The sequence below is a fragment of the Apostichopus japonicus genome, chromosome 20 (genome assembly GCF_037975245.1).
Source record: "Apostichopus japonicus isolate 1M-3 chromosome 20, ASM3797524v1, whole genome shotgun sequence".
Taxonomy (NCBI): domain Eukaryota; kingdom Metazoa; phylum Echinodermata; class Holothuroidea; order Aspidochirotida; family Stichopodidae; genus Apostichopus; species Apostichopus japonicus.
The window spans coordinates 33523353-33638895 of NC_092580.1; the positions used below are offsets into that span (position 1 = coordinate 33523353).

A 115543-nucleotide genomic window follows, 5' to 3' on the forward strand; every position below is an offset into this window, starting at 1 on the left:
CAGTCTTGTCTTTCATAATGAGATTTTACTTTGAATGCTGCTTGCTATATTTAATAGTTTAAATAATGGTGTAGGATTAAAGGTGTAGGATTAATGGTTTAGGATAAATAATGGTGTAGGATTAATGGGGTAGGCTAAATAATGGTGTAGGATTCTCAGAATTAGGGAATATCCCTCTCTCTGACTGCAGAGGAGTTGAAATGCTCTGATGGCTGAGAAAGTTCATTGTTAACCAAATAAGCAAATGTATGTATGTATGTATGTATTTAGGTTCTCCTGCAAGCAGGAACTCGCAAAGAAGCCATCATTGGCTTATCAAAGCTGAAAGCTGACCGAAGTCAGTCTCTTACATTCATATGTATCTTTAGGTCAAAGAATATTGTATTGTGGAGATGAATGTCTTCTAAAACAACATTCTGCACTTTTTTAGGGCTAGGAACTTCCATGAGAATGAGGCTTGACCCAAAATTCCTCAGAAGTGTAGCTCGTAATACCAGCTGGGACTATGGGCATTGGCATGATCCAAAACTAGATCAATTTAACAGCATCTGGAAAAATCGTGCAATCCAAATTGTGACCTTTTGGGTGGTGCCCCATAGTTTGTGGACAGTCACATTAGAATTGATGAAACTTTGTGAATGAAGTAAGCAGAGATGCCAAGGTCAGATGATTTTTAGGCGGGTGAAAATTGTCTGGTGCTGTTGGTTAAGTACACCATCTAAGCGGAGCGCCAACATGGGTTGGCGCGAAGCGTACAAGAAAATTTTGGGATCTTACGGCCCCTCAGATGGCCGGAAACATCACTTCCCGGGTCATCTAAGCTGAATCTATACTGTCTCCATATTTGTATTGTGTCTATTTTCAAGTTTTCATTCCAGAGGAAAAAAAATATCTTGAAATAAAAAAAATCTCTGAAATTTTGCACTGTGTCCTCAATACTTGAGATGGGGGCCAAGGGGTTAGAGGTGGAAAATGACGACGGAGCGCGACCACCGGTTTGGCGCGCGTAGCGTACAATCAGGGAAATCATTGTCCTATGACAGACCCGGCCCTGATCGCGGCAGGAAACAGCACTTCCTGTATTTTGGGGCAGTAGCACTGAGCTGAATTTGAATGTGATATTCCAAATTCCTAAGGAACTGAACTCCTCCCGGCCGGAGTACTCCAGCATGGCCTACGGTATACAGCGGTGATGTGTGCATGTGTACAACAGCTACCGGTAGTTTCTGGCAGTAGCGCGCGTACTTCGTTCGGTTGCATTCAATGACTTCGCGGACGCTGTAGCGTTCACGTGTGTCGTAACGGTATTATTTTTCATATTTAGCACGATCGGCTTTGAGTAATTTCCGATCCTGGCGGTTCTGAGATAATTCGCATTTTGGTGTGATGAAATGAATTTCACGCTAGCAATGATACACTTTCACAGGAAAAACTCTGTGGGCCTATAATGCGGGAGATTCTTCAGAAATGCGGGAGTCTTTTGGAAAATGCGGGAGATTCGGACAGGAGGGCGGGTGAGTGGGAGACGACCCGAAAATGCGGGTGACACCCGCCCAAAGCGGGTGACTTGGCAGCACTGAGTAAGCAATAACTTAGGAATACATTTGCACTTCATTAAAGAATGGCAACCACTTCCTCCTTCATTCTCCCCCCCCCCCCCCCCGCCCTACTGGAACTATCCTTGCATCCAGGAAACTATTCCTGGAGCACCTACAGGATTGCTGCCTTTCAATTACTGGCTCACAGCTTGCTTTGCCAAGCTCACACTTTGAATTAGTACCAAACTATTTGAGTGCAACAACTCTACCCTTTTCTGTTAAAAAGGTCCAAAGTCGTGGGAGGTCAACACAGGGGCAAGACTAAAACCAAACTCCACAAGTTTGAATGGACTTGGAAGATGTAGATATGTGTTGGTGAGAATGCTATTGAAGTTTGTGGAGATCAAAGGTCTTTTGAGGTCAAATTCTTAAAAACTTGTGAAACTGCAGTAAAGCTTGGATGAGGTTGGTCTGATTAACAAAGTATCTGGTTTAATGAGTAACTGGAATATCATTAATGGTCCTTCCATTGTAATTTCCTTGACAAATACACCAATCATTTCATGGACCATCACGTCAGTCTCCGCCAGATCAATAAAACACCAGAGAAGAATACAAATCTAAAGTAGTTGTGATCTTAGCCAATCTATTTTAATTGTTAAATTATGATGCTGTAGGTCATTAACATTGGACATCAAGCAAAAACCAAATAGTAAGTGAAAGAACAACTTAAAATATTCATGTCAATGCAAATAAAACACTGGATTAACATAATGGATGTATAACACTAGCAATCATTACTGTAATTAATTTAATTTTATGAACTTTGGTGTATAATATTCAAGGTTATGATTATAAATGTTTACAGATCTGGATGGACTATTTGCACTATCCAACATGGGCACCATTTCTTTATACTTGCATACATAAGTAAACAGTGGAAGCCCAAAGTACTCCGCCAGTCGACACAAGTTTCTAATTCTAATAACCACTATCCTGTCCTCTCACATTAAAGTACATCACATACAACATTGTCTCAACAGTGTGTAGATTTGGTAGCAGCTAATGTGATGTCTTTACAACTAACTGAAAAGTTGACCTTGTTAAGGATTGTCTTTACATAACAGAGGGACAAATATCAACAAGATACAGACATAACATCCTTGATTTTAACAGAACTGCTCTTTGAGGCTAATCTGGTGTGGGTGGGTGGGTATAGGCCATCGGTGAGTGGGCAAAGTCCAAGACAGTTACACAGCAAATGAGCTGAAAGGACTCTTCACTTATTAAACCATGTACTCGAGGCATTACTTTAATAGCCACAGTATGTAGAGCCTGGACAAGAAGATCAAACAACCACTTTTCACCCCAGTCCCCTTACATGACTAACCATATGATGATAACGATGTTATGTCAAGTGAGTATCATGGATCCCTTGGAAAGGGAATATATTCTACACACAATCTACATTATACTGTGCAAACATGATCATATGATCTTTGGCCATTCATGATTGAACAACCAAGCCATCAAAACTCACAAACTATCCCAAGCCACCATGTAAGAAAATATTGAATACTTATATCAAACATTCAGGTAACAGTCTTTGGATATTTGCATAATTGACAAGCAGTGTAGTAGTGAGATACGATAATATTACATCTTTGGCGTAAAATGATCAAATTAACAGGTGAACTTTCCGATATTTCTACGGTGGTTATAGTTAACATTTTATAAGTACTTAACATATATGTAAATGTAATTTACAATGGCTTTGGTGAAAATTGACAAAGACTGACCTGGGTAATTTCTGACTTACTAACATACACATACACTGAGGGTCTGGTCACTACTGGAGTAATTCTTAACCGACACTAGAACATAGCCATAGGTGACACATTCGTATGACTCGGTTCATAGATTGAGCCTTCTTTCATAGGTTAATGCAAAATTAGCCTTTCTTCCTGCCTTGACATCATCAACAATGTAAATACAAAAGGCTATAACTTTGTTAAAGTTACCCAAGATAGGACTTAAGGCACAACAAGAAACCAAAATGATCAATTTCTGAGCTGAAGTCCTCACTCCTAAGTGGGGATTGTGACAGCTAACAGAAAACCATACAAAATCAGTGTGAGTCATCAAGTGTACAATGATAGCATTGTGATGCAACTTGTGTTCTACTACCCCATAAACTAACCATTCTAGTTTTGATTTAACCCCAAATATTACCCCCCCAAATTTGTTTGTACATTTCAAGTTCTTTCTCTCTTTTTGGGATGACTTCACACCAAGAAGAGAAACAAAGAGTATCAAGATATCACCTTATCTTTGGCAAAACAACTAACAACACTAAATAGAAAATAAATACACCTATTAACAAAAGTGATTGGGTCCAGCAGCCTTAATTGTGCTGAAAACTCATAGGAATTATAACTGTAAAATCTACATAGCCTAACCACTGCCTAGTTTACATGAAATACAACTATTTACATGACAATATATATACAAAAAGAAACACATACCCTGAAACATCTTCGTTGATATAGTCAGATGATAACTGAGAACTGGTATTGTATTTAGTAAAACTTTATTAATGTGTACACCCTGTATGTAACGCTTCAAGTATTTTTACAAATGTTTGCCAATCTTCTATTCCTGGCAAACGATTTGCTTAAAATACAAGCTTGTCTTATTGTTTAACAATGCAATACCAATAGTTATACATCTTATGCAAGGATTCTGTTACAGATATCTAGTAGTCATGTGTTAATTTTTTCAGGAGACTGTTACTTGCTCATTTATGGCAAAATGACAGTAAGATGGAATGGAAAATTACCGGACAGGCCTTAATCTATCGTCAGATGAGACAATCAAATACCTGGTTTAAAACAGTATGAACATAAGATAGAGGAGTGTCATACCAGGTTCAAACACATCTGATTATCGGATGGAATAACAAACAAAACAACTGATTCAATCTGTCTAGCCGTCTCCTCCTCAACATCTTGAAATCACTAGCTGGACATTTGCTGATGCTCTCAGAGCTGCGGCTGCCGATCCACTCCATCCTCCAAGGTGAATCCTTTGTATTTCATCACAGCCACTATCAATATGATATGCACACTGACTGCTCGCTCCGCAGGACTTACACTTGCACCGTGTAACAGTCTCTTACAGAAAATGCATCCGGTTCATATCATGGAAAACAGCATTCTGTCTAACTTTGAGCTCTCTGAAATACCTTCCCATATAACAGTTTAAATCTTCAGTTTGCACACTCGAAATATACTTGATGCTGGATTATAATAGAGAAATATGAAAGGAGAAAATTTGTGCTAACATGCAGCCCAGAGAACCTAACATGCAGATGTAAATACACACACTGTTCATTTTACAATGGTAGTGAGTGGTTAGTCACAACCACCCTTTACTCAAAGTTATGCAGGTATCTATAAATACACAAGCTGAAAAGCCTCTCTGCAACAAAATATCGTTGTATAGTCAAGACTTCTAGTGCTATGATCGTAAGAGCATTCTAACTGAAGATCCAGAATTTGGAACAGAGTGCATCCAAAACGTTCAGAGGTTATATTTCAGAGAGCAAGATGCATGTGCCATCCAAGCGTTGGAAGGGGAAGGGCTGGGCACCACTGGAACTTCTTCCTTCACATTCACTGCCCCTCCAGCTTCACAATCCTCATCTGCTCGAATGTATTTCAGCTTTAAGCAGGGGTGTAGATATGCATGGGCATACTATCAGGATTCTTGCCTAGATGACTTAAGTCTGGAGTTGTCAGTATTCTCCAACGCTGTGTATGAAGAGAAAGATCACAACGTGTAAGCCACAACTCTTGTAAGCCATACACTAGTAAACTAATGCACAGGTGTAGTTCATTTGCACACCAGATTGGGTTATCTAACCTCACAAGGATAGACCAACTGTTAAGGGCTCCCATTTACTAACGATTGTTCAAAAAGGTGGTTCCATATCGTATGACTATAAAGACTTTAAAGATTCTGATAGCTGACAGGCCTTCCTTGGCAGCACAAAGCAGGTATAGATCAGCAGGGATGTGATATCAGTGGAAACAAAGTCAATGAAGAAACCAGTGCCTAATGCACCCCTACCTAAAACAGAATGGTAGAATCTTTTATTTTATTGAATATGCGTGACGTACCTCTGCTATTGAACCTGGTGTCATGATCATTCTAACAATCATATTCCCTGGAATACAGAGGATGGAAGAGAGAGCTAAAGCCCAGCCGATGGCTTCACCCCAAAGAGGATAGACATAATCGTTATACTTCAATGGTTGCCATTGTACCACAGCAAAGAGCCAAATAGCCTGTAATGAATGATATCAAGATACATTAGGAGATTCAATTGATAGATTTGAAAACAACACATCAGTAATTAACCCTTGAAGCAGGTATACACACAAACTATGTATAGGGATCAGGTCTAACCTCAAAACCTGCAGTTTACACAAAACATCTCCCTCTAAAACAAGTGGCCTTATTTTGTGTACTTAATTATCGTCATGATGACTATAGTTGTTATATCATCAACTCTGAATAAACACCTTCATGGTGGTACTGATCTCAAGCTAAGAGATAAAACAACAGAAAAACCACAGAGAGAGAGAGGTGGAGCCTTCACCATCCTGCCAACTTTGTTATCAGCAATAATTCAAGGACAATTTGAGCAATTAACTTGGAAGCAGTTGGTCAATAACAACAGTGTTTGTACTTCAAAAAATAAGTAAACAGTTTCACCCAGAGTTGACATGTTTAATCTTGTGATAATTAATACTGCAGATTACCCATTGAAAGATATGAATAGGATAACTACTTGTTTGAGCTGCTAGTTCCACAGCTGTAGTATATGCCATCAGATAATTGGTACCTTCTTTCATGACAAAGCAAAAGAACTGTTTGCTAGATGACTTACAAAAGATATCGAGGGACAGTTAACAGCCCAGGATATTTAAACCATGCATGACTTATGTATGACATGTATGACTTACCACAGATATCAAGGGGACAGTTATCAGCCAAGCATATTTAAACCATGGGAATGGACGGTAACCAATCATCTCCACCATATTTTCATAATACCGGTTAGCTCCTGTGAAATTGAAGCAAACATCAAACATTTATTAGTATTCTGTGTCATATAATCTTATATAATATTCAGTAATGTTCATCACTCTTTTAATAGTTGTTCTGAAGTTGTTAGTCTTTCCTACCATCTTCTGAGATCATAATGCTGTTTACTTACATAACTAACTCAAAATATTGACTTTCATAAAACTACACTATTCAGATGATGTCATTGCTGACAGACTAACATATTACATGAGGCAAAAGAAGCAGTTTAAATGCCACAGAACACAAAGGGATTATGAAAGCATTTTCAGTTCATATCCTGGCCATGGAGACTACTCGATTCTTTTATTTGACTGTTAAAGGGACAACAAACACAGTACTACTCACCATAAACCCAGGCAATGGCAAAACTTTCACTAAAGGCCATAATGAGCAGCACAACACCACTGACTGAGTAATAGTCATACAGCTGGAATATATACTGTCCACCCTGGAAAAGAAATTAAATCAAGAGAAAGGTTGGTCAAGCTATGTGTTCTGAATGCTAGGACTCAAAAGAGCTGAAATTTCCAATGTCCAGGACCAGCTATTTGGGAGGGCAGGGGGGGGGGGTGGCAGGCAGAACAATATTTATGTTGAAGGGTATAATGGCACAAACATACATTTTCCAAGTGCATCAATGATGCACATTCCAAGTTGCTTTATAAATGTATTCAGGATTAAAGTGATTGCAGTAAGGAGGTGATGTGTGTGATATTTGGTAACAATTCACAGGTAGAAGTGTCCAGAATGAAACTCCAATGGACCCTGTCTGACCTTTAACCTAACAGCATGCTTGAACAAATTAAATATGATCCATTGTTCAAAAATAAATGTGGTACAGATGCTTTCATTCATAGTGAGGATGCATTTTGGAATTTCAAACTGTCAAACAAAGATGTGACTCAATCATTGACCTACAACACCTGAACACCATGGCACTGAAGGAGAGATCGACTTTGTATGATTGAAAACACTTCCAAACTAATCACTGAAAGTCCTTAGAGGTAACATTTATGTGGACAGTCAGTGCATAAGTAGCAAAATTCTGAATTCCACAAAGTAAGGGTAAACCTTCAGACAGCAAGCAGAGCAAAAGATTATTTCCACAATGAAATTATGGGTACTGTGCAGTCGAGACTTGTTTGATGACTATGTGATATTAAGGTGATGTGAATGCTTCTTTGTCAAAAGCCTGCCCTCTATCAGCTTGTATTTCTGTCACTCTATCACACAATCTACAACATAGCATCAGGGCCCTTGGAAAAGTTGCTTCCCAAAATTGCTGGCAAACAGAGCATACTTGATTTTGAAGTCAGCCAAAATAGCAATAGGTGTCTGTTACACTTACCTCCACCTCCCCCCCAACCCCCTTTAGAGAACTGACCTCTGCAAAATGTACTTACCTCGCAAATCATGAACATAGCAGGTATAGCGGAAACCATACACACAATCAGAGAGAACACCTCTCTTCTGTATCCTCCACGGACATATCTCGGGAAAATATCACCAACAGCTGTAACAAAGCTCTCAACTTGTACAAACTGTAGGGAAAAAATGAAAAACCATTATCAATAAACCATTGCCAATAAGAACCATACATCAAAGGAATCAAAATTTCAACCAAGCAGGTTCAAATATTTCATATCAAAATAAGTTTACATCTCTTAAACCCGACCACAAAAATGATGCTCAGGTTAGACCTAAATCAGAATCAATCTGGATCAGCTTTCCAAGGACGTTGCGACCCCTCTTAGTCAAACAGCTGCTACATAGGAGAAGAAATGTTTGGTTAATACTTGCCTGGCTATCAAGTCCAACCAGAATAAGCATGAAGAAAAATATACAGGACCAGATGGGTGCCCCTGGCATCATAGAAACTGCTGTTGGGTATGCAATGAAGACCAGACCTGGACCTGTTGAAATTTTGATGAAAGTGTGATGTTGTCATTTATCAAAGCACGTCGAGAGAGAGAGAGAATAGGCGAGAGGCAACAATTGTGACGAGCAGAAACAAAGTGGAATGGAGCACCGAGTAAGCACAACGTACCTTTGTCTGCAACGTCTGTAACATTGACACCTTGCTGGTGAGCCATGAAGCCCAAGACAGAGAAAATGGCAAAACCTCCATAAATACTTGTGAAACTGTTCATGAAAGCCAAAATCATGGTATCTCTGAATAGGAAAGAAAAAGAAATCAATGTTACATCCCACTGTGTACATAAAATACAAGTGTTGAAATCAAAGTTACATCCCACTGTGTACATAAAATACAAGTGTTGAAATCAATGTTACATCCCACTGTGTACATAAAATACAAGTGTTGAAATCAATGTTACATCCCACTGTGTACATAAAATACAAGTGTTGAAATCAATGTTACATCCCACTGTGTACATAAAATACAAGTGTTGAAATCAATGTTACATCCCACTGTGTACATAAAATACAAGTGTTGAAATCAATGTTACATCCCACTGTGTACATAAAATACAAGTGTTGAAATCAATGTTACATCCCACTGTGTACATAAAATACAAGTGTTGAAATCAATGTTACATCCCACTGTGTACATAAAATACAAGTGTTGAAATCAATGTTACATCCCACTGTGTACATAAAATACAAGTGTTGAAATCAATGTTACATCCCACTGTGTACATAAAATACAAGTGTTGAAATCAATGTTACATCCCACTGTGTACATAAATACAAGTGTTGAAATCAATGTTACATCCCACTGTGTACATAAAATACAAGTGTTGAAGTCAATGTTACATCCTACTGTGTACATAAAATACAAGTGTTGAAATTATACAACAGACAATAGCTGTTCCTGCAACTCAGTGAATGTGTGAAGAGAGAAGGAACAACTCTATAACATATCCATCAATATTGACATTTGTATAAAACACTAAAACTAAACAGTTCTATTGTGGGACCATTTTCCTCACAAACTTCAAGTCTTCCTTCCCTAAAAGTATTACACGTTACACAAGTCCTACTTGGCCAATACTGTGATAGCATGAAACATCTTACTTGACATGCATTGGTACTCAAGATCTCCTATCATTCCACCCCCTCCTCCACCATGGCCCTAGCTTCAACAGTACAATTCTCTACCTGTTATCTAATTATAGGATGTTTTGCACAACTCAAAGCAGTTTGTTTTCTCAAACTTGAAAATATTTGACCTCCTTTCTTGGCCAAGGAGAACTAATGGAAAAGGTCACAACCACACAGGAAGATTGCTCAACTGACAGACTCTTCACCAGTTTGGGTTGCTGTCATTTAACACACTAACCTGTAACAATCATGATGGAATTTATTGTAACTTCCAAGGGCAATCAAAGCTGCAAATCCAATGGCGTAGGAGTAGAAGATCTGGGTACCACCATCAATCCAAACCTTAAAGGGTAGAAATTAAAGAATTGTGATTCAACAGGAGGAGGATGAAGAGAAAGAGAGACCAGTTCAAGTTTGTAAGCAGCTTTTGAAATATAAACATCTTGCTGTGTTAATCATTTTAATCCCTGGTATGATGATGAGGGTTTGTTCTTAGTTACAAATGTTGTTATATCTTTTGTAGCTTTAGAAAGATTATGTTTTTCAATCTTTGATGACCCTCCATTAATCTTTTGGTCACCCTTAAAAAAAAAAAAAACGGTTGCAACCTCCAGCAGTTTGAATACCACCAAGGATCTAGATGATGGTAGCTTTATCATGTCGTCCAGCATTAACCACAACCACATGGGCGTCGTCGCAAAACTTCATTTTAGAAAGAGTTATAGTTACCTGGCTGTCCAAGAGTCTTGAGAAGTCAGGAGTAAGGTAAAACTTGATACCCTCCCCAGCTCCTGGAAGTGTCACTCCACGGATCAGGAGGATAGTTAACACTACATAGGGAAATGTAGCGGTGAAGTACACAACCTGAGGGGAGAGAATGAGAATCAACTGAGATGGTCATTTAGTCACAACCTACTTAAGATCTTGAATATCAGCATATCTTGATTCAGGGGCGGATGCAGGATTTGTGACAGAGTGGGGGGGGGGGTCTGACTGGTCCAGCCACGCCTGAACGTAAGACTATCTAAGCAGGGCGCCACCATCAGTTGGCGCGGAGCGTACCAGAACATTTCTGGCTTTACAAACCCCCCAGATGGCCGGAAACGGCACTTCCCGAGTATTCTAAGCTGCATGTACCTAGCCTGAAAATATGGATCTCATGTCTGCAATTTCCCAATTGATGAGAAGTAAACAATCTATGAAATATGGTAATACATATCAGATGAGTTGAGATGATACAAAAATCATAATGCCTTTAGCCCCCAATCCCCCTCCCGTTCCGTCACCACTGTTTGATGCAGGGCCGGATCCAGGATTCTGGAAGGGTGAGGGGTTTGGCCTCCAGTGATCCCAGGGTCTAAGGGGAGTGGGCTTCCCTCTATCCATTGTGAAATTCTTGGATATTTAAGTACAACAGGGAACCCCCTTCCATTTAGCCATGCAAAGCACCTCTCTCTTTTTTTTGGCCAAGAGCAGGGGGGTCCGGACCCCCTGGACCCCCCTCTGGATCTGCGCCTGTGGTTGCAAGGATTAATTTAGTGCTGTTCCACATTTGGCATGGCAGTTTAGCAGGCTCAACATGGCAGTTTAGCAGGCTCAAAGATTTAATATCTAATACATACTCATGGTTACTGTGTACAAATTTTGGAAAAAGAAATGCTATCTTGGAATTTGTATGAGCAGCATTTTGACCATCATTTTGCAATGTGATACAGGATTAAGTATTTCCGATAGTTGAGATGTAAAACATTGCTGTGGTACCAAGAAACAGCCCTACATAAAATGTTGAAAAAAGTTATTATGTACTTAGCAAAATGAGGATGGTGTTAGGGAGGGTGTGGTAGGGGGATGGTTGAGATTATACTTACTTTTCCACTGGATCTAACTCCTTTCCAGATGCAGAAGTAGACTAAAATCCAGGCCACGATGACGGAAATTAAGAGATGCATATTCATGCTGCCCAGCTCACCCAAACCACTGGATATTCTCAATACATTGAGCCTGAAATCACAAGAAAGACCCCATGGATGAAAAGTAAGCAAATTTAATGTAACCTAGGATTGCAACTCCAAGTATATAACCTATGCTTCACCTTCCATGAGAATGCTGTTTACCTGTAGACTAACTTCTGTCAATTGACATAAAACTTAGACAATAACAGATGAAAGTTTCCAAAAACAAACAGGTCAAGTAGATGGAAAACTATGAAAGATATGTTCAAACTACCAAGGCAAACATGACGATTGATGGAAAACTCCAATGCCAAAATTAACCCTGCCAGGTCATTTCCAAGAGGTTCACACGCTCCTTTATGGAGAAGGATATTAAGGACCACTTGAACTTTAAATCCAGGTATGGAGATCGGGCGGGGAGTTGTTTAATCAGGAATATCTGAGCTTTTTTGTGAACGACTACAATGTTATACCATGTACAAATGTAAGACCACAAAGAGAATATAACATCAACTGCACAAGAAATGTAAACTGTACAGCATACATGACATTAAGACTTTCAAATTTTGATATTGCTTTAATTTTGAAATTAAACACTCAAATGTTCACAATCTAGCAAACATCAAGTTAAGTTGCTTACTTCCAAAATTCTTCTGCTGAAGAGACGCCATCCTCTACGTTATAGCAGGTACCATTTAGGTCAAAGTTTCCAGCACTGCAGGAAAAGTTCTTACGCTGAGTAGACAATAAAAGACAAAGACTATTCATAAAGAACATCGGCAGCCATACAAAGATGATATAACCCCCACCCCCCCCCCTCATGAATGACAACAACTGGTGGAAGCATTACACAAATGGGTCACAAGTTAAATCATCTAGGCAAGAATATCAACTACCCACACCCCAACATACCAAAGAGAAATCAGCAAGTACCATCTCCAGGGTGCATGCAAACTCTTTTATTTCTCCATTGTACTGCTGCATATTGCCAAGCACAGCTTGTGATCTGAACCCCACCCTACCCCCCATTAGACACCTTAAAGGGTTGATTAGCAGGAACTTACAGTTTCATCAATACAAGCATTTGTGTTCCAGTCATTCTCGCAATCCATCCAGGGTAGGCTAGTTGTAAATGAACTATAAAAGTAGTAGATTGCATAAGCAAGAATAACAATGTAATAATTGTTACACCACCAAGTGATGAACGTTGTTGCGTAACCAATTCCTATGAAAGAAAAAGATGAAAAAACATAAAGCATCAAACATGGGGCATTGCTGCTGATGGATTTACCTTCATAATGCTCTAAAATACACCTCTCACAGCAGCAACAATCTTCATTCTTCAGGTCTCTATTAATTTGTTTATCGAGGTCTATCAACACTCAACAAGTATCAACAGAAATACCAATTGGGGGGAATCATGATCAGATGGAGCAAACCTTTTCAAGGTTTCTCTTCATGTGGAATTACAACATAGAAGTACAGGATTTAGAGGGAGCAGTAATATGCTATTATAATAGCATAAATATTAACCGATTAGATTTCTTTCAGGTTCAAAACACTGGTCTTACGGTTCACATTGAAGACTACAATTAAGGAAGACCTAATCTCATTTTTGATGTTAACTTTACCTTACACTTCCTAAGAACCTTGCTTGTGTACATGAAGTCATATCATATGAGAAGTGGGAATATTTTCCTTACTGTTCCAAGACTTCCAGACATAAATTTCAGAATTAAAGGACTTTCAAGAGCTAGCAAAGAGGTTTTTTTCTTTCCCTAACTTTCCCTATTTTCCAGACCGTGTGTGAACCATGTCACTCCCACGCAACAACATCAAATTAAAATTACAGACTGAGAGCAAGGCTTTGACACTATAAACATCACAGATGTTTTGAGCACATGTGTTGCAAATGTTAAGTTGGGGTTTGTCACATATTTATAAAATGGAAATCACTAGCATCTGGTGTACATTCGTTTGTTAACAGATTGCACTGAACTGAAGATGAACTTGGCTACCCAACACATTACAGACTTGTGCAAGTTTCCAAGAACTCACCTTGAAACATGGGACAAATCTTCCAGCAGAGGATACCACCTTGGCCCATAAACTGTCCTAGTTGTGTCTCCAAGAGAGCCATGGGTACACCTGCTGTTACCACACAGATGAAATAAGGTATAAGGAAAGCACCTAAGGAGAGAAAAACAAAATTCATGAAAAATCATTCATTTAAATTTCAAGGGGAGCTCAGTATTTCCTTCCAAATGCTTACAAAGGTTTTATCTGCACTTTTGAAAGTTGAGGTTTTCCTTGGCATTACTGTAGATCAGCCAGATATGTTTAAGTCATTTCAGTGAGTAAGAATTAATAATTTGAAAGACCAAATTATACCAAATAGTTTACACAAAATGTTCATGCTGTTTTAATTTCAAACCGAGCTATCGTGGATATTTTCCATGTGGGTTAACAAAGCATAACATCCTCTGTGAAAGGGACACAAATGGACAATGCAAAGCATATTTAATATGATTACTGTACAGTGTATATATTTAATGAGGTAGCCAGAGATTCATCTCACATGGTTGAATCAGTCCAGAATGAACTGGTCATCAACTAGGGTCACTTTGAACCATGTAACATTACACCACACACTGAAGGTTCTTTGTGTAGTATGTCAAACATATTTACCGTCACTAAATATGACTTGCATAAAATACAGATACATATGTACTTTGTGTGACAAGCAGCAACATTGCAGAGTGACTAGGGAAAAATTTGAAAGGGTATCTATCCACGATGTCACCATTTGTTTAAATACATATATACTATAATAAAATCATATTCCTCTTCAAAGCAAACATTTTTGGTTTTCTCATATCCCATAGACAAGTGACTCATTATACTGCTACCCTTATCAGTCAAAGCAGAAACAAAGGTCAACACTGTAGATTCTGTTATCAATAAGTAAATGAGTCTTTGGGAAGTAGCCAAGATGGTAACAAGATAAATCCTCAACTGAAAGAACAAAACAAGTAAGATAGCAAACAAACTTGGTAAATATTTTGAACAAGCCAGCAATATAAATGGTCTCTGAAACCCAAATAGAAACCCATCTAGTACAATGTCTAGTATTAAAAGTATATGAGTATATTTTACCTGCCTTATGATTATGAAGAAAATCCACTTTGTTTTTTTTTGGGGGGGGGGCAAAAAATTGTACAAAATGTTACATGCCATTGTGTTACAAGCGTAGTAGTAACTGAGATGAGTGCTACTGTACGTTTGCATATACTGTAGCCGATGATATTGCAGAGGATATTTGTTGTCGTTGTTGTTTCTACATATATGTTTCCAACTTATTTTGTTTTGTATGTGATTTAATATATGTACTTTATTTTTAATATTTAAATTTTTATATATATTTTTAGTTTTAATATATATACTTATTTTAATTGGATTTAACAGAATTCTCTCATCTTCCTATCTTTTGGAAAGACAGTTTGGTTTGGTCTGGCATTTCATGTGAATGAGATGAACAGAACTTCAGTGTTAACTTAACATGTACTTCCAGTACAACTGCACATATCTACAGTATAGGCAGTGCTACAGTATCATACTTTTCCCCCTTCTAGAAACCCAAGATTACATCATGTGTGGGATTACAGAAGCCAAGGTCTTCCATTATTATCTAATACCCTATCACCAAGACTATTGCACAAGTGTCCTAGTTGTGACCCTGTCAAATCTTCCAACAACAGCTGTTGAGGTTTTAAAGCAGGGTCAACCATTGTCAATTGACCTTTCAATAAAACTTTAAACTTAATTGCATTCTGCCAAATAAACAAGCTTGTGATCTGTGTGATAGTTGAGCTTAAAAGAATAGTCCAGGTCAAATTTTCTTTTTGATATGTTAAAAAGGAATATAATCTTAGCATTCTGGTGAAATTTGGATTCAATTCCTATTTACCGTTTTGGAGATACTGACAGCTGAAGTTGCCACTCTTCGTACCAAAAGTGAACTTGAAGCAAACAGGTGTGATGTGATATTGCAGACTGACAAATAATGTTTTGTTTTTTCTTTATTTTTCAGTCTATTGATTTGACCTTAGATTGAATAGGGTTACTAGTTTGTCTATATGGGGATGTGAAGATTATAAAATACCAATATCTACGGTACATTCACATTATGGTACATTAATAATATAAGACATAAAATTTTAAAGAAATACAAAACATTATTTATTGATGTGCAACAATGACATGTACACCTGTTTGCTCCAAGTTCAAGTTTGCTACAAAAAGAGCCAACTTCAACTGTCAATATCTCAAAAACGGTACATAGGAATTGAATGCAAATTTCACCCAGAATGCTTAGATTACGTTCCTCTTAAACATATCAAATAAAAATTTTGATGACTTTTGAGTGATATGTGTTTTAAGTTTCCCTCACTTTCTACTGTAGTTTGGAACTTAACCAAGTCTAGAAAGACACTAGAAAGTGCTTCAAAGTTTGTCAATGTGTTTTTTGATTAATTAGTTTTGCTTAATTCCTTTATTAGAAGTGGCATCATATTTACAGCCGCTGTTGTTTGATTGATCAACCTTTTCTACAGTAACCTTATAGTGTCAACAATCAAAGACATAGCTTAAGAATGGTTGTGTTTTTTTTAAATCCTTTTCTTGGTATCACACCTACCTAGTTCCACATAACAACATGTTGTCAACCTGTCCAAACAGGCAAACAATTGATTTTCAAGTTAACAACTCCCTAGGGCATCATCAATCTCATACAGGAAGGCGACACAACAGCATACAGATGAAAGAGTTTACTACCTTCATCAATCGGCAAACGATATGTTCATGTTGTAGAGCATGACAGATCAATTTCAATGCCAGACCTGCCAAGTGGGCTCTAATTAGCACAGCTCCCTCCTACAGCATACAGATGAAATACTGTCTGGGTTTGCTATTCCATATGGTTCAATACAACATTGTACAAACTTTCTTTTCCATGACATCGAGAATGATCAGTACATTTGGGGCCCCTTGATCTGCAGAATGCCATGTTACCAGTGCTTTACATTGCGTCTACCTTGCATACTGTACGTTCTTTATAACTTCATCTGTGGACCTATTTGTGCCACTCCCCTTAGCTAAACAGACATTAACAAGACCATTCCTCATGATTATATCACAAATACCACAAATTCCACAATCATCTAAGTATGGAGATCGCATATTTTGTTTCAACAATAATTCACCCATACTCTCAAAGCATACATTTTCTTTTTCCCTATCTCCAAGTTGGTTAATTCACCCTACTCAGAGTGTATGAAAGACTTCTATGCAGTAAACACCAATTGCCTTAGAGAAAAGGCTATTGTAGCTACCAAGGCCATAAAAAGGCTAGTTTCAAAAGAAGACTAACTTAGTAACTTTAATTCTTAGCTACTGTAGTTATTGTCAACTTTCTTTTCTTTCTTCAACTTTCTTTCAATCTCATGAGCTCAACATTCAGGAAGGACATGACTGTCCCCTGCCAATCTCTCCATAAGCGATAAACGACCATTCAACAGGAGCCGAAAAGGGGAAACAAGTTACACAAATACCTCCTAATTGCATGCCTGCTGAGTACTTCAGCAACTTGATTATAGTTTTTCATGAACTGTAGAGTAGACACCTCTAACTAACAATGGAAGAACCCTCCGTAAACCTTGACCAGTCGAGACTAGATGTGCAAATGTTCATTAGACAAGCACACTAGGTCTGTATATTTCTGTACTGTAGCCCTCTTTCCTGGTATTAATATACATTAACTTTACCTTGGGGCGATCATAATAAACCCAGTCTTGTTTCTATAGGGAATTGTAAAGAAACATTTTTTGTTCCTCTAATCAGATGAAACGAATCCATGTTGCAGTAGGTTTCAACGTCAACCTAGACATATCTGATCTGTGTGTTAGAATCCATTGGCTGCTCCTAAACAGAGTCTATTTTGTCCTAATGTTTACCCTGATTTGACAAATTGTTGTTGTCAGAATATTCAGGGTTAATTATGGTGTCCCTCAAATCTAATGCAAAGCTAAACTATTTTCTTTCCACACCATTGACTTTAATATGTTAAATGCTATTAATCACATGTGGTGATATTCTGGGTGGAGAGAAGTAAATAATCATTATTTTCAAGCACCTTATATCTACCTCTTAACAGACAAGACTGGTTAATCTCAGGAATGTAGCAAAAAGGCAATCCGAAATTCAGATAATTAACCTTTTCAAATAGTAAAATCCCTCTCTGGTCTCAATGTATTCCGGACAATTTCCGTAAGATTTTATATCCACTACGAAAACGTATGTGTAAACACTTTGGATGGTAGAATGAGAAGGAAGGGCAACGATCGGAGGAGCCGGTCGCTGAGGGTGCACAGTGTTAAAAGATTACCAGGGCATACTAGACACGGTAGAATGAGGTGCTAAGGTTGTGAGGAGACAGGTAAGCGAGGAACGAAGTAAATTCAGGAATATTGCAACTGTGCTAGATAGAACCAAACAAGTTACAAATCATGCAGGATCTTGCTTTATAGCAAGTCATTTTCAAACCATGTTTGAGAAGAGTCAACAAAGGTTCGGCAATGATCAACATTTAAATTTCTTGTGACAGGTTTAGCGCTCTTTCACGATGTCCTTGTCACGAGTACACATACTGCATCTGTTATTGGATGGTACAGAGGTAAAGTACTATATATAGGAAATATTTCAAGATGTCTTTTTAATATTTTTAGGAATCAAAGTGTTTAATCAGGGACAGAGGTGACACCAGTTTAGGATACTTCTCCAAACAAGACTCTTAAGACGGGTTTCAAAGTTCTATATGTGGTTAACCACAGTATAAATCATTGGCCAAACTTATCTTGCTGTGCACAATTAACATTGCAAACATGTAGTAAAAAAGGTTATTGTATTCAAAGGTCTGTTTGTAAAATCTCAATATAGATTGCTGCAAACACCTACCACCCTTTGTGCCCCCCCCCCCAACATTAAAACCCCCAACCCAAACAGAAAAAATAAACTTTTCCACTGGGAATTCAACTCCTTGTAAAATCATCCCAATAGGTTAAAGTTTAAACTCAAGCACTTTGTAGCAGCTATGGAAATCTCCACTGTTACCAATTGCAACTGCACTATTGACGGTACCAATCAGACAACCAAAATTGTTTCTACAATTTCACAATTTATCATGTTACGTTTCTAGGCATAAAAGAAGTGAAAACGACTGAACGGAACCACATGTAGTACTTCATTTACCTCCGCCATTTTTGTAACAGAGATATGGAAACCTCCAAATGTTGCCAAATCCCACAGCATAACCGATCATAGCCAGAAGGAAATCAAACTGGCCGCCCCAATGCTCACGCGGTGGGATTTCTTTCTTCTCTTTCCTCGTGACAGTGGGATTTGTTGTGTCAACCACTTTAGTGTCTTTCTCACCCATATCCACTGGTGGAACGGATTCGTACTTCGATTTAGACTCCTGGGGAAACATGAAAAGTAGAGAGCAGTTTTGTTTTGTGTCACAAATTGCAATAACATGTGCTTAATCAGACTTGCAAACAAACAACCAACATGGTAAACAACCAGCATTGATCCCTTAGATTAGTGTTTGCGGATTAGTGTTTGCGGTGAGCCTTCTCTCGCCATCAAACATCCTTGAAAAGTAACTTAATGGCCAGTTCTGTTGCTGTGAGCCAGTGAATGTAACAAGGACTCTTTTAACATCTTGAGAAAAGCAAATATATAACTTCTCACAGCAAATATACAATCACACCATTGATGTATGTATCACACTTTCAATAGCAAGTCCTTTAATGCATTCTCATAGCCTTGTTTTACAGCGCCCTGTTTCATGTGTTCTGGACAAAGTTGCTGATTTGGTAGCAAATGTTGCATGCATCAATTCTCACTACCGGACTCAATTCCTAACAATTACAATGTACTGTTTTCTCTTCTTTACCCTAAAACATTGGACAACGGACATATATGTCCGTTGTCCAATGTTTTAGGGTAAAGAAGATTTTTGTTCATTCACTATGCATAATGCAGATACTGTATTCAATTGTTGTCCTTAATAAGGAGCTGAACATTTACGGTCAGGGATAGGTAACCCTAATCCTTTAATTAAGGGATTCTTGGAAATCATATTAATCCTGTGAGTATTTTATCTGTCCAAGTGTGCAGTGTACACATCATTTGGAATTACTGAACCTATGCTACCTCCATTTAATCCTCCCAATGAGACTCAATCTCTTAGGTCAACTTGATTAGTACAAAAGCAATCAATTAACTTTCACCCAACAATTAAGCTGCAAAACCATTGATTGGTGGCTGATAGCCAGAAAAGGTTTTATACAAAAGATAACAAAACAAGCTATTGTGCTCAAGCTTAGGAAGCTAGGCAAGAATTTGTTGCTTTGTGTGTAAAGCTTAGAACACAGAGAGTGAAAGCTTTGCAGGAACAGGAAAGGAATTTCTCTGACAATGTTAGTATGCAAGGAGTGGCAGTCTTGCTAGTTTGATACACATGAAGATATGCAGTGCCCAATGATTTCTGTCTCCGTGAACAAACAGATAATTCTTCAATAATTATGTTAATGAAGAGACTGCTAAACAATATTGTCTCATTTTCCCTTTCCTCTGACCTTTTAGAAAGCTTGAAAATATAACCTGTTTAACTTTCCATAAATGATGATCCAAGTTGCAAAAATTATACCTCCAGTGAGTGGCTCATTTACATTTGGAGACCAAATTACTCTCCACATGAAGACCTGAATCTATGCGCGGGAGATTTTCCATCATACGTCATTCTGACCCTGTGAGTATGTGATTACATGACATCCTCGTGTGGCACTCACTGCAGGCATGCAAACTATTACATTGTTAGATTGAATTCTGTGTCACTGCTCACAGGAATGCAATTCTATCTTCATGAGATGTGTTTTGTTCAGTTCCAGCTGTTTTTTTTCTTTTTCTTTCTTAAATGATATCAGTTCTAATCTTTTGGGATATCGCATCAAGGAGCCTGAATTCAGAGGGTGAGCACTAAAAAATGCATGAGCATAGTACAAGCAAGATGCAGAAACAATAACAGCTAATTCACTGCCTCCTTTCTTGACACATCTACTGTAACTACTGCATAACTTTCTCTTTTTTTGCCAGTTATTCACTGCCCCATGATTGTGGTTTGCAGTCCCACTAGTCTGTGTCTTACTTGAAATCAAAAGCTCCAGCACAAACCACAATACAACAATTAACAAATGCTGTTTGAGATACATTAGGTGTCACTGCCACTCCAGGACCAAAGGTATTCCAAGGATCCCAATTCTAACTTGCACAAATGGGATGTTGTTGATGTAAACAGTTATATTTGCAATTTTGCAGTGTCCCATCACTTAATAATTACACTCGAGCATAATTACATTCTTTTACCTAAAATCAGAGAATCTAGCTTTTCCAAGCACATCTTGACTGCATTTTGCAAAATACAGTGTGAAATTCACACTATCAAATAGCATCATTCTGCACTGAACGTTTCCTTCATGATAAAGTTGACATGTTTTGTGCCAAGGTTAGGCCTACTGCACACAAGTATGAAGATAAATTTTGGTTAATGGGTCCCCTTCACCCATGAATACTGTAACAAAGTAAAACAATCCTAGGATGAAATACCTATTGATAATATTGCTGCAGTTGTCAGGTAACACTGTAGTATCAATTGGCTTACCCCGTCTCACCTTTCTGAATGGTAACAACTTCTAGATAGATTTCGGAATGGTTCTTAAGTAAAAGAGCAGGTAGAGGAATCAGCTAGGTGTATATCATGGTACAAGTCATGCTGGCATGACATCTGATTAGCTACATACTATTACTAACAGTCTGATTCAGTAATGGAAATTTCCAAATAATTCAGTGAGCAGTATTGAAAGGGAAAGTCAAAGTGGAAATTGGCCAGAGCAACTGTGTCACAATTTGACTTCTGCTATAATTCTGTCTACTTCTATGGAAAAACATTTTCTGCCAATATAAAATTGCAGACCTGTGGGTTTTGCAACTGTAAACAAAAACTTTTTTTAAGTGCAAAGTGATGTAGATTAGCAGTTCAATTAATTGTGAAAGACAAAGAGGATGTGAACAAACTGTTGACAGCATACTAACAAAGTGTGTATATAAATGTATACAAGATTTGAACATTCTAAATACAGAACATTGGATACATATGTTTAGTTTTAAATTGTAAGACTACATCTTCTGGCTTTCAAACCTCCTAACATTTAAACTGGTTTTGGCGGTATACAATAACTTTGCATGTCCCCATAATGTGTTATACATGTATGTAGCTGCACTGATAGACACTGTACAGTATGTTCATAAGTCAACTTGTTACTTCTTTTCAATAGCAACTTAGATCGACAAAGCCTTAACAGAAACAGGCAAAATTGGTACAGTGAATAAAGGGAAATATCAGTTATGTATTTGCAGACATTTTTTTTATCAACATAATTTAAATTAATCCTTTCAACTTTTTCAAAGTAGGCCTAGGCTAGATGAGTATGATATGAATCTTGTTGATCATATATTAGACTAAGTGAAAACTACTACTTAGTATTACTTTACTAGACCTGTTCTAGTTCTACTATAGCATAGATTAGTCAGGAACTTGGCCTAAGGACATCTGGGCTAGCTTAGTTTAATCACTACTGTATCATCAAGACTGAAGAGAAAAAGTGGACTTCAAAATTGTAATACTAGGCCTATACTGCACACAATCAGAGCCTGGCTTTAGTCAGTACAGTGCCGTCTAAGCTCATTGAAATGAAAGGCCAATAAATATACAACATTCAAGACCATAAAGTAGAAATAAATTGCAGTGGCACAAGATGTACAGTAAAGTAGCTTAAGCTACATCCATCAAATGATGATCAGTATGACAATGACTATGAATAATCAAAATTTAACTCCTTAGACTGGTATTCTCTTCATTTAATCAGGAATTATCAACATATGAACCTTTGACTGTTTAACTGAAATAGTTAAACAATAAGTTGAGGCCAAGGCTAGAATTAGAGCTCGAGCCTAGCATAAGTAACAGTAGGCCTAGTGTTACTGTTAGACTTTCGCCAAACATACTCTTCGGCTAATTTCACTAGTTGGTATGTATGCGTTAGCGGTAAAGTGGGTAAGGCCTAGGTGAAATTTGGGCTAGGCGGTATGCAACTGTTTTTTGGTTGATTCTCCAACTGTAAGTGATAAAGGACTAGCCTAGACTGAAGTTAGGTCGAACGTTACGACTTCGCCCAGGTTAAGTTGGAGCATAAGAATTAAGATATGACAATTAATGAGTTTTCATATAGGCCTAGGCAGTTTTATTATGATATTGATTGCTTCCTGCAGATCTGAATCTAACTCAGTGTTGCTGAAAAAATACGATAATCCTACCATTTTCTAGCCGTAGATACGGTTACGTTGACTTTGTTTTCCAAATTTACTCTGATAAATATTATAAGTAAAAAGTATAGATAGACGCTTCTTCATCCAAGCACTATTTTGCGAGACTCAAAGACTAGACTGCTTACTGCCACACGTGCAACAGGAAAAATGTCAAATTAACTATCTGCAATCTATGTGACTACGCTTGTATGCACGATGTGTTTACATACACTACGCCCATTCATTGATAAAAAGAAAAAGCGGGTGTTTCGTGTAACCAAGAAGTGTACTACGAAGTGCGCATGCGTTCTCTGTGGAAAAATCCCCATGCTTTAACAGGAATATTTTTCGAATGGAAAAATCCAGCTGACCCTTGTGTTGGAACACTGCCAATAGAGTGAAAGCTGTTAACCACAGGATCGGAATCTTGCTTCAGGTACTTTTTTGTTTACCTTTTAGCAGATTAGTGAACCCCGATACATACCTTCTCTGGTTTAGATATAGAACCGATACAGTAACTCATTTAATTGCGTACGAGACCGCAATGAACAGCAATGTAAGAATACGTTTGAAGACAATATGTGAATCATTGACGATCGCATTACATTTGGAATTAGTCATGTACGTTGCTGTCGTGTGGATAAGTGATGGAAATTTTCTGTCTTCTCTGAACCCGCAAGTTAATTTGTTCCGTGTACACACAACAGGATATAGTCGAGAATAAAGGGAAATGTTTTCAAGTACCTATTCGTATTTCAAAACAGAAGAGTAAGGGGTTAGGGGGGTATAGGTCAGTCACAGGGTAACAAACTTTTAGCATTGACTCACAGCAACGTTAGAAAGGTTGTGTTGTGAGAGGGTTAACTGGGACCTTTTACGGCAGAAACGATTTGTTCAACTCGATTCAGTGCAAGGCTATAGCAAACACGCGATGACAATATTTATGTTCGGGTACATCGACCGAACCGATAGTATTACACAAAGTTACATAAGTGTTACCCTTACACGCACCATTGCATAACTTGGTGTGTTATGACAGGTATGCTTTTGATAAGACGAACCAGGAAACAACAATGATTAATGCTTGGATAGTCAATAATCAGCCAGAGTAATTAATATGACATATGGTCTCCAATGACGTTCAGTACACACTTCAACCATACTATCGTATTTAAAGTTTTCTGCAGTTTATGGAGGGATAACAGAATGAAGTGATGATCATTTCAGAATAGTACTGATATAATTAAAACAAAAACTCCCACTTCCCTGGGCTCCAGTCGTTACTATTGCAATTATCATATTGGAAACAATATGTCACCAGTTAACTTAGCAATACAACCACAACTATACAAATTCAAGATATGAAAGAGAAACTATATGCACAATCTGTGCTTTCACTCTGATATTCCATGAAAGTCAATACTCAAAATAACTAGCTTGCCAAAGAACTGACTCCTCCTTTTCGAAAGCTAAAAATAAAACCAATTGAGAATTATCAGCAAATGAATAAAACTTTCCATCAGAATATGTACAGCATCGGTCAGCGATTGACCAATTTCAGATTTTATTCTGATCACCAATTGCATACGGCATGGACCCAAAGAAAATTCGGATATCTATAAAGTTACATTTTTTCCTTAGTCATAAGTCAGTGAGGCAGGAACAAAGCCGCATTATATCACGGCGCCGTTGGCGCTGCTCTTTGACGCGGTTTTTCCATCATGCGGCGCAAGATCGATTTGATAGACAAAGACGTTGTGGGCTGCACAATAACGTATATACTCATTCCGAGTAACCTCGGACAAGGGGGGGGGGGGCGTTGACGGATGTCATCGCCCCCAGAGTTTTATCATGGATGGGGGTGGGCGGGATATTTTTTCCCTCACTGCGGAAATTTTTTTATTGTGGTAGTTATAATATTCCCCTTGGAATTTTTTGGGGATTATCTCTCTTGGCATTAAGTAGACCAGTTTATAATTGTTAACAGATTATGGCTTTTGGGGCTGCTTCTTGTACACTTCCTTATATGCTTCAGTATCCGCATTTTCCTATACTGACTGGAATAGGTCAATATAGAAGATGGAAACGAAAAAGGACCAACAAAGAGAGGGTTCCTATAAGTACAGTCTTCATATATAGAGGTATAGGCCTAGCTTTGTTGAGGCCGGTGATGTGAGACTTAATACGAAAGATCCAATCGATTTCTTTACGTTTACGTTCAGTAGCGGATTTGAAGTTCGAGGCAATTTAACTACATTTTAGTTTTTTTGAGAGAATGACTATGAAGATTGAAATGTTCGGAAACTGGGAATCCTGCAAAATTATCACTATATATTTTTTTTTGTGATTATTAAAACGTAAGCGGAACCGGGAGCCTGTTTCACCTAAGACTTGGGACCCCTTAACAACTATCACTTCTACAAACATATGTAATTCGTTCTTTGCTCCTTAATCCGCTCCTGTATAGTCATGGTTTATTTGGTTTTAATTCCATCAATGCAACTTACACTTATGTAGCGTCATACTTTCATTGTGTTACATTTTGTACTTTTCATTCGACTGCCAAGTATTGCTGACGAAGGTCCCATGGGGACCGAAAATTCCAATATATTTTCTAAAACTTTAATCCTTATTTGTCTATTATGAGTCATATCTTATTTATTTGGTTTCTTCTAATAATATATATATATATATATATATATAAGTATGTATATATAAATGTATATATATATATATTTATATAATTGAAAATCGTAATCAGTAAGAAAATCAAGAACAGTGAAAAAACTTTCAGCCTCCACCGGGATTCGAACCCGGGCCTTCCGCTCTGTACGCGGACACCCTAACCACTAGGCTATGGACGCTGATTGTATGTCCAGAGGTTCGAAACCGGTAAGGAAGGGCGTAATTCCACTGTAGGCGTTTGTCACCTGTATCGAACAATACTAGTTCTGTTTTTGGTGACATATTTTGCCTTACTCTAGTGATCAAATATGATGCTAACCAACTCGAAATCATTTGTGATTCCTAAAGCCGGATCTCGACTGAGATACTTTGAACAGACTTTATGTTAATGCAAGTTAATATATATATTTATATATATATATATATATATATATATATATATATATATATATATATATATATATATATATATATATATATATATATATATATATTATTGTTATTATTATTACACCGGTAAAATCACAGGGTCCAATGCGCTTAACAAAACATATTCAAAATACAAAAATACAATTGAATACACTTAACCATAGGTTTGTTTGAAATAAAACGTCTTTAACACTGATTTAAACGTGCTGATAGAGGTAAGGCTTCGTATTTCTGATGGTCACTTGTTCCACAACAACGGTGCGACATGGCTAAAAGCTTGCTCCCCGACTCGCTTGTTTGATCTACGAGTTGTGAGAGAAGAAGTTTCAGAGGATGACCGAAGGATGCGAGAAGGCTTGTGGATATGGATTACTTCCTGCAAGTAGACTGGTGACAACTGATGAAGGCATTTGTATATACAGGTGATGATGCGAAATTGTATGCGGAAATGGCAAGGAATCCAGTGCAGTGAAGCCACAACAGGTGAGATATGGTCACTGTGATCAGTTTTGGAAATAAGGCGTGCCGCATTATTTTGAACTAGCTGCATATATATATATTATATACGGTTTTTTTGCGTCATTTTCAGTTGGAATTATTTATTTACAACGTAGGATTGAGCTTTTCAACTTCAAATCACGGTGACTTTCATGCAAAAATGCAATTCGGAAATGAGGCAGGTTAGACCGAGAAACTTTGTTCTTGCATAGGCACAAATAATTATATGCATGCATGGCAATACGCCCATATACGAATAGCCAATAGCACGCATGTGCGCAATGCGTGATATGTTATTATAAGGAAGTATATTTGGCAATGATTATTTATTTGCCGGCAATTCACACACTCAGTGGTTTATCAAGTTAAATATTAATACCTCCGCAAAGGTCAGTTTAACAATTAAATGAAACCGGGACACTGTCCAGAGTTTCGTGGCTAAGGGTTTTTCCTTATATTATGTCACATGGAGACGTTTATGATATTTATATGTATATAAAATTACTACCTATATAACTAATGATATAAAATTACTACCTCCGCAAGGGTCAGTTTTAAGTATTACGAAAAAGAAACACTGTCCCGAGTTTCGTGGTGGTTTGTCCTTCTATTGTGTCACATGGCGACTTTTATTTAAATATATACGTTTGTATATGTCATGTTGGTGACATGTGGTCATTTCATGTGATATGCGGTGTGTTTCCATTCACAAGTCGATTTGCATAAGTGAATAATTATTACATTGGACTTTGCATACACCAGGATCTTTAGAATGCCAGTGCCGTCGGTAGAGCATGCATCCTGTTACATTATTTTGATCAAAATCATACCAGCTTGCCCTAATGGGGGTGTGGGTGGGGGGGGGGCTCCTCTCCCTGGATCCACACCTCAGATACCCCTCTACATAATGCGGGTTAGAAACCATGATGAAACCCAAGACAATGTCACATAAGCCATGTTTTTACGTATACACCTGCAGGTTATGTCTATAACTCAAACCGTAAGCCATGACTGGGTCGTATGCTGAAGGCCTATATATACCGGTATAATAATAAGGCGTGCATCTATACCACGTCTGCAAGTCCATCAGTAACAAACATGTACAGTAGGCTACACATCCAGTGGCGACCGACAACATATTATTCTCCTATATTATGTCTACATTACATATATGCCTACATTAAGCCACATAAATTAAAGGATTAGTTCAGGTGTCATACACGTTTATCTTATATGCAAGAAGACAATAAAAGAAACAAAATGATGAAGAAACTGTTCAAATAGCCTATCTTATTCCGTTTTGGAGATATTCAAGTATAAAGTTCTATCTGATTGTGTAGAAACTGCTGAAATCAGACTAGCTGTGATGTCACATCCTCACATTTCTGAAAAGTCTTTGTTATTTTATTAAAATGTTTTGTGAGATTTTATGACTTACAACCAAAATATATGTCATGTGGATCTCATATTTGTCTAGGGAAGTATCAGAGATTTAACATCTGAAGAATTTTTGATTATATTTTTTTAGATTTGTGAAAAAAATGTAATTAATTTTTATTGAAATATATTCACACACGTTAAGAAAGTGAGGATGTGACATCACACCCTCACTGTTAGTCTTTCTACACCAGTCATTTTCAAAGAAATTTTTATATCTTTAAAGCGTGATATCTCCTAAACAGAGCATGCTATCATGGTAGTCTCTTCATTGCTCTGTTTGCTTTTTTGAGCTCTTTCATACAAGATAGACATCAGACACCTGAACCAATCCTTTAACATATTGTAACTAAAGCTGTAGGCCTATCGTGAAATCGTAAAAGTAGTTGCATGGTTGTTGACCATTGCATTGAAGCTACGGGGTCAGTCTCCTCCGGCAGGTCAATTCACACGTCGCGGGACCTGTCAGATTACCATTCCGTTCATTCACTCTGCAGCTGAGTCCCTAATCTCATTTACCGTTGTTTTCATTGTTCGGACAGGTCACGTTTACACCGAGAGACGGGTGGAAAGAATATTTCATTACTCGACGGTCACGTTCGAACAGAGCCGTGCGAATGCCTCTTCAAAGAAGTAGCCATTTATTCGTCATTTGACCCCTTTACTGTAAACGTAATGAGGGTGGGTGGTACCACATCAGAGGAATAGCCTGGAAGATTTATGTACTTTAGAGGTAATGGGAAGGGTAAGGGGAAGGGTAAAGAGAAGGGTAAGGGGAGAGGGGACCAACAGGCTTAACAATATATATAAGGTTGTTGATGCATGCACATATCAACTGAGAGAAAAGTTATGTGATAATGGGGAAAACTGATTCGCAAATTCTTATAAAAGTTTGCTATAGTAAGATTCGCGGAGCCAATGACCTACCACGGGAATACTCTTACCCATTCACTGATGTACCACGTGGATCATAAGCTCACGGTGATCCCTATAGCTGTTTTCATTCTTGTTTGTTACTCAAAATTTATGTTATAGATTTCTCATCATCCGCGTGTATATATAGTTTCTAGACCATTTTAAGTTTTCGCTTAACGTATGAATATACTAAGTAAACAAAATCCTAAATTTCTCTTGCACTCCCTTCCCAACGGTGTTCTGGGTAGTATTGAATGAAACCAGTGTGTGAACGTGCACTATATATAGTATGCCGCCGAATGCATGTTACACCGGCAGCTACAATGTCTTCTGATTATGGGACGCCCTTTGTGAAACCTTATTTTGGCGTCGTATGTCATTATATGTTGTTGCTTCGTTGCTCAGCGAACGGTTCTTGACATTTCAGAGCATTTTATCGTTTCAGGCACGTCATATCTGACAGTCAGTTTTTGTATAGCAGAGAGACAGGAACGACGAAGCTTCGTTATCATGTTGACACGTGTATTCGACAAGCTATAATGAAACGGTACCCGGCAAAAAGTCAAGACTCGATTTATGGAACGCCAAAACGGACATTATTCAATAACTTTTATGCGGCTTTTACTAAATTTTAGTAAATTTTGTGTCACATAATGAAAGAATCAATAACAAGTCATTATGCGAGGTTCCTTTTACGCAGCATAATGACCAATGCATGACATTGTATTGGCCAGTGTGTCAGCTGTCACAGAAGGGTCGCCACTTTGGACAAAAATAATATTGTTTTTATTATGCAGTTTTTACTGCCGCATAATGACTTTAAGAAAAATCGTAGTTATTATGCTGCAATATTTACAGTCACACACTGACCAAGAAAAAAACTAATTATGCGGCAATGATATTGTCAAGTAAGGACTAACGGAAATCTTACTCATTATGCGGCAGTCTTTACTGCATCAGAACGTCTTCCATTAACGTACTGGTTATTCGGCAACAACAGAAAGACTAAAGCACTCGCCAAAAACGGACATTATTTTATGTGGTGGCGGCGCTGTTCAAGAAGCACAGGAAAACTGCCTTGCTGCGATTATGACTGTGTGATGTTTCCACGTTAGGTCCTATACTTTTTGCGGGACATTTGAAGTTTCAGTGTTTTCAGTGTGTTTTGATTCTTACCGATCAAGTCAAGTGGAAACATTGGCGATGAAATAAACTGAAGCCTTTTATCCTTCCAATCATAACCCTCATCATTCCACACCATCTTCGTCCGTCCGCCCTTCCCACTCCGTCCCCGTTCGTGCCCCTCCCCTCTGGCCCTCTAATTCCACCGCGGAGGAACAACGAGGTATTTTCAAGAGTACGCACATCCCTTTTTCACTGCGCGATATTGTTCTTATTTAGAGCCTATATCTATAGAATTTGTGAAATTACGCCCATCACTGTTTTACTTAATATATATTATTCTTTATGTAGGCCCATATAGAATTTATGAAAGTTTGTATATAAGTTAAGTACAATCGCCAATTAATCTTTGCGAGCAGGTATGTGTTACTGTAGGCTTTATAGTGTATGCTGGAGTATAAAGGCAAAGGTAGCCCCATTGGCTCATCCCTTATGATCAGCATGCACTATCGTATGTAGACTTGGCCAAGTCGTTTGTAATATACTCTTTTGCTCGCGTGCAAACCGTACCCATGCGTCAAAGCAGGGTGTTGTTACGGAACTTCCTGCCCAGAGTCCGTTTCTGCCTACCACGAATGTGCTTGCCCACTGTATTTTACATGCCCGAGGATCGTTCCGATACAAACGTCTTGGACATTTCTCCAAAGAGGGGCGTGAACTTATGCAAACCACACAATCTTTATTTATATTATTATTACGAAATTGCGTGTCCGGTGAGATCATGTTTCTTTCACAGCAATTAGCGACCGTCTCGCAGTGTACAAACCAATATTGATTGTTCAATGCGGGGGGGGCAGGTCCTGAATACACATTTTGGTGGAAGTGGGCCCAATTGGCAAACCTGATTGGCTTCTTCGCTTTTCCGAAGCAAATCTTCCGGGGCGTTCTTTGAGCAGTACAGCAAAACGATACGGGAAAATGGCTTTGTGAAAAAGAAAGGGACACTAGGCTGTTCATACCATGGAGGTTTTTACCACAGTTTTTCCATAGTTTTGTTCATACTAGGTATTCGCAGTGATTGTGATACATCTTGCTTGCACAGTGACAGCTAATAAAGCGGTTCGGGAATACGTCAGCATATGTGGCCGTATGTATACGGAAGCGTTGAAGGGAAATGCACATTGACGGCTTACAAACGTCAAATATCTGAAAAATTTCCGTTTTGCACTCTTGCTATATATTCCATATAGACAAACCGTAACAAATCTGAATATACCATTTTGACGAGATGTGTGCAAAAGTGAAGTGTGCAAACGGTGAAATATCTGTAAAATTGCCCGTATTACACACGTATAGCCTACGTGTTACTATCTAGGCAAAACGGTTAAAATCTGAAAACGACCGTTTCGACAAGCTGTACTCGTGTGTAAAATGGTAAACATTTGAAATATACCTATTTGTACACTTGAAACCATCATGACAAAACATCAACAATCTCAAACTTACGATTTTGACGAATTGTATACTATGTGTAAAAAGGTATACAAGTCTCAAAATTACTGTTTTGCTCAATTGCAACAATCTTGAAAAACAGCTGGAAAACAAACGTTTCTGCTGGCTTATAGTACTGCTCTCCCAACGTCGAAAATCTGAAAATTAGGGTCGTGCACACTTGGCACATATAGAAATAAGTGTGCAGCGCGGAAATGTACAGTTTTTGGGGGGGTTGCGTTTTTTCACGATGGTTTACAAGTTTGACATGTTGAGGATCTCAGCTTTACGTCATTGGTACATGAGAAACCTATTTTACGGGGATTGTATCCAGGTGCGTATCCAGGGGGGGGCGTTGGGGGCGCGCGCCCCCCGGGCAAGGAAAAGAGGAGAGAAAAAAAGAGAAGAAAAAAGGGAAAAGGAGGAGGGAAAAAGAAAAGGAGGAGAGGAAGGAAGGGAAAAGAAAAAGAAACAAGAGAGAAAAAGGGAAAAAAGGAGGGAGTAGAAGATAGCCAAGACCTCGGGAAGAGAAAGATCCCTTTTATATACACAGGGTAGCCAGTGACAGATCAAGGATTACGGAGGGGGTGTGCGCCTCACCCTACCCCTTACACCGACAACTCCATTTTTGACGTTTCCATTTTTCCTCTCTCACTAATGTATCTATATAAATACTATATATGGTCTATCATAACGCGTGTGTGTGTATGGACGCCTTAAACAATTGTACAATTGTGCTATATGGAACCAACTGTGGCTGGTCTTGAACTCGACCGAGTCGTCGGGGTACATGACGCATTTCGGGAAGGGGGCGACCGCCCCCCCCCCCCGAGCAAATTTTCTTTATGACATCGCTAGTAATTTCAAAATAGACAATGCTTAGATGCAACTTACAAGGCCTGGGAAGTGTCATTTCCAGTGATCTGGGAGGCATTTTCGGCCAAAATTTTTCTTCTACGCTTCGCGCCAACTCATGGTGGCGCTTCGCTTAGATAGTTTGCCTACAGGCTTCGCCCCTCCCTTGGCAATTACTCGCTACACGCCTGTTCGAATTTGTAAAGCAAAGAGCAGATATAACATCATATCAGTGAGCATTGAAATGCATGTTCCACGATGAACAGCCTCAAAAACTGTCTATGTGTGTAGTTAAAGGCGTAGGAGCCCAAAATGGATTTGGGGGCTGTAATGACTTGCCCGAAAAAAAAGCCAAAATTTTTCACGCGCGAAGCGCGCGCGTTCAACATATCAATGCCAATATCATATAAGCAAGCATCGGTCATTACAGTGCATAGCATCGTGTACCGCACGGTCCGTGAAAGTTGCACAGTATACCACTGGATGCTTTGTAAACAACCAAATGTCTTATGTAGATGGAGAAAAATCATACAGATCCATTTATGTCAAAACTCTCTTTTACAGTAATGTCGGCCAAGCTTAGAACTTTGTTTTAATTACCGGTACCAAGGAGATCATTTTTAAGCTATTCATTGCTATTTATTTTTCTTTCAGTAGGTGCCCGAAAAAGATGGGGGAAAATTTGGTTGCGGGGGGGGGGGGGGGGAGGGGGGCTGCAGCCACCGCCTCCTACGGGACCTACGCCTATGTGTGTAGTGTTCGGTTTCGATATACCTGATATCGGAAATATCTGATATTTTTCATTTCCTTCAACCAAGTTTTATAATAGCCATTATAAGAGGTTGCAATATTTCTACACCAATAAATTAACTGTGTCGGAATTTTAGAAAATTTCCTCACCAACATTCTTCATCATACTTTCCTCTACTCGTGCAACTTTGACCTGTCTGTTAGGGGTTCAAGGAAGTTTTTCTATATTGCTTGTCCATAGATTGAATTTTGTGCAACATTATGGCTATGTTTTCAAGTGATTTTATTCACGAGAAATGGGAATTTTCAAATTCTCAACAAATAATCGGCTTAAAACCTTCAAAAGTGGGGCTTTCGGATATTGTGGGCCGTGACGTAGAATCACCTACAAAAGCAATCATCCATAGGACATGCAATCAGGTCGAACATGATGTGTGACTGGTGACAATCTGCAAAAAGGTTATGGATGGAAAAAACTTTTGGGAAACACTTGGTTCTCAGGCAAAAGTGTACATCTGGTTGCTCATTTTCAAGCCCGAGAAGTGCCATTTCCGGTGATCTGGGGGGGTATCAAAACCAGAAATTTTCTTGTACGCTGCGCGCCAACCGATGGTGGCGCTCCGCTTAGATAGTAATTCGCGCCCCCGGGTTAGAAAATCCTGGATACGCGCCTGGTATCCATCACGTTAGGATATGAAGGCCTATCCAAATACGGGAAAATCTTTACTTGCTTTGTTCTTATACAAAGGGAATATTTGTATTATTAGCCTACCTAACCCTTCCCTACCCTACCTTATGTTATAGGATACAAAGGCCTATCCAAATATGAGAAAATCTATACTTACTTTCTTCGATAAAGGGAATAGCCCTATACGTTAAGTCCAATGTGTTATCTAAATGAATTTCTTTAATGATTAATAACAAATAGTATTCAATTGCACGTGGTTGAATGGAACAGCCAGAATGTCACTGAGTAGTCTTATAGTCTTATCGCACGTGTAGGAATCACATCGACAATATCCACCATCGATCTACACAACGGACCGCAGAATGATTATGATTAGTCTAAAAGTGAAAGGGAACCCTTATCGCCATAACCTTGTGTGCAAAACAACTATAAATTCTCCCATAAATTTTCCACTCTCTTTGCTTATTATTCACGCCATTGTTCATATAATGAATGTGACCCAGGGGTCAATGAAACACACTCTTATCGGTCTGTCGTCTGCTTTACATTGAAATCGCTTGCAAATTTGTCATCATGTATATATCACATTACACCCCAGAGAATGCGGTTTGCGTCTTGAACTCTTCCACTTTCATTCAATGTAAACTTCGGATGTGGATTAGTCCCACGGTTAGATGAAGGACGTGACCATTTTCACATTGGCTCCGTGCTGTATGTAGTAGGTCCTAGCTAATGACTCTGTTTCGGATTTAAGCTGCTTTTTAATTGAAATGAAAAACACAAAAATGTTACAAATGAGATACGACCATCGTTATATATGTGTGGTTGTATGTAGCAAAAATGCAGACCTTACAAAAAGTATTGAATTGTCAAGTTTTTCAAGCTGTCAAATATCGGCGAAATATTGTTACTTTGTGTCGTATATAGACACTAAATTCAAACTGCGTTTAGCATCAATACTTCACATTCTTCAGTGATAACAAACATTGACATTTTTTGTAACAACCGATCTTTTTTTATTTATGGTATTGCGTAATAGGTATCACACCCAAGGAAACAACATTCCAATACCATGAAGTTGTTCAAGCATGGGGCTCATGGTTCAAGTAAGCCCGACAGAATCAGCTAGTTTGGTCACTCTTTGTTGCGGCATGCAATATATCGCGTCATGGAAAAATTATTGCATTCCGTCCGGTCTCTACGAGTGACATTTTGTTTAATTCTGGTCGTAAATTCTTGTCTTGTGTAATCAACCTACAACTGATAGGAAGAATACGATTAATTTACTATGCAACCTTTCACCTCAAAATTGTGCGGTATGCGAAAGGACACTTAAGTCGGAACAGCGAGTTGTTCGGAACGACGTCACTTGCTAGCAAAGATTCCTTTGTCTCCTTTGCTGTCGAGATAGGTATCTTATGGCACGAGAAAGCGGAATATATTTCTAAAATGCAGAATATTTACTGTCAGAGAATATATATTTTTTGGCACCGAATACATATTTGTTATTAAGAAAATATTTTTTGTACGCCTGGTGAATATATAAATATATATACTTTAAGGGAATAAATATAATTTTCAGAGAATATATATGTGTATACATATATATAAATAGGTCTAAAATTAATATTTGAAGCTGACCATGTATGTATTTCGCAAGTACAGCATATATATATATATTTGTACGTAATATATTCCGCTTTCTCGCGCCATAATGTCTGATTCAAAGGTATATTGCAGGTTGGTTGGGGATGGGGTGGGCCTGGGAAGGGGCTGAGTAGGGGTGCGGTGGGACCGTGGGGTTCGGGTAGAATAGGGGCTTGCAAAGGGAGCGCAATAGGATTGGGAGGGGTATATTGAGAGGGAATGGCGGGTGAGAGTTGTTGGCTGTGTGGGGATGCTGTGGGAATGATAGGCATAGGGTGTTGGTTAAGTAACAAGATATTAATTTTATACCGGCAATTAGACCTTCTTTGATTTGTTGTTCCCCTCAGTAATTGTAGCCATACTGCTACTGTGTTACGTCAGTGATCTTCATTTGAAAACATGAGCTCTGGAAGAATTATTCCGTGACGTCTTCCCATGCACCATTCCCTCAATGACGTTTAATTACAAACCCTCATTTAGGAACCGTGATGGATAAATAGGGCAGGGTGGTCCTTTCTATAGTAACTTAAACGTGACAAGATTATAACGTGAGTAACCAATTTCGGTACTCTGCAGACTTTTGTGAAGAGGTGGGCGAACTTCCTTACGGCCCTCCATTCCATTTGGCTGCCCAAAGCACTCGATATAGGTCTAACCGCAACATATTTAAAGGTCTTATTATACGGCATGGAGCTAATATGCGAACATATAGCCTTTAGTCTGTTATAGCCATTTTGATGAAATAGTCAGTCATGATACTTTAGATCTATTTGTTCTAAATTTCGTATGTAATCGATATACTTAGTACAATATTTAGGTCCAACACGAGAACAAATTGTTCTGAACAATTACCAGTGGGCATTAGCTATACCAAGCATATACCAAACTAGTCTGACGTGTAGGGCAAGCCACAAACACCGCATAATATATCCGCGTATTAATTCGAATATATACGCTTATTAATTGAATATGCATGTGTTGTACATGCGTATAGTTTCGCTTTTTGAAGCGATCTCGCGAGCCTGCCAAAATATTTATCGTTGATGGGCTATTATGTACACAGCAAGAGCGGAATGTTTTTTCGTGTGCATTCGAATTAATCCGTGCATAAATTGGATTTTATCCCCATATGTATTCTATTTAATACGTGTATATATTTGAATTAATACGTGTATATATTCGAATAAATACGTGTATATATTCGAATTAATATGCGGATATATTTAAGCCATATGATTGGCTAATAATATATACGCGTATATATTCCAATTAATATACGCGTATAAATTCCCATTAATACGCTGATATATTACAGGCGCGTATCCAGGGGGGCGTTGGGGGCGCGCGCCCCCCCGGGTAAGAAAAAGAGGAGAGAAAAAGAGAGAGGAAAAGAGGGAAAAAAGAGGAGAAAAAGAGAGAGGAGGAGAGGAAGGAAGGGAAAAGAAAAAGAAGAAAGAGAGAAAAAGGAGAAAAGGAGGGAGTACGTATACGTGAAAGAAAAACGCAAAGACACCGGGAAGAGAACGGGGAACAGTGACATCATTAAAGCGCTGATCCCTATTATATACACAGGGTAGCCAGTGACGGATCAAGGATTTCGGAAGTGGCGTGCACCTCACCCTACCCCTTACACCGACAACTCCATTTTTGACGTTTCCATTTTTCCTCTCTCACTAATGTATCTATATGTATATACTATATATGGTCTATCATAACGCGTGTGTGTGTATGGACGCCTAAGTACAATTGTGCTATGAAACCAACTGTGGCTGATCTCGAACTCGACTGAGTCGTCGGGGAACGTGACGCATTCCGGGAAGGGGGCAACCACCCCACCCCCGAGCATATTTTTCTATATCGCTAGAAATTTCAAAATAGAAAATGCTTAGATACAACTAACAAGGCCTGGGAAGTGTCATATCCAGCGATCTGGGAGGCATTTTCGGCCAAAATTTTCTTATACGCTTCGCGCCAACCTATGGTGGCGCTACGCTTAGATAGTTTGCCTACAGACTTCGCCCCTCCATTGGCAAATTCCTCACTACGCGCCTGTTCAAATTTGTAAAGCGAATAGCAGATATCAAATCATATCAGTGAGCTTGAAAATGGCGTTCCAGGATGAACAGCTTCAAAACTGTCTGTGTGTGAAGGGGAGGGGCCCAATTTGATTTGGGGAGCTGTAACGACTTGCCCCGAAAAAATATAATAATAATAATAATAATAATACACAGTTCTTATAAAGCGCAAATACACACTTAAGTCTCAATGCGCTGATTATTAATATGACCAACATTTTTCGCGCGCTCCACGCGCGTTCAACATGTTACTGTCAATATCATATAAGCAAGCATCGGTTATTACCTCGCATGTCATCGTGTACCGTGGGGTCCGTGAAAGTTGCGCAGTATACCGCGGGATGCCCATCTTAACAACGAAATGTCTTATGTATAGATGGAGAAAAAGCATGGGGGTCCAATTATGTCAAAACTCTCTTTTACATTAGTAATGGCTAATTAGTCGGCCAAACTTAGAACTTTATTTTAATTTACCAAGGAAATGATTTTTAATTAATTTCCTTTAGATGTAGCTGTGTATTGCAATTCATTTTTCTTTCAGTAGGTGCCGAAAAATTCTCAGCATATTGCCCGAATTTTCAGGAAAAAAAGTATTGGCGGAGGTGGGGGGTTGCAGCCCTAGCCTCCTACGCCTATGTGTGTAGTGCTCGGTTTCGGAAATATCTGGTATTTGTTTCATTTCCTTCAACGAAGTTTTATAATAGCCGTTATAAGAGATTTAATATTTGTACACCAATAAATGAAATGTGTCTGAATTTTCGAAATTTTCACTAACATTCTTCATCATACTTCCCTCTATACTCGTGCAATTTTGGCCGGTCTGTTAGGGGTTCAAGGAGGTTTTTCTATATTGGTTGTCCTCATAGATGAATTTTTTTGCAACATTATGGGTATGTTTTGAAGTGAGTTTATTCAAATTCTGAACAAATAATGGGCTTGAAACCTTCAAAATTGGGGCTGTCGGGTATTGTGGGCCGCGACGTAGAATCACCTACAAAAACAATGATCCACAGGACATGTGATGGGGTCGAACATGTTGTGTGACTGGTGACAATCTTCAAAAAGGTTATGGATGGGAAAAAAAAACTATTGGGAAAAACTTGGTTCTCAGGCAAAAGTGTACATCTGGTTGGTCATTTACAAGCCCGAGAAGTTCCATTTCCGGTGATCTGGGGGGTATCAAAACCAGAAATTTTCTTGTACGCTGCGCGCCAACCGATGGTGGCGCTCCGCTTAGATAGTAAATCGCGCCCCCCGGGTTAGAAAATCCTGGATACGCCCCTGTATTATGCGGTGTTTGTCCCACATGGCTTGCCATGCATAGACGTGTATTATATTTCTGAGAAGAAAAAACGGCCTCACAACAATAACAGTCATATCATATTTATAATTCATAAATAATTCATATTCGGCCTACATGCAGCCTACATTTGCAGCTTAGACCGTTCATGCATGCTCTTCGGGATACCCGATTAAGTTTGAACGATAAATACTTCACATTGTTCTCGTGGGAATAATGTCCTTGTGACATTTGCGCGACCATGTACGTAAAACAAGTTAGTACCCGCATGTACGTAATGACTTTATGACGTCAGGAATTTTGTCCTTTATCAACTGCTGACGTCGCTGCATGCTATAAAGTGTATGGTTATTTATACTCGCCGTCATACAGGCACACGGCGATATTATCATTAGGAATATAGGCTGGAGAACATGTATGTACTACCTTTGACCTCATTAAAATATTATCCTAAACCAGATGGGTGCGCTTGTCCCTCTTGCAGTCAAGTATACGCTTCAATAAAAATATAACCAACAGCTACGCACCCCCCCCCCCGCCATTATAAACTCCTGGATCAACCCCTGGCCTTTTTTCCATCAAAAGAGATTGAAATAAAAATATTGTGAATTGAATTGAGTATTGGTGCAAGCCTCATAACCAGTCCGGGCAATTTTGAAATCCTGTGCACGCCATGTAGGCCGCATGAAGGACTGTGCCAAATAAACTAGTGCATCTTCATGAAGGCACATGTCATATAAATCTATACATTTATATTCTAGTCTTGTTTTGGTCTTGTTACTCTCTAGGTCAAATGGGGGTAAACATGCTACAACAGTGGCGTAGGAAGCTGTAATAAAGTGAGGGACAGGATACCGGTGATTATGGGGTATACCCCCTCCCCTCCCCTCCACCAATTTTTTTTTAGCGCTACTGTGGCTCAAACAGAACGTTGACAATTTCGGTATAAAAAGTCAAATTAGTACAAGGAACAAGTCGAAATTAAGCCTTCTCATTTCGAACTTTCCACTGTTCCATGTGAAAATGTTAATTATTTTATCTAAACATATTTACCATAATTGCAAAATCACGACCTGTAAAACGTCCCCATCCAATGGAGGGAGATGGGAGGGTGAGGTGGGGGTTGAATGGTTGTCAACCACATGGAATTTCCCTTTGATATTGTGTAACATTGAACCCTCTCCCTTTCTTGAATTCCCCTTGTTTTAACCCGATCCCCCCACTCGTGAAAAGATTCTGGGTATAAGAGTTGGTAGAGCTCTATCCTATAGTTACTCTGACCATGAGCTTCTTCGGGAGACACAAGTGCCGAGCTGTCCTCGTCAGTTAGAAAATATTAAGAAATATTTAACTAAGTTAAAAGGTCTCATTTCGAAAGAACTGTACACAAGCTGACGAATTTCAAGAGCTAAATGAGTTCTCATTGGTATATACGTTCCGGAGGGTCGGGGCAAAGTCATCTATAGGCTATACTCATCACTTTTGACAACAGGCAGCACTCAAACAAATTGTTTCACTTGAAACTCCCATAAGTTCATGTTGTCTTTTTTTACACATGTTCGTGCACGTTTGGCTTATATTGCCATATAATAAATGTCAACGGTTTTTCAAGATCGAAGTTTCCATATACACTGCATGATAACGCCATATTCATTGATGAAGCTGATTGTATACAATGTGTTGTCTAAACAACAAGAAGTGGTACTTTTTGAGAGAGTCATCCAAGATATTGACCAGAAAGAGAGTCATCCAAGATTGAGCCTGATCAAGAAAACCAAAACATTTTGATCCACACTCAAATGATCACGACCATCATGTTACGTCAATAAGTTGTGGTTATATATGAAAGTTATTCTCGTACATATCTTTCTTATTTTGGCAAATCGCTTTAAGTGCAACATTATCCGTTCTACAAGTATATAGGCTACTCGGTTACCATGTGCAAATTCTAAGCGATAAAGTCAGATAGTGGAGGAAGTTGCTATTGAGATTCTATACAGTCTGTTGGCAACGTGGGTTATATGGACTATATACGGACAGTTGCAAGAGCATGAACATGTATCGCTGTCTCGACGAATTACTTACTGCAGCTTATAGTCAGGTGGCTTAGCAACAATTTTTAGGCTTAACGTTACAGGCCGGACAAAAGTACCAAATTTGGCATGGAGTTTCTTTTCGACCTATCTATCGATTTTATCCGTGGAACCCACTTTATCGGTTCCGATTTTTCAAGATGGCGGCCAAAATCCAAGATGGCCGCCAGAAAAAAAGGAAATGTCATATATCTGGCTGTAAAAATCAGAGATGAACAAATGAGGGGTCAATTCAGGTGTTTCCGGGGTCACTGAAACAGATAATGATCATGGCATGTTGCTTGAGTAACCCACTTCCAAGATGGCGGCCAAAATCCAAGATGGCCGCCAGAAAAAAACGAAATGTCATATATCTGGCTGTAAAAATCGGAGATGAACAAATGAGGGGTCAATTAAGGTGTTTCCGAGCTCACTGAAACAGATGATGGTCATGGTATGTTGCTTGGGCCACCCACTTCCAAGATGGCGCCAGAATCCAAGATGGCCCCCTGGAAAGAGAAGGAAATTTCATATATATTCAATCCCCAGACCCCCTGTGCCCTTTTCTGATCGGGACCATTAAACCTTCCGTCCTCAAACGTGTAAATGAAACCGGGCTTGCACCCTGACTATATGTTATGGCTGGTATTCTAATTGTGTCACTTTGGCTCAGGAAGCCACTTAGGACTTATTTGGGGAACTTTGAGGTGTGATCGACCGTGGATAGACACTGTCGCAAACCCGTTATTATATGGGAGTTACGAGTGTCATGTAAGACTGATTACATTGAGTCAACTATATAATAGGGTAACTTGAGGGAAAACAGACCAGATGTGAATACCGACTCATTGAGAGATTTTGTAGGATTGTGCACCCTTCATAAACACAACGTCAATTGTGCGAACAAAACACGCTAAGTCAGGTCACTAGGCTTCTGAGGTATTTAGGTCGTTCTTTTCGAACATGTACTACAGGTCTGCTATTAGGGAGGATCTCCAGGAAGACTTGTTGTCTGGTATAGACAAGCCCCCCCCCCCCCCCTTCATAAACACATATCAATTCTGCGAACAACACACGCTAAGTCGGGTCACTAGTCATCTGAGGTCAACCAATGACACTAATAACCAAAACAACAACAATAACAACCAATAACACCAATAATGAAGGCGTGAAACCATTATTCCGACACCAACCGGACACTCCAGCAAAAGGTGTTGCATAGTCCTAATGGCTTTACAGCCCACACAGGGACAAATCCCATAACCTAATCGCCACCTGACTAGGCGAAAATGGTTAGTGATGAGGACCCCATGTGCAATCCTCCTCGCGAAGTCCCGGAGACGGCTATCTAGTGACTTACAACACAGAACACCACACATCTGGAGAGATGGCAGTTTGGCAAGCCGAGTGGGCCACGTTAAGCAGAACATCTGGACCACCCTCCTCTCTGATTCTACAAAGTGAGTCACCAATCTGAGTATACACCCCGAAGAGGGTGTCGCCTTTGGCCGGTTATTGGAAAAGGATCCGGGCCAGTAGTGGCGAAAAAGAAAACCACCCCAGAACCAAAAAAGGCAAACGAGGGATTCTCAAACGCAACGAAAAAACCTATCAAAAGCAGAAAGCGCAGTTAAGATGGTAGGTGGACCAAACCATGCCCACCCGCTCAAGGGGGTCTTTTACAGAACGGTCCTTTTGAGAAGGTTTGGTTTGCACGTTCCCCAAATGAAATAAAAAATGATCCTCTCCAATCGTACCAAGGAATAACCTGGTGCAGCGATCACCGTACCAGGATACCGAAGGAGAGGAAAAAATAAAATGATTGACAACTGTAACCTTCCCATGGAGGGAGAGTCACCTCCGATTGAATGTGTCGAGCCTTGCCTCCACCTGATCAGCCTTCTCTGCCTACGTGGTGGCCTCTGGGGCACCATAACCTAGCCAGATGCCGATTACCCTGATCATGACATCTGACAAAGTAGCATCGAACGGGAGGGATTGGCCACGCCAACCTCCTGAATGCAGCCCTTTGGTCTTGGACTTGTTAAGTCTGGCACCATAGCCTCTTAGAAGGTGGCCAAAACCTTCGATAAAGGCTTGAAGGAGACGAGGTCCGACACAATACAAGTGACGTCATCGGCATATTGCACGCATTTAACTCTAGCCCCACCCGGTACATTGAAAGGTCGAAACCCCAAGCATCTGTCCAGCGAGGTACTGAGCGTTTCGCTGAAGAGAATATATAACAACGGGGAGAGGGGACAACCCTGACGGACTCCCCTTCGAACCGGGGAGGGACCAGAAGTAAATCCGTTAACAGTGACCATGCTCGTGACGTCCTTATATAGTAACGAGAACCAACGAATAAACACTGAGTTCAATCCGAAGGACTCGCACAGCGTAAGTCTGGAGAGGACCTACAATATCCGGCATCACATTCGCTAAGCGATTTCCTAATGCTTTGGCCAGGATTTTGTAGTCCAGATTTAACAGCGTTATTGTACGCCTATTAGGGTCCAAAGGGTCTCCCGACTTTGGGAGGAGAACAATATTTCCAGCCCTCTGTGTTTGGCTCATGTAATTCAACTGGAAAGCAGTAGAGAACACGTCTCTAAAGTCCCCACCGAGAACCTCCCAGAAGTCCTATATAACTCAGCAGGGAGGCCATCAGGACCGGGGACTTTCCCTTCTTCATCGCTGCTACCGCTGTCCAGAGCTCACCAACGGAGAGATTCGAACCCAAGCTATCGTTTTACTATGGGGGGGGGGGGTGGGCTTGTCTATACCAGACAACAAGTCTTCCTGGAGATCCTCGCTAACAGTAGCCCTGGGGTACAGGTTCGAAAAGAACGAGTTAAATGCCCCAGATGCCTAGTGACCTGACTTAGCGTGTGTTGTTCGCACAATTGACGTTGTGTTTATGAAGGGTGCACAATCCTACAAAATCTCTCAATGAGTCGGTATTCACATCTGGTCTGTTTTCCCTCAAGTTACCCTATTATATAGTTGACTCAATGTAATCAGTCCTACATGACACTCGTAACTCCCATATAATAACGGGTTTGCGACAGTGTCTATCCACACCTCAAAGTTCCCCAATAAGTCCTAAGTGGCTTCCTCAACCAAAGTGACACAATTAGAATACCAGCCATAACATATAGTCAGGGTGCTAGCCCGGTTTCATTTACACGTTTGAGGACGGAAGGTTTGATGGTCCCGATCAGAAAAGGGCACAGGGGGTCTGGAGATTGAATATATATGAAATTTCCTTTTTTTTTCCAGGGGGCCATCTTGGATTCTGGCGGCCATCTTGGAAGTGGGTGGCCCAAGCAACATACCATGACCATCATCTGTTTCAGTGAGCTCGGAAACACCTTAATTGACCCCTCATTTGTTCATCTCCGATTTTTACAGCCAGATATATGACATTTCGTTTTTTTCTGGCGGCCATCTTGGATTTTGGCCGCCATCTTGGAAGTGGGTTACTCAAGCAACATGCCATGATCATCATCTGTTTCAGTGACCCCGGAAACACCTGAATTGACCCCTCATATGTTCATCTCTGATTTTTACAGCCAGATATATGACATTTCCATTTTTTCTGGCGGCCATCTTGGATTTTGGCCGCCATCTTGAAAAATCGGAACCGATAAAGTGGGTTCCACGGATAAAATCGATAGATAGGTCGAAAAGAAACTCCATGCCAAATTTGGTACTTTTGTCCGGCCGGTAACGTTAAAGTTGCTAAGCCACCTGACTATTAATCTACAAGTAATTCACATTGCCGTCATAACTAAGGTAATCACGTGACAATGTGTATCATACCCTTCACCGTCTTCGTAATTGGTTTTATACAGGTAATGCCTTACATTGTAAGCATTCTTATTCTGTGATGACGAGGTAGGTAGGATAATGGGCAGGAAAGTAAGGGGGGAGAGGGGGGGGGGCTCATAAATATGGGCCTTCAAAAAAATCCGTGTAGCTTGTTTTTTGTTGTTGCTGTACCAACTGAATGTGAGCTTAGTCGAGAAGGTTAGATCCACGTAATGAACGGCAGTAGAATAATGTATTCTAACATGAGAGAGATAGAGAGATAGAGAGGGGAGGGGGGGGGGTGGGGAAGTTGGAAGAGGTGGAAATCTTTCTCCTCTTCCCTAAATATCGATGATTCTTTGTAATTGGGTTTATCTCTATAGAAAACCCAGTCAGTGCACGAAGTCCTAGACCTATAGAACTGTCACGGTTCCCTTCCTTTTTTGTTGTTAACGATAACTATCGTTCTTATAAGTAGTTTAATAACTTCCAAGTGACATGTCTTTCCTGGTTTTAATACTCTTTGCGGTTTCCTCATAACTTACATATACCCGGTGAAATATCCGTTTCATAGAAATCACTTAATTAACAGTATAAGACTGTGGGTCAATATAAACGTCATCGCAGTTTCAGCGCACTGTTCGGGCCCTTAAAATATGCTGGAAAGTTAATGAAGGGGTTAATGCCTAAAAACACCCAGCAGATGCGTTTTACAACCTACCTTTGGACACTCCAACACAGGTTAGAGATGGAGGTGGGGGTGGGGGGGGGGGGGAATCCAGGGATATTTTCAGACAAAATTTCACTGGATTAAATTGTCATTTATGGCGGCACCATACCCGCATCACCAATACCTGTGTTTGGTCCCTGTAACTCAAGGCATTCATCGTCACAATCAGATGTTTTATCATCTTTATAATTTCTTAAAGGCATTGAAGACTCGCCCCAAACCCCGTGCGGCCATCTGAAAGAGTTTACTTTCTGTTGCTTGCAAGTGACGTTTTGTTCGTGTCGCTACAAAATGCAGACAGTAATGAAACGTGATACCTTGCTGGACCTGAGATGTCCATCGCTGTATCGTTTATACACTGTGCTGTGGGTATTGACCGCAGCTGTATGTACTGACTGTACACTATAGTGTCTAATTACCGACGGTAGCAAGCTGTGTGTGTATTTTCTGGGATCGATGGTGGTGTCTAACACTTCTGTTACACCTCATTCGAAAATAGGTCAGATTACCGGCATTAGACGTTTCTTTTTGCGCGAGTCTTCACGCTCGTTAATGCTTGGTCATAATGTCATAAAGAACATCTCCCACGAAACTCAGTTGTATTTAAATTCTGGGGATATTTATAACATACTTACTGAGCGGAAGTTATGAAATCGAGGCACTAAGAATGCTCCTAGGGCCGTTTCCTCGGTTAACATTCTGGATCAGGTTTAAAAATATAAAGTAAAACTAGAATCTGCATTTCCACTCCAAACACGCGTTTGTAAACCAAATTGCTACCTATTAGGGTAACGTATACATACGCAAGACGGATGGGGCGGACCAGTGAACCTATAAACACGTCAAAGCTACAAGCCACTTTAAACTTTCATGTCATGTGTCTCACTGGTTTTCGAAGCTGCATTAGTGCCATTCGAAGAATACGCCGAATGTGTTGCTATGAATCAATAATTCATGCATTCACACTTCTTTCGGTCTTTTCTCTATGTACGTACAGCCAGCCAGTCAAGTTCTTGACGGTGACTGCATGGAAACTTGCTGAGTGTGCGACACGAGATGATGGCGCTATTGATTTTTCCTGAAAGTCTCCTATACAGCTTCAAACAACAGGATGGTGCTAAGAAGGTCTGCCCATATGTAACGCCATGTTTAACATTTATTCAATAATTAGAGATATCCAAAATTGCATTCAAAATATCAAGAATTCCAATAAGAGATATCTTAAATAGCTATCACAGTATCAAGAATTCGAATTAGTGATATCCAAAACTTAATAAGAGATATCAAGAATTCGAATTGTAGCGCTAACAAGAAGAGCGCCATCTAAATCGCAAAAAACATGCCAGGAAAACGAGGCATATTCAATTTCGGTGGCTACTGGTATAGTGCTAGATTGGTCTAGTCTACTAATACTACACTTAAGGCTAGGCCTTATGGTAATACTAATAGTACTTCGATTCCATTCTACTTACGTACCAACCTACTGCGACTGGCAGACTGGCACTGTAGCGGGACTTACATTCAATGCTTCCATAAATCAAAATCCCATTTCTCTAGATGGACCTGACAATTTCTTTAGATTTTGTAAGATTTCAGTTATTTGAAACTCAAAAGGGCCACAAAGGCACATTAAACGTGTTTAAAAGGGCATATTTTGCAAATTCCAGCAGCAGTGGCTTCGGAACGTGAAATGAATGCGTATTATATGACAATGTGAGCTACACATTCTAAACATCCCGGATCGGCCAAGCATATGAATAAATGGTTTTCCTGCAATCCATGCAGTAACATTATTATTTTCTTGATTTTCTTTCATATGCGTCAAATTTCTAGAATTCAAGCTCATAAAATGTCTTTTGATTTCCGCAAGGTTTCCGTAATTTCACCAATATCAAGAAGTTCTTTGAAATATATTTTCTTCACTCATCGATTTTCCTTACAATCAGAAAAATTCATTGACAGTGGAAGTACTGCTAAGACTACATATTCACGTTCCTGCAGTAAAGAGGAAGTCACGTGTACCGGAAACTGACATTTCGGTATCTCGAATTCGAATTCTTGATATCTCTAATTTAATTTTGGATATCTCTAATTCAATTTTGAATATATCGTATTCGAATTCTTGATATCTCAAATTCGAATTATTGATATCTCTAATTAAATTTTGAAGATCTCGAATTCTTGATATCTCTAATTCAATTTTGGATATCTCTAATTATATTCCCGATAGATCTAATTCAATTTTGGATATCTCTAAATAGAATTTTTGATATCTCGAATTCAATTTCTGATATCTCAAATATGTTCAAATTATTGATATCTGAAAATGAATGAGAGATATCTGGAAATGAATTAATCTATCTAAAAATGAATTAGAGATATCCAAAATTCAGTGAATTAGAGAAATCTGTAACTGTTGAATAAATGTTAAAATGGCGTTCCATACGCCCATAATTGGCGTTATACAATCGCAAAAAGTACTTTATTGTGTCGTAGCACCAAGACTAACGTGAACAGCTTTCAAAAAACACTAAAAAAAGGAGGGGGGGGGGGGGGCCCAAACCGTCCATTTGAGAATGGCTTGGTGGCCATTTTAGTTTCAATTGTTGTTCCTAACTCGGTCGCATATTACGCTAAAAAGTGTAGGCCTAAACAAGGAGGAAAATTTAACAAGGTTATCTTGATCCTCATCAATTTGGCTTGGATACGGTTGGATAAAATGTAAAACAATTCGCCATCAGGTCCCTACGCCGCCTCCGCCCACCCTTGCCAGGTGCGTATCCAGGGGAGGGGCGTTGGGGGCGCGCGCCCCCCCCCCGGGTAAGGAAAAGAGGAGAGAAAAAAAAGAGAAGAAAAAAGGGAAAAGGAGGGGAAACAAGAAAAGGAGGAGAGGAAGGAAGGGAAAAGAAAAAGAAGAAAGAGAGAAAAAGGAGAAAAGGAGGGAGTAGAAGATAGCCAAGACCTCGGGAAGAGAAAGATCCCTATTATATACACAGGGTAGCCAGTGACAGATCAAGGATTACGGAGGGGGTGTGCGCCTCACCCTACCCCTTACCCCGACAACTCCATTTTTGACGTTTCCGTTTTTCCTCTCTCACTAATGTACTTGAACTCGACCGAGTCATCGGGGAACATAACGCATTTCGGGAAGGGGGCGACCGCCCCCCCCCCCCGAGCAAATTTTCTTTATGACATCGCTAGTAATTTCAAAATAGACAATGCTTAGATGCAACTTACAAGGCCTGGGAAGTGTCATTTCCAGTGATCTGGGAGGCATTTTCGGCCAAAATTTTCTTCTACGCTTCGCGCCAACTCATGGTGGCGCTTCGCTTAGATAGTTTGCCTACAGGCTTCGCCCTCCCTTGGCAAATACTCGCTACACGCCTGTTCGAATTTGTAAAGCAAAGAGCAGATATAACATCATATCAATGAGCATTGAAATGCATGTTCCAAGATGAACAACCTCAAAAACTGTCAATGTGTGTAGTCAAAGGCGTAGTAGCCAGATTGGATTTGGGGGCTGTAATGACTTGCCCGAAAAAAACCCAAAATTTTTCGCGCGCAAAGGGCGCATTCAACATGTCGATGCCAATATCACATAGGCAAGATCGGTCATTACATTGTATGGCATCGTGTACCGCACGGTCCGTGAAAGTTGCACAGTATACCGCCGGATGCTAATGTAAACAACCAAATGTCTTATGTAGATGGAGAAAAAGCATACAGATCCATTTATGTCAAAACTCTCTTTTACAGTAGTAATGTCGGCCAAGCTTAGAACTTTATTTCAATTACCAAGGAGATCATTTTAAGCTATTCATTGCTATTTATTTTTCTTTCAGTAGGTGCCCGAAAAAAATGGGAAAACAATTGGGGGGGGGGCTGCAGCCCCCGCCTCCTACGGGACCTACGCCTATGAGTGAAGTGTTCGGTCTCGATATACCTGATATCGGAAATATCTGCTATTTTTCTGTTCCTTCAATGAAGTTTTGTAAAAGCCAATATAAGAGGTTTTAATATTTCTACACCAATAAATTAACTGTATCGGAATTTTCGAAAATTTCCTCACCAACATTCTTCATCATACTTTCCTGTACTCGTTCAATTTTGACCTGTCTGTTAGGGGTTCAAGGAGGTTTTTCTATATTGGTTGTCTATAGATTGAATTTTGTGCAACATTATGGGTATGTTTTCAAGTGATTTTATTCACGAGAAAAGTGAATTTTCAAATTCTCAACAAGTAATGGGCTTAAAACCTTGAAAAGTGGGGCTTTCGGATATTGTGGGCCGTTACGTAGAATAACCTACAAAAGCAATGATCCATAGGACATGCAATAAGGTCGAACATGATGTGTGACTGGTGACAATCTTCAAAAAGGTTATGAATGGAAAAAACTTTTGGGAAATACTTGGTTCTCAGGCAAAAGTGTACATCTGGTTGGTCATTTTCAAGCCCGAGAAGTGCCATTTCCGGTGATCTGGGGGGTATCAAAACCAGAAATTTTCTCGTACGCTCCGCGCCAACCGATGGTGGCGCTCCGCTTAGATAGTAATTCGCGCCCCCCGGGTTAGAAAATCCTGGATACGCGCCTGCTTGCCAAAGCACATCTAATCAAAAGAGTGGAGGACTATAACGACGATAAACTGAGCAGCATAAAATGAAAACATTCAAAAAAGTGTAGATTTCTGCATATATTTCTATAAGTCTATATATTTCTATCTCTGGATGAGATTCAGTCATCAATGTCCTTTCATTTCCCCTCCTTTCTTCCGCCCTTCCTCCTCTCCTTCCCTCCTCCCTCCTCCCTCAATACTCCCTCACTCCATGTATGCTTAGATAGTTATATTGGTATGGCTAAAAACAGTACATTGTGCTGTATTCTGGCACATGATAACACATAAATATACTTACATTTATACGCTGCATCTTGTTCGTATTGTTCTGCTACCAGGGTAATATTTTTAAGTTGTCAATCCAGAAGCTCGTTTATCAAGATTCAACTGACGTTGTTGCTATAGACAGTGGCAAACGGTGAACTCATATAGAGCAAACACTGCTGTTCGGTTAACGGTGAACTCATACAGAAGTAACACTGCTGTTCGGCCAACTGTGAACTCATACAGAACTAACACTGCTGTTTGGTCAACGGTGGACTCATACAGAAGTAGCACTGCTGTTTCTTGATACTCTGAAAACAAAATGACGCTGTGTTACAACAAAAAAAGTCACATATATAAACCCTACTCAGTACTGTGTATCCTTGAACTCGGAATATTTTGGACTCAATAAACCAATGTAAAGTATTCACATGACCTTTATACGTAAGTAAACTCATACAGATGAAGACACTCCAGGGGCACCGTTTCGCTATTGGTGTAACGGGTCTCCGTGAGACTTTAACAATGTCAAGTGTAAAGAAGTTAAAGTGATACAACATTATAACACAATAAAGTATATTACCAATAAACAAAGAAACAAGGAGAGGGAGATTGGTAAGGGGAGGGGGGTTAGTGTGGTAGGAGAAAGTGAAGGGATAGTGGGAGGACAGAGAGAGTGTGTGGTGGGGATGAGGACAAAACGATGAGAGGGGAATGTGTGGGTGGAAGAAGGTGAGAAAGAGGGAGAAGGGTACGAGGGAATGTTGATATAACTGATTATAGGCCTATGTATGATAATTTAATTAGCGAAATATTAAAGGTAAGGCGCCGCTGTTTGTGCATACGTTACGCACTTCCCTGTGATGAATAATGATGAAATGGGGTGTGGCGGGCGGCGGTCAGAGAGTGGCATGCCTAACGCTCAGTAAAAGCTCTGTCGTTCAATTTCCTCATCTACGCACAATTGCAAAATTCATCATAAAACGTCAAATAAGGTTCTTCACCAGGGCATGCATCCGCATGACCTCGAAATCACAGCACTGATGCTGGAAAATTGAATGAACTGAGATGGGGTCAGTTTGGCATGGTGCCTTATACTGCTTACGTTTTAAGCTTGTATCGTTCTATAAACACAAAGTACCATTATATCTATCGATCTATCGATCTATCGATCTATCTATCCATCCATCCATCCGTCCGTCCGTCCGTCCGTCCGTCCGTCCGTCCGTCCGTCCGTCCGTCCGTCCGTCCGTCCGTCCGTCCGTCCGTCCGTCCGTCCGTCCGTCCGTCCGTCCGTCCGTCCGTCCGTCCGTCCGTCCGTCCGTCCATCCATATATATATATATATATATATATATATATATATATACATTGTGTCATTTATCCGTTACAAAAACTCACATTAGGTACCCACAATGCAACATCGTCAGATGGATTTTTCATGGTGCTTGAAGTTTGTGCTCAAGAGTTTTTTATGTAAAGAAAAATTGTTTGAATAGTGCCAAAAAATCATCCTGAACTACCCCATTGGTTTCTTTAGGTGCCCATTAGGCTCCCTTAAAGATGTACCCAAAATTCTCATGCAAGTTACAGTGCCCAAAAGACCCCTTTAAGTGTCTAATAAACCTCTATGAGAGACCAGGCACTTGGTAGGATCCAGATGTGCTCCTTGGCCTTGTTCTAGTCATAAACTAGTTTTCACACACCTGGTAATACTCATTTTAGATTTAGTCTCTCAAACTGCGAAATGTAATTCGATAACAACACCTGTTGAGCTTGGAACCCATCAGCTTTGCTTATATTGTTTTTGAATTTGTTTTTGATATTTGCCCGCAACTGCACAATTTGGTATGGCGCAATCACAGTTTTATACGTTGTATACAACTGTATACAAATATAATAAGATTCACCAGCAATCCGTATCGCTATCGTTTGAATCGAGCCAGGCAGATTTATAACTAGAGATTTTACAGACAGACACACACATAGTACACCAGATTCATCAACAATACTTCTGCTTGACCCCAATTAATGAACTGTCTAAAACGTAATTAATTACCTCATAACTAATTAATAATTAATTAATTAATAAACTGTCGGACAGATGTTTCCTTCCACCTCTACCCTCTTCATTTCAGAATTTTATCCCGTTCGATTCACACATTTCTCATTTCAAATCTCCTTACCGCTTAAAATGGTGTAAATTTGATTACATTGTCGATATTTTTAGTGAGGCCCAAATTATGTGTTTCTTCGGATAAATCAGCTTAAATGAGAACCAAAATAACTGTTTTAAAGATGCTGACGTTTGTTCAGCAAACCTTGAAGGAGCATTCCAGACCGTATATATTTTAAAGATGAATATTTTAAATATTGACATGGATATGAAATTTATGTTACCATGCATATTTCCCGTTTCCAATTGCCATAAAACCACATGGGTTAAAAGAACAAAGGAAATATACCATGGCGGGGGGGGGGTGGGGGTTGGGGTAAGAAACCAGTAAAGTAATAGATATTCTTGCCGCCTCGACTGACCTTCCTTCTGTCAGTAATTCATTTATTTGGGCAAAATTTACTGAACTGGGGATTCAGTGGCTGTCATTCTTCATTGCCTGTGAATAATTTGATTCGTCAGAACCTCATCAAAGTACCTGTTAAAACGATAAAACTATTCCTTAATGGTATAACCTAGAAGTTTGTCCACTGTTTAAGGTTTGATTAAAATGGTGTTCTGTAAAGATTCAGTGGAACAATGCTGAGTCCACCGTGTTGTCTGTTTTAGACTTCCTTTAGCTAAATTTGCTGTTGATCCGTCAACATTCCTTCACAATCACCTGAACACTTCCTTTGGTTTCATTTGTTCCAAATACATGCGGTTATCATCCCCTCACAACACACCTGCTCCTCTCCTGCTATCAAACTAACGGTGTCAAGTAACTTCATGAGAACAGCTTGATTTGACCTTCTGACATGATGCGTAGATGGAAAGTCGGACGCTTTCTACCATATTACAGACAGTTGGTCTCAAATTAGCAGAGAACACATAGGGCGAACAACTAGGTGGACTTAAATATAGCATATACTCAGTGCCAACTTTGGTCAGTTAACTTAGAACGCCTGAGATATACCTATAGTGCTCTTTTTGTTTACATGCACCCGCGAAGCATTTCTTACAGGCAAGAGTAGTCAATATCAGGTATTCTTGCCATCAAACGTCTAATACGATGAATTTTTTACCTGCCGGCGCAGAAGGCTATCAAAGTGATGATTCAGACGAATTTCATTTTGGTGATGATCATGAAGATAACGGAAAAGAGGTCGGTGAACGTTTCACAGCCAATTACCTTGTAGCACAACTGGTTCCTATGTTGTATGTGTTTGAATTAGCGTACACTTAGGCCTCTACACATACAATAGCTCCATTTATGTCACAGTCTTGTACTGTTTTGGAACGTACCGTACCGCGGTACGTATAATACTAGCGCATAGTATCATGATTTTATCATAGCAACGCAATGTGTGTTTTTCACATCTAGTGAAATTTAAAAAGATGATGTTATCTTGCAGAGCCTTACTTAGTCTCCCCTATGCCTAAATGCTAAATCAGACATCACCAGTCCTACGTTAGAGTAGACCTACGCTAGGCTAAGGCTCAAGTTATAGGCAATGATACATTGGCTACTACTTTACTACGGTAGGCCTACAAAGCCTTAGGCGTAGCCAAGCAACATTTCTTGTTCATGTTTCTGTTTCCAATATTAAGAATGAAGAAAATACCACAATTTTTTTACATTTTGTTAGCCTTTCTTGTTGAACTTGTCTATTGGCCCTGCAGCTGGTGAATAAGAGAAATGCACTATGTTGTTCGCTGGGGCCGCTTGGCCACAGGACGAAATATGTGTAGTGCCCCCACTATTCGTCCAGCAGCTCGGCGAATCAGAAAATTCATTTTCATATTCCCCTCGGAAGCAAAATGAATAAGGACTAACTTGCGCTTAGTTATTCTCCAGGGTGCCAGGTGGCAAGAAAACATAACATGTTGTTCATCTGGGAGCTGGACAAAAGAAAGTGTACTGCCCTCTTTATTTATCCGTCTGCCAATAACATATATCTATAATACGAATACAACATGAATATAGTGGGGTAAAAATTGTAATACTTATGAAAATTGGCAGTCGATGCTGCTCACATGCGAAGATGTATATATAGTGCAATTTTTGTGCCCAAAACCATTTTCAGTATTTTGTGTTAAAAAAAAAATTCTTTGTTCCTGTGAAATTTCATTTTAAATTTGGAAGGCATCAGCCAGGGTTGTAAAGAAAACGTCTTTATTTGAAACTGTCATGAACATGTATTTGATTGGTTTATAATTAATTACACAACAGACTGCACCATTAAAAAATCAGAGATTCATGAATGATGTAGTTTATGCAAAGTCTTTAACTAATTTGCGATTCTTCCTAGCAATTAGCCACTAGAGCACAAGTTACTATCTGACAGCTGAACACCAATGAGACAACAGGTTCAAAGGTAGTACATTTATAGGGATAGGACTCGGATCAGGTATACTTAATAGTACAGTGCTGTGTGAAGGGATGTAAGTTCCTTTCAGACACTCTTGGTTTGCCAAACTAGTCAATACTGGGTCATTCTATATCAAATCACCAAATTTTGGAGTATGTTGTAGTTTGACCTCTTTAAAACTTACCAAATTTATTGTATACTTGGCACAACTTTAAATAAGCATATTCTGAAATATCAATTGCATTGCTGCAAAATTGGCCGATTTATCACACTTTGAAATTCTGCAGTTTGTTGCCACTGTGGCATTTTAGCATTCTCTTGATTTTTGAGGTCTCATTTCTCAGCAATTTAACATCCTACTGTACTACCTGAAGTGGGATCAAGAAAAATACCAAATTGAATATTTAAACACTTTAAAGAGTACCTAACTCCATAGCCTAATTTTTTATTTTCCATGGGATGGAAGCTATAGGCCTCTGTACATAATAGAAAGGAATTTCAAAGTGTGATAAATCAGCCAATTTAAGTAAATCAACAATAGGAAATTGGCTGGGGATACAATAACCAAAAGTTGACTGAAAAGTTACAAGATTTCAATATGTGTTCATTTTTACTGGATTGCAATGACTGAAACTAGAGCATTATCCCTGGCCGCACTGTATGAAAGGAACTATGAATGACTTCTGACTGGCAACAGCCAGGAAATAAATTGGAGTGTTATCCCTGGCTGCCCTTTATGAAAGGAACTATGAGTGACTTCTTACTGGCAACACCCAGGAAATAAATAGGAGTGTTATCCCTGGCTGGGTTTCAATATGTGTTCATTTTTACTGGATTGCAATGACTGAAACTAGAGCATTATCCCTGGCCGCACTGTATGAAAGGAACTACAGTATGAATGACTTCTGACTGGCAACACCCAGGAAATAAATAGGAGTGTTATCCCTGGCTGCACTGTATGAAAGGCACTATGAATGACTTCTTACTGGCAACACCCAGGAAATAAATAGGAGTGTTATCCCTGGCTGCCCTTTATGAAAGGAACTATGAATGACTTCTTACTGGCAACACCCAGGAAATAAATAGGAGTGTTATCCCTGGCTGCCCTTTATGAAAGGAACTATGAATGACTTCTGACTGGCAACACCCAGGAAATAAATAGGAGTGTTATCCCTGACTGCCCTTTATGAGAGGAACTATGAAAGACTTCTGACTGGCAACACCCAGGAAATAAATAGGAGTGTTATCCCTGGCTGCACTGTATGAAAGGAACTATGAATGACTTCTTACTGGCAACACCCAGGAAATAAATAGGAGTGTTATCCCTGGCTGCCCTTTATGAAAGGAACTATGAGTGACTTCTGACTGGCAACACCCAGGAAATAAATAGGAGTGTTATCCCTGGCTGCCCTTTATGAAAGGAACTATGCATGACTTCTGACTGGCGACACCCAGGAAATAAATACAGTACTTAGTTGTAAAAGGAACGTCATAAACTAAAGTGCCACTGTATGTTGCGCTGATTGAGAAGCACAGGACTCACACTCCTGAGGTCTCTGTTCCAATCATGTTCTAATTTCATTTTCAAAATTTGTTGATAACTTCCCAGACAACATTTCTGTTGTTAATTCACAAAAAGTGAAATTTGTGACTGAGAAGTACATTGCTAAAAGCACTAGAAGCACATATTGAGGTCAAGGTGAAGTTCAAGGTGATTGGAAAGGCAGAACTGATTTTGTTCATGAATAAACTCTACAGATTGTCCTTGATCAGAACATGGATTTCAAAATGAATACGAAAAATCAAAAGTAATATGATTGATAGGTTTCCTGGGAGTATGTAACAGCAGACCGAGTGAGACTTAGGAAAGTTTTACCATTTCTGAATCTTTAATTTGGATATTTCCTCACCCCTATAAAAAACACAGCTTTCACTGCAAATGATCTGTACATTATAGTAAGCCTTGTTTCAACAATTAAGACAATTTTGATACTCAGTTACTTATTTTTTTCAGAACATCAGAAGCTCAAAATTATTTTCAAATTTAGTGGGGTGTTAATGATACGTTACAACTGTATTCTCCCCTCACCTGCCAAGCCTGATGCTTGTGTTAAATCCTATACTGTATCTGTGTACCTTACTGTACGCCAAAGTATAGAAAGAAAGTGAACTACAGTATGCTACACAGGTTAGTGGTTCCCGAGGGCCTACGGATGGACAGTAAACTATACTACCCTGGGTAGCTTATTTTACATCTTTGGCTTCTGTTTGTGATAATGTTTTCTCATGAAAATCAAATACCCAAAATCTAAAGGAGGGTTCTATATTCCGATAATTCTAAAATAGCTCATTGGGAAGTGACTTGATAGGTTCCCATTTTGTGGGAGAAACTTTTCCATGCCAGGTATGTTCATAACTTTACAAATGAGTATGAAATTAGGGGATTCCTAAGGAGAACATGAATTATGACTGAGAGCCACTAATTGTGTAAAACTTTAAATTCATTATCATTCAAGTGGCTCAATGATGGGTTAACTTAATTCTGGCTTCTGGTTATTTGATACACGTTTTATCCAACAAAAATATATTCATTTATGTTAAAACAAGAGAAGCTTATAATACATGATGGTCATCAGGATGAAGTGAGAACACTTCTAAAAAATTGTGCTGTCTTGATGACATCATTACTGGAACTCATACTGTAGCATGTTGATTTTTTTCGAACAACTTTTCCTATTTCTCTCCAGTAGCATTACTTACACACCCCGGTCACTAACAAAACCTACATAGGAATTTCTCTGGAATAGTCCTGAGCTTAAATTCTGCAGGAAATGGAAACCAATATTTGTGTAAAGTTAGAGAGAGCTACTTTATGTATTAATTAGTGCATACTCTGTCTGCTGTGTGATCAAATTTGCACATTGTACATTTATGCCACTGACCTCTTACAGTCAGGTAATTACCAAAATTTTCTTGTGTCATGGTCAGTAATATTTCTGGTTTGGTCAATTTTTCCAAAGTTGTTGAAAATTTGTGTCCCTCCCAAAGTGCAAGGATGCATGTAAAAAATATCCAAATATTGTGTATTGCCTTTAATTAAAGAAGCCTTGAGAGCGACAGTTTTGTAATTCAAATGAGATCTGACTTACAGACCGTAGCTTCAGGAATCATTCTATCATGTGTTAAATCCATGTACAGTTCATAGGATTTACAGGTTTATGTATATAATTTATCATAATTACAGTTGTAGCCTACATGTTACATAACCATGTAAATTAGTATTCAGGAGAACAACTGAAGTCTTGGCTTACTGTTATAGAAACAAACAAAAAATATTGTCATCTTGTTTTAGTCAATTGGATGCCTGATGTTTATTGCCATTACAGAATACTGTATACATTGCAATTAAAGACCGTTTGAAATCTAGTCTCAACATATAAAGTTTCTACATTTCGTCCATTACTGCTTTGGAATGATTGGTATGAATGTAGATGTGAGATATACATGTCACAGGCAACTGCAACATTTGGATTGTCAATTGGAATTGGCTAAATATGTAGTCAAGGGAGTAGGGTGGTGAGGTGCTGGTGTGGGACAGGGTAACATACTTGAGTGTATGCAGTAGTTCCACATTAATGTAAGTACCTTGATGCTTAACACCAGTTTGCTTTGTCATAATGTGACAAGGAATCACTATGCCTGCTATTGGTTTGTTTCATAACATCACTAGCAAATCACATTGTGTTCATTCACTATGCGTAAGTCCAGACAATAATAATGTTATAATTTATATAGTAAGTACAGTATGTCAAGAAGACTAGATAAAACACAAAGTATGCTATAAATACTACTGCACACGGGTTATGTACTTCCGTACATTAGTCAGAGGTCCTCACATTTGGATCCTGCTACTGTTTGTAATGACGAATGTTACATGGTAATATTAGCAGATTACAAATCTTTTAATCAATGTGGTTGGTGCTGCTTCTGTTTGTAATGAAGATCATGTTGGCAGATTAAAAGTTGCTGCCATTAACGATGAACAACATTGGTCGAATCATTGATTATAGATGGCATAATTGATGATATCTACAGAATGTTGCTCGCTCTAAAACTTCCTCTCTCGATTAATACTTTCTTTGGTATGATGAGTTAGACTCATTACCAGTTTACATCCAGTGGAATTCACTTGGCTTAAAATGCTAACATTTTTTTTCAAGTCAGCGTTTGATTTGATTCAGTCTGATCAAACCAGCTCAAACCAGCCAAGTACCTGACTGTTTGTTTAAATTGTCCTCGTCATCGTACAATGATGATGATGACGATGATGATGACGATGTAGCATGAATGTGAACAAACAGAGGGTAGCCTCAGTTGGCGCTTTGCCTGATCTTTTGTTTGTCATAACCTGTCACAGAGATCCTGAACAGAGGCAGCAGGTGCTCTGTTATAAAAGATCCCCAGGGTTTTTAGTCAAGCAGTTAGTTTACTGTGTAATAATGCCAGTCCCTCTGCACTCTTAGGTCTTTCTAAAAAGCAAAATTTGGTGTCATCATCATCGTCACCGTCATCACCACCATGGCAACACCACCACTACCATCACCATCACCATCACAATCACGATCACCATCACCACCATCACCATCACCACCACCACCACTATCACAAACATCACCACCACCATCACCACCACTATCACCACCACCACTACCATCATCACCACCACCATCACCATCATCACCACCACTATCACCAACATCACCACCACTATCACCACCATCACCACCACTATCACCACTATCACCACTACCACCATCACCACCATCACCATCATCACCATCATCACCATCATCACCATCATCACACCACCACCATCACCACCACCATCATCATCATCACCATCACCACCACTATCACCAATATCACCACCACTATCACCACCATCACCATCACCACCACTATCACCACCACCACTACAGTACCACCATCATCACCACCATCACCACCATCACCACGATCACCATCATCACACCACCATCCACCACAACCATCACCATCACCACCGCCACCATCACCTTTGTTTCTCTTTTTACTTTTGGATCAAGTTTCATACTTGTGTCAAATAATGAATTCAAAATCAACAGATTCAGTTTGCTCCTCAGTTTGATTAATGCTAACATGATTAATTGTCTGAGTGAGATAAAAACGGCCAACAATGATATGAAGTTGTTTTAAGTGTTAGTTATGCACCATTTGACATGTATTTGATGAAAAGAACCTATGAGTGTGGTTCCCTCATTTCACAGAGTTTTAATATCTCCCCTCTAAATGACTAATGCTGAAAGCCTGGAAGAAAGGTTCCCTGCATGAGATATGATATTAATGGCAATATGCATATATACTTAATATCCGGAGATGTATTGTTCCAGACATTCTGGTCATGAATAAAGTCTGCACAAACCGGTCAAAACTGGTTCTCTCTGGTGAAGCTAGACTGCTGTGATATGAAATATAAAAGTCATTGTTTTCTCAGTAAATATTTGTTTACAATAAAGTTGCTGATTGTTTTATTTAGTTTTTATCTTATCAGTCAATTTATTTGTAGATACAGTAATGGAGCTTTAAAGGAAACACAAAACCCAACCATCTCCACTTTGATAAACAACTTCCTAAATAACTAAGAAAATGTTACTTCATTTGGGAGATACTACATTTTTAATGTTCCTTCATAGATGAAGCTAAAGATCAGTATGGGTGTGGTATATGAGTGTACATTATATGGCCATACAGTATGAGGGTTGCAGTCTATGCTGGGTGTATACTATATGGCCATATGGTATGGGTATAGTATATGGTTGTACAATTTTATAGCAGAACAGTATGGGTGTAGAATATGGGTGAGTATTAAATATATGGATGGATGAGTGAACAATTAAGTATATTTATTTGATATGACATTAATGTTGTATTCCAGGATGTAGATCTATACCTAATACTGTATCTGACCATAAGCTGGACTATTAGAGATAAACAGAAGATGCTGTTTAAAGTAAGAACTGTGTGTGTTTCCACATGCCCTGATAATAGAGCTATACTGACACACTGTACTATGCACACTATTGAATATCCACTATCTGGCTATGTAACCAACCTACTCATGATGTTGTTTGACACTGCAAAGTTGATCATTTTAATTATGGACAAGTCGAAATTGACATGTATATATGTATGCAAAAAGCAGAAATGTGATTTTAATTGGCCATATTTGAACAAAGAAGTTCCTTAAAGTCAAAATAAATTAATCTTTACGTGTTTGAACTATTTGGAAGGATACAAAATAAGAAAGGATATATCATGTACATAAAAGGATATAAAAAGGACATGAAATAGGAAAGCTTCATACAGATATTTAAATCTTTTGGATTAAAGATCACTATTACATCAAACCTCAAAATTGTCGACTATCTCGACGTCACTCTTGACATGAACTCTGGCCAGTACCAACCATACAAGAAACCAGGAGACCAACCATCATACGTGAACGCCAATTCCAACCACCCCCCTAACATCATCAAACACATACCAGCAACAATCAGCAAAAGACTATCTGAACTATCATCTAGCAAGCGTGCTTTTGACAGCGCCTCCCCCACCTACACTGAAGCCCTGAAGGCCAGCGGCTACAACGAAGAGATCACATACACAGAAACCGCACAACACCAACCAGCCAAACAAAAGCGCCGCCATCGAAATTCGATCTGGTTTAACCCACCCTACAGTAAAAATGTTAAAAGCAACATTGGAGGATCTTTTCTGAGGCTCATTTCAAAGCACTTCCCCCATCACACAGATATCACAAAATATTCAACCGTAACAATGTCAAAATCAGTTATAGCTGCATGAACAACATCAAGTCAATAATAACAGCACACAACTCAAGGAACCTCGCAATGGCCAACCCCCCAAACCCTACAAAAGAATGCAACTTCACGAACCCAAGTGACTGCCCCCTGGCAGGGAAATGATTATCCGTCGCAATTGTGTACAAGGCAGAAGTTCATCACAATGATACTACCAACTCATACATCGGCATGTGCGGTGGCCCATTCAGGTTAAGGTATAACAATCACACAAAATCTTTTCGAACAAAACCTACGCCAAGGAAACAGAACTATCCAAATTTATTTGGTATTTAAAGGATAAAGGGGAAGATTACGAAATGGAGTAGTCAATTCTCAAGCATTCCAACACCCTGCTTAGCGGCACCACACAATGCAGCCTGTGTCTGGAGGAGAAACTCGCAATCATCAACGCACACTCTCAAAAGGAAAGAATTCTCAAGAAGCGAACAGAACTAGTATCTAAATGCAGACACTTAAGATCACTCAACCGTACTAGGAAAAAGCCTTAACATACATGTATATAGGGGGTATTAGGTTTCATTCTATCACTTGCCTGAAGATCGCTACGGCGTGAAACGGCGTGAAACGGCGTGAAAGTAGCAAGATCCGATCCACCAGTTTTGTGATATATATATTTATATATATATATATATATATTTATATATATATATATATATATATATATATATATATATATATATATATATATATATATATATATATATAGGTTGAGATTAGCTTAGAGTAGTGGAACAGACAGACCAGTTGTCTGTCAACGTGTGAAACTGAGTAACAACTACTAGTGTTCCACTAGTCTCAACTAGTCTCAACCTATATTCCGCTCTGTCCTCCAGAAATAGAGCACTCTGCGTCAAAATAGACACAAACCGACCAACTCTATATCTTCATATATATATGTACATAATAGGAAAGGATATATTTATACAAACTAGGAAAGGATACAATACATAAAAAGGTGCAATTTGGATATATAAGGACATAAAAGAAAGGATATATTTATACAAACTAGGAAAGGATATATGTATATAAAAAGATGCAATGTGGATATATAAGGACATAGGAAAGGATATATTTATACAAACTAGGAAAGGATATATGTATATAAAAAGATGCAATGTGGATATATAAGGACATAGGAAAGGATATATTTATACAAACTAGATATATAAGGACATAGGAAGGGATATATTTATACAAACTAGGAAAGGATATACAATACATATATAAAAAGATGCAATCTGGATATATAAGGACATATAGGAAAGGATATATTTATACATAATATGAATGTTTTTAAAAAATCCTCTTTAGAAGGACGAAGATTGATGGAACATATTTAAACAAATAATAAATCATTTGATCGATCTCCGATTAATTCTAAATAAAATAAAAAATCTTTCTGTAATATTTCAGCTCACCTCACCAGATTTTGGTGCAACACCGCGAAATTCGGGTCGGCAACTTTTCGGTGAAGACGGACTCCTCAGAGGTCAACGGTGGGCCAGACCTAATGGGAATAATCACCACCAGAGAAGGCGAAATGGTGGTCCAAGGAGGGACCAGAGAGGTTCTCCTCTGATATCTGAGGATCTCAAAATGGCTGCTTCCAAGGGAAACTTAGATGAGGTTCAGAACCTATTGAATAGAGGTAAGGATTTAACTCAGTTTTATGTATGACAGGCTGCTTTTATTTCTCAGGTATTATATTTGTACCCTCTTGGTCTGCCAAATCGTAGATAATTCACAGCTGTTTCCTGTTTATATAGGGATTAAATGTCACAGAAATGCTGATTTTCTTTTTATTGCTTGAATAGATTCATTTGTTTTTGTTTTTAAATCCTTTCAAAGTCTATATTTTTTTTTTGGCATGAGTCAGCCAGTGGTAGGGTGCAGGTAATGATTGCCATGTTCCAATGGTCAAAGGTCAAATTCATGTTGAGGTTTCCACCGAGGACAAAACAAGATCCCTGTTTTTCTTTCTCAGGGTGAAATACTGTAGTTGATGGTAGTTGAAGAAGGATTTAAAGAGACATGTGTATTTTTCTTTAGTTGTGTTTGAGCATTGAAAATGCAAACAACATGTGGAATGTATTGCTAAGGTCAATCTTCAAGGTGGTAGGAAGTTTTCAATGATGTGTATTTTATGATAAACATTTAAAAACTGGAAAACAGGAGAAACTTAACAAATGTGTTGCACATAAAATAACGACCCTGTTGGTGTCGTTATGAAGTGTAAACGACTGATTCCTGTAACCTCGTTGGTGTTGTTATGAAGTGTAAACGACTGATTCTTGTAACCTTTCACTAGTCATACAATAGTAAACAGCTACTGCAAACACAGAGACAAATGTATCCTTACTGCCCCTGATTAATTTGGCAACATTATAAGATGATCTACATTGCTGAAACTAGACAAAACAACAACAACAACTTAACACAGGCAGAGTAGTTAATTAAAGCATTGGATGATTTGAATTTGATTTTGGAAACCGAAACAGGAAAATGGTTTTCTTCTCTAAGGTATTCTAAATGACCATAAATTATGTATCTCTCAGAGGTTGGAGAAGGGGTGGGTGGAGGGGGAGGGGGAGAACACGAGGGAAGAGCTACCGAGTCACATATCTGTTTTCTTATTCGTACTCCAGAAATTTGAGCTAATCTCATTATGTGGATGAATAGCAAAGGCTTTATAACATATTCAAGCAGCATTGTGTGAATAGGTTGTTCAAATCTAGACGGTAGTTTGGTTACATGAAATGTAGCGTTTCGTAATGAAAGGCATCCATTGAATCGCTTTAAATTATAAATGGGCGGTTAGGTCAAGAATGGGAGTATCTTGCCCTACTTCAATAACCTTCAGTTACATGGATGGTTTGTATAACATTCATTAACTAACAGTCAATATGTAGAGTTACTTCTTTTGAACCCAGAATGCACTCTTTGCTATGCCAAAAGAAGACATCCTGTCATTTCTTGTTTATGTCACTGCATGCTGATTTTAGTTCCATGAACTGTTAGAAGACTTTGCTTCTGTTCCCAAGCAAAACAAACAATAATTTTGTCTTTTGATTTTTGACCATGATCCCTTGCAGGCATGAGGGTGGATACCATTCTGTCAGGGGGGTGGACAGCACTGATGTACAGCCTTCATTCCGGCCATGCCCATATTGTGAAATTCCTTCTGGAGAAAGGAGCCGATGTTGATTTCTGTAGTAGTGGTGGTAAGAGTGTATTTTACACTAGGATTTAAGACTATGCAAGAGGAGTAAGCGGGTGAGAGGGGGGTGGGGAGAGGAGAGTAAGGGGGTGGGGGGATTGGGATGGAAGCTAAGGAAGTAGCTCTGTGTAGTTAGGAATATCTAAGTATGGAGCACCAGATGGGTGCCAATATCATGGTGTGGAATAATCACAAAGGCAAATGTTTTCATAATTGCTTATTGGTTGGAATTAGGATTTCTGGGTCGGAAGGGAAGAAGTTGTAATCCCCCATACTTGAGGAGGGGGGGGGAGAGGTGCACATGTGTGGTGAGACCATATGGTGTCAATCATTAGTTCTTGTGCTTAATAAATACATGGAACATATTGAGAATGCAGGTGCATTCCTATATCGGACTACTTCACTAGTTACTGTTACCGTTCTGCTGACATTTCATTATGTAGGTTAGTATTTTCACCAGAGAGGTGTGTTATATGTGACAGCAATAGTTATGTCCTCAGTTTGAACTTTGTGCCTTCAGTTTGAACTTTGCATCTCCAGTTTGAGCTTTGCGTCTTCAGTTTGAACTTCTTTGCAATGGTTCCACCAATGTGATTCTTCATGATAATTAATCCCATGGATGGAGACAAAAAATTCGCTGAGGAATTACTAAGATGCAATTTTTGATGTCTAGACATTTGCAGGGCTCATGAGGCCCAGGAACAAGCAAAAAGATATCTGTTTCTTTTCAGAATATTCTGACAGTGGGAGGTTAAATCCTCCCTTTGGGCTACAGTTGCTACTGTATCATATCTGTGGGTATATGAGAGTGTCCTGCTTAAAAGTTCTTTAAAATTGTACTGCACTTGTTGGACAACATATAAAACTGAATAGCTTTCTTATTTGTGTTCATGTTCACGTTCCTGTGAAATAAAATGGTTCTTTTACAAAACTTCCTTACTTCCTTTATCGTCAGTCAGTCGGAACTAGTTAGAACTTATATATCAGAAAGTACTCTAGCTTCTACTCAGGACTAAAATAAACATTCATCAGGAGATAAACCATGGTTCAGAGAATTTGTAGATTTCAATCGGCAAAAAATAGAGAGAAAATAGAAATAAAATCTGAAGAAAAAGATAGGATGGAAAACAAGAGATTGATGGAACTATGACCATGCACAAAGCCTGATTTCTTTCTGGATGTTGGTGAATTTTTGACCTATAATGGTTTATATAATAAGTTTTATAACATTTTTATCGTAAAGTGCATCTCCATCTGTCACAAATAATGATTGATATCTTAGAATAATGCAGTAGCAACATTAACAAGGTCCCCATATCATTTTTGTTTAAAAAGTCTGACTAATATTCCATGACAATATGTTCTTGTACCTGTTTATCCGAGAACCCTCCCATGCCTCATGGAAAGAGGTAACATTGTTTTCATAAAACAGAAAGGCAAATATGTGTAATTTGTGAAGAAAAAAATTCTGGGGAGGTTGTTTACAATCAGGTTATTCGGGGGTGGGGAGGGGTTTCAGGAGGGGAACATGGGGCTCAATTCATTATTCTCCAGAATCAGTTAGAATTATATTTATTTGCCATCTAACAGGAGTGCGGACTATTTGATAATTGCAAGGGAAACAGATATATTTTTTCTTATTCCTGGCCAGGAAATCAATGTCCAGTTTCTAACTTTCAATTAAAATAACAAATTTTCCTATCATTGTAAAATTTTCATGTTAGTGTTAAATTTGTTTATCCGTCAGAAATGAGCAGCCAGAGAATGTAATTTATTTTTTTATAGGAAATTAATGCGATGTGTAAATAAATCATACAAATTTAATTTGCATATATGAAGTATGAACAATATAATACTGACAGGGAAATAATAAACAACAAAGAAACAACAAAGAAATGTAGAAAGGGGTTCAAACCATTCGAATATATTCAGTATGATTTGTGTGCTCTTTGAACCTGTAATATGTTATGAAGAAATAGCTAATAAAACAAGGAAGAAAGCTAAAAGAAAAGCTAAACGGACTCTAAGAAAGAGATTGATTAATATTTGAATGTATTGATTGTATGGCTATAAACGTCTCTGGTCTTCTCCGTGTGGGTTCAACAGGTTTATTTGGCCCTCTGCTGGCCTGTTGCTGCAGTCGAGTTCGAGAAGATAAACAGTTGGAGTGTCTGGAATTGTTACTGGAACAAGGAGTGAACATGGATGTTCATGAATCGTAAGTACACAGAGGAAGGAATGTTTACATTTAAATTGGCTCACGAACTTAGAATAACCCTTCAAGAAGGTCGTTTGGTGTCCATGGTAAAAGTCTCTCACTATTCAATTAACACTTCAGCAGGAAATGTCTGGTTGGTTGATGCCATTAATTAAGGTCACAAAAGATTGCAGATTCCAAATTTCCCAAAGTGATATGAACTTGATAATTTTGCTCAATCTTTGTGGGATCTGCTAAATAGTCTTCAAATTTATTCTTTAAAATACTTCAATCTTTCTTCTTCTTAAAGTAAATTACCTCGGTCGTCGATTCTTTCATTCTTTCATCAGGAGTCACATGACCCCTTTAATGTTTGCCGCTCAGAGAGGTCATGTAAAGGTCGCAGCCAAACTTATATTAGCCAAGTCTGATGTTGACAAGCAAGACAACAGAGGATGGACCGTAAGTATGGAGCAAGTATCAAAAATGTCATCTATAGCCCGGGGACTTTATGATTTAAACAAGAATCACAGTTTGGTCCATCCCACAATTTGTACCCAAATGATGACATTACCTACTAGGAACAGATCTTGTAATAACAGCGATCTTGCAATGTATATTTCAAAGTATTTAAGAAATTTCTGTCAGGACTCCACTGTATGTTCATAGCTTTGTTAGACCCCCAAAATGGATGAAGTGCACTGATTTTCAGACTGTTCTTACCAAAATAAATCTCTGAGGAATTTTAAAGGATATGGTGATACTACTGTGGGGGGGGAAGAGGGGGAGGGGGTAAGAGTTCTTAGTGAGGGGGTATGTCTGAGTACGCTACTGGATAAAGCCATTTGCTCTGAAGTAGTATGACACTGTTACTGTTAATTGACAGATCTTACGAATACATGTCTCAGGAAATTGTGGATGACACTCCGAATCTTGCTTAAACAGAAACTTTCTAAACTTCAAGTTGCTAATGATAATGATTTAGGCCGAATTAGAAAGGTGAGCAAATTTTTTTTTAAACAATAGCAGGAAATTTAAAAAGCAGCAAAAAAAATTAAAAAAGAAGAAAGTTTGATGAGTTTTCTGTGTTATTACAAATGATGATAATTTGACGGAGAGTATGAAAACCACTTTGGCCGCACAATTAGGTGGAAATAAGTAAAGTGAAAGGAAAGCAAAAGAGGAAAGTTCCACCTTAGAAGAGTCTCAAGTCCTTTAAACCTGGAAATTTAAGAGTTCCTGAGCAAAAAAGTGAGAAATAAAAAATTGTTTTTTTCAGGAATGGTTCCAAGAAAATGTCAAATCAACAAAGTCAGTCAATAGCTGAGAGATTTCATGCAAGGAAAACAAACATTTGTAGCATGATGTAGGTTATCCTCAGCAACAGCAATGACCTGAACTTTTGTATGGGTTTAATTGATTCCATCCCAGGTGTCACATTTGCTCTAAACACTTGGATATCATTTCTAGGGCAACATTGCACTGGTTTAAGGTGGGTGGGTGGGAGTTAGGGTGGCGGGTGGTGAGTTGTACCAAGACCAGAGAAAATATCCATTTCCAGAATGTAAGTAGTTCACCAAAATGAACTAGCCTGTAGTTTGCCTTTTTCATGCCTTTAGAAGCAGATCACATGTAGCGAGATAAGACCCAGCATGAAGAAACATACCAACAGCTGGGGTATCATGATTCATGTATCAGAACTTCAACTTTGACATGAATGTTGTCACATGAGAAGTGCTTGTAGCTTGCCTATAGAGTACCCCTGAGGTTTATAGGCATTTATGATTGTTTATTGCACCCTGCATGGGAGAAATCAGTAGACCACATTTGGCAGCAGTACTTTAGTTATCTTCCTTTTTTGCAAACAGGATGTTTTTGATTTGCATATCCATCAATTGTTCTTAGTAACAAAGGTTACCATGGTGATGTCCTGTCCCAAGTCTCAGATCATTATCCTATCATCAGTTACACACTATATTCCAGCTAACAGTGTTTCTAACTCATCCATTGGGTTAATTACTCATCTCTGTCAAGACCGACATGTGTGAATTTGGTTGACATTTGAAGCAGGTGTAGAAGATATGATAGATCTGATGAATTCTCAAAGGAGCCATCTTTTTTCTTGTCTTGAATTTTGGTGGTACTATGTTGAGAGACTGTCTCTCTCTCTGTAAAGGAATTGATTTTACTTGTGGCTCTATAGCTACATAATATTGTATACCAAACACTTCTAACATCTGATTAAGAGAAAAAAAGTGAACATTTAAATGAATCGATAGAAGGATATATGCATTAACTTTAATGCACAGTTTCCACAAGACTATGATAAGCCTTTTTTATGATAACCAGCAGGTTTCATGTTAAAATTAGGACTCAAAACCTTTTTGAAATTTTCCATTTTGCTCTATAGATATGGTTAATAATGCAATGGAAAGTTTAGTTGACAAAATGTCGTGGATCGGATTGAAGTAATCAGTTATATCGGCCAATTAATGTTCATTTTGTGAAGAAATGAGGCGTGATGCCTTTAGTTTGTTGATATTTAGAGTAATAGTTGGTAAGTTTGGTTGAATGGCTCACTAAATGAGCAAAAAGGATCCTTCTACTTACTCCTTTAGGCCCTGTGTTACGCTACAATGAAAGGTGAGGCTAAGCTGGTGAAGCTACTCCTGGATAATGGAGCTGACCCTACCAAGACTTGCTCTGAAGGAACGGCAGCAGACATAGCCTATGGTCAAGGACTTACAGAGGTAAAAACAAGCAAAAAAACAAAAATTGCATTGGCATGGAAACATAGTTTACCCTTATCTTGAGGTAACACTGAATATAGAATCTGGAATAGATGCCATCGGAAAGGACTGTCTACGGTTGACCTTCATTAAATATTAATGTTTTTACGATCCTATCCGTTGGTGGTCATTGTTAATGAGCTCATGATGTAATCCACATCTGTTCACTCTAGTGAATTTGCTTTTAGAATAAGTTAAACTAGTAAACATATCATTTGGCCTTGTGGTTTCCTGTATCATAGAAGCACATGACACTTTACTTTTGCAGCTTTCTCAGATAGCTTTGGTAAACTTGGTGTCTGGTACCGGTAAACAGTAACATTAGGTCTGAAGTTTTACTTTAATGTGGTGATAGTGTAGAAGGAGGAGGGGGTGGTGGAGGTGTAGCTAGGGGGGGTGGGGTCATACTGAGGTAGATTGTGTGAACAAAAATTATTATCAAAATTTTGCTGTAGAATCTCTTTGGGCCAGAAACTCAATGTGTGCTTGGAGATATGCCACATCCTTGCACACCTCACCCTTATGGGACTGACTAATTACTCTCCATTGTCTTATTTCTATTCAATAACAAACACAGAAAGTCTCTGGTCTTTCTGTAATTCAGCTGCAGTCTTTTGTTCTTTTTAAGTCTATTTTTGTTTGTGTCTTTCTATCACCACAGATATCAGATTTGCTAGATCAGATTGGAAGCCCTGGTAGAGTGACAGCTACCACAGAGATTGGAGAAACAGAAGCAAATGTCAGGTAAAGAAATATATCCTCTTGACAGTATATCTGTGTAATTTCAAAGAAAACTAGCTTCTGACTCAGGAGTACCAGTGTTCAGATCAGGATAAATGCCCCAAATATGGGCATAATGTCATATCTAAGCAGTGTTATCTATAATTCTATTCTTGAGATGAGGATAACTGCCCTAAATATGGGCATAATGTCAAATCTAAGCAGTGGTATCTTGAATTCTACTCGTTGAGATGAGGATAACTGCCCTAAATATGGGCATAATGTCAAATCTAAGCAGTGGTATCTTGAATTCTACTCGTTGAGATGAGGATAGCTGCCCTAAATATGGGCATAATGTCATATCTAAGCAGTGTTATCTTTAATTCTATTCTTGAGATGAGGATAACTGCCCTAAATATGGGCATAATGTCATATCGAAGCAGTGGTATCTATAATTCTACTCGTTGAGATGAGGATAACTGCCCTAAATATGGGCATAGTGTCATATCTAAGCAGTGTTATCTATAATTCTACTCGTTGAGATGAGGATAGCTGCCCTAAATATGGGCATAATGTCATATCTTACAGTTGTATATATAATTCTACTCGTTGAGATGAGGATAACTGCCCTAAATATGGGCATAGTGTCATATCTAAGCAGTGTTATCTATAATTCTACTCGTTGAGATGAGGATAGCTGCCCTAAATATGGGCATAATGTCATATCTTACAGTTGTATATATAATTCTACTCGTTGAGATCAGGATAGCTGCCCTAAATATGGGCATAATGTCATATCTAAGCAGTGTTATCTATAATTCTACTCGTTGAGATGAGGATAGCTGCCCTAAATATGGGCATAATGTCATATCTTAGCAGTGTTATCTATAATTCTATTCTTGAGATGAGGATAACTGCCCTAAATATGGGCATAATGTCAAATCTAAGCAGTGGTATCTTGAATTCTACTCGTTGAGATGAGGATAACTGCCCTAAATATGGGCATAATGTCAAATCTAAGCAGTGGTATCTTGAATTCTACTCGTTGAGATGAGGATAGCTGCCCTAAATATGGGCATAATGTCATATCTAAGCAGTGTTATCTTTAATTCTATTCTTGAGATGAGGATAACTGCCCTAAATATGGGCATAATGTCATATCTAAGCAGTGGTATCTATAATTCTACTCGTTGAGATGAGGATAACTGCCCTAAATATGGGCATAATGTCATATCTAAGCAGTTTTATCTATAATTCTATTCGTTGAGATGAGGATAACTGCCCTAAATATGGGCATAATGTCAAATCTAAGCAGTGGTATCTTGAATTCTACTCGTTGAGATGAGGATAACTGCCCTAAATATGGGCATAATGTCAAATCTAAGCAGTGGTATCTTGAATTCTACTCGTTGAGATGAGGATAGCTGCCCTAAATATGGGCATAATGTCATATCTAAGCAGTGTTATCTTTAATTCTATTCTTGAGATGAGGATAACTGCCCTAAATATGGGCATAATGTCATATCTAAGCAGTGGTATCTATAATTCTACTCGTTGAGATGAGGATAACTGCCCTAAATATGGGCATAATGTCATATCTAAGCAGTTTTATCTATAATTCTATTCGTTGAGATGAGGATAACTGCCCTAAATATGGGCATAATGTCATACAGTATATAAGCAGTGGTATCTATAATTCTACTGAAGTCCTCTCTAAATGTCCTTAGTCCTTGTTCAAGCACTATAGACCTTGGAATTGATAGCAGTTACAGGTGAAAGTTGTGAGTATAATGTCACCAACAAAGGTCATTTCCAATACCCACCTGCTCCCGTCTGTTATGGCATATGTAGGTCACCATGGGAAAGTTTGTGCCCAGACAGTAACATTTTTCGATCATGTGAGCATTTTAAAACAATTACTGCTGCTTTGACTGTTTTATAATATTTTTTCCCTCATATTCTCTGCTCATTCTGTTGCAACTATTTGTGTATATGTTTGTCTGCAAGTCATCCATGTTTTCAATTTGAAAAAAAAAACACAAAAAAACAGGTGTAACAATGTGGGCATTCTTAAATCTACAGAAATGTCCTTGAGAGCAATTATTCTTCAAAGACGAATAATTCAGTTTTCACTTGCCATTTGATTCTAATTCTTCTACAGCTCAATCACACCAGGTCACTAAGTGATCACGCTGTTAAATAAGTCACATTGAAACCTTAATGGGTCATTCACAATTACTAAGTAGCATGAATAAATTCTTGCTATCATTGCATTATCAGAGTTTCCTTAAAGTTACAGGCAGGGATCTGGGTTTTTTCTTTTCTGATTGGATATCAAAATTATTTTCATTTTACTGAAAATGTATCTTTTGCTAAACTGATCTGCCAATAGTTTAAAGCTCTTTTGAACAATTCTCAATGTGAATAAATATGCATATTCATATATTTAAATTGAGGTCCATTAATAGCCTGAGGGTTTGATTCCCTGCCTGAAAGCACACCACAGTTTCCTGCATTTTCAACTGTTTGAAATAAGAGACAACATTATTTACGAATTTCGTAGAGAATTGATCATTGTTTGGTGCTGTCAATGGCATGTTTTCCTCTTAGCATGAGATTTTGAAATTCAGCACCCAACAACAATTGGACAAGTTTTGGTGTTAGGAACTTCTTATCAGGCTTCAGAGCACTCTTACTGACAGGTTGGACAGTTTGAATATCCTATTTCTACTAGACAAAAGTCAGGAACTGTTCATACTGTCAATAAGAGTGCTTTTGAGCATGATATGACAGGATAGTATGGAGTGGTGCTTAGCATTTAGAAAATTGTTCCAACTGGTTGTGGTCAATAAACTCTGATGAATAGGAATGTGTTCGAGAGGTCCATTAAACAACAGACCAAAGTGATTTCCTGCTAATATATGCGTGACAACTGTTTTTCATGTTTTGAGTTTGTATCCTCTCATTACCTATAAACCATCTGTTTTGCTAACGAAGCCTAAAGTTGAAGTGATCAAAGGTCTTAACGTTGAAGTGATCAAAGGTCTTGGTCATTGCCAGCTGCCATCTTTTGTTTCTCTTGTTTTTCTAGACCGACACCTGCGGGAGACTCTACCAATCGTTATCATGTTTATAACGACCTGGATTTGTTCTTGTGTGGACTGGATCTCTCAGAGCTTATATCTCTTTTTCACTCACATAAAGTAGATTTTGCTGAGTTATTAAGACTCACAGAGGAAGATCTGGAAAAGGTTGGAATAGATTTATTTAACAAACTGAAAATCAAGTTTAATTAGTCAAGTTCATTAGGTTAATTAGGTTAGGTAAATCAAGTTAATTAGTGAAAACTAATTAATGGTGTTATCCTAAGGATAAAGTTATTTTGTCGAGTATAGTGCAATCAAGAATATAGTTACCATAAATGGTTACCACGGAGAACAGAAAATGCTGGTTGGACACATGACGTCACATGCAAGCTGCTGCAGTTAGTGAATGATGACAATCAACCTCCGAGAAGTCTTGGCCACCTGGAAATTTGCTCATCAGAATGATAGATTTAAGGGCATTTTAAACACATCTTTACTTGGAAATACTTGTCGTACTCTAGTACTAGCAAGTACTTGACAGACCTATATGAGCGATATTCATTTTAAGAAAACTAGAACATTCAGGCAATTTTATAACCTTGATATCTCCATCCCCTTTTCCGGAACCTTTGTTGTCTTTTGACTAGTAAAATGGAACAGAGGTAATGTCTGGGTATGCCTTGTAACTAAACCACCCACCTTTTCCCCACCCCTTCCACCCCCAGGTTTGACATGACTCAGTTTATACATTCATAACACAAAGGAAAAAGAGAAAAAGTCTCAACCCTGATGAAAAGCTGCAAGCCATTGCTAAATTATAAAGGAGGGCGACATACTAAAACATGTTATTCATCACAGATTAGCAGCTCCACGTTCGGAAATGACTAGTCAGTCTATTTATATATGGTTATTCAGTGTGTAGAATATCACATCTAATTGTTAGTGACTCTTAACAATCTAAGTTAACTCCAAATTTAGCAATGGATTAATGTTACTTTAGTGCAGTGAATTAAATGGGTTGCTGTGAATTAATGTAGTTCATGCATGCAAAGATAATTGTTAACCCAAGGATTAATATGAGTTGGTTTAGTTCAGTGAATCCAGTGGTTAGTGTGAGGTTTTGCAGATTAATGAATGCAAGGGTAATAGTGCCTGAGTTTAATTTGATGTTCTATAGGGTTTGTTTGAACTATCTTAGTATTGTTTACCCAAGGACTAATGTGAGTTGGTTTAGTTCAGTGAATCCAGTGGTTAGTGTGAGGTTTTGCAGATTAATGAATGCAAGGGTAATAGTGCCTCAGTTTAATTTGATGTTCTATAGGGTTTGTTTGAACTATCTTAGTATTGTTTACCCAAGGACTAATGTGAGTTTGTTTAGTTCAGTGAATCCAGAGGTTAGTGTGATGTTTTGCAGATTAATGAATGCAAGGGTAATTGTGCCTTAGTTTAATTTGATGTTCTATAGGGTTTGTTTGAACTAAGTAGAAGTCAGGGTTTGATTAGGTGTTTTTCTGCATTGTGTTACATGGCTTTCCTTGCTTGTATGTTTAATTCTCTTCTGATGCTATCCTTTTATGAATAATTAGCAAACTTGAGCATGATCACTTAAGCTTGAGTCATTCCCTGCGTCTAGGTTTCATCATTGGTGATCAGAGGTTGGGAACTTTATGCCAATTTCCCAACTCTACACTTATATTTCAGTTCATGGATGACTGGATACGCAAATCCATTTCATTCAGCTAAACAATATAGAAAGAAAACAAGAGAGGGAATTACTTCAGACATGAAAGAAGAGACAAGGAAAGATAGCAGATAAAAAAGTGCTGAGACATGAACCAGGAAGAAGTCGATAGATATCATGTTGTTCATTCATGTACGTTAACTACTAGCTGTTCATGTTGCCATAGTATTGCTTAGTCTTACCAGAAACATAAATACATAATGTATATTTAATAGTATATCATGGCTGATATAGGGTAAATCTGTTATAAGGAAACATCTGTTACGCTTATCGACTAGATTTGCAGCGGGGATGACTTGCAGTAGAATGACGGTCATTGCACACACCTTGATAGGGACAGTCAGCATTTGTTATTGGATTAGACCATCTGTTAATAAGCGCAATAAACTTTGGAGGCTGTTTTATGTAGTATTGGGGTAGTTTTGAGCCTTTTTTGGCAAGTTATTGTGACTTGAACAATGCTATTGATGACTTCAGGAAGTTGATATCATGCAGTGAAGGCATGATTGATATCATGCAGTGAAGGCATGATTGATATCATGAAGTGAAGGGCATGATAAAGGTGATCCATTGAGAGAGGTCAATTAAACCTTTACCAATAATGAAGTAATTTTGGATGGGTCATTCTGCTTTCTCTAAGTAATTGGTGGATTGTCTTTGCACCTGTTAGTTGCTCTCAGCTAGTATTTAACATTATTAACACCCACTGTGGACGGTTCATTGAGGTCAAAGGTCATGTGAGGTCACCAGTGGTTAATGTCTGAAAATCTTAAAAAATCACCTTGGAAGAACTTCATACTTGGTATGTGGATGTAACTTAGTGAGTACAAGAAACCTATTTGTTTCTTGTAAAGGTCAAAGGTGATTTGAGTTCCTAGATGTGACACTCTGAAAAGCCTGTAAACTTGATAACTTCAAAGTTAAAAGCTTGGATGAACTTTGTCTTGTAGAGGTCAAAGGTCATTTGAGATCAACAGAGGACAAAGTATGAAACCTTGTAAATAACCTTGATTCCTTCAAAACCAGAGCTTGGATGAACTTCAGAATTGATATGTGACCTCTTCTTAGGGAGTAAGAGGAGACTGTTCATTTTCATTAACTTCAAATGTCATTGGAAGTTACAATTGATCAAATTTTGAAAATGCATGAATAGAAGTTACTCCAAAGATAAAGCTTTAATAAACTCCTCAATATGGTGCACCATTAAAGTGCGAGAACTTAGTGCACACAGTTTGCATAAAATGTTCTCATATAAAAGGCAGCAATGAATCACTATTAAAGCTTTCTGGCTGTTTGGTTTATAGCTTTTAGCTGTCTAGCTTTTTAGCTGTCTGACTATTTGGTTACATTTTTTGGGAAGCAAGTCATCTCAGATCTATCCCTGTATAGTCAGTTTTTGTTGTTGTCTTCATCATTTGATTGTTTTGTTTCAGATGGGTGTCGAAGAATTTGGCTCCAGACGAAAGATAATGCGTTCGGTTCATGAGATTCATAAACTTAAATGGGAAAGAGGCAGTATTAGAAATCCCAGCAGCAATGTTTTAAGGTAACCTGTTTACTGGTGGGAGAGGATTAGGCAAAGTTGTTAAAAGGTCATATGATAAAGAAGTTACATGAAAGATTCTAACACTAATGCCTTGGATGTTTGACTTATTTATGGGAGATAACGGTACGATTCAACTCTGTCACAGAGTCGCACTAATCAAGCTCACTCATCCAAGCACTAATATTTGCAAGTGTGACCTATTTAGGGGTTATTAAGGTATGATGCAACATTATTTCAGGTTAAAATAAAATGCTACCACAGAATGAAGAATTGATATTTGTTTATGTACCACCCTGTACCACTGTATGGGTTATAGGTAGTACTTGCTTGTTTATTGTTTAAAAGTTGGTTAAACAAAATGATAAAAAGTTGTAAATTGACTTGTCTCACAGGTGATTGAATGGTTTGATTACAGTCATACAATGACTGATATGATACATAAGTGTATGTAAATTTAATGTTCGGTTGTATTGTCATGAATAATAAGGGTTATTTACAAGTTATCAAATATGTCACAGTGTATACCTTCATAAACATCTCAAAGGAATCGACTTTGAACTTTGGTTTTGAAGTCAATGTTAACAAAGCATAGAAGTGTGACAGATCTTTAGCTCAATGTTACCCGTGATATTAACTTGTTAGGAATAGTGGAGAACTATTTACCTATATTAAATGTTGAAATAACGTGAACCATCTTGAATGATCAGTAACTAAGCCTATATAAAGCAGGGTAGTTGTGACTCATGTATGTGTCTATGGTGTGTAAAATATTGAGAGAATACAGTCACTAACTAGCATGTATATGGTTGAGAGATTGCTAGGTGAGAAGAGGGGTGGGGGGGGTGGGTTGGGAGAAGGGGGCCATGGGGTAGAGGTGGTTGTCTATTTTCATGAATCCTTGTTGCATTAATCCTCTCTTTGCTCAAGTAAAGTACAGTTGTGATTAGTTGCTCTGTAGTACATTTGGATAATTTTGCATGCATGATTTCAATTCTGCAATTTCATATTACGGATGATATTTCTCACATTGTTTCGCTTTCTCCGGGCATCAATTCATCTTTACTTTCTGCATTTCTTTTTTAACAGTCAGAACGAATCGCTGGCGATTCTAGAGAATATATCTCAGCATCTCTCGTATATAAACAGTTGTCTGGATTATATTCATAAGAATTGGTCAGCTCATCAGACCCTGGCCGATGATGGTCAACAAGATGGAACCACGGTCTGCCATCTCTCAGATATCACCAAGAAACTTCTCCTGAAAGCACCAAAGCTTCAAATAAGCTTACAGAGATTAGACAACGATATGAAAAAGGTTTGATTTGTCATTTTTAATCGAAATACCACTATTCTGTTTGTTGGATTTTTTGCAAGATTTTTTTTATTTCAGAATATCATTATTAATTGTAATTTATAACTACCTTGTTCTCTCCAGGAGAAAAAAAAGAGTAAATGTAAAAGGAAAAGGAGTTGATCAGTAATGCTCAGATCTTGCCAAAGTTTTACTCAGTTCTAAATCTGAAAGTGAGAATACTTTTTGATGACAGAATTTTTTCACAATTTCTTTCGCAACAGGCATCCCGTACAACGAGAGCAGCAGGCGCAGACACGATTGTTGATCCTGGCAACCGATCTGGTCTGATTTCTTCCTCTGGTTTATTTATGTTCTTTGTAAGTGGAGTTGCCATAGCAACGGTAGCTTTCTTTTGGTATCCCGTTGAATCACCGCAGTTGTCGCCGCGGTGATGACTGTCTCCTGTTCGTTCATCAACTATTTCACAGATGACTGAAATGCTGCTCCTAGATACCAAAGTTAAAAGTCTGAAGAGGTTTTTTTTTGGAGCTTGATGGTCACAGGGTATTTGATCTTAGCCGGGATTTGAATTTTTTTTTATAAAAGGTTTTGAATTTTCTTTTGCAAGGTGAATTTTGTCATTGGTTACCTTGAGACTTTTCATGGATTTGTTGTTTTAAGTTTTAAGTTATTCTTCATATATATATATATATATATATATATATATATATATTCATATATATATATATATATATATGTCTCATTTTAAATTTCAACACCTGACATAAGCACTGAGACTCTTCACCCTGCCACAGCCTTAAAGTTCTGATCTACTCTTTGTTTATACTGTTTCTTTCAACAATTCAACTTGTAGAGAAGGTTCTTGAAATATTTGAGAGGACCAACACCTTTGGTAGACATTAAAATTATGTTTGAATATTTAAAAAAAAAATTCTGATGACAATTGCGTGCCTTTTATTACCTAACATAAATTGTCAACAGAAAAATGCTCTTTTGCGTTTCTGATTTTATTCAGTCCAGTGATTTATTCTATTCAAAACTGTATGATTCCTTCTGCATGTCATATCAGAGTTTTGTCAGAGAACAGCAAGACAATTACCATCATGTGCAGAAATTTGTAGAGGAGCCAACCTTTTACTTACTCATTTCTGTTGTGAAAATATATGGGTTAATTTCTTACCTTTTATTGTGTGAATGTTTCAGTTTTCAAAACATGTCAGGGTTGTTGAGAAGGTAAACATAACTCTTTGCTTTATATAGATATAAACCAAACGTTTGATATTTGTGCAATTCCTGCAGATGGACGCAATATTCGATCTATTTTAAGGATTCAATTTCTTAGCACTCATGTTTGTTTTAGATATTTCTTTTATATGTGTTTATGATGTTTTAAATTGTGTTAAAATTTTTATGAAAGAATCAGTTTAACTATTGTATAGGTCTAAAACGTTTCAAATGGATCAAGAGGCTGTTTTTTTTTGGGGGGGGGGGGTTGGGGGATCTGTTTTCCTGTTAAAATGTCAACAAGACCGAAGGGACTTATTCGAACTTTTAACAATAATTATGAAATATTTTTGATTCCATAAGCAAGGTTAAGACATGTACAGTTGTAGTGATATCGTTAGATACTTCATTTCAAAGGCAATATGGTATTAAACGTTCCTATCATTTTCAATAAAGTGCAGGGACAATGACAATTCTTTTTATATATGCTGCCATCTATTATTTCTTTACACATCTTTCGTACTAAGAGTCTCCATAAAATCCTTGTTTATTTTTATCTGTTGCTTTTCGAAATGAAGCAATGCGTCATAATTTGATATATCCCACATCCTCAACATTTTCCTTTCCTGCAAGGAAAAACGTGGGAGTTTTAATAGTCATGATTGTAATGACAATGAAAACAATACAGACACACCCCCAAAAATAACTTACATTCAGATTTGCTCTACGATATCTGTGCTGTACTAAGCCAGGCTTTGGAAACATGAACTGGAAATGTATCAAGCATGTTGCCCATGAAGGGAAAACCCTGTATGTATTATGCGTACATTAGGTGATTGAGGTGGCTTTGCAAACTGCAGTTGGTGTCGCCCCAAAGAAATGGTGAGGAGCAAACGTGTGAGATCAGATGAAGCGCCACGTGCTCCTTTAAGTTGCGAGTATTCTACTTATGAGCGCAGTTGTAACGTAACATACTCCTTTAAGTTTTTTTTTTTGGTGGTGGGGGGGGGGTCGGGGGAGTAAAAGATTTCACATGTGCATGAACTCAGTTGTAGATATCTTTCAGATGCTTGTAAGATTGTAAGTGAACGCCTTTAACTTGAAATTGTTCTTCCTTTGATGTGGGTTTAAGTTCGGTGCAGTCCTTTAAAGCTTTAGTCGTTATTACCGTGTCATCCTGACAACCAGGATGTAACGAGACCATAGTGCTTCCGCTACAACACGTAGTTGTTCGCAATAATGTCATTTGAGTAGTTCAAACGTTGGCCAACAGATAGAAATCTGTATTACCCTCACAAAGACATGAATATTTTGTAAGTTGTGGCAAGTTGTAACAACCTGGTCATATACTCATCTGTTGCATTTCAAATGATCTTGTTGTGTTTTGCATGCCGGTACCCAGGGCTTGCCCGTCCTTCAATAGTAGTAGAAACAGAACGCCATGTAACATATGCATGGTATGCACTTTATCGCAGCATTTAATCTTGCCATCAGGAATACCAGGAAAAGTGGAAAACGGTGTTATGCGTCAGAAAATGTTTCCACTGTTCCAGGATATTTTCCAGCTGCTTGTAGATTTATTCAAGTTGCAGTTTGATTGTTCTTACGTTCTGAGAATGAGTGTGGGAGATAAACCCCCAGAATGCTAATGACTTTTTAACCGCCCCAACAATAGAAAACAACACATTGGCTATAACCTTTACGTACTAAACACGATAGTTTCAGACTATTTTCACGTTTTCTGTTAGTAACCTCCAAAGTACACATCAACACTACATTAAACTAATACAAAATAGCCGTGTTGTGAGTACGGTACACCAATATCCATGTCGTCGTAACATTAGAAGTACTGTGACGTTACAGAGCAACTGCCCAGACGTCGCAAAATCTGAGGTTTCTTTGGCTAGGCTCTGTTGTCAAACAGTTCCCCGCAGTCAAGACAAGGTAATGATTTACCTAACATACAAAATATCAACAGTCTTGCGATGTAACTGCATCGACTTTTACATATGTTCGACGGAGTACATTGAACTGACTTTAGATAATTATCGGTGCTGAAAGCTATGAATATTCATTTAACAATATGGAACTCATTAATCTTGTTTCAAGTAGCATCCTCCGTTCTCTGTGAACACAGAACACTTTTTTTTAGGCAAAGCGAGTCAACCAAAATTAATGGATGTGTTCAATCAGTCCGAGAAATTTGAAATTGCCGAAAAAAAATAAAACTCTTGAATGATCATTGAACCACATAGCCTATACATTAAAGCACTCCCACATCTGTACAGTCTAAGTAATAATGTATTAGTGTGATGTATGGAGTGCGAAGTGAATCTACGACGTCACAACTACGATAACAATGCTTACAGGAAGTAGACGTTAAATTTCATGTTTTCTCAATCCGGCATGCATTAGATCATGGGTTCATAAGTGTGTTTCATGTTATGTACACACCTACGGTGAATATGAAAGAAATTAAGTCAATTTGGTCAGCTACATAATACAATCCTATTAAGCAGTTGAAACTAGTCTGAAGACAACTTTTTAAGTTCATGAGATATCGCTTCCCTTTTTGTGTAACATCCGATGCAAAATTTCTTGGAGGAGGGGGGTTACACTTCTTTCTTCAGTTGCTTCAGTTCCCCGTTCTAGAATATTATTTTCCCATTTTCCATTTCCCTTTAACATTTCTATAGTAGGTTTGATGAGTACTCCTTTCTTATAGACAGGTTTCATGCAGTACTCCTTACTTATAGACCTAGAATATCTTAAGTGAACTTTTGTGAAACGCTTTTTACAACAATATAGTACATTATCTTACAATAAAGTGACGCATGCGCATAACAGGAGCAGACACTGTTGGTAATATTTTTTCATTTCGATGATATTTGTAAACCTGTGCAATCATGATGAAGTATATGCGCAAGTGTGTGGGTCTGTTTGCGTGCGCGCGCGTGTGTGGGTGCGTGTGCGTGTGCCGTGTTTGTAAATCATTTCTTTGAAACACGATATGTCAAGAAGAGAAGCTCGCATTGACCTTAAACTTGACATACAGATGTCCTTATGGATATACTGGGTAACACGATATGTCAAGAAGAGAAGCTCGAATTGATCTTAAACTTGACATACAGATGTCCTTATGGATATACTGGGTAACACGATATGTCAAGATGAGAAGCTCGAATTGATCTTAAACTTGACATACAGATGACCTTTTGGATATACTGGGTAACACGATATGTCAAGAAGAGAAGCTCGCATTGATCTTAAACTTGACATACAGATGTCCTTATGGATAAACTGGGTACAGACACCTATTGTTTTTAGTGAAGGTTAAAAGTCAATCACCTATAGTAAATGCAATAACTCAAGTAGGAATATGTGTAGGCCCCTATGGGTATCATGCTCGGAATGTGGACATAGTATTTAGTACAGGGGGTAGGAGCCCGGGGGGGGGGGCACTGGGGAACGTGCCCCCATTTCCCTCCAAAATAGCAAATGTGCCCTACTGGCAAATAAAATGTGCCTCTTTGATGAAGAACTGTCTTTTGGATATCTTAAGCCTTTGTTAATTTTTATATTTTTTTTGAATCATTTGTTTTAGTCTGTACATGCTATTTGTAAATTGGCATCCCATATATCTTTGTAGCACGGATAACAATAAACAATCTCAATAAACAAAAAATCTATGTTGCAGCGCACCAAAATAGTATCGATAGCATACTTACACATCATATATATTTAAGTGATATGGCCGGTGTGTATCGGTTTATAGCATAACGAGTGGTGGTTGTGGGATGAGAAAGTGCCCCTCTGATGTTGCGCCCCCACTTTTCGGAAACTCCCTACCCCCCTGATTGAGTATAAGACGTTTGTAATTGGGGTCCACGGCTAAGAGGGTTATTGATATGAAAACGTTGGTATGTGAGTTGTAGCATGGAGGTACCTCCATGGTTGTAGTAAAGGTCAGGCGACATGCAGCCCCAGTAGTGACAGTTCATTATTTCTTTTTGAGGTACTCTCTGCAGGACGAAAAGTAGCTCATGCGTTGTTATAACTTTTGCTCAGAAAGGGTTGTAAATATAACTTTGACCTTTTTTACGCAAGCTTTTCTTGTGACGTCACATGGGCTGAATACAACCTACATCAAAATGAAGCTTCTGCGCAATATAGTATATATGGACACTTTTGGGGACTAAGAAAAACAGGTCTCTTACAGCAGGCCGCAGCAGAAAACTTTACTGAACGATTCTGCGACAAACTTGTAAATTAGATAAAGATATTGAGAGTTTAAATATTTTTGGCATAAATTGTACTTGGGGGGGGGGAAGGGGGGGGGGAGGGGTCAAGGTTCGACAAACAAGCACGAAGATGAGGATAAGCCTGGTTTGGATAATGACGAAGAAAAAACAACTCTCAAAGTAGCCGAGAATGGCAAGTATAGTCTAGCCTAAGTGAGCCTAGGCCTAATTTAGGCTTTGTAGGCAAGATATACTTAGCGAAGAAAAAAAATCGCCGATAGAAGGACGTACTCAAGACCTGTCCAAAATGTGAAGTACCCTCGGCTCTAGTATCATTCACACATGTCAGAGCTATACAAGCACGAGCAAATTGCATGTTTTTCCCGTACATATTCATCGCAGACGACACTTTGACTTCTTCAAAAACACGTTAGCAATTTTGAATTTTTTTTCAGTTTTCATCAAAACGTGACAATGTGATGTGGTATAAATTTCTTGAGCAGAACAAATTAAGCTTTTTGACATCAAAAGACTGGCAGCACATGTATTGTCCCTGTAGACACTTTTTCTTAAGAAATACAAAACATACAAAAGCACAAAACTGGAGCAGGGTATTTGTTTTGTAGGTCATACAATATTCAATGCATTGAAAAATCCATGTTTGTATAGAAATAAGTTTATTTCCTGGTTCTAAGCAGGAAATTGTGGCTAGTACTAGCTCCATGCTCCAAGATGTGTTGACAGTTGTATCTGTGCTCTGCATTACCTATGGCTCAGTTCATGTTTTGTTCAAGTTGGATTTTAAATTAATCAGTGAATACACTAAATAATTGTGTTAAAACTTAAACAATAATTCCCACTTATTTGAGTTTCTTCCAATTTTAGTGGAAGAAACTGGATGACACCTTTTTCTTCCGTCCGGAAAAAAAACATGTTTTCCGCATTTTTTTCCGCCCTGAAAGAAACTTGCGAACCCTGGCCCACTCATTGGAGAAAAGGAAAATAAACAAATTAATTTGAAGTCGTTGAAGTATAAAATGATAAAACCCAGTTAATATGGTATCTCAAGAAGGGAAATATTTAAAGTTTAGTACAAGGTTCAAACAGGTTACAACAAATTCAAAGAAAATACAACGATCATTGCTCATTTACATTTTGGTATAAACATGTTTATGCGTAAACAAAATTTAACAAATATAGCCAAATACGAAAAGAAGAAGAAGAAGAAATAAAAGAACTGCGGCAGAAAATTCCGAGACTATTTGGCATCTTAAGATTGATAGAAGCTGCTGAAAGTCTATAGAAGCTGCAACTACATCTCAGATAGAGTGAATGAAAATGATTAATGAAAGACACTGAATATTGCTATAAAGGCCTCAGTCGGTCTGATATGATTCGAAACTTTATGTCCTCTAACATTTATGCATATAACTAATGATATAAAGAATCGGAGACCGTCAGGAATGAAATATGATATTATATAAAGAATATGATATTATGTGCGATCGATCGATTGGAGTAATATTGACAAATGAAGATTACTGATCGCATTACATTATATATAATAATAATAATAATAATAATAATAAATGCAAATTTATATAGCGCCAATATCCAGAGGAAAACCAATGCTCAGTGGCGCTAGTGCTCAGGGAAGGCAGTCAAAAATAGATAAGTTTTGAGTCTGTTTTTGAAAATGTTAACGTTGGGTGCCGACTTGATGTGCAGTGGAAGTGAGTTCCAAAGAGTAGGAGCGGCATTAGAAAGCGATCGTTGACCAAATGACTTGAGCTTCCACTTAGGTACATGGAGCAGTAGCTGATTTGAGGATCGGAGAGAGCGGGTGGTGGTCTTCCGACTGATCATGCTACTCATGTATTCTGGTGCTAATCCATGCAGGGCTTTACATGTGAGCTGGATGATCTTGAAGTTTATCCTGTAGGAAACAGGTAACCAGTGCAGTTGCCGAAGAACAGGAGTGATGTGGTCGAACTTCTTTGAGCGCGTGATGATTCTGGCTGCTGTATTTTGTGTTCTGAAACATAGATTCACTCAAGTCACGTGACCAGTGCAGTATGCCATACATGAACTTAAGGAAATGTTTCCACTCCTCCCTCCCACACTCTGCCAACAAAATTGGTATGACTAACATGATTTTTTAGTAGTCACCATCAGTGCAATACAACTGACGTCCTGTTTACCGTATGCAAACGAGCACATATGAAAATTGTTCTTTGTTACGTAATCGCCCAGCAAAACCGAAAGGTCATGTCCAAAACAGGACTCTGAACTCAACAACGACCACTTTTATAGCCCTTACCCCTTCCGCCCCACCTACCCACCCGCCCCATCCGCCCGCCCTACAGATCAAAGAACTGCTTCCGCATACATACAATTAAAAGCGCGCACAAACACTGTGGTCTAAGCCATTCCGTTTTTCGATATTTACGTACCTGTGCGTAAAACCATCCCAGATGATGGCGCCCAGTTAGACTCCATGACAGTTACAATATCCCCTTCTCCGCACTTTTATCATCAACTTGATGACCAAACAACAGACTTAATTGTTCTTGGTTTTTGTTGTTTTTCACCGATGCAATGAAGATCCCTCCACAATTAGAAGTCACCTTTTAATTTTCATGTCATGTCATTGTCATTTAATCATATTCCACCAACATAATGTAATATCCCAATGCCACAAATTTTAACTAATTTTCCAAGGTTTCTACACAAGTCATCTCAACAACGGCAAAATATTATAAGAACAGTTGTGGGTCTTAAACGTGAATGACGTCACATATCATTGCACAATGCACACATCTAACTAAACGGAATGAACTGCGATATATTATCTCGACCACAGAGCAGGTGATGAAGGTGCCAGTTGGATCAATACATTTATCAGAGTACGTTATTACTTGAAATGAGGTTATTGCTGTATACATACACTTGTTGAGTTACCAATGTAAACACTACTAATAATGCTTTGCGTAGAAGGTGATTTGCGTAGATAACATTTTAGGAACATTAAACTGATTTCAACCATAAATTATAAGATATTAACACTATATCTGTAAAAGGTTTGACGGACCGAGGGTCAAAGGGTATATTAAATAATAAAACTCCAATGATTCAACAATTTATCACTGCGTTATTTTTTAAAATTTTACACATCGTCGCCATATGCAGCATCCCTTGCCCCATCACGTGAAAATTATCATTTTACTCATGTGATCAAGTGGGTTAGTCATGAAGCTAATCATTTTTAAGGTAAGAATTGGATAAGCGGCATAACAACCAATGATATAGCAAGTTTACTGACTTACAAAAGAGAAAATAAAATTGGGGAACAACAGAGGTTTCTATTTTATATTGTGGCCCGCCGGGAAATCTAACCAGTATAAAAAAAAAAGCTTGTATCACTTCCACTGTACTTGCTTTAACTTTGTACGTGTCTTCGGGTTATTGTTTTTATGTCATGGATGATACTGTGCACATGTTCAAGACGTTCGGTCACACCAATATTCTTGGTTACGTCATACCATTCGTAAATGACGTCATCACCGATGAGAAAGATTGATTAATTCCATATATACTCTTTACAGTTTATACTCTATGCGGTATGTTGTATTCTATGGGTTTGTGGTCTCCATTAATAAAATAGTTCCCTTCAACTCAAAATTCAATGTCAAAAATATATTCTATTGGTTATGTTGTTGTTGGGTACTGCCGTCGCCGACGTTGTCTTGTGATATTTTGGACAATACGGTTACGTTTAAGCTTATTTTTGGCGTTCTTTGCGTTTTCTTTCCATCGTTCAGAGCATATGGTTATTGTGGCCGCCATGACAACCAGGCCCAGTTCCATCAGGATATAAATATAGACGATTTTTACCCAGGTAAACGTGTCATCAACGTCGTTGAAATTCGATACTCCGTACTTCAAATCACCGAACCCTACTGTTGTAAAGGTTACAATGACGAAGTACACGCAATCGAGGTAGGACCACGAAGGAGTACCTTTTCTTTGATAAAATATAATAGTTGATGACAAAGCACAAAATATCAACAATATTAAACAAAGAAACCACAAAGGGATTCTCGTTGTTTGACGTTTCGGTCTCGGTGTTTGTCGTCTTGCTTCCCATTGTAACTTCTTCGCTCTAGTTTCCTTTTTGATGTTTTCTTCAATTGCTGTTTCTTTCGTTTCTGTGTTTTGTTTTTGTGATTGTTTACCTACATCGTTTCTTGCAGTTGCTTTCTCTTCTTCGTCCGCCATCTTGTTCCGTTCTTGCATATCGACGGTCATATTTGGTACTGCAGTGTCGTCGTCAGGCGTGTAAGCATTATTGTTGTAACGTATTGCAGTATTCGTCAACGTGATTGGTGCATTGGGATTGCATTCTCCCACGCCATCAGGATCAGTATGAATTTCTTCATCATCGTGCAAGTCTCCTAAATTATCCACGTCATGTATTTCTGGGGAATTTCCCCCACAAGAAAAACATTTTTCAATCAATGAATACAGTTTTGAGACCACCTGTGCGACAAAAATTCCTAAATTGGCTAGTACGAAGATGTTCAACGGTATACCGATGATTGTATAGAAAATACAGATTCCTCTCCCAAGCTGGGTCTCCGGGGCAATGTAACCGTATCCTGAAAGAAAAATAGAAAATGACAATGAAATTAGGTTTTTTTTGCAACTTTAATGGTGATATAATTGGAGCCAGTTACTTCACATGGCATTGTGTTATCATATACAAGCATCCATTTGCAGATTGGTCCATAAGCAAGGAGGGCGTGTCTTGAAATGACGTCAACACCAACGTGACCATACGTCAGTAGATATCTCTTTGAATGTTACTTCAAATTTTGTAACCCATGGCAGTAGCTTAATTTAAATCAACCCCCCCCCCCCCAATTCTCAGTGAAGTTTCGTTGTGCATTGATATACCCTTTGGGCTACAGGCTAGAGCCAAATTACATCATCACCACGCCAAACCCAACTGGGATATATACCCTAACAATGAAGCTCGGAATGAATCATGCATAGGCTATGTTAGGTTTCGTAAATTGCATTTAACAAATTAAATGACCATTTCTGGTCGACTTTTTGTCAATGTATGTTATAGTTTATTTTTATTTGATTGCTTGTAATGTTTCTACAGCTCTTAAATCCACTGTTTTTTTAAATTCTAAGAACTCAGGGAAATACATTTCCTTTTTTTAACTTCATATTTGCAATAGAGCACCGTTCGATGACATTCAATATAATTTTTTCTAATCCCTGTCATAACAATCTGGAATATACAGTAAACATATTATTTTGAGGACATAACTAATGGTCTCTGTGTTAGACCAAATTAGTACACCCACTTTGATATATGAGCCTCAGATGTTTAAAGGGTCAACCCCCTCCCCCCACCTAAGAAGAAACAAACACGTTATAGAAAGGTATCCTGGACTGATAGCGGGCCTTTAACAGTTTACAACACATCGAAGTTAATTTTATTCCTACCCTGGCTTTTAAGTAGGGTAGACAAACATTGTTTGTTAAGTATTTCCTACAAATACACCATCCGTTATATATTAAGAGTATACACAGAGCAAAATAAGGTGCCGTGACCTAAAATGACAAGATGGTTGCTAATAAATCTAAACATACAGACATTGAACAGCTTGTAATATGCGTTATACATAATGCCTCCTATGTTCTTAACATGCCGTACCCTTGACGTAATTCAAACAGGAAATTCAAATGTAGAGAGTCCACATGCTTGAACAACTGTATTTGTTTACAAACACATGTCATTGTAGTGCGTGTTCAGGGTCAAAATTAGATGTTCATATTCAATAGAGGGGTCTTTGTAACTGCAACCCGTTTGAAGTTATTTCGGTCACGAAGAAACAAGTTCGGCGTTTGGTCCTTTAACATAGACCAAAGCTAGGTTATATTGTGTAATGTTTATAAACAGTACTCTAGCTAGCATGCGCCTGCAATATCACGAATCACGCCTGTTTCGGACGTGACAGAAAATACACAAGTCCTGGACACTGATTGGACAAATTGAACAACATGTTGACGTTACTGTATCCTCGCTTAGTTAGCGAAATTTTACGAACATACGGTGGTTTACACCGAAGGCCTAATGGACGATTAATCTAACGAATACTTGTAGGCATATAGTCTACCATCGCAAATGTAACACCCTCCGGTCTATAATAAAACTGCTTGGTCGTTTTCCTGGCCCTGGTTTATCATCATTCAAAACACGTATTATATGCCGAACCCGGCCATAGTACTGTATATAATAATGCCATGCCCCAGTAATCATGTAATTTAACGCCAACTCCACCAACAACAAATGACAAGAAGTACAGGAATACATGAACAACATTGATATCAACATAGCATGCTTCAACGAAACACTTCACAACCGCCAGCCAAAATTTCCAGACTTTAACATCATCACCAGGCGACCTGCAGACACCAGAGGAATCATCATTGCAGTCAGGAAAAACATCAACTTCACAGAAATAGACAAAAACAACATCATCAACACCTACACCGACCAAGGTGGAGAAGCAGCAGCCATCAACATCACTTTCACAACGGAAAACAAGTCATGGTCCTGTGCGTCTATTTCAGTCCATCAAAACTTTTTCCCAGTTGTTTCTTCCAATCAATTAGCAGCAACACAAAGAACATCATCATCACTGGAGATCTCAACGCAAATCACACGAAGCTACGGTGCCGGTCAACCAACAATGTAGGGATCCAGCTCAACCACCCTTTGTCAGTCAGCAACCTTATTTGCTTAAATACCGGTGACCCACAAGATACCCTACACAGACTACAATGAACCAGAACAACTGGTTTATTTCCTCATCTCCAGCAACATCTATCATCTTTTCAACTCTCTACACATCGAAGAAGACCTTGGTTCAGACCATAGACCCGTAATCCTTCATCTCAACACCACCACCAAAACAGCAGTACTTCCTCCTAGACCTGACTACAAGGAAGCAAATTGGTCCCTTACAGGATTCACATCCAGAACAATATTAAACAGTACAACAATATTTCATGTATCCAGCAAATTGATCGAGCAGCTGAGGAAATCACTGATCTTATCACAAACGCAAACAAAATTGCAGTACCTACACATCCTCCGCCAAGGAGATTTCTACTTCCGAGACATATCATCAAGCTCATCAAACAACGTAGACAACTTCGGGAGCCTTCCAGAGGACAAGGAATACCGACATCAAAACAAGATACAACAACAGTAAGAGGAAAATTGCTGAACTCATCCACAAACAAAAAGAAGATCAATACAACAACAGGAGCAAACAACTGTCAAACAACAAGAATGCCAAGAATTTCTGCAAAACAGTTAACAGAATTTTCAACATCACAACAAAGCACCGGCAAATACCCACCCTGAACTACAACGGTCACCACTCATCGACTGACCAGGAAAAGGCAGAAACCACCAGGAACTACTTCAGCACCGTACACTCTATTCCAGACAATCCGCAGTACAGCTAAAACATCCTTAGACTAGCCAATTTTATCAAAAGAGGATATCACTCCACTTACCATTCCCAAGAAGAGATCTCAGTTAAGGAAGACCAGGGACATGAAACTTACATCCAGGAAATCACACCAGAAGACATCCGCATTATACTTAAACATGCATGACATGCAACACATCACCAGGCAGAGGTGGTATTCATTACCTACATTTAAATGCAGCTCCACCAATACTCCTTGACGCACTCAGCGTGCTATACACAGCTTCTTTCAAGATTGGGAACATTCCAAAGATCTGGAAATCAGCCACCACCATAGTAATTCCAAAACCTGTCAAGGATCACAAATACCCAGGCAGCTACAGACCTATCAGCCTCCTACCAGTCCTCGGAAAATGCTTAGAGAAAATCATCGCCCGTCGTCTTTCCAAGTTCATTGAAGACCACAACATTATCCCTGACAGCCAGTCAGGTTTTCGCCGCAACAGAAGCACAACTGACCAACTCTTCCACCTTCTACAAGACACTTCAACTCATAGAAACAAACTTCACCACACCCTCGCAGCTTTCTTTGATGCAGAAAAAGCCTTCGACAGGATGTGGCACGAAGGTCTCTTACTTCAAAACGGGGCCATCCTTCTCTTCACCACTACAAATCAACACTGGTACACATTGGGAAGCACCATCAGCCCAGACATCCCACAACCAGACAACGGCTATACTAAAATCTCACAAAATGCAGACGATATCGCCACCTGGACCAGACACATACCTACAACACTACATCAACAGAATCCACGAATGGTGCAAGGACTGGAGAATAGAACTAAACCCGAAGAAATCACAGATTCTCTACACCGTCAAACGAAAAGAATTAGAGGAAGACAGACATATCTCCCACTCAATAACACCGTCATCCCAGTGACCAACCAAGTCAGATTCTTAGGAATACACATCGACAACAGGCTCAAACTTGGGTACCAACATCGTTTCAACCAAAGAAAAGTCAGACAACGTGTCAGACTACTTGTCAGAATTGAAGAGCACCCGCTAGCATCACCAAGCACCACTATGAAGATTTACAAGATGTTGATCAGACCACTCTTCGAATATGGGGCACCATCCTTAGCCCACATTACCACTTATAACACAGAACAACTTGAAGCCACACAACGCAGAGCATGCAGAATCGCCTACCATCTGCCACAAGATACAAATTGTGAAACAGTGACAACCATTGCCAACATTCCATCAGTGAACGAGAGACTTAATCAACTAATAGACAACTTCCTCGACAAAGTCGCCGTTAACACTCATCACCTACACCACTTCACTAAGAATCAACTAAAACAGGCACCCTATGTCCTGGATACGACTTCCCTCACCGGCCGAGATATGGAAATTTGGGGACCTCAGCTTCCTGCAGAAACGTAACGTATTTCCAGAACAGAAACCATCCAACCAACTTTTTCCAGAATCAGCTACACCGCCATAGGGAAAAAAAAGACCGTCTAGCCTCCAACTTTGTATAGAATTAGATCCAACCGTTGAAGCTAGCCGCCACTCACCACCATCACCACCACTCATCGCCTCCTCCAGCCTTAATAAAATATGCTACCTTCCTGCCACCGTCCAGCCACGAGTCTCTATGACCCGGCCCAAAAAGTTCAAATTGAATATATTTCAATTTTCCGATCTCTCATTTTATGAGTCTTTTATTTACCGGTCAGGGGCTTTAGCCCCTGGCTCTCTGAAGCACCTTTCGGCGGAAACAGCTATATATTTACAAGACAATCTATGCTATGGGGGCCATCTCACGAACCGCAGAAAACCAACTAGAAAAATTAGATGCAATACAGAGGACAGCTTACCGCATCACCTACCACCTCGACCGCCAGACTCCTTCAGAAGACACCATCGGTATAGCTCAACTTTCTACAATAAGCCAACGACTGATCATCCTTAGGGACAACTAATTCGAAAAATGTCAACGAGAAGGCCACTATCTACACCAATTCATCCAGAATCAACTCCACATCCAAAACTCCTGCCGAACACCCCACTACATAACATGCAAGATGAAATCTGGGACATACAGATGACCCACCAACAGACAAAATTTCAACACAGCCACCAACATCTCCACACCACCAGCCTCCGAAGCCACCACAGGGACAGATCGCGCCGCCACCAACATAGATGACGTCCAACCCATCAACATCCACCAACTTTGACCTCCAGAACATATAAATTAGTTGCAAAAAAAAACTGATTCGGGCTCCGTATTCGAACACAGTCCTCTCCCAGCTCTCCACCTTGCCACGTCCTTACCCAACTTCCAAAAAATACAAAACTCGATTTTCACGGTCTAGTCTCTAGTTTTCCGGCTAGGATCCGACCTAGCTTACTGAAGCGCCTTCGGGCGGAAACAGTTTTAAGAGACAAATTGCGAATAGCAATAATAACGTTACAAGTGCCTATGTTGCAAGAGCTGAAATAGTACAGATAACGCCAAGTCGTTTGCGGATAAATACGGTTAACACTTGTTGCTGCAACGTTTTTGCAGGATGTTGTTAACTCAAATGCATTCAAATGTTGAACCAATGTTGAGAATGTTATGTATTGTTTTGAAGAAGTATGCTACTCAATGAGATCTATTTTATTTACGTGTGCAGAATTAACTGTTCGCCGCCACAATTCTTTGGAAATCTGAGTCTGAATATTTTCCTGCATAGCGAACCTGTGAATTTGAGATTGTAATTAAGAGTGTATGTTCAGCTGGCATTCACCAGCCAGCCATGTAGATGATGGACCGGGCTAATAATCCCAACATTGTAGCGCGCATGCGCACTCCAATAATTACGTCCGACATCCGTTTTTTCTTGATCATAACTATGGATATGGTGTCGAAACATTTCGTTGTATTAACCTGAAATTGAGTCTCGTACACTCCACTTCATATTGGAAGCTAATAGAATCTATGCTTTAATGACGGACATTTGGTTTTGGTGGGACACAACCCGTAATAAGTGTGTAAGCGAATTTCGAAGGATCATACCTACATGGTAACAAAGTTTACCACGTCTAGTTATTCACGTTAAATTGGATTTTCTGTTATAGATAATCTAGCTTTCAAAATTTTCTATCACAAAGACGAAACAAAACAACAAGAATCCCTGTCTAGTACTGACTTGATCATACTTTGCTTGCGATCGTTGACAACGACTGTAGGACCCATTTTGTGTTCTCTTTCAAATATTTTGGTTTATTACTTATTACATAAAATTGATCATACTCACTACTTAGCTTATTCAGATTAATACCACCAGCCAATAGTAGTTCACGCAACACTGCAAATTCAACCTTTGTGTAGTTATATATATATATATTGCGTCAATCTAGCCCTCGCAGATTTACAACCTTTTTCTTCGCGACTTTTACTCTATATATCAATATTTTTTATTATACCGTTTTGTAAATAGCATTTTGCTTCTCTTTATATGTCTTCTTATTTACATTATTACCGTTTTCAGGTCAGGTTGTTTGTTCTTTGGCTGTAAAAAAAAACTTGATAAAACTTTGATTGTTATTAGTCAAGTGATGGTAAACAAACTACCGAATTTAGCATTATAATAAACGATATTGGGCCCTATATGCTTGTTATGCGGCTGCACTGGTTATAGTGCAGAGAGGTACGGGTATTGAACAGTGTAGAAAGAACACAGTTGTGATATAATATTCAGCTTTTAATATCGTAGGGCATACTTTATATATATATGAATATATACATATATATGCTCTCAGAGAGCTTTTCTAAAATTTATTAAAATTAATTAGAACAATATGAATTAATGCAATAGTTTCTAACACATTTGTGAATATTTATTTTAACACTACTATAGACAGTCCAAAAGATCGTTGGATTATAAAACTCACATCTTCAAGATTTTCGATTTTGTTTTTTAAAAAAGCTTTCAAGGTATTCGCCCCTTAAATAAATATTATGTCTGGATTTCTCCTTTTAAGGCCATCATTTATGACTTTGACCACTGATTCATATCATAATGTTTAATTATATTACAAAATGTCAATGCTTTACGATCTGTATTCTAAAACAGACTCGTTGAGTGTTCAATCTGTCATATTTAAAGCATTGATTCTCAAAAACCTTTAGGTCTTAGAATGTTATGAAAATTGCACTTGTCCTAAATTAAGTTTTTCATGCAGGTGGACGGTTATTCATAAAGTGATCTCAATAATATTTGACAACCTCAGCTCCACGCCTCCCAAAGAAACAAATAATGAAGTTAGAGAAAATAAATAGAGAACAGAACAAGGGAACAAACAAAACAACATAAGAACAATTCTAACATTCCAAACTAAGAACATTTCTAACATTTCTAACATGTCAACATAAGAAAATTTCAACATAAGAACAATTCTAACATGTCAACATAAGAACATTTCTTCATAAGAACATTTCTAACATGTCAACATTTCTAACATTTCTAACATGTCAACATTAGAACATTTCTTACATTTCAACATAAGAACATTTCAACATAAGAACATTTCTAACATGGCAACATTAGAACATTTCAACATAAGAACATTTCTAACAGGTCAACATAAGAACATTTCTAATTCCATAATTTTCTGAAGTAACAGAAAGCGACACTGCTTAAACGATCGTCTTTTGAAAACGTTAAGTGTTGTTAGTGGCAATTCCTGACGAGATGCGAATACGGATTCGTGTTTAATAATGGAGTTCTTTTTTCCCTTAATGGATTATTGCTATTAACGCGTAAGTAGTCGTTACGCCGTTCGATTTAAGATGTTTAGAATACATTGTCTCTGCATGTATAACAAATTGTGCCGCATTTGAATTTCGTGTCACTTTCGTGTCACGATATCAACAAAGATTTCAAAGAATTATGTTGCAACAATTAGAATTAGTATGAAGAATATGTAGTGAGTATATAAATGTGTGTCATTGCGGTTCGCTGTGGAAAGGATATTTTTGTACAAAGAGACATCGCATCCACTTAGCCGTAAGAGATGCGACTCTAGCGGAAAAATTAATGTAGCGTAAGTAGCCTGCAGCTAAAGCAATAGCTGTGTTTGATTATTAAATACCATTATGGATTCCAATTGCGAACCTTCAAATTCTTGCTAGGAGCCTGCTGTTGACTGTAGCATAATTCCTTCCTTCATTGCAAGCTATTTTGTGCTGGTCTGTTAAGCTGTTACTATGTGTGTTTTTTCTATGAGTTTGTTACCAGGGGCGGATCCAGGATTTTGAGAAAGGGGGGGCCGACATCCCGATGGTAGCACTTTAGTGATCTGCGTCCTGGGGGAGGGGTATAGGGGGAGGGGTTGTCCCACTCCCCCCCCCCCTTGGAAATTTTTGGTTAATTGTGAGTGCTTAGATGCAAAATGGTGAAACATTTCGCCAAAAACTAGAAAAACCAGAAACGTTGCAGACACGCTTTTTTGTGCACATATTTGTTCTCGATAGACACATATTTAACAACGCTCAACAGTGCATGTACAATGGATACACTATTATTGCGTCGATTCGTTTTTTCTTTTGCGCGAAAATTATGACACCAGATTCACCCCAAGAAAAAACATAAAACAAGATATATTCAATGAGATAATTATGATATACTTATTAATGAAAGGGGGGTGTAGGCGGTTTTACACTATCTAACGCAACGTAGTCGCCAAGAACCTGAAGTATTTTTAAGGGAGGGGCCCGATAATAAGCGGAAACGGATCACCGACCGAAAAAATATCGGAATTTGTGGACTATTTCTTGCTTCCTATTGTATTAAAACAAAGCACCTATGTGAAAGACACAAATCACATTCTGAAAATTGTGGAAGCCACCCCGTTACCAAAAGCAGTAGTACTTGCTACACTCGATGTCGTCGCCATGTATACCAATACTCCCCAAGAGGAGGCATTAGATATATGTCAAGAAGTATATGAAAAGGCGGGAAAAAAAAACGAATATGGAATAAATAAAATATCTTCCATATCCATGCGCAAACTAATTGAACTTATTTTTAACAAGAAACTGTTTCGAGTTCAATAACCAATTCTATCTACAAAAGATCGGTTGCGCCATGGGTAGCCAAGCCTCTCCGGAAATCTGTGATATCGTCATGCATAGACTGGAAAACCAGATTTTACCGACAGATAATAAAATCTTAAAATGGCTCCGCTATAGAGATGAAATTCTATTGCTTTACGACGGTTCACCTCAGGAACTGGAACAACTAGTCAACAGGTTGAATGAAATTCACCGCTTCTTAAAGTTTACGGTAGAAATATTACACACCGAGGTAACATACCTAGATTTGAAAATCTTCAGAAGTCCAAGGTTTGAAACCAATGGGTTATTAGACACTTTTAAAGGCTTCATTAAAGGGGAAGTCTTACGATACGCACGTCTATATAACAATGAGACTGATTTCTTACAGAAAAAGAATGCGTTCACAGAGAAACTGTTACTCCGTAACTATAAGAAAGAGGAAATTGCCTCAGCCACGAAAGGCATAAAATTTGAAAACCGTGGGCAATACCTCACTACCAAACCTAAACAAAAGGAACCACCAATGGTGTTCAAGCTTACCTATACACCCCATATCAAAACCATGCATTTGAAAAATGTACTTTTGAAACATTGGCACTTAATCTCGCAACACGCGGACAGGGGCGTAGCGAAGGTTTTTTTGTTGGGGGGGGGGGGGGTGTGGAGGATTTGATTTGCCGACGGATCTGGAAGTGGTGACTGAAATGCGGGAGGGGTCTAAGGGGAGGGGGTGCCCCCTCCCCTTTGGAAAATATTTAGCTTTGAAACGTCCTTAGATGCAATCTGGTGCATATTTTAAGTCAAATTTGGCACGGTAGAATTTCCATTTCGATATTATTTTTATGGCAGTGGGCAGAAGAAGAATTAATTGGGACCAATTATAGAACTGTGTTTTCTCTTTCACCGATCGTTGAAATAGTGAAACTTCGTGATGAAAATGTTCAGAAAACTTTCCGGTAATGAGAAATAACAACATTCATTGATATACAAGCGAGAAACGTTAAAAATTGTGTACAATTCGGATGACATCTGCGATGACGTCATTCTGAACAGAGGATAATAACAACACGTTGTCACACGATAGCACGACTCATGGGCTGCGGCCTATACGGAAGCCTTTAATTCCATTTCTTTCACTGAGTTGCCAGCGATTCTGGCACTCGTCTAGCTGAGCCTGGCTACAGTAGCTATACTGACGGCCGTGACATTATCAGTTATTTTCCGAGAGGTTTTTAACTTGCAGGCGTCGGGTGATTGGATTGGTGAATGAGTTTATCAGATGAAGAACTGGAAAATCGAAATAACCGATAAAGAAGCTCCCGTTCTCCTTTTCTCTATTCAGCTTTCCTTCTTTCTTCCCCTTCCGCTCTCTTCACCTTTTCTCCTTTTGCCGACAGACCCAAAATTTGCCGACAGCGACCAAATTATTGGGGGTGTGACAAAAATATTCAAAGGCTACTACTGATGAAGCTCTTCCTATAAAAGTTGAGAGCAGAAACCGGTCTAGTTGGTCATAACAACCTACACTAGTCTCTCCTACTATTAACAGTACACTCAATTCACCTAATAGGTGCAATTATGTTTCACCACGAGGAGCATGCTATAAGTTCATGTTCCTCGGGCCCTCCCTTAAAAATACTTCAGGTTCTTGGCCACTACGTTGCGTTAGATAGTGTAAAACCGCCTACACCCCCTTTCATTCAGATAATTATGATATACTTGCTAACTGTGCATTGATTTTCCCTGACAGTAATAGTCAGCACTATAGTACTGAGCCGTATCTAATTAATACGTGATGTCGCGTAGGCCTGATAATTGCCTTAGTTTCAAATTTGGAATAAAAACGATCGCGTTTCAGGGAATAGCAGCTGGATATATATTAGGCTTTTCTTTCACCAAGTTATGCCTATTAGGAATTTGAAGTACTCCCACATATAAAAAACGCAACTGATTTCCAAAAAGGGGGGGCCGGGGCCGGGTCGGCCCCCCCTGGATCCGCCCCTGGTTACGTATTGCTTTGCAAGCCATTATGTTCGAAGGGTAGGTCTTGGCATTTAATATCCTGTATGCCTATGTTAGAAGAAACTGATGCGATAAACCAGAGAATAAATGCAGCGAGTGAGTCGGGGAGAGTTGTCCTGGGTGTGCCGAATGAAGAAAGAAATTCTAAACGCTTTAAACTTAGGTACCACGACCATATTTTGTTATTCCAATGTTATATATAGCCACACGTCTTTATACTATAGGTTAGCCTACATCACTTTACGTTTTCATGTTAATTTTGAAACAGTTATATACACAGACATGCTGTGTTGAATCTTCCACTAACCACCTGCATTAAACTACACCAGAACAAAGGAGTATTGGAATGTTCACTGCTTCCGCACCCCTCCCCCGCCCCCGGTCAGGTTCACAGTCATGCCAAAATCTGCTAGCGAACCATACCTATTCCAGTGGCAAAAAACTAACACTTTTTCTGGCAATCAGAGAGATATCTACAAAATGTTTTCTATGCATATTATAGTTCTAACGTCATAGACATTGTAAGACGTCTGTAGAAGGAAATTGCACCATGCGTGATTTGAAACATTACCCTACTTTACCCTACATTACTGAATTTATTTCCCCTACTTACAAAAACAACCAGCAACTTTAGTCATTCGTGAACCTCCACATATTTCAGATCCTGATGAATACGGTTTCAATGAATCAAATATTTAATGATAGTCTATAAAGGCATGAAGTTTCAATTCGTCTTAATCAACAGAACACTTCATGCGTGGACGGCGTGACTTTGAGCGATTACAGTGGGCGATAACCAAACAATCGCTCATTCTGCTGCTCGGAGAATATAAATCTCATACGCCATGCTCGTACAAATATAAGTTCCATGAATTCATCATATAGCACCACATCTCATATAGGCTAAAAATATTCATTATACCTGGCTGGATATTTTTCGAACTATACAAGATTGCTAAAACATAAAAGGGAATTGGAAGGTGTAACGGAAATCGTATCTTTATCTGAATCCGTAGATTATTATATTTTGATTGAAGCAATTGAGCACAGGAAATTTGATGGGAGGAATCACAATTTTGAACCAGTGAATGTAAATTTAATACATAGTACTTGTAAAGTTTGGTGGGATTAACTTGATTTGGGTGCTCTGGTTATTGTAGGTGTTACCATATTGTGTACAAGCTGATGTTTTACAGGTGTCTAGGATGTGGCATATATGTCATGAACCGTCTGTGTACGGTTACTCACTTCACGCCTTAACTGTTTTATTGGTTACATCTCTATGTTCCGACGTCTCTATGTTCCGACGTCTCTATGTTCCGACGTCTCTATATTCCGACGTCTCTATGTTCCGACGTCTCTATGTTCCGACGTCTCTATGTTCCGACAAATTGTTTGGACTCTTAATTTTTTTTGACCAAAATTTTTTCGGACCCATTTTTTTGTGACCCAATTTTTTTCGGACCCCATTCTTTTTGGACCCAATTTTTTTGGACCAACATTTTTACGGACCCAATTTTTTTTCGGGCCCAATTTTTGTTCACCCCAATTTTTTTATGGACCCAATTTTTTTGAACCTAAATTTTTTGGACCCGATTTTTGGGGACCCATTTTTTTATCGGACCTTATTTTTTGGGACCTAATTTTGGGTCACAAAAGAATGGGGTCCGAAAAAAGTTGGGTCCCAAAAAGTTTTGGTCCAAAAAGATATTGGGTCCAAAAAAAATTTGGTCCAAAAAGATATTGGGTCCAAAAAATGGTGTCCGAAGAGATATTGGGTCCAAAACATAGGGTCCGAAAAAAAATTGGGTCCCAAAAAATTTTGGTCCAAAGAAAAATTGGAACATAGAGACGTCGGAACATAGAGACGTCGGAACATACGGATGTCACCGTTTTATTAGATACATATATAGATGAATAAACACAAGGCTTTACCACAGAATGGATACAATGAAAGCCAGCCATGATTCCCCATGAAGAACAACAGAATGAGAACGAATACAATAATAATCTTGAAATAAGGAAGAGTATATAAGTACAGCTAAATATGTCTTTATCCTAGAATACGAGTAGGCCTATACAAGGAATGACTAACAGTCTCTCTGGGACAAGGACCGGTGCCTCGCTGCATATAGTCCGTGGCGCCAAAAGTACCGAATTCAGGCTCTTGGTCGCGAAAGGTTGTGTAAGGCCACAGCACAGCTGGCTGGTGGACCACTGAGCAGTTAACACTGTATATAGGCCACAATCTGGCTGGTCCCTGCTCTTAGTCACAGAATATACACGCAAAAAAATGGAGTGTTGAATTTGAACACTTTCCAGGTGTAACCGTTCACCCTACACCTGAAGGGTTACTCTGACCCTGAGTAGGGTTACATAATTCATGTAGCGTGTATTTTTTACACCTGCAGAAAGTGTACTTTCAATTCGAGCATTCCGATTGGTCGAACCTCCCATCAGCTGGATTCTTAGTGCAAGTTAAGTGTTTAAACCACTGACAACATTTATCGTTACTAAATGTACTATAGTAACCACGGCCATATATACGTGCAAGCCACATAACGTTACGTATTCAGTGTGCGGTAACGAGCTACAATGGCATGGAAAATGACGTTATAGGAGACTGGGGCCTGGAAGAATTGGTTGAAAAATTCGGAGGTATGTTTTGATATTACGTAAGTGAACGTGAAAAGAACGAGATATGCTTAGAGACCCACGACTAAGTTGGGTAGACGAATGCATTTGAATCGCTTGCGTTACGTAGACCTAACGTTAAAGTCATACGATAAGTTAATATAATAGGCTAGGTGCTGTTTGTCATAGTCACCTCATAATTGTCAACGAATCTGTGTTACCTACATACAAGTAAAATTAAACGGAATTGCCTACGGACGGACGGGGGACTTTGTCTAGGCCTTTTATGTAACCTAGTGCATTCTATTCCTTTTGGGCGTTAACCGTAACTTCGTATACCCTGCGAGTCACTTTTTTAAGTAGTAGTAGTACTACTAGTAGGATATACTTAGGCTATTTCAAGGCAATGCATTTTTAATAGCATCGGGCATGGGCCTATAGTTACGCTGGTACTATGCTTACTAAGGGATAAACATATGTTCATGTTATGTAATATATAATTACCACTAATTGCCATTTTAGCTTGTAAGTTGTAGCAAGTAGGAAGAAGTTGATGTGGATCGGTGATACTTTTAGACCTAGGCCCAACTATAATTTAGCGATATTATGGAAGTGATCTAGCTGTTATAGTTCATAGCCATCTACACAATTGCATGCAATGGGAGTGAGCATTGTTTCAAGCATTGTTAACATGATGCATTGGTTGTAAAAGTTGCCTACATTGTCTGATGAAAGTTTAATGCAAGTTCCTGTTTTGACAAGGAATCACTATAGGCCATCTGGCTTTCTAGTTTCAAACGTGCTTGAAGAAGACAACCACAACTGATGAAATTGTGTGCATTTTCTTTAGGAATGTCAATGTTTTGTGAGGGGTACATGTTAATAACTGCTTATGCTCCAAGAGTGTTTTAAGACAACTTCATTATGATGGGAATTTTCTTTTCTTTTCTTTGTTACTTAGGTAGCATCAACTTGGAATTCTATTTGCAAAAGATTTCAGAAAGACCTCAGCAATATGTGTTACTGTACTTCTTGGAGGAAGCAAAATACATCCTCAGCAGTCATTTGTGATCATCGAGAGACATGCCCTACCCGAGAGGACATTTATGAAGTCATTGATGTTGCTTCAAATCATTCTACGATGTTAAATCTGAATTATACCAAATTGCAAGTTTCGGTGCCTGGGAATTTTTCCAAAAAGTAGTCAACCAGTTGCCTGGTGGTGTGAAGTGCAACCAGATTCGAGATTTTTATGCTTACCATGCCAACAAAAAAGACAAAGTAACTGCAGTTTAGCAGTTGTCATAGACAGCACTCCACGTTTCCTCATCTCACGGATCAGAATGTATGTAAAGTTGTTGCTTATTTGGAATTGTCTTTGGGAAGTGTTTCTTTATGTTTAATTTGGAATACCAAAGGTACGAGCCAACAACAAAGACAAAGTAACTGCAGTGTAGCAGTCATCAGAGACAGCAATCTACGTTTTCTCATCCCACGGATCAGCATATATCTAAAGTTGTTGCCTATTTGAAATTGACTTTTGGAAGAGTTGTTTCTTTGTGTTTAATTTGGAATACCAAAGGTACGAGCCAACAACAAAGACAAAGTAACTGCAGTGTAGCAGTCATCAGAGACAGCAATCTACGTTTTCTCATCCCACAGATCAGCATATATCTAAAGTTGTTGCATATTTGAAATTGACTTTGAGAAGAATTGTTTCTTTGTGTTTAATCTGGAATACCAAAAGGCATGCGCAAACAATAAAGACCAAGTAACTGAACTGTAGCAATTGAAAATGTTGGCACTTTTAAGTTGACTTCATTCCACAAGACATTACTTTTGTAGCCTAAATTGTTTATTTTACATTTAATGGGATATAATATATGGACCTCTGGAATAGGAAGGTAGCAGGGTGTTTAATTGCTGAAAATCGCACATTCTGAATTGTTTGTGTTGCCATTGCTTTTTGCTCTCTCTTAAATGTACCTCTCTGCTGTGAGCGATTCAAACATGCATCCATATATTGTTTACCTAATTACTAGGTAATAATTAACCTAAAACCTGTATAAAATAATTACTAAATGGGTGCTATGTAAACTTCTCTGGCAAAATTTTACATGACAGTATTGTATTTGCGTTACATACTAAACATGTAAAACTGTACAAACCAGCAGTTAAGTCATATTTACTTAAATGTTTTAGTGTTCTTATTTCACATGAAAATTAAGTATAATTTTACTTAACCTGTGTATCACGTTTTTTGAGTGTAAGTGTTATATTTATGGGATTTGGGGTTTGCAATTTCACCTGCAAGTGTCAATTGAACATCAGTAAGATGTTGGCTATATTCAACACGCAAAAAGTGTAAGAATAGCCAGACATGTGGTGTTACTACAGCGCTCCCATCAACTGAGTAATAAACACCTTTGAAGAGCTAAATTTAGGGGACTGGGTGTGACAATGACACCTGCAGGTGTTGATAAATTCAACACCAGCGAGGTGTTAGATTTTCAACACTCGGAAAGTGTAAAATTAGCAAGGAGGGTGTTGTCCCTGTACGAGCTAGGCTGAAGTGTTTGATATGACACTTATCGATTACTTTTCAACACTTCATTTTTTTGAGTGTAGCTATATATATCTCTCTCCACTTGGTCCTGCGACCACACGTTCATGACAGCCTGCCGAGAGCTGGTCTACCCTCAAGACAATTCCATGAAAATAACAGTTACGATACAATTGATCTAATTAGCCCAAAAGACGGGAATGCCAGTAACAAACCTCCATTGCCGCACACACATTGCAGGACGATAAACATAATCCTTGCGGTTACGAGGTACACAAGTGAATTGATCTGACGCATTCTTTATTCTATAAGATTGTGTTAGGGGGAAGTGGTGCGGGGGAGGGGGGAGCCTGATCCATGGTTTCTGCAGGTTAGTAGAAAATTCAAAAGAAGATCTGACTATTACAGAAGACTATTAAGGAATGCAAGCAATAATCACATAATGGAAGCTTTAATAAACAACGACGAGGGGAAGCTTACAGTACTGGGAGGTTACCCCATACCTGGCGATACCAACCTCCTGGCAAAATAACTAAGGACAAATGAAAAGGAAAAAAGAAAAATCCCTTCCCGGTGGCCGAGCTGTTAATTTTTGAATTTTTCTATTAATGTAAGGTTGTATCGCGTATAAGGATCAATATGACAAAAAAAAAAAAAAAACAGGCTGTAGAATTACACAATTAAGACTTCAACTTATTGGACAGAATTTCTTAAGTTCCATTAATTGATCGAATTATCTGAAAAAGTCGAATCACAATTCGTCAGCCCCGGTTCTGGTTCAAAGTCAATACAACTCTATAATCGAGCTAAACCCCCGGCCCCCTGCATCGTTTTTACTTGGCGGACAGCTCGGTACTTTCCGGCCTCCTTTCAAACCTTTGACTTTGTTGGAAAACCTTGTGAAATCTCATTGGATATGTGTTTAAGTTTCGGTCATGTTGCAAGTGTTGCCCGGCTACTTCTGTGTAAATTGTCGTTCTCCATATGTGAAATATGGACGATTATTTCCGGTGTACGTGCAACTTGTTAAGATAGTCGGCAGGTTAACTTGGAGAGTTGAATAAACTTAAAGGTCAGTAGGTGTTTAGTCAGCAGTATGCATAACCATTGTCAAATGCTGGTCTAAGAATTTCACGGTATGTTCATGGTATCCGTGTATCTAGGAATGTGGGTGGTATGTCTACATAGTTGCATTATTTCCTGGTTTTCAGTGAAATAAGGGTGTTTTGATTAAAATATGAACATTTCTTATTTACTTTCCTTATTTTTGTAGGAGGGAAACGTCAATAAAGTACAGATAATAGAACCTCGTACATTATTATTGAGTAGCAATGAAATAACAGTGTAATTCTACGGTTTTCACATGCATGCAGTCACGTAAACCCGTTAGTCACCGCTGATAAGTAAAGGGGGAGAAACAAGAAAGCTAATCAAAACACTGAAAATAAAGTTTAAAAAAATAAATAATAATAAAGAATTTCCCACGTTTTTCAATGAAATTTTATTGTTTCTTATATCGTGTTCCAATCAATCTGATATGGTACGCGGTACGTGTACAACTACTACCTGTTGTCTCTTGTATACAATCAGCAATATTCTTGTAGTAATGGTCTTCTTGTAGCGAATAGCTTTTTATTATTGAGCTATCAACTGTGGCAATGTGTTGCAACAGGGAATTGCTACTTCCCAGGTGACAACTATAGTTGTGATCGGTGTCAATAGTAATCAGAAGTATAGTCTTGCAGCATTAAGTTTGCCAGCTATGTGTAGCAATCGCCTGTGAAACACACAACTATTATAAATGTGTTGTGCAGAAATAACTAAATGATGAACATACACATGGCGTGGACGTTTCAATGCAGCATTTATCACGAATATAGGACTTTGGCGTGGCGATACATACGGACAGTTAATATTTATTGTTGCTTTATGGATACACCCCCCCCAGTGGCGTAGGAAGGTACTTTTGAGTGGGGGGGCTGAAGACTGATGGCCGGCCTGGGGGAGGGGTCTAAGGGGAGGGGGTTTCCCCCTCCCCTTTGGATTTTTTGCATTTCCAGGTGGCCTCAGATGCAATTTGGTGCAATATAGCACACTTCAACACCCACTCCATTTTGTAAACTTAATTTTGTATTTTCACCTGGCCTTAGATGCAATTTGGTGCTCCAAATGAGATTTTTTTTCTCATTTGGAAATGAAAAAGGGGTTTTCTGACTTACGGAGCGGGGGGGGGGGGGCGGAATGATACTTCCGCCCCTCCACATTTTTCACTGGGGGGGCTGGCGCCCCCCAGCCCCCGGTTCCTACGCCCTTGCAACCCCCCCCCCCCCCCCTCGCCGAGAAAAATGATATTACTTCTAACATACGATCTAAAAATGATTGTCATAAACGCTGGTAAGATCGGTTTCGGGTGTTTATTACAAAGAACACAATTTATTTCAAGGAGCAGCCAAGCAACGGCTTCTGCATTGCATACTCTGTATCAAATATGAAAATTGTTATATTTTTAAAGACAGAAACGCCTCAAAGTACCGCCTCATAGGTTGTCATGATCTACCATACAGACAGAAAAGAGGATTTGATGAAATGAAGAGTAGGCCTAAACCAGAACAGATGTTCCTTTATGATGTAGGGGTTCTACCAGCACACACAAACGCATACAGCACGTACCTGCACACACATACACACGCTGTTGACCAAGATACGAGACCTTTCTGACATTAATAGAACTATTATACGGTCTTCGACCAATATTGAAGCCATCATAACAAAGAGTGAATCATTTTGAATATCTCACTCAACTCATTCTTACAGGCTAGATTACGCATTACGGTCTATCGATTGGTAAGACTACCAGTTTTGACACACAAAAAAAGAGGAAAAAAGAAAAGAAAAAAAGATTGATTATATAAATGTTGAAGCTGTATACACTATATTAAATGCGCTGTAGCACATTGAATAGATTGAATAGCTTTGTCGGCTTAACGAAGAAGACAAAAAAAAGACGGACAAAAAATAATGATTTTCGGCTAGATGAGGTTGAATCATGAAGCATTGGATTATCACCATAAAAAGGTTTTAACAAGAACAAAAAAAGTCTTGTTTATTTGCATTTTCTCGGATATTCTTTTTTATTTATGTTTTATAAGTTTTGCTACATTTGGAACATTTTCGTGTCTCACCGAATTTGCCAAATATATTTATGAGACTAAAATGATCTGAATACTAGTCTCCGCTCCTTCAACTCATGCTGGACACCTCGTTGATCTGTGAAGACGTCACGGTCACGTCACGGACAGATATGCCCTCACATTATTTCAAATATGTAATTAATTAAAGTGGTATCCTCGCCACGTTTGCCCCCCTCCCCTAACGCGACGATTTTATCTGTCTAATCTAATAATCTAAACCCCTGGTATTAAATTGGGAGGGGGGAAAGGGGCCACGACCCATTTTAGGGACGTCAACACTTTTTGACGTTCGCCAAAAACTTCGGATGAAAAATGTTGCAATATAACACTATATTTGAAACTAAACATCCTGAACCATATAAAACTTTCTCGAAGGGGAGGAGGATACCCCCTACCTTCCCTCCTTCCCTCCCTCTTTCCCCACAGACCTTCCCTATGCCACAGCATGATAACATTTGGATCACAAACAAACAGTTTGGATACCAATGTGCTAAACTATACTTACCGATAGTGGTCACCGCTGTCATACAAAAATGTAAACCAGTAAGGAAGTCCCATGGTAGCAAACTTTCTCTCTCTGTTTGTAAGAGTTTCTTGGTTAACTCTTGAGTTTCATTCAGTAAATCAAAGAATGACTGTTCCATATCACCCGACGAATCAGATGAATTACAAGAATCACTCATTTTATCCAGATTATCGAGGATTCTTTCGAGTGTTTTAATCTCGGGTGTTTCGTTTTCCAATTGCTGAGGTCTCTCGATCGCTGTAAACACTAGAGAACCCAAACACAAATAAGAAAGTATCACCATTACCGAAATGAAACAATAACATAACCTCTTCTTCGTCGACATATTTCGACCAAATATCATATTATCATCTGGAGCTAAATCCCAAATACGGATAAACGATTGTTGCTACTGCCGGCGAGAAGACGTGATATATTTATTCTGAGTTTGCAAATATTTTATACATAGATCTATACATAATATCTACAAGTGACAGTCGGCAAAGGCAGTCTAGTGTATACACATTCATATCGGAGATTTCAGGCAGGTGATAAATGCGGGTATAACGTTCTGCGATCATTCATATTGTTGAGAGATAATGCATACTCAGTTTAATGCGAAAGTAAAATGTATCATTTTAGCGTAGTAAAAGAGATACCGTTGTAGAATAAGGCAGGCAGATTGCATTTTATGTATTCCAATATATACTGTGACATATAGTTTGGTATGTTGTATCCTTCTGATGTTAGCTAGATAGGCTCATTACCGTCCGGCAGATTAAACTTCACGTCATGAGGTCTGCAAACTTCACAGATAAAAAACTAGGATGTTTTGTTCCACACGAAAGAATGTCACTTGTGTCACGTGATTTTCATCCCATAGACACCACAGGATCATCATTCTGCGTTAATTGCAAGGTGAATAACGACGCACTTTACTACGGAGCTTGTCTTGTTTTTCTGTTGAATATGAGATTATATATCAACCTTTATGAATTGAATTCATCAGTCACGCACTGTATACCTCAAAAGACTTTTTTTTTACGTGTAGGATTTGGTGACCTAGCTGACACCTTTATATAATGTAGGCTATATTTGCTTAGTCGCTCCGCATAATTGATAAGTTTGTAATTACCCTAGCAGCTTTAGCCACAAAGAAATGTCACCAGTCCAGCGGATTCACATCTCAAAAGATTGATACGCATCAACTGCAAAATGAAAGAAAACACTCCAGAAAACTGTAATAAAAGATTCCAAGTATTCCGTCGATTGTAAATCTTAAAAGTATAGGACCAACGGATGTTATCTGGAACGATAGCGTCGTATAAAAAATATTAACCTTTTGACAAGAACAACGGGGCACTTTCTGCTACACTTTCAAATGATCTGACTCCTCCATTAACATGTGCAGAATTAAATGTTAACATGTTATATGTTGTTGCTGTTGCTCACAATGACTGGACTCACACTTTAAACAGGAGAAAGACAGTTTACGATTGTGGCCAAGGATAGCTGTATAAATCTTGTCAATAGAAGTGATTTCACTGTGATCGGTTTATGCAACTATATAGGCCATATACTTTCAAACTGAAAGAACTTATCACAACCAGAATAGCTAAAGAATACTTGTGTTTACACGGCAAAATGGTAACTGGATCGTGACGCGGAAGGCATTGTACACAAAGTAAATAGAGTTCTATTGTAGCACGACACGTATTTATTTCCATGCTGCTGTTTTATTTTACGATTAAGTGGCATACTACAGGCCGGTTGATGTCATAGTATAGGCATATGCATGTACTGTTATATATGCTATTATTGTTTTATTGTAGGCAGGGAATCTTCCAATGATCTTCATATAACACTCTGTCATCATAGAGGATACATTAAATAAGGCATTTAATGGTGTGTTAGATACAGACGCGTAGCTATAGTTTCGTGATGTGAGGAGCCAAAGCCTAGATTGTGTCCCTATTTTCAGAGTCTATGAATTTAAATTTAATTACCGCTTGTGTTGATATATGACTATTCATGATACCACATAGGCTTCACCCTCTGTTATGAATTCAAAGTTTAGGGTGGCTGACGTCCGCTTTGGGTAAAGGTTTAATGCTGGTAGGAATTTTACTTCCCTCTGAAGAAAAAATGTTTCGGTGAAGGGGCTTTGATGTAAAAATGACTGTTAGCACTTCCATCGTTTTACCTACATTTGTGTTTACGACTTATTTTTCGTATATGTGTTGTAACGCCACTTGGAAGAGATTGGGGGGGGGGGGGGGGTTGATGGGAGGGCAGGGGAGGAGGCACGAGTGTCCCGATGCTCCTAGTGGCTACGACCCACATATAATAACGATAGTATAAAACATTTACAAATACATATAATATGTACATATATGTGTACATAGTTATACGCTTGTATCATATCTCGATATATACCGACCCAAATGGATGTTTGTCTTTTTTATTAAAGTCGACAATCATGACAATCTGAGTTATATATCGAAAATAAGTTCTTTGAGTGCGTCCTGGTCCGGTAGACTTGTCTTATTCTTCCACCGAATGAATGTACAAATCTCTACCGATTAAACGTTTTTCTGCCGAATCTCGATGGTGGTGGGGATGGGATGGCCCGCGAGTTTTTTTTATGCAGGTAGGTTCGTACTATTGTGTATATTGAATAGCCAATCACAGCCAAGTTCATTTTGACGTCATCAAATATGACATGGAAAGCATGAAACACTTAATATTTAAAGTCGATAAGTTCAACCTGACGTGCTAGCCTGATGCAACAACAATGCTGCAGTAATCTCTAGCGAAGCTATTCCTTTAGCTTTAGCCATACACCGACTAAATTTTTAGTTTTTTAATATGAAATCTGTGTTCGTTCCAAAATTTTGGAAACCTGGTAAGAATTCTTTGCCACAAATTTCCTATCTTAGTGATCTTCTTAACGTATCTTTGTGCATACGAATTGTTCAGGGAGTAGTTTTGCGAAATTTGCAGTTGACACAAAGTATTATTACTTAGACAGTCATTGAAAATTGAAATAATAACAGACCTACAAATTGTATCATTAAAAGGCTACTAGGTTAGGCCTAATAATCATTATTCTAAGTTTTGCCTTCACAGCTTCAGTGACACACATTACAAAAGATCTAGCATTTATCTAAGAAAGAATCAGAGGAACATTTTTTCTTGTATGTGATGTGTTGAAGGCAATACTGTATTTGTATTGAGTTCACAGTAAAGGTTACACTTGGGAAGTTATAAAAATGCGAAGAAATGAAAAAGATTTCTGAACAAAAAAATGCTTGGTTTGGGAGAAAATAAAAGATAAAAACAGCTAATGACAACAACAAAAATTTTCGGCAGATGTGAGATTCGAACTCACAATGCTCATACAGCATCAGATTGACATTGTTTACAAATCTTACTGCTTTAGAGCGAGTGACACGTGCATATTTGATGACGTCAAAATGAACTTGGCTGTGATTGGCTATTCAATATACACAATGGTACGAACCTACCTGCATAAAAAAAACTTGCGGCCCGGCTACTTCCTTTTCGCACATCACTGAAATACTTCGATTCACTTCCGTTAGAACTGTTAGTTGTATCGTGGCAATCATAAGTAACACGCAATCACGCAGTAACTTTCCAAAAACACAATCATGACTAGATTTATGAACAAAATACGGAGATCGAGGGGCTTTCAAATGACTTTGTGGAATATATTTTTCCTCCTTAAAATGAGGAGTGTTAATGCAACCAAAATAAGCATCACAGCTTCGACAATCAGTGTCGGAGGGCGTGCTACTGTTTTTGCGCTAGTGTCTGACGCGTTATTGATTTTACATGGCTACATCTGAGCCGTATAGATGACACGACTCTGTTAATCAAACAAGTACAATGTTCGTCTTTTCTACCAGATTTATACTTGATGTCAGTCCAGGTTGTGTTCAATATCACTTTTAATTTGAAGTTCATCAATTTATGTGACTGGACTGCTTAGCCAGTTCCTCAGTTGTAACACGAAACTCAACAGGATTACACGTCGTTCATTTCCTCAGGAATTACTCACGTTTTAAAGGTGAATATTGTGAAAATCGGAATATATATCAAAAACAAAAAATCATAACTGGAATAAATGTTCCTATTGGACTATAAAAAAAGGTGCACATTACTTAGTAGTAGAGCAATATAGTATACCAATACGGTAACTTACAGCATGTTGTTTCTCGAGTTTCAAGCTTGAAGTGTGCGGCGATCATCAGACAACCGGACGTAAACATTACATAGGTATACTATACTATATTATATTATATCATATTATATATATATATATATATATATATATATATATATATATATATATATATATATATATATATATATATATATATATATATATAATAGTATACCACCTATACGGTAACTAACACACTGTGACACATCGTCGTTACGGTTACGGCTGCGCGTGTAGTAAATGTTGTGTTCTTGTAACTAACACGTTCCTGCGTAGTTCTTGGCAACACGTTGAGTAGGCTTGTTTATTACTCTCATATGACCCTATATACTATAGAGGTCAGCTGATGAGGTAGCCCAGGTTTAGGGATATGTTGGGGAAATACCTTATGTCGCAACAAGTAAGAGTTCAATCTGTTTTTCAATGTCTCCGTCCAAATGCAATGTGTACGGAAGCGTAGAAAGGACATGTAAATTGACGTTTAGATGAGGTGCAACAATTCATCAAACTGACCAGAATCTGATTGACTACATCATACCAAATCATCAAAGTGACAAAAATCTGAACATTGACGTTTTGTTGAGATGCATTAACTCGTCAAAATGGAGAATATCTAAAGATTGACGTTTTGACGAAATTATACAAGATTTGTGATATTTGTCCAAATTTGGACGAGTGCAAGTCGGTAATTTTCAGGTTTTTAGCATTTTGACGAGTTGATGCATCTCGCCAAACCGTCAAATTTCAGATTTTCGACATTTTGACGATTAAGAATATGTCGTCAAATTTTTTGTTGTTGTCATATTGACGAGGTTGTTGCAATTCATCAAAATGTCAATTTATATGTACTTTCTACCCTTCCGTACATTTATGATGGCACGTCCTAACGCCGCTACTAGTATCAATTATATCATTCTGGGTATTTTAGCTTCCGTGAAATGTGATCTTTGGGAATTCCAAATGCTGAATATATACCCAGGGCTTTTTCAAGTTAAGTAGATAAGCAGACAGTCACCATACAATTTCAAGTATGTATTTAATATTCCCTTTCTGATATAATATGTTTGTTGTTTATATTAGTTTATATTTCCCATTCCTCTTTACTCATAATTTCTTGTTTATCAGCAGTTTTCCTTCCTTCGGATACTTCAAAGCGTCGATGTTAAGCCATTATGACAGTACTACATGTGGTAACGCATATAAAGATTAATTTAACTGACAAAATGTTTAATTTGATTTCTTGGGAAATGCAAATTTTTACTTTTTCGATTCTACTTTCAACAAACAGTTTGTGAAAACATAATGACTCGTGCAAAAAAGAAAAGAAAAAAAAAAGAACGATGAATCCATAATAGCCTCTAGCAATGTGTCTTACATAAACAGTTTTCCCGTTCAGTGATCTCGTTAAAATGTTTACGACGGTTTCAATGTCAATTAATAATGCTTTTGCACACAATGCAAATATCCTCCACTTTCATGTTGAAGAAGCAAAATAATGTACGCCCTTAATTCAGTTAAAGACCTACTCATAAAACTATCCGATTCGCGGATACAGAACAATATTTCGTAATTTTAGGATTTATCGCACAAATTATCGTCTGCTGAGTCAGTCTGGACACCGCAGACTATGGACAGGAATGTCCGAATCACCGTCAGTGCCCAAAACTGGTGTTCCCTAAATCATATACGGTAGCTTACGGGAGAGAGAGAGAGAGAGGATGGAGGGGTTGGGGTTGTGGGGGAGGGGGTGGCGGGGAGGGGGTTCTATTTGTCGTGCCAGATTTTCACTCTTTTACAATTGGTCAGTATTTGCACACAAACACAGATAGAGTCCGTTCAGACATTCATTTGTAAAGCACGTCATGAACACCATGTCACCAGGTAAACCACGCTTTCAGAGTACACCATTGAAGCTGAACCCAATCATCATCATTGGTCCTACCGATGAACATCCTGTGATGAATAATTTACTCAAGCATCTTTTCATTTCCTCAAAAGTCCTTTTCCATTTTGCAGATATTGCAATTTCAATGCCTTCACTTACCAGACAGATGGCTCGATCAAGTCTAATTATTTTACAATTGAGTCACATGATATGCTAGATCTTATTAATGATCGTATCCAATGTAATGTTTCCCTTTTCTCTGCAGTATAGAGAATGGTTGTTGCAAATGCTTGTACCATGACGTTATTACCGCTATTAATGTCAACAACGTTTAGGTTTACTCTATCAAATGAAAATATTATTTAAAATATGAAATATTAATGAAATTATGACAGTAAAAACATAGGAAAAGTAAAAGGTTTCAAATTTAATAGTGAGAATGTTACGTCAGACATTGACAATATGGCAACCTCATGGTACAAAAACAGAGCAAGATTTTATTTAGATACTAACATGAGTTGCTGGTGACCAAGTTTTCTTTCATATTGGATTACCAGAATGAGAACAATTTTACCTTTAACTCATTTCAGTATGGCATCAACCAACATGTCAACATGTCACACACGCACACAATGTGTATTACATTCAGACTGAGGACATGCATCGGTTTTTTTATTTTGTTATTGAATTTTTCAAATCCTTGTACCCTAACGTGAACGATACCCATTAACAACAATATATTTCTTCTGAAGACGTGGTGA

General features: G+C 38.5%; 3 protein-coding genes and 1 non-coding gene across 7 annotated transcripts; 1 reads left to right on the forward strand and 3 right to left on the reverse strand.

Annotated features, from left to right (window-relative positions):
• Positions 1–2167: 2167 nt before the first annotated feature.
• LOC139960971 (sodium- and chloride-dependent creatine transporter 1-like) lies at positions 2168–63570 on the reverse strand. 4 transcript variants are annotated; one of them, XM_071959713.1, is made up of 16 exons: positions 63441–63570; positions 50608–50884; positions 19013–19238; positions 13766–13897; positions 12772–12932; positions 12348–12442; positions 11624–11756; positions 10485–10619; positions 9994–10097; positions 8740–8864; positions 8493–8605; positions 8096–8233; positions 7038–7140; positions 6569–6669; positions 5720–5887; positions 2168–5350 (listed from the first exon to the last, which is right to left on the reverse strand). In XM_071959713.1, exons 2-16 carry the CDS (start codon positions 50620–50622, stop codon positions 5264–5266), a joined length of 1836 nt encoding a protein of 611 aa, XP_071815814.1. In that variant the 5' UTR covers positions 50623–50884; positions 63441–63570; the 3' UTR covers positions 2168–5263. The 4 variants fall into 4 exon arrangements, with proteins under 4 accessions (XP_071815814.1, XP_071815815.1, XP_071815817.1 ...); XM_071959714.1 differs by lacking the exon at positions 63441–63570 and having other exon boundaries at positions 50608–50958; XM_071959716.1 differs by lacking the exons at positions 50608–50884; positions 63441–63570 and adding an exon at positions 34216–34380.
• On the reverse strand, positions 25981–26052 carry Trnac-aca (transfer RNA cysteine (anticodon ACA)). The gene has a single exon. It is a non-coding gene; the product is annotated as a tRNA-Cys (tRNA).
• LOC139960972 (ankyrin repeat, SAM and basic leucine zipper domain-containing protein 1-like) lies at positions 53674–79210 on the forward strand. Its single transcript, XM_071959717.1, has 11 exons — positions 53674–53892; positions 63436–63670; positions 65115–65243; positions 67346–67457; positions 67787–67898; positions 70055–70186; positions 70887–70969; positions 74037–74196; positions 77206–77318; positions 78405–78633; positions 78894–79210. The coding sequence occupies exons 1-11, from the start codon at positions 53800–53802 to the stop codon at positions 79062–79064; spliced, it is 1569 nt and encodes a 522-aa protein (XP_071815818.1). The 5' UTR covers positions 53674–53799; the 3' UTR covers positions 79065–79210.
• A 7244-nt stretch (positions 79211–86454) lies between these two features.
• Positions 86455–112892, reverse strand: LOC139961462 (uncharacterized). Its single transcript, XM_071960645.1, has 3 exons — positions 112877–112892; positions 108652–109611; positions 86455–88756 (listed from the first exon to the last, which is right to left on the reverse strand). Exons 2-3 carry the CDS (start codon positions 109013–109015, stop codon positions 87807–87809), a joined length of 1314 nt encoding a protein of 437 aa, XP_071816746.1. The 5' UTR covers positions 109016–109611; positions 112877–112892; the 3' UTR covers positions 86455–87806.
• Between the last annotated feature and the right edge of the window lie 2651 nt (positions 112893–115543).

Excerpts from the sequence above, each read along its gene's own strand:
- LOC139961462 (XM_071960645.1), bottom strand. The coding sequence starts at position 109,015 with ATGATATTTGGTCGAAATATGTCGACGAAGAAGAGGTTATGTTATTGT. Across the intron at positions 88,757-108,651 it reads GACAGCGGTGACCACTATCG|GATACGGTTACATTGCCCCG; the intron begins GTAAGTATAGTT and ends TTTTTCTTTCAG.
- LOC139960971 (XM_071959713.1), bottom strand. Across the intron at positions 11,757-12,347 it reads TCAGCAGAAGAATTTTGGAA|GCTCAATGTATTGAGAATAT; the intron begins GTAAGCAACTTA and ends TTGTGATTTCAG. Across the intron at positions 10,620-11,623 it reads GAGTTAGATCCAGTGGAAAA|GTTGTGTACTTCACCGCTAC; the intron begins GTAAGTATAATC and ends CTCTCCCCTCAG.
- LOC139960972 (XM_071959717.1), top strand. The coding sequence starts at position 53,800 with ATGAATTTTTTACCTGCCGGCGCAGAAGGCTATCAAAGTGATGATTCA. Across the intron at positions 67,899-70,054 it reads AAGACAACAGAGGATGGACC|GCCCTGTGTTACGCTACAAT; the intron begins GTAAGTATGGAG and ends TTACTCCTTTAG. Across the intron at positions 70,187-70,886 it reads ATGGTCAAGGACTTACAGAG|ATATCAGATTTGCTAGATCA; the intron begins GTAAAAACAAGC and ends CTATCACCACAG.